The sequence below is a fragment of the Mesoplodon bidens genome (assembly GCF_964165515.1).
Source record: "Mesoplodon bidens genome assembly, chromosome: 7".
Lineage (NCBI taxonomy): Eukaryota > Metazoa > Chordata > Mammalia > Artiodactyla > Ziphiidae > Mesoplodon > Mesoplodon bidens.
Genome location: NC_138164.1, coordinates 79,563,171 through 79,707,349, shown reverse-complemented (window position 1 = coordinate 79,707,349; position 144,179 = coordinate 79,563,171). Strand labels below are relative to the sequence as shown.

The window sequence follows — 144,179 nt, the reverse complement described above, 5'->3', positions numbered from 1 at the left end:
GGAGCGGGAAGGGTAAGCTGTGACAAAGCGAGAGAGTGGCATGGACATATATACACTCCCAAACGTAAAATAGATAGCTAGTGGGCAGCAGCTGCATAGCACAGGGAGATCAGCTCGGTGCTTTGTGACCACCTAGAGGGGTGGGATAGGGAGGGTGGCAGGGAGACGCAAGAGGGAGGGGATATGGGGATATATGTATACGTAGAGCTGATTCACTTTGTTATAAAGCAGAAACTGACACACCATTGTAAAGCAATTATACTCTAATAAAGATGTTAAAAAAATAAAATAAAATAAAAAGATGTTTTAGGGGCTTCCCTGGTGGCGCAGTGGTTGAGAGTCCGCCTGCCGATGCAGGGGACACGGGTTCGTGCCCCGGTCCGGGAAGATCCCACATGCCGCGGAGCGGCTGGGCCCGTGAGCCATGGCTGCTGAGCCTGCGCGTCCGGAGCCTGTGCTCTGCAACGGGAGAGGCCACAACAGTGAGAGGCCCACGTACAGCAAAAAAAAAAAAAAAAAAAAAAAAGATGTTTTAAACAAATAAACAAAATGCCTACAGACATTGCCAAATATCCCCTGAGGGGCAAAATTGCCCCATGTTAAGAACCTCTTCTCCATGAAAGCAGGGTCTATGACTGTCTTGTTTACTTTGGCATTTCTGATGTCTAGCAAAGTACCTGGGCCATGGCAGGCACTAATAACTAATTGAGTTATTACAACTTATGGGTTCCCAGGCCTTGGTAGCCACTAAACACTGTTCTACATGCCTTCTAGGCCAGCACACATATGCACAGCCCCTTCCCCTCCAGGTTTTTTTTGTCCTTGGAAGTCTTGAAAAACGCTTTCCCTGGGGTGCTAGGTAAACCTCTGAGCCCAGATGAGGATTCTAGACATTCTGCAGATTTTATTTTATTTATTTATTAAACTTGCTTTTTTCTTTCTTTTTTTGTTTTTTGATGTGGACCATTTTTAAAGTCTTTATTGAATTTGTTACAATATGGCTTCTGTTTTACGGTTCTTTGTTTTTTTGGCCGCGAGGCATGTAAGATCTTAGCTCCCCGACCAGGGTTCGAACCCACACCCCGTGCATTGGAAAGTGAAGTCTTAACCACCCTGCTGCCAGGGAAGTCCCCATTCTGCATATTTTAAAATATCTCTCTCCTCCCAGCCTCATGCTCTAGTGGACAGATGGCTGTTAAGGTGAACTCTGTGCCCTTTACATTAGAGATCCAACACATTAAAAAGCTGTTTAGAATAATGGAAAAGAGCAATGGTCTGGGACTCAGTTCTACCATAAAAAAGCTCTGGACCCTGAGCAGTTCACTCCACCTCTCTGGGCCTCATTACCTTAGCTGTAAAATAAGGAGCTTGGACTGAGAGATCAGTGGCTTCTTCTAAACATCTAGAATGCTGTGCCTTAGAAGAAAATGACATCATGAAAACTACAAGGGAAGAACAGGACACTTAAGAAAAAAAATCTTAGAAAAAGAAGCAGCCCATCAAGTCCAATATCCTCCTCACAATGCTCTGTTGCCCCTATCTCAGGATACATATTTCTCTGACCTTGTGTTATACTGTTTACGTAGTGTTAGCCCTGCAGCTGGTCTGCCAGCCCCTGAGAGCAGGTTCATGGCATTGTGCTTCTCTGTGTCATGAGCAATAGACAGGCAGAGCTCTCTGCTCTGAAATAGTAACTCAATTAATCCTCATACAAGTTCACAAGGCATGATCTATTATTCATCTTCTTTTTACAGATGTGGAAACTGAGGCACAAAGAGTTTAAGGAACTTAACCAGATTTGCATAGTTACTAAGTAGACCAGTCAGGACTCCAGCCCAGACAGACACGTTCCAGGATCCACCTGTACGCATTGTTGGGCTGCACCTCGCAGGCCTGAAAGTCATGTAGTTGCCCAGCCTCAAGACCGAAGAAAGAGCCCAGAGACAGCAACAGAGACATCAGTGGTTTATTGGACAGCAACAGGGTCACACAGCACACACACACACACACACACACACACACACACACACACACACACTTAAGCCTCAGTGAAACTGGATGATTTAACCCCCAAACCCATCTCTCCCAAGGATTCATTCATGCTCAGATTCAGGAGAAACTACCAGGATTTCATCTCTGAGATTTAAAGAAAACAAATAATAGCAAAGCCTGCCTGGCCGGCTACATAATTGCATGTCCAGGGACTTTCTCTCCAGATGGCCCACATGTAAATGACAAGCATCTGTTATTCACCAAGTGCAGAGGTAGCAGCCCTAGAGGCAAGACAGTGGTTTGCGTTCCAGCTCCTGCATCTGCCTGCTGCAGAATTTATATCTGAACCTCAGTGTATGCAGCTGCCACACCTCCTAAAGCTTTGGGAGGACCAACTATAGGTGAAAGTCATGAAATGGGTGGGCCTTGTTCAGGATTGTTCTGAAAAGGGCACCACTCCCCTTGTCTGCCCCATCTTGGCCCTGGAATGGCGACTCCAGCTGTTGGTCCATCCTGCCAGAAACTTTTCCCAAATCATGCCTGAAAGGGCTCTTTTAATTCAGGGTATCATAAGAACAGCAAAAGGATGAATGGAGCAGAAACAAACACAGGTTATGGAGTCAGCATTGCCGGGTTTATTAAGTCTGGGTTGGCCCCAATCACATGGGGGCTCAGAGCACGGCTTGGGAGTCAGGGAGGTCTGGGCCAAGTATTCACGCTATTGCATCTTCTTAGGTAAATGACTACCTACCTAGGTCATAGTTTCTTGTTCTCTAAAATGGGAATAATAAGAGTAAGCACTGCATAAGGTAGCTGTGAGGATTAAGTGTGACGGTGTTTGTGTAGTTCTTAGCAGGGTCACCATTACCCATCTTTATTGGATTGTACACAGCACACCAGCAGCACACCAACATAATGCCTTAGGAACAAGGCTTCCCTACAATTGGTGAGGCAAGTGGCCAGGGTGTGCGTGTCCAGGTCTGCATTCTCCTCCTCCATCGTCCTGTTTCTGGATCACCTTCTTCATCCAGATTCCATTCTGGTACACAGCAGGACACAGCAGGGATGACTTCCTTGAGTCATGGTGGATCTGCTGCTGAGGACAGTTTTAGTCTAGGAACACTCAAAGACTCGTTGTCTTAGCTATGCCCATGCCTTCAGCTGCCCAGACTTCAACTGCTCTGGCTCTTTTTGTTCCTCTTTGCAACTGCACAGAGTCATGCATTAAAAGGGAATGCTGGCGATGCTTTTAACCATCCTAGTGCCTTGCCCAATGCCTGGATCAAAATAGATGCTCCATAAATATTTATGGAATGAATGAATAATGCTTCTGAAAGCTGCCTCCTACCAAATGCTTACGAATATGCTCATCCAAACTGAGTAGCTACAGTGGGAGAAGTTTCCCGTGCCCCATTTTCCAGTAGCTTTTTTCTTTCCTGGGCATCAAATGCTCTTAATGCAGCAGCTGGAGATAAAAAAAAAAAATTGTTCCCTTTCAAGAAAATGTAGCTTTGTCCCCACTTTTCAGTTGAGCTGTTTCATCTTCACTGCATGGGGATTTCAAATGTAGTTTGAAAACTGGGAAGACCCATAAAAGCATAATTGCTACTGTTTCATGTGAGGTAATAATGTACTCGAGGTTTAAAGCAAAAGGAGCCTGAGTGGCTCTCTAGTCCTAATTTTCCATAGATATAGCTATTTTTAAATGGGTTCAGCGTAGCAAAATTGCATTTGAAAGAAACAAAGGAAGAGAAACATAAGAAAAAGAATTCTTTCCAGTGACTCACTAAACAGTGGTTTGATTCCTAGGAGTCTCTTATTCCTGTAGGCAGCAGACCTCAGTTACATCAGTGAAGCAGTGAGGCAGAAAGCTCACACTTCAGGCTACTTTTTTGCTGTGGCTGAAGGTCGTCAGTGTTTAGAATTTTTAAAAAGGCTCACCTGACCCATCTCTTTGACTCTAACCATCCACTATACAATGGCCATAGGGGTCCTTCTAAAACACAGATCCAATCTTGTTTCCTGGAACACCACTCTCTTCTGGTTTTCCTTCTATTATTTTGGTTTTTCCTTTTCTGTCTCCATCAAAGGCTGACCTTTCTCATTCAATTCCTCTCAGGGCTTCAGCCTAAGCCCTCTCAGTACTTTTTCCATGTGATCTCCCCCCAAAACCTCAAACATATAGGTTTAATGCCCACCTACAAATAACGAATATATTTACTTCTCCAGCCCAGGTATTTCCTCTGACTTCTAGATGCATTCATGCAATTGCTTCCTTGACGTCTTTACTTAAACATTTCAGTGGCATTTCAGACTCAGTACAAAATGAACACATGATCCTTTATTTTTTTGCATTGTCACTTGTGTTGGCCAATGGCCCTGCCAGTTGTCTGGCTGCACAAGCTAGATTCAACTGTCATCTCCAGCACAGTCCTCTTCCTCTAGTTCCAAGTCTATCACCAAGTTTTCTCTCGTTGAAGGACAAATAGCATATGATGTCACTTACATGTGGAGGGTAAAAAAAAAAAAATGGTACAAGTGAACCTATTTACAAAACAGCAATAGAGTCACAGATATAGAAAACAAACTTATGGTTACCAAGAGGGGAAGGGGGGAGCTGGAAGGGATAAATTTGGAGATTGGGATTGACATTTACCCTACTATATATAAAATAGATAACTAAAAAGAACCTACTGTATAGCACAGGGAACTCTACTCAATACTCTGTAATGACCTATATGGGAATAGAATCCATGTATAAGAACCTACTGTGTAGAACAGGGAACTATATTCTATATCTTGCAATAATCTATTATGGAAAAGAATCTGGAAAAGAATATATATATGTATTATGTATATGTATATATGTGTGTGTATATGTATTATGTATATGTATATACATGTGTATTATGTATATGTATATATATATGTGTGTGTGTGTATACTTTGCTGTATACCTGAAACCTTGTAAATCAACTATACTTAAAAAAAAAAAAAAGAATAAGGCAGAACTTCAAGGAAAGAAAGCATCCATAGGCACGTCCAAGAAATCAACTGGAACTGAGTTGGAGATCAACATCAGAATGTTTGTGATATTCATAGTTGCTTTGGTTCTTGGTTTGTTGAGCAGTTGTACAGGACACAAGCACTTTGCTGCTTTAATTTTCCCTGATCTCTGCCTTCACCTGTGCCCTGTGGAATCTCTTCACCATCTACTACCAGCATGCTAGGCAGGTCCCAAGGTGTGCCTGTGAAGTTGAGGAATTAAAATCCAGTCCAGTCTAGTCCTGTTGAAAACTCCATCTTACTAGATTCAATATTTTCCTCATTCACGATTTAGAGAAAATTCAGAGGACCATGTTAAATATATGCTTTCGGGATGTGATTAGCAAAATCCAGACTCAGAACAAATGAAATCAAACAAATGGCTCAGTTTCTTCGAAAAATACATTGTGGGAGTGGGGGTGGTTTTTGGGTGGAGGGGAAGAGTGATGGGAGAGAAACATGTAAATTAAAAGAGACAAAAATATATCAGCCAAACACAGTGAGTGGACCTTGCTTGGATACTGATTTGAACCAACTGTAAAAAGTTAACATCTATTACATTTCGAGAGAGGTGAAAGTTTGATATCCCATTTTGTGTCAAGAAACCATGACGTTTCCTTAGGTGATATTAGTATTGTGGTTTTATTTTTTAATTAATTTTATTAAAATATAGTTGATTTACAATGTTGTGTTAATTTCTACCGTACAGCAAGAAATACATATATACCTATGTACCAATTATACATATATATTCTTTTTCACATTCTTTTCCATTATGGTTTAACACAGGATATTGAATATAGTTTCCTGAGTTATACAGTAGGACCTTGTCATTTATCCATCCTATATATAATAGTTTGCATCTGCTAATCCCGAACTCCCAATTGTTCCCTCCCCCAACCCCCTCCCCCTTGGCAACCACAGGTTCTCTATATCTGTGAATCTGTTTCTGTTTCATAGATATGTTCATTTATGTTGTATTTTTACATTCCACATATAAGTGATATCACATTCTCTTTCTGACTTACTTCACTTAGTATGATCATCTCTAGGTCCATCCATGTTGCTGCAAATGACATTATTTCATTCTTTCTTATGGCCAAGTAATATTCCATTGTATATATGCACCACAACTTCTTTATCCATTCATCTGTTGATGGACATTCAGGTTGTTTCCATGTCTTGGCTATTGTAAATAGTGCCACTATGAACATAGGGGGGCATGTATGTTTTCCAATTATAGTTTTGTCTGGGTATTGCCCAGGAGTAGGATTGCTGGATCATATGACAACTGTCTTTTTAGTTTTTTGAGGAACCTCCATATGGTTTTCCATGGTTTTATTTTATTGTTTTTAATATCCTTATCGTTAGGAGTATATCCTGAAATATTTATGGACTAAATTACATAATGTCTGGGATTTGCTTCAAAATGATATGAGAAAGAGGAAATTGATGAGGATATAGAGGAATAAGATGGGCTGCAGGTGGAGAAATGTGGAGTTGGACCTCTCCCAAGAGTGCAATGGCAGCAGATGCCAGGCCTCCCCAAGGCTCAGGAGGCCTCTGCCTCCTCCCTCAGAGGGAGCCATGGGCCAGTCCACACTTCTACATGGAGGGAGGCATCTTCCCGGGAGGCACCCTTCCCTGGGGGGGGGAGCATTCCCTGGGGACCCACACTCTCCCTACAGGGCCTCCAGCCTCCATCCCTCTGATCCCCACTTGTCCTCATCTCCTAACCTAACATCCAGAGTGGAGGCCACAGTGGACTTACCTGTAAGTGCATCTCACGGCCCTTAGGATGAAGCCCACACCCCATGCATGTGATCCACGAGCCCCCTTCCCACTTTTCCAATCTCATGTCTGTACACTGCCCCCCTGGCCATGCCTCCCCAGAACTCAGCCTGTTTCAGTCCCTCCAAGCTTCCACACAGGCTAGTCCCTCTACCTGTTCCCACTCCCCACCCATCCCACCTTTGTACCTGGTGTCTGTCCTTCACTTCTTGGTATAGATGTCATCTGTTCTAAGAGTCGTCCCTCTGAGATAGGCATGGTGCTAGGAGACCCAGGTCCCCCTCCAGGGAAGCTCCTGCTGCCCTGTCGTGAGGAATGCATGAGTGGACAGCACCGCTGACGGCCGCACAGCTGCCACATCCAGCCGCTGAGGAAGGCAGGGGAGGGACAGGCCCAGCAGTGTCAGCCCCACTAGGAACCCTGTGACAGGCAATCTTCTCTCCAGAGCCCCACACCCGGTGGACTGAGGCTTGTTGAGACTGCATTGCAGCTCAGTTTCTTCCTTGGCCCCCTCCTGCTTCCTTCTCCTTCCTTTCCCAGGAGTTGGCCCCATGGAACGTCTTACACCCTAAACTCCATCTCAGCATCTTCTTCCCAAGAACCCAACCTGCAATTTTGTTCTATCCCACACCTCTTTGTGCTCCCACTCTGGGGCAGAAAGAACTCTTCTAGTTCATCAGCCAACACCCACTCTCATCCCATTCTTTCAGGTCATCCGCCTGCATCATAACCGTCTATGCAAGAGTCTGTAGCCCCCACTGGATCAGAAGCAGGCTCAACTTGGCACACACATAACTGATACTGAGTCAACTAACAGAAATCCCAGAGAGCAAGGAATTGGTACTCAGTGTGAGAATCCCACTGTTTATGGTATGCATAAATGAATGAACGAGTTCCCCTTTTTTTGAGATTTTCCAACATTTGGCCTAGGAAGCCATTGTTAATGAAATGAAAACAGCAACATTTCAGAGCCATAAGAAACTTGAGAGAAGAAACACCATTCTTAAAAATAGGTGGATCATTAAGAGAACCATGCTAAGATGAGGTATGCAGTGGATGTAGCCATTCTTTGCATCTGTTAACAAAGAACTTTGTCATCTGGACAAGGCATTTGAGGACACCATCCTACAGATATGTTCAAAGGAAAGTTTTAAAAATACTCATAAAATCTGAACATTGAATGGGAACTGGCATCCCCTGGGGTGTGGAGGGCCTAAGGAGTAGTATATATATAGTAAGCCTTCCAGCGTTTAATTCCTTTAACAACCATGGGACTCTCTAGGGCCATTTTAGGCCCTTTTTCCATAAGGAATCTGCAGCCAGAAAGAGGCTGTCTGGATTCTCTTCCTGAGTGCCTGCAGGATCATCAAAGCACAGAGAGAAAAAAAAACCACCTCCTCTCTCTTTCCTACGTCCTGCAAGCAGATCTGCCAAATCTCTATAAAGCAAAATGAGTAATAGAATACCTGGCATTCGCTGACTGCTCCAGATGCGCCAGGCCTGCGCTGGGAACTTGATGTGGGTTGTCTAAGTAAACAGGTTTCAGGTTGCCAGCAGCAACCCTGGGAGACAAATGGTATCCCCAAACAGGTGCAGAAGCTGAAACTCAGAGATTAAGTTGCCCAAAGTTTGTAGGAACATCAAAATCAAGGTTTGAATCCAGGTCTCTTTGATCCCATAGCCCATCGTCTGAGCCACAAATGACATCACCTCACAAAGACCGTGCCTGTCATAGGGACTGACTGCGGCTGCTCTCAGGGCAAAAGGAAGACACTGGGAGCAGTGAGACAGCTGCTTCACTGGGCTTATGCTCTGCTATGTCATCAAAGACCCAGTTTATAAAGGTCCAGAGTCTGCCTTGTACTTCTTTCTGAAATATGCTAAGTGCATTAAAACTTCTGGGACCAATTCCAACGTGGGGGGTGGGTGGAGGGATGGCAGTGAGAGGTGGTTCCCACACACCACCAAGCAATTCTCCAAACGCCAGTTGGGTGTCCTACAGTTTAACTCAATTCTGACACTTTCAGATTCCAGTCTGAAAGCTCAGTCCTATGAGTCTGTCCCCCACCCCACCCCCACTTAAGACACCAGTGGCAAGCCCAGAGCAACTGGCTACAGCTTGGAGGTTCCAAAGACTTCTTCCTAGGGTTTGTTTAATCTGCTAGAGTGGCTCCAGACACCAGTCACAAGTCCAGATTGTTACCTGTGCTTCTAATCAACAGGCTATAAATTGGAAGTTGCCACAACCCCCTCTTTGCGTTCGATTAATTTGCTAAAGCAGCTCATAGAGCTCAAGAAACCTGTTTACTTACTAGATTACCAGCTCATCTTAAAGGGTATTAAAGGCTACAAATCAACAGCTGGATGAAGAGATACACGGGGAGAGGTCCTGAACAAAGGAGCTTCTGTCCTCATGGAGTTTGGAGTCTGGCATGGTGGCACTTGGAAGTGTTCTGGTTCCACAAGCTGGAAGCTCTCTGGACCTCCTCCTTTTGGGTTTTTATGGATGCTTCATTACATAGGCATGATTGATTAAATCATTGACCATTGGTGATCGATTTAACCTCTAGCCCCTCTCCCCTCCCTTTGAGTATGAGGAGGGACTGAAAGTTCAAACACTGTCTTCAGGGTTGGTTCCCATGGCAATCAGCCCTCGTCCCTACCTGCTTTCCAAAAGTCACCTCATTAATGTAAACCCAGTTATGGTGGAAAATGGCTTGTTATAAATCAGGGGTCCCCCACCCCTGGGCCACGGACCGGCAACAGTCAGTGGCCTGTTAGGAGCCCAGCCACACAGCAGGAGGTGAGCAGCGAGCGAGCGAAGCTTCATCTGCCACTCCCCATCGCTCGCATTACCACCTGAACCACCCCCCTCCACCCCCGCCACCGGTCCATAGAAAAATTGTCTTCCACGAAACCGGTCCCTTGTGCCAAAAAGGTTGGGGACTGCTGTTATAAATAACAAGACACCCATTTTGCCTTTGTGGCTCTGATTTCAGGAACTGAGGACAAGAGACCATAAATGTAAGGGTTTATTACTAGACTTAATTCCTTTCCATTGATCCATACGTCTAAATTTACATCAGTACCACACTGTCTTGATAATGTAGCTTTGTAGTAAGTTTTGAAATTGAGAAGTGTGAGCCCTCCAACTTTGTTCTTTTTCAAGATTGTTTGATATATTCTAGATCTCTTGCATTTCTATATGGATTTTATGATTGACCTGTTGATTTCTGCAAAAAAGGCAGCTGGGATTTTGATGAGGATTATGTTGCATCTGTAAATAATTTGGGGGACTAGTGCCATCTTAACAATATTAATTAAGTCTTCTGCTCCATGAACATGTATGTTTTTCCATAGGTTACTTTAATTTCTTTAAAGAGCGTTTTATAGTTTTCAGTGTACAGATTTTATAATAATCTTGTTATATTTATTACTAAATATTTTAATCTTTTTGATACTATTGTAAATGGAATTGTATTATTAATTTCATTTTCAGGTTATTCATTGCTAGTGTATAGAAATACAGTTGATTTTTGTATATTTATCTTGTATCCTGCACCTTGGTAAGCTTATTTATTAGTTCTAATTTTTTTCTTGTTCCTGCAGTTGCTTTGAATTCTTCAGGATGTTCAATATACATGATCATGTCATCTGTGAATAGAAATAGTTTTACTTTTTCCTTTCCAATCTGGATGCCTTTTACTTCTTTTTCTTCTCTGATTGCCCTGGCTAGAACTTTCAATATAATATTGAATAGAAGTGATGAGAGCAGACATCCTTTTTTTGTTGCTGAACTTGGGGGAAAAACATTTAGCCTTTCACCATTAAGTATGACGTTAGCTGTGGGTTTTGAGTAATTGTCCTTATCAGGTTGAGGAACTTTCCCTTCTATTCCTATTTTATGGCATGTTTTTATCATGAAAAGATGTTTTATTCGTCAAATGCTTTTTCTGCATCTATTAAGACGATCATGCTGTTTTTGTCTTTTATTCTATTAATATGGTTTATTACATTAATTGCTTTTGGAAGTTGAACAAACCTTGCATCCTGAGATAGATAGATTAATTATGGTATATAATCCTTTTTATATGTTGCTGGGTTTAGTTTTTACTATTTTGTTGAGGATTTTAGCTCATATTCAAAAAGATATTAGTCTGTAGTTTTTTTTTTATGTAATATCTTTTCTGATTTTGGTATCAGGGTAATACTGACCTCATGGAATGGGTTGGAAAGTGTTCCCTCCTGTTCTATTCTGGGGGGCGGTGGGAAGAGTTTGTGAAGGATTGGTAATAATTGATTTTTAACCTTTTGATAAAATTCATCAGAGAAGCCAGGTTTTCAGTAGATTCACAGAGTTGTGCAACAATCACTGCAGTCTAATTTTAGAGAATTTCTGTCACCCCCAAAGAGAAACCTTGTGCCCATGAGCAGTAAATCTTCCTTTCTCCCAGCCTTAGGCAACCAGTGTCTTACTTTTTGTCTTTATAGATTTGCTTATTTTGGATATTTTATATAAATGAAATCATGTAATATGTGGTATTTTATGACTGATTTCCTTCACTTAGCAGATTGCTTAAGGTTCACCATTGTTGTATTAATACTTCATTCCTTTTAATTGCTGAATAGCATTCTATTGCATAGATATACCAAATTTTGTTCTTCACCAAATGAGAGACATGTGGGTTGTTTCCACTTTGGGCTATTATGAATAACCCTGCTAGAAACATTTGTGTACAAGTTTTTGTGTGGATCAGCAATGTTTTTAAAAATATGCTTTAAAAATTTTATCCAGCATTTTAGTTATTTTCATCAACCGAACTGCCAGAAACAGAAATCAAATTGTGCCTTTCCCACTCAACTTGTGCCTCCATTTTAGGGTGAGGGATATGGCCAAAGGATTTGGTGGCCCAACATAAAGAGAATCTCCAGCAGTTCCATAACTGAGGGCTTTATGCGGGGGAATATAGGACCCTGAATGAAGGAACAAAGAAATCCACCCAACTATAAATACCACCCATTAATTAATAGTTTTTGAGCATCTACTATGTATGGGCCAGGCCCTGTATGGGAGGCTGAAGATACAAGAGAGTATAAGACAGACCTGGTCCCTGGACTCAGAGAGCTTACATTTTAACAGAGAACAATCGAACAGGCAAGCTGCAATACAATATAATAAGTGCAGTGAAAAAGAAAGAACAGCGGAATATGGGAGTGAATAGGAGGTCTCACAGCCTAGTGTGGAGAGAGTAGGAAAGTCTTCGCAGAGGCAACAGGAGCTACTTCAATTGTGTGTCTCTGAGGTAGGAGGTTGACATGCGAATAAAATTTCCTTGCACTGCTCATACGCCGTTATCCAGAGACCCTGATGCAGAAATACACTTCAGCAACCCAGGCCCTCCTCCTGGTAGGACAATACGCTTAGCACAGTGCTTGGCAGACGCATAACAGGTTTTCTCTGTGTGTGTGTGTGTGTGTGTGTGTGTTTTGTATGGGACACACACCCACCCACAGACACACACACACAATGAATGAATCCATGCCAAATTGAGTTGTACCCCCCAGGTGACTGTGATCTAGGTGTCTTCCTAGACTTAAAAACTGCTGCATGAGAGCTTTCTTCTTGTAGGGCAGAACAGAATTGGGGAATGTAAAGCTTGTTCTTCAGTTCTCTGTTGGACAGCTGCAGGGCTGTCCAACAGAACTTTCTGTGATGATAGAAATGTTCTAGATCTGTGCTCTGTAATATGGTAGCTCACTAGCCACACATGGCTACTGAGCACTTGAAACGTGGCCAGTGTGACTGAAGCACTGAATTTTTATTTTCATTTAATTTTAATCGATTTAAATTTAAATAGTCACATGTGGCTAGTGGCTCCTCTATTAGGACAGCATACCAGAACCATCATGACATTTATGGATGCAGTTTTCAATGAGCTTTCACCTCCCTTGTCCCTTACTGTCTCTTTTGATCCTCACAACAGTATCATGAGAGACAGACACCAGGCATCTTTCATCTCATTTTACAGATAAGGAAACTGAAGTTAAGAGTTGCCCCAGCTAATGACTGAGCTTGACCTAGAGACCAGAGCTCTTGAATAATCGGAGAGAGTGAAGTTCTTCCCTCTAGACATCAGAAGATGACCACAGGGGCTTCCCTGGTGGCGCAGTGATTGAGAGTCCGCCTGCCGATGCAGGGGACGCGGGTTCGTGCCCCCGTCCGGGAAGATCCCACATGCCACGGAGTGGCTGGGCCCGTGAGCCATGGCCGCTGAGCCTGCGCGACCAGAGCCTGTGCTCCACAACGGGAGAGGCCACAGCAGCAAGAGGCCCGCGTACCGCAAAAAAAAACAAACCAAACCAAAACAAAAAACAAGAAGATGACCACGAAACCCAAATAATGTCTCACCTCATTGCTATGACTGTTTAAAGCATTGGGCATCTGCCAGGAGCCAGCACTGGACTAGCAGAACTTCCAAGTCCAGATCCTAGAGCGAGAATGGTGGCCATTCCCACGGTGGACCACTATAGGGGGCTACTGTCAGAGGAGCAAACTCTGACACCAGGTTGTCTCCTTTATTATAGGCTTTTCAAAGGTGGAACAGATGGTCATCTTCTTGGTGATATTTCCATGTCATATGCAGGAACTGGCTCCCAAATAGCTTTCCCTGAGGTCCAAATGCGTTGATTAGATTTGAGGGTTTTTTTGGCCTAATGTTATTTAGAGGCAACTTTCCAAAGAATCATTAAGACTTACCAATCATTTTTTGAAAGTAGACTTGAATAGGAGAAAGAAAGAATAGAAAAGTAATGGGAAGAGGAGCAGGGTGGGAAAGGGGTAAGGTTTGTGGAAGGAATAGGTCACTGAAAAGGTAGGAGCAGAGGAAACAAAAGACAAACCTCAATTACTAGCCCAATTCCTCTCTCACTGGGACAAAACAAACACATAAGGACTTAAAAGGATCCCCATTATCCCCCCTATGGCTGGATGGGGAGGTAAGGAGGGTTGCATGTCCTTCTGGGACTAGGTCCCAGTCTCTGATTTTTAATATTTCCATCTTATCCCAAGAAGAAAATTCTCCCCTGGGTCTTAAGCAACAGCTCTTCCTTATTTCCTTCTTCAAACCTGTGAACAAGTTAGACAAGGGGGCAACACTACATTCTATCAGAAACTGAGCTTCAGTGAGCCCAGTGACCTGCCTGAGATCACTCAGCTGGTAAATGGAAGAACTAGTGTAGAACAGGGTCTGTGTGACTCGGCCTGACCAGTATGGTTGCACAGGTTGGGCACTAGCCAACTGCAGGAGGTGACTTGAACTTAGGCATCTCCCTAGATGTGAATGTGTATAATCATAGTTCTCCAGCAAATGGTAATCAAGTGTCTTGAGGGAGAGTGCCTTTTTCTACTTTGCTAAAGGTGCCGTTTGAGCTCTCAGCAGCCCTGGCCTGGCTGCAGTCACTCCTCTGTGAGGAGGTAGAGCCATGATGGGTGGTTCCAGAAGCCCAGAAGATCAGCCTTGAGGGCTGCTCTGGCTCAGTTGGCCCCTTTATGTACCTTTGCTCAGCCTAATTCCAAAGTCTATGACAACCTGCTGAATCCCAGCCAGGCCTTTGAGTACGGATAGAGGCTGGAGGTCAGAGGAAGATGCCCTCAGTGAAGAAGAATTTGCTAATAATAATAATAGCAATAAAGAAGAAGAAAGAAAGGAAGAAAGGAAGGAAGGAAGGGAGAAAGAAAGATAAAGAATAAGCCCATTCCTTCTTGACCAGGAAAGGAACAGAAGCACCAGTGAGAAGATAACAAGCATGGATTGTGGAGGCAGCCAGACTGTGGGCCAAAACTGGCCTCTATCACTTACTAGCTGGCTGACAGGCAGCAAATTCCTTAGCTTCTCTGAGCCTTGGTTTCTTCATCTGTTAATAGTGGGTAGGGAGGGGGTCACACTTTTTCAAAGGTTGTTGTGAGGAGTAAATGAAACAATGTATGCGGAGGTTTTGGCACGGTGCCAGGTACAGTACAGGCTCCACAAAGCTCAGCCACCATCATTACTATTGTAGGTCTAGTCAGCAGTCAGTGCTGTGGGGCCAAAGGCTGGACTGGGAATGTGGAAGTCACGGACCAAGAGCCGAGAAACCCTCTGCCGTCCTGGCTGCAGCCTGAGGAGACTGGGCAGCTGGGGAAACCCCACCCCGAATTCTATTTTTTTTTTTTTTTTTTTTTGCGGTACGCGGGCCTCTCACTGTTGTGGCCTCTCCTGTTGCAGAGCACAGGCTCCGGATGCCCAGGCTCAGCGGCCATGGCTCACGGGCCCAGCCGCTCCGCGGCACGTGGGATCCTCCCGGACCGGGACACGAACCCTCATCCCCTGCATCGGCAGGCGGACTCTCAACCACTGCACCACCAGGGAAGCCCACACCCTGAATTCTTAACAGGAAAGTTGTTGAGAGGGATGATCTGTCTTGGGTATGCCAAGAATGCAAGGCCCTCACTGTTCTTTACCCAGACCATTTTTCAGGGTTGTATTTGCAGCAAGCAACCTTGAGGAATGGGATAATGTCTCCCTCTGGACAAAGAGGAAGCTTGCTTACCACACTCTATAAAAGCAGTGGCTGCCTCAAGCTCAGTGATCTCCAGCTTTGATGCAAACCCACTGCATGGACAGCATCCACCTGGGCCCCTCTGCATGACCCTGTGTGACGTGAGGGCATGGAAAACAGATACCTACATGGGGCTCACACTGCTTTCTGTGCCGCGAATAATAAAGTCCTTTGTCTCTGACTCAGGAGTGTCGTGTCTTCTGCCAGCCTCCATGGAACAGAAACAGCCTAGCTTATTACCTGGGAAGTGGGGCAAAATCCCAGACCCAAACAGGAGGCTTTGGCAGCCTTCTGTATGGAAGGAGGGACTATGGAGATTTGTCACTTAGAAATTCTTTTATTTTTAAATTTTTTATTGAAGTATAGTTGATTTACAATATTGTGTTAGTTTCAGGTGTACAGCAAAGTAATTCAAGGAATATATATATACTTTTTGCATTATAGGTTATTACAAGATATTGAATATAGTTCCCTGTGCTATACAGTAAATCCTTAATATTTATCAATTTTGTATATAGTGGTGTGTATCTGTTAATCTCAAACTCCTAATTTATCCCTCCCTCCCCCTTTCCCCTTTGGTAACCATAAATTTGTTTTCTATGTCTGTGACCCTGTTTCTGCTTTGTAAATAAATCTATTTGTATTACTTTTTAGATTCCACATATAAGTGATATCATATGATATTTTACTTCACTCAATATGATAATCTCTAGGTCCATCCATGTTGCTACAAATGGTATTATTTCATTCTTTTTTATAGCCGAATAATATTCCTCTGTGTGTGTGTGTGTGTGTGTGTGTGTGTGTGTGTAAACCACACCTTCTTGACCCATTCATCTGTTGATGGAACATATGGTAATTCTATTTTTAGTTTTTTAAGGAACCTCCATAGTGTTCTCCATAGTGGCTGAACCAATTTACATTCCCACCAACAGTGTAAGAGGGTTCCCTTTTCTCCACACCCTCTCCAGCACTTATAGAAATTCTCGAAGTTGCATCTATCAAACACACTAGGAGCAGGAGAACACATTGACATGTATCGACACTCCTGCCCTTCCCCACAAACATCCCCTTTGGCATCAGCACAGCCTTGGCTGAGGCCTCATGAGTCAGGCAGGCAGATGAGTTGCATCAGGAGGCCTGTCACCCTGGCCTGCTTCTGGCTGTGTCCTAGATGGTGCTGTTGGCCTTGGGGAGAGAGTGGGGTGAGCCTGCAACGCTTTATTGACTCTGAAGTATGCAGACTGTCCTGCCTCTTAGGAAAGGTCTGAGGCCAAGTGGCTCGACTTTTAAGAGATTTCAAAATTCTCTTATGTCACCAGTCTTCAGCATTATTAAAGAAGAGCTGAAACTGGGAATTTGAAATCACAAACATCAAGGGTCTCCGGTTTTTATTTTATTAACCATTCTGTGTGTGTGTACTTTGCTGTTAGCCACCTGGAATCCTTGTGGGAAAGATGAAAGGTAAAAACAAGCCAGCAAACAAACGTCAGAAAGGCAGAAAGCCCACACTCAGATCTCCTGTGGGAGATGCTGGCTAAGTTCAAAGGAGGTGAGAAAAAGGAGGGATGGAGATTTTCAGAACACAAAATTGACATGCTCTTTGAAAGCTGTGTATAAACAGAAGTTTTGTAAAACTCCCACTTGAAACGTACAGCGAGGCGGAAGGGATCATTCCTCATCTCTGGACTCTCCGGAGGCCCATGGCTACTGTCAAGAAGGTGGAAATCTAAGGCATATCTATAGTCTTTAATATTGATTCTTGTTTTTCAAAAAGGAAAGGAAAGGAACAAAGGAACAAAGGGCAGATTTAGCTGACAAGGAAGCCTGCAGAGGTGATACTATAGAAAGAGGGGCGGACTTTCTCATATTTGGAACCATCAGAGGTCTGACAATGGGGGTCCCCAGTGACGACACACTGGGGTCTGGTTTTGAGATGTTTGGAAGGAGGCCATGCTGTGAATTCTCTATTCTCATTGTGGGCGTGAGAAGCAAACTGCCTGGGCTGAGCCAGGAGCCCTCCTGTGCTTAACTTACTTGGGACCAGAAGGACCCAGGTTGCCAGTTTGGGCAAGAGGAGAGATGTTTTGGCACCTAACCAAATCACCAGAAGGACAGGAGCGCTCTGGGGCTGGGACGACAGGAACCAAGGGCAGGAAGCCAGCCCAGAGGCTCCCAGTCACTCCTCTCCACTGTGTTCTCTCTCAACCGTGCTTCCAAAATGTGGGGTGCCTGTCCAGATGCCAGCTCTACCACCAGGGAGGGACTGCAGCCTGGCTCAAGCTGAAAAGGTCAGCATACAGGGGGATGCAGAGTGCAAGGGAGGACTGTGTACCTCCCTGTGTACAACCAGAGAGCTCTCTTCTTTCTCCTTGAAAGCAAAAGCGGGTTTGCCTAAGAATGGAGGTCACAGGTGGTAACATGCTGACAACCATAGGTGGCTCCTGCTTCCTCGTCTGTAGCTCCTTTGTTAACCCAAAGCACAGGAGCCTAAATCCAGGGCCTCCCACCATCACGGGAAACAGCTGCGTGGGCCCTGATTCAGTGCATCAGTTACAACCCTGGCTTTGGGACCAGCTCTCTGCACTTTGCAGCATCCATGAAGCAGCACAGTGTCTGCAAACTCCTCCCTCCCCGCCGCCACCTCATCTCATTGGTTGGCTTATCCCTTGTGCCTGTCTGGACAGATTGACCCCCACCTCCATCCCAACGAGGCTAGTAAAACAAGTTGCTCCCTGGCCCTCTGAAAAAAACAATGCATGTCCCTGGACCATAAGAACTCACCGTCTACCAGTCAATCCCAAGGAGCCCTTGGCACCAGCCTCCACACTAAGAGCAATAGCTGACATCCATCGTGTGCTTTCTCCAGGCCAAGGTCTACACTGTGTACTGTCTAGACATGTCTTATACTCCTGATGGGAATCTCTATGAGAAACAGACTGTATCCTCATGTTATAGATGAGGACACTGAGGCACTGAGAGGTTAAGTGACTGGCCCAGGCTCACACAGCTAGTAAATGGTGGAGCTGGTTTCCAGTTGACCAGTCTGACTCCAGAGAGGGGTCTTCCTAACCACTCCATGGCTGGTGGTGCCCCTGAGAGAGGAGACCATTGGTTCATCTATTCATGACATCATGTTGCTGGTTGGGGAAGGGATTCATGGCAGGGAGGTGGGAGGCCCTTGGGGGTGATGCCCTCTCTATGCAACATTAATTAATGCCTTTAAGCCTAACATCAGCAGCAACAATAATACCTGTCGCATAGGGTTATTGTGAATATTAAATTAGTTAATGCACAGAAAGTCCTTAGCACAGAGCCTGGCACTTGGTAAGTGGCAACTGTCAGCTCTGCCTGCTTGGTAGTTGCACTGACGACCACAGGAAATGCTTGTCATCTGGCATCTATGATGCAGACACAACACAAATTCAATTGGTCTGCCGATCTGTTGATTCCGTTTCCTATTCAGCTCATAGATCACCTGCCCTTCTTAGTGGTGACAACATCCCTGGGCAGAACAATGACTTTGAATTAGTCTGTCTCCGTGCTTTCTTTCCCACGCCTGAGGCTGAAGCAGGGAGAGGGCAAGAGACCTTGGGGTCATTAGACTTGCACACAGAATCCAGCTCCATCACTTCTTGGTGTGTGATTTCAGGCAGACCTCTTAACATCTTCCAGCCTCAATTTCCTGCTATATAAAATGGGCAGGATAATACCTACCTCACAGGTAGAGGGGAGAGTAAGATGAGAAAATGTGTGTATAACTTAGGATACTGTCTGACATGTACCTAGTGTGACAGACTTCATTTTCCACAATGGTCACGGCAATAGTAATATCTCTAGTCCCTTGTGCTCTTCCAGAACCTTGCCATTTCAAACACTTGAAAGAGATAAAGTCTATCCTGCTTGCCCCCCACCTGCCCTTGAACCCTGGCAGGTCCTTGTAAATGCCTTGAATATACGTGGCAGAGTGATGCTGCGTGACATCTGAGGCCAAGTCATAAAAGGCAATGTGTCTTCTGCTGGGCGTGCTGCCCCCCCCACCCCTCTCTCTCTCTCTCTCCATATATATATGGCTTTGACACCCTGAGCTACCACATAAGACGTCCAGCCACCCTGAACCTGCCACACTGGAGAGACCCTGGGAGAGACCACGGAGGGAGATGCCCCGGGACTCCCCACTCTTGTAGCTTCCATGCTTTTGAGCCACCTCAGCTGAGCCAAGCAGAAATGAAATACCACCCCCCCACCCCAAGCCCTGCCCAAAGTGCAGTTTTGAGCAAAATAAATGGTTGCTTTATGCTGCTAAGTTTGGGAGCAATTGTGACATGGCCATAGAAACAGAAACACCCAATGTCTTTATTGTCCCTTCCTCATAGTGTGGACTCAATACCCTTGGTTATCTTTCTATAAAACAGCATCTATTGGACCACAGTCCTGATTAAATATACTTTTGCACACTCCCAACATCTATGGCCACGGGACCAGGGCCAGAATCTTTGGCACGGCAGCTCACGGACCTAGAAGACCGCCCAGACTCATCCCCACCAGCCCCTGCAGACCAGAGCCGTGGTTTCATGGGCACGCCCTGCCTCTGTGCCCACTGACCCCTCTGCCCTCTGACTTCAGCACTGTCTCCTTTTCTCACTCATCCACGTTCAACTCACACATCGCCTGCCTATTTCCCCACTTCTTTAGACCAACAGAACAACCTGTACAACCCATTAGTTTGACATTTACTATACACGATACTGTGGTCCCCTCTGGTCTTTTCACCCGGACTATGAGCTTGGGGGCGTGGGGCACGGAAGGCAGGTACAGCTTCTTATTTATCTTTGCATCTTTCATCTAACACAATAAAGGTTTGTTGAACTAATGTGTGTGTGTTCCCTTTAAGCGTGTTTCTCAGTGTGAATCACGAGTTATTTGGGATGCCTTATACATCCTCCACATACTGAGAATCCTGAAGAATCAGCTGTTACAGGTGGTCCCTACCAGACTGTGATGGGAGGTGTCTCTCCAACCCTGTTTCTCAAATGCAAAGGGGCCCTGCATCTGCCATCAGCTCTGTTATCCCTGGGAGAGGCTCTTGTCTGTTTTCATCTGCCGTCTTGCTGCTGTGGTCATTCTCATCTCAGTACTACTATAAAGTCATAGGTTTTGAGGCTGTCAAAGGAAGAGTCCTCAAGCATTGTCTGCTGTGATCCCACAGTCCTGGGCCCTACCTGCCTGGCTCTGACACTGGGAGAAATCCCAACCTCTGAGCCTGGAATTATGCCTTTATGATATCTCTTGGCTCCTTAGACATATGAGTTAGATGTGAAGCTCTTCTCAGTTGATGGTCTGACTGATTCACATCACACCCATCACTTCTTGGTTTACTGATCCCCAGGCGGGAAAGGGGGCAGGGCTCTGAAAAGACCCGATGCCCACACAGCATCAGCACAGAGGGATCCCTCTGCCCAAAAAGCACTAAACGGGCTGCAGGGGAGCCCAGCTCTAATCTGGCTCTGCTGGCACTTCTCTATGACCTTGGGAAGGCACCCCAGTTCTCTGTTCTCATTCTCTCAGCTGTGTAACAAGGAATCACATAGCCATCCCTAGGGAGCGCTAATAGCATATAACTAAATAGCAGTAAAAGACACACTTAGGTTCTTTAGAAGAAATGCATTTTGCACAGGGTGAGGATGTTACTAAGTAGAGATTTCACATTTATCAGCCACTCATTGGATGCCTGGTGTTACTCTACAGAAAGCAAACGTGGGTCGTGGTGTTTTTTGTTACCAGAAGCCCTAACGAAATGCACTCCTCTCCAGATCCCTGTGATGGTCTTGACTGAGAGACACAGATGACTTGAGCAGTGGCTGGCTCTGGCTTTTCCGTTGATTACATCTGTTTATTACTGATGCATGACGTCAGTTGCACATTCCTGGACAGCTGTGACATGTGCCCAAGCCTGAGTCTGTGAAGTCTGTAGGAAAGGGGAATAGTGACTTGACAGCGGGAAAGAGATTTTTTATTTTTCAAGATATAAACTATTGACATCTAATTTTAAAATTATTATTATTACTATTATTATTATTATTTTGGCTGTACCGCACAGCTTGTGGGATTTTAGTTCCCTGACCAGGGATCGAACCCGGAACTTTGGCAATGAAAGCGCAAAGTCCCAACCACGGGACTGCCAGGTAATTCCCCCCAAATTTTTTTAAATAAATAAAGATACTGCTTATGGTTATTGTCTCCAACTACCTCCCTTCCAGGTGAAATGGGATTGAGAAAGTAAATAGACCAGCGAGAGAGGAGGGCAGGGAACATCACTGGCTCCTTTGCGGATCCCCTCTCTGTGGCTCTTCTGGAAAGGCTGGGACAGGACAGCCAATAGGCCCTGCTGGTGGCTGTGGAGCTCTTAGAGACGGCAGAAGGGGGAAAAGAAAGAATCTGAAGAAGACTGGATATATGCATATGTATAACTGAATTACTTATCTGTATACCTGAAACAAACACAACACTGTGAATCAACTATACTCCAACATAAAATAAACATTAAATTAAAAAAACGTAACACCACCCCCCCAAAAAAAAGAAGGGGGAAAAGATTCAGCCTGGGTTCTCTCACTGGGTCCCGACTGTGAGACTGCCACATGCAAACGTTGGTGGAACCTCTGTTCTTCCCATATACCCCTCTCACCCCGGCTGGGGACGGCAGGACGTGGCTGAGCACCATCAGCCAAATGTTTCGTTCCCAATTGCTGAGTGTGGTGGGGTCTTAACAGATCTGTCCAGGGACCTGGTGTACCTGCCCCAACAAAGATGAGCAAGGAGCAATTTGTTTCCTGGACCCGGGACCTCAATTAGACTTAAACGCAGAGGCTGCATGGTATAATGGGAAAATCTTGACTTTTATGCCCCCAAACCTAGGCTCATATGCCACCCGGCCACTTACCTGGGTAAGGGTGGACCTTGGGTCATTTGCGGAACCTCTCCGAATCTCCCTGGACTTGCTGTCCTGAAGACCCAATGCAGTGACTGATGTAAAATGACTGGTTCACAATAGTTGGTCAGTTCACCTCAGCCTCCCCTCCTCTTCCTTCAGGGCTGGAATTGCCAGAGCAATCTGTACCTCCTGGCTTCCCCCCCACCCCCCATAGGATCTGACATGTGCTGGGCACATAATTAATTTTCAGTAATAACATGATAAGTGAATTGTGAACTGGGCTTCTGTTTACAGGCTATTCCTAAAGCTAAATATTTGTAAAAATCTGATAGACACTCTGCAAAATGAAAATGCCGGGGACAAGACAGGGATCAACATCACTGGACAAAGTCAGACTGGGCTCGTGTTGAGCTGGATAATGTCAGGAAAATGTGTCCTTCTCTGGGCCAAAGGCTAGGACATTGGATGGAAAATGAGCCTGTCAGTTAGAGCTGGCAGGTTTTCTGGATAGAAACAGGTCAGGCGAGGCTAGGCTGGGCCTGAACCATCAGCTGGGGCCATGGCACTGCCAAGTCCTTGGGGTCCCAATGTCATCGTGCTCAGACAGGTCAATGGAAATGTTACGACGCCCTGGAGGAATCTGGGGACAGTGTTTGGCCAAGCCTGACACAAATTGTAAGTTTTGGCCTCTTTCTTAGCAGTTAGTTCTCCCTTAACTGCTGGGAAAATACTGTAGGGAAGCTGGTGGGGGCAGCAACGGAGCATGGACTTCAATCAACTCCCCTCTTCCATACAAAGGAACACTATGCAGCCACCAAAGATAAGAAGATAGACCTATATATGCTGATAGAGAAATCTGCCTGTGATCTATTATTGAGTGAAAAAGAATTTTGTGTGAAATAGCATGGTCTTAGTTTAAAATTAATATTCATTCTCACATCTGTATACCTACCTATCTGGTTATATACAACTGTTCACGGTGGTGACTTACAGGGATTTAGAGCAGGGAGTGGCTTCTATTTTGTACACTTCCATATCATGGGATTGTTCTTTTTATAACAAATGAGGATTACTTGCATCATTTTTAAGTTTGATTTTACTCTGGTTTCTTCTGCCAGTTTCCCTGAAAACAGTCGCTGAACACATGCAAGCCGCTTGGGAGAATTCACATTCGGTTCAAATCTTTATGAGCATCTACTCTGGCTACAGGACAGGGTTCCTACCCCAGATGGACGAGCTGACGACAGACACTCCTGTATGCAGTTCACTGTAATAGGAGGTGGACTGAGGCTGGGCGATGCCACGATGCTCAGAGCCGTCCTGTGTGGAGGGCCTACCATGGGCAGGCACTTTCCAACTCTTCCCCCATGAAATCCTCGGGGTTGACTCATTCGGTCAACATGTGCCCGAGCCCCTGTAGAGTGTCATGAAATGTACTAGGGCCTGATTCATATTAGTGGAGAAACAGACACGGTACCACCCCCATGTCATCTTACAGGTGAGACGTTCTGAGAAGTTCAGCCACTTTCTCGAGGTGGTTCAGCTACTAATGGAGGAAGGCCGATGCATGTTGACCCTTGGGGTCTGGATCGCCCCCCTGATGGAAGAGACATTGGAACTCCACTTTAAAGGACGAGTAGGACTTGGACAGACAGAGAGCGGGGCTCTGAGCCACGGGCCGGAATGGAAAAGCACAGAGCAGATTCGGGGCATGGAAGTGGCGGCGGGGAGACTTGAGGGCCGGAGAGGGAGGGAAGTCGCGGGAAACCAGCCTGGGGCCTGGGCCGAGGCCGAGGATTATGGAGCATGAAGGCTTTATCAGCAGTTTGGATGTTCTTCTGAAGGCCACTGGGAGCTAATAATTTTGTTGTTCCCCTCGAGGGGGTGATGTGATCAGACTTTAACAGCTTGAGGGGACCAATGTGGCCTGGAGTCTCTGGAGCTAGTCTGCCAGGTTTGGATCCCAGCCCTGCCATCCACAAGCTCTAGAATTTGGGGCAAGAGACTTAAGTTCTCTGCCTCTTAGTTTCTCCTCCAGTAAAATGGGGAACTAATAACAGTGCCGGCCTCAGAGTGGCTGTAAGAATTCAATGTCCTAAGGTAGGAGTGGCTCACAGGAGCGTGGGGTGTATAATGACAATAAATAAACGCCGATCATTCCTCGTTTCTCTGGTGTCCATGTCAGGGATGCAGTGGCAGCAGTGGGAGGCGGGAGGCTCCTGAAATTGTCCAAGTGAGAGATGAGGTCTGGAGCTAAGGCCGTGAGGATGGAGAGAAGGAAAGGAGAGAAACAACATGGGAAGGTGGAGTGAGTAGCCAGGAACAGGGGGCGGGAGGGAGCAGCCCAGAGGAGTTGGGTGCCCAGCAGAGGTGACGGAGAGGATGGCACAGAGAGCAGAGCACAGAGGCGGAAGGGAAGGCGCCAGGTCTCGACCAGGTCTGGGGAAACCCACACAGAGATGTCTGTCAGGGACAATCCAGGACTTCATCTGACTGGAAAAAAAAGGCACTTCCGTTTTACCCTCAGCATCTCTGGACCACAGTTCTGTGGGCTCAGGTTGTGCCTGAGGAAAAACAAGAGTGGGACCCCAGCCCGAAAGTGGATCCTGCGACCACATCTACCTTGGGTCCCTTCTCCCTGGTGCTCTCCCCCAAGTGTACCTGCATCAGTACATAGTCAAGCCGCTCTAATTAAGTCCTCATCTTGCAAAGAGACCAGAGGCTTGGATCAAGCCTGTCCATCTACACAGGCCTTCTGCTGGAAATACATTTCTGAAAAGAGCCATTTGCCTACCAATTCTCTCTATAAAGTGTTTTTTTTTCCAACTAGCCACTTGCCTACCAATTCTCTCTATAACTATTAAAACCAAAAACAAGCAAACAAAGCATTAAAATAAAATCCACTACAGTCAAAGGCCACGAAGCAGTACAGGAGAGAAGGATGGGAACTTAAAACAAGCCGGCCTGGGCTGGACGTGCAGCCGGACACGCACTACACTTCTCGTGAGCCTACTGCCTCATCTGAAACTCAGGGATGAAGATGCCTTCACCTACCTTGGAGGTTGTTAAGGTGAAGCAATATTCCAAAGCCAACTCAATAAATGTTAGGTCCTCCCTCCCTCAAACAGTCAGAGGGCTGAAACCAGTCAGGATGTAAAGCTCCGTAGTATGTTTCCAACACCAGGACTAAGATTCACATTATTTTACTCCAAATTACCCAGCTACATAGCCTGTGAGCCCTGTATTCTCTGTTTTCACATCAGGAACTTGGGAAGAGTCACCCTTTGATAGAAATCCACACCACACGGGAAGGGTCTCCTTCTGGGCTGCATAAGGGGAGAGTTTTGAGGGAGACAGACTCGCTAAGAGAGAATGTCTGCCTGCCAGGAACAGGGCAGGTAAAGGAAGCACATCGCAGACATGGTGGTGCCTGATAAAAGGGCCACAGAAACAGGAAAACGGCAACATTCTTTTTTTTTTTTTTTTTTGCGGTACGCGGGCCTCTCACCGCCGTGGCCCATCCCGCCGCGGAGCACAGGCTCCAGACACGCATGCCCAGCGGCCACGGCCCACGGGCCAAGCCGCTCCGCGGCACGCGGGATCCTCCCGGACCGGGGCACGAACCTGCACCCCCTGCATCGGCAGGCGGAGTCCCAACCACTGCGCCACCAGGGAAGCCCCGGCAACATTCTTTTTTTTTTTTTTCCTGCTTTGTAACAAATTTAATCAGTTATACGTATACATATGTTCCCATATCCCCTCCCTTTTCCGGCAACATTCTTTAAAGACCTAAAACTCCTTTTATTTCATCACCGAGCTTTGTATATTTTAAGAAAGGAATTTCAGAACTCCTGATTTATTTCTCATCTGGGGCGTGACTCCTGATTACAATAAGCCCAGGAAATCTAAAAGGCATTGCTCCCGTTCCCCGCAGTGCAGAGGCCCCAGCCCAGGATCCAGGACAGAGGCCTGGGCACCTCCCACAAGTGGCAAGCACGGAGTCAGGGCAGGGAGATGGCAGAGGTGGATGCCAGCTCGGAAGGGTCCTCATCGGAGCCCCGAGGCATGCGGGGCCTCCAGCTGTCTTTCCGGAGTAGTCCCGGGAGGTGGAGGTTGGGGAGCTGCCAAGTTTGCCCTTTACTCTCACGAGTCACATCTGCACGCGTGCAGGGATCTGCGGGTCCCTGCAGAGAATTCCTTTGGGTAGAAGGCAGGACAGGTCAGAACCCAAGCTCCCAGCCCCTACCCACCTTTCACTGCAAGTGCACGGGCTCCTGGTCAGGTAGATCTGGGTTCCAATCCTGCCACCGTTCGCACGTTACTTGCCCAAGGTTGTTTGAGCCTCAGTTTCCTTGTCTTTAAAACGGGGATGCCCAGGTTGTTGTGAGGACTGAAGACGGTAGTGCGTGCAAACCACACCGGCCGTCACTGGGGGACAAGAGGTGCATCCCTCGCTCTCCCTATGCTCACATTTAGGAAGCTCTACCCATGCTTGGGCCAGGGACGGGCGCAAGAGGCTTCTGCTCAAAGAGACACAACTAGAAAACAAACAGAGGGCACCTGATCCTCCCCAGCAGTGTTCCCAGGTCACTGTCCCCTTCGGGTGGGGTGGGGGGGACCCTTCACTCGGGGACTCTCATGGAATTTGTCCCTTTCTCCTGCTTCAGCCACTGTGGCTCCCACCTGAATTTCACCACTTTACCATGTGACTTCTTTCTACCAAAACCTCCCACACTTCCTGTGACCTCAAGACACTAAGAAGGCAGCGACACCTGCCACGTCCATCATGGGGTGCAGAGACGCTTCCGACTCCAGCTCAGACTCAGGGCCCAGGCTGCTTGGGTAAATTCCTGAAGTGACGGTGATCACTGGCAGGCCCTGAACCCAGGAACGCCCAAAAAGGACATTCAGATGTGATCAAAGTGGCCACCGGCTCCCGGGCCCACGTCCCCGCGTTTCCTCCTTCTGTATTTGTCTGGAGGGGTGGGTGGCAGGGTGGATGGCAAGTTCCAGGGTTTGTTTTTTTTTTTTGCGGTACGCGGGCCTCTCACTGCCGTGGCCTCTCCCGCCGCGGAGCACGGGCTCCGGATGCGCAGGCTCAGTGGCCATGGCTCACGGGCCCAGCCGTTCCGCGGCACGTGGGATCTTCCCGGACCGGGGCATGAACCCGTGTCCCCTGCATCGGCAGGCGGACTCTCAACCACTGCGCCACCAGGGAAGCCCAGTTCCAGGGGTTTGGATGACTCATTTCCTCCTCGGGATCAAGAGCCTGAGGCCCACAGGGGCTGGGGGGAGGGAGGGGAGCCCGCGGGATGCCTCTTGCCTCTGCAAGCAAAACAGCAAGTGAGGCTGCTTCCAGCAGTAAAATGAAATGAAATTCAACCAACATTTATTGAGCACCTGGTATATAAGTTCCTTGGGACAGAAAAGAGCAAGCGTGAGGGAGAGAGCCATTTTATCCATTTATTATATACAATATTAAGGCACAAGTTTAAGCAGCAAAGAATAGGAAAATCTTTGGCTGACCAACAGTATCAACATTTGCTGTGAGGGACATGCCGTCTTCTTGCATTTCCCCGCTCTGGATACAGACCCATCTGTACCCTCCACCTCTGCTTCAATACAGACTAGCAATACGAAGATGCCAGAATCTTACATCAGAGTCTGCTGGAGGGAACACAGCACACGCCACCAAGCAGGGCGATGGCACACACGGCTGGCGGGAAGTGCGGCAGCACCCCGGCCGTTGGTGCTTTGGCTGAGGTGGGTGCATGGCCTGCCCAGCCTCACAGAATGTCCCCGATTCTGCATGCGCCTCACGCGGAGAAGGAGCCTCCCCCCGCTCCGCAAAAGGGGAAAACACCTTAATTCAAAGAAAACCACTATGGATCAATTTGCTTACATTCTGGTTTGTAATAAATACTTACAGGTGTCTCTATGTGAACGGAATCTTAGGCAAACCACATGTAAACACACCACTGGGCACCAAAACTTCAGGAGCTGACACAAGAAAATACTGTATATGTACTTCATTATATTGAAAAAACAATATTTTAATTCTGTGAGGAAGCGAAGTTTCATGACAAAGAAACACCTCAGTCTTGGCCTAACATGACAATAACATGCACTTAAGTCTAACAGGGTTTTACAGAATCCCTACTGGAGGCGGCTACTCATGAATGTGCACTTACACCCGCGTGTACGCAGAGACGTGAACACATACAAGGCGTGGCAAGAGAGCAGGTTTTTAAAAACGAAACTTCTGGAAGGTACACATACTAACGATTACTGTCCTCCTTTGAAGTGGTCACTCTGAAAGCCTCTGAGGGTCCAAAGACTCATCCCCCAGGAACATCTTAAGGACTTCTTTAAAAAAAAAAAAAAAGCTAAAAGGATGTGACTTACCTTAATCACCCATCTTTATTTATCCAACTGAGTGAATGACTTAGGATTTATTTCCAAACTTAAACCTGCCTTCAAAGGATGATGATTTCTCATCTCTAAGGATAACCAGAGGAACATGCCAGGCCCCCAAATCCATTCTAACAGAGGCATCTGCAAAATGTTTCTACTTAGCACGGCAGTAATCAGCACAGAGTCTCGCAAAGGGTCACCTCTTAAGCAACGTGGGATGAGATGAAACACTTGGATCTCCTGGATATTAAGAAAAGAAACTCGACATACAACCTTACAGTCACACCTCATATGTATGCACTGACATATACATGTCTTTATGCCATTAAATTACCAAATGAGAAAAGGGGATACTACCTAAAAGGGACAGAAAAACATTGCTCATTATTGATAGTTCCAGAAGAAATCCATTTACTGAAATGCTGACTTTTCCATGCTCCCAGCTGATCAGCTTCTGGTAACTTCTTAATTACTCTGCGCATCTCCCATGGAGCCACACACCAGAGGCAAACCCATTAAACAATCCTCATGTTGAATGAAGACGTTTTAAACCCACTGATTAATTAGCAAGAAAAAAGAAGAGAAAACCAACATTTATAAAGCGTATACCATGGCTGTGTCAGACTTGGAGAGGAGAAGCAGGCAACTGTGGGCGGGACCTTCTCTGTTTAAGAACACTCGCCTGGCTCCCTTGTACCACGGTCCTCCAAGGCTTAGGAGGAGTGTGAGATCACTGGGGGCAGAGAGAAGCATGCCCCGCCGGCACCGGTGCAGACACGCAGCAGGACTTTGTTCTGGAAAACATACCTCTTTGCTCAGCTCCCAGTAGCCCAAGCGTGAGCTCCCGGGGCCCTGCCCCACCTGACATCTGTGTTCACATCAGTCTCTGGGACTCAGGCTGCTGTAGGGAGAATTTCTCTTGCCATCAGCTACGGACAAGGATGCAGGAGCCACCTGCAATTGCCAGCGCTCAGCATCCTAAGGACACAGGAGGTTGCAGGCAAACCCAGGAGAGAACAAACAGCAGTGACGGGTGGCTTCTCTGCAGGGGGCATTCCAACGGCCTCCCCGCTGAGCAACAGAACCAATGAACTCTCTCTTCCAAGTTCACAATCCATTGGGAACAACTGTCTCGATCCAACCCAAGTCCTGTGTAGTCAAATGCACACATAGGTTCCAAAGAGCAAGTTCTGTAGAACTGAAGAAGAGAGACATGCCTCCACTCTCTGCCCTCCAACCCAAGCCCTGGGAGGGACGTGGCAGCCCTGTCCTGCATGCCTGCTCCAAGCAGACTGGGCATGACACTGTGGCTGGCTTCCCAACTCTGGGAAGCAGAAGAAAAGCTAAGAAGAAAAAGCTAAGGAAAGGTTCTGCACACGCTCTGAAATTAGTGCCCCAAAGCAGCAACATCTCCTGCTGCATACGGTACCCCGGGCAGCATGCAGAAACCGCCAGGCGACACACTGAAGGAAGAAGCGGAGTTACTCCAGCACGTCACCACACAAGGCCAAGGCCTTTATCCTTCACCCTGAGACAGGGCCCACGAGTTCAGAATCAGACACCACTGAAAAGTTCTGGAGAAGGCCCGGCCTCTGGACCACTCGCAAGTAAGCGCTTTTTAAACAGACTTTGTGGTCCTGCTTACAACGGAACACAAAGACTCCTACCTATACCTGTGTTTATGGGCAGTTCTAGCAGTTCTAGCAATTCTGGGCTTTAGTCCTATTTCTTAGCTCCCGAGGTGGCAAGGGGGCAGGAAGCTGTGTGTGTGTGTGTCTACAAGTGCACACATCACACAGAGGGGACAGAGTGGGTCAAGCTGTGGCACTTATCATCCCCAAGTCAGAGGCAGTCCAGCCTGTGTCGAAGGCACAGATCCTCTCCCAAAGCCTCGGTTCAGATCCCAGCCTCTCCTGGGGAAGGGACTTGACCTCCTGAGCCCGTTTCCTCCTCTGTGAAATAAGGATGATAAACTCGCCCCTGCTCCCATGTGGTCTGAGGACTCATTAAAAGGGACTTACCCCAGTGCCTGCATACAGTTGGCACTAAAAAAATGGAGCTAGGGGCTTCCCTGGTGGCGCAGTGGTTGGGGGTCTGCCTGCCGATGCAGGGGACGCGGGTTCGTGCCCCGGTCCGGGAGGATCCCACATGCCACGGAGCGGCTGGGCCCGTGAGCCACGGCCGCTGAGCCTGTGCGTCCAGAGCCTGTGCTCCGCAGCGGGAGAGGCCACGGCAGTGAGAGGCCCGTGTACAAAAAAAAAAAAAAAAAAAAAAAAGATGGAGCTAGGATTATTTTCTGAAAATCCAATGAGATCATATGTTGTCAACTGCCAGAACACACAGTGGGAGTTCAGCATCTGCATTTCTCCTAAACGCAAGCAAGGCTTCGAGCTACGAAGATGAAAAGTGTCAGGGCCCATAAAAGAAGACATTTCAAAACTATAGGTCCCTCTTCTTATGGAGGAGTCTTAGCAGGTTAGAAGAAAAAAAGATTAAGAGACTACAGCACAACTGAAAAATGGTGATGTCTGTGTTTGCGTTCTGACAATTAACACACCTGGCAACGCGGGGGACCAAGGAAAGCAAATGAGCCTTGTGCTTGAGCTGCCAACATATGCTGGGGCATAAAGAGGCTTTGCGGGAAACTGGGCTGCGGCTGTCACTCTCACCCGTTTCTAGGGGACACAGCCCATGTTTGGGGTAGCCCAGACACGGATGATGGGGGCTGGCAGAGGTGACATGCCCTCTTATTTCTAGACGCTTTCTTTCCATCCCCCACGTTAATCAGGGGTCAAAATGTCCTTAAGAGAGTTAGTTGCCATCAACCGAGCCTCATCACCTATAACAAGTGACAGGGAACTGGGACTGAGATGGGGATCCCTCTGCTCCATCCCTGCCCCGATGTGTCCATACTCACCTGGCCCCCAAACAGCCACGGGGCCTCAGCGCTCCCTCCTCACACCCAGGGCTGCTCTGGTTTCCCAGGCTGCACAATCCTCAGCGATGCTTAACGGAGGACTGCAGGAGGCAACTGCACAGCGCCTACCGCAGAGCAGGGTTTGAGCAGCATCCGTTCTGCTTACTCTCCTGACCACTAGGCAGCTCAGAGGCCCCCTGGGCAAAGCCTCTGGTTTCCTCCCCCACGTCTCCCTCTCCAGCTCACACCTCTGTCATCCTTGCACCACCTCAATTTGGGGAGGCTTCACCCAGGTTACACTCCAAAGACCAACTCTAAAATGAGCCACCCAAGCAAAATTTCCTAAGTGATGCTGTCTTCAGGGCTTCATTTGGGTGGGACTTGAAAAAGCCTCAGACCTGGGTTTTGTTTTCTCGTTTTTTTTTTTTTTTTCTTTCCTTAAGTAAGCATAAGGAAAGGGACCTGGGAAAACACAGATCCAGCTACCCTGCAGGGAGAAAACTATCAGGACCCTGCATGAGCATCTGACGGCCTGACTAGCTTCTCTCTTCTGATCCAGCAGCTTCTAGATTTGTAAAGAAAGCCGATATCTGAGTATCTGAGGAGTCAGATGGGAAACCTTACAGCACAGGATGAGGCCCACGACCTCACTCACTCCTGGCTCTTTGACCTGGTGTTTCCGTCTTACTTTGGACAAGTTGCTCCCAAATGAAATCTTGAAAAACCTGACCACACTGTATAGATACTGGCCTGTCAGGTTACAAAGCAAGTTCCTGATGTGCTGACACACACGTGCTGACAGGCACAGCGTCTGCGTGCTCACCAACAATCCCAGAGGGATGCAAGGGGCAGGCAGAGCGGTGGCCACAAACAGTAGGAAGCGGGACAAGGTGCCTGGGGAGATTCTGGATGCCACCAAGTCAAGTGTCACTCGTTTCCCGGAATGCAGTCCTGAAAGTCCTACCTCAACAGAGCAATGAGGTGGAGATACCAAACTCCACGCAAGAGCTGATGTGAGAGAGAAGAAAGTCGGGGCCGTGAGCTTAATGCAGGACATCACAGGGCTCATGGATCTTCCGCCTAGTCGGAGCTTACCTAGTTCATGGTCAGAATGAGATCAACCACTGTAGCCCAACTCCTCAAAGGTGGAGGAAGCAGCCAGGGACCCACCGTACGGCTTTGTCCCACCGGTCACGATGAATGATGACCGCTCAGTCACTGCTCTGATAAACCCCAGAACAAAGGAATTCTGCAATGGCTTGTTGCAAAAGGAAAAAAAAAAAAGAAGGAAAAAAGGGTAAAATTAAAGAGTATGAAGCAGAGACAGAGATGAACTCAGAGAAGTGAGGGAGGATGCGCACCAAGACCAGAAAGCTCCCATCCTGTTTAGAAAATATTGCTCAATCCAGAAAAGCTAAGAAGTCCAAACCAAGCAGGTAATGAGGTGAAGATGGCCTTTTAAATTCCCCATCACCCCGGACATTTCTCCTCCCTGCCACACCCACACGCATTCACAGGACACCCCATGGAGGGCACAGGTGATATTATTACGTTATATCAAGACGGACTCTCCGAGATTTCTAGGAGGTTCTTCTCAAACAAAACAAGCTAAGAGGCAAGGAGAATGGGCGTATTTCAAGGAAGATCCATGCTTAGGTTTATCTGTTTATAACCAGAGAATGGGTGTACACAGACCCTCCCCAAGAGATACATTTTCTGTACAACGGAAAAATTCCATTTCCTATTTCTTCTTTGTTTCCAAACATACATGCATCTTCTCTCTTCCACCATATGCAGTAAAAATCCACGACATCCTCTTCATTTTCAGTCATGTAGGCCTCCTGTTTTTGTTTTGTTTTTAACATTTATAAAAAGTGTTCTCATTAATCTGAAATCCTGATCAGTTCAAATCATTCCTGATTTCCCATCCACAACCTTCTTGATCTTTCTTTCTCTTTGCCACGTTCTTTGCTTGTCAATGTTCTGTTGCAAAATTCAACAGGGATGCCGGTGTTAGATGAGAACTTCCATCATCTCCCCGTCAGGGAACTCGGGCTTGTGGAGCAAGCTGCTGATGCGACCTTTGTGGTCAGGTGACTTCCCGTGGCCAGGAGAATTCTCTGCCAAACAGAAGGGACACATTAGCAGCCTGTTCCCCAGGAGGAGCACAGCCTTCCCAGCCCTCTCTAAAATGGAACCATTTAAGTACCACCCTTTACCATCGGTACACGCAGGTAAGGCCGTAGTGCCCAGCCCACGGTGGACCAAAGCTGAATGACTGGCCCTGGGATTCGGACACAAAGAACGGAACTAGGACGTGATGGGAGAGGTCTGAGTGGGTGAAACTGGCATTGGGACTTTGTGCGGAGCCCTCACCCCTGCTCTCCTCCTCTCCTCTAAACTACCAAGTGCACGCCATGAGCCAGGTCCTTCTCACATGTTCCCTGCTTTCCTTGCCAAAGAGCATCCCAAGAATTAAATCTCCGAAAATAACATTGTGTTTACTTGTCTATTCTGGAGGATGAACACAGGGAACCCCTTTGGAGGAAACAATTCATTTACGTCCAGTAGCTCCCACCCCCTCCTCACCCCATGACTACGAACAGTCCAAAGCCAAGTCTATTCTTTCCATGGACACTTCTGGACTCATCGCCAAGCTCCTCCTAAGCTGTCTTCTCTTAAATATTTGACAGCAACTCCTTCGAACTGGCCTGAGTACTGGGCCAGTTCGCCTACTTTAAATCTACCTTCTCCTTCAGTCAGGAGGTGCTCTCGACCCTGGATCCTTGACGAGTAAGGCAATGTCTTGTACCTGATGACCTTGATGGACCTGGTGGTGCCTGGTACCAGCTCCCAAACATACTGGGGGCGGAGGGGGGAACTAATTCCCTAACATCCCCTGGAGGGTCTGTTTGCACACCTTCTGGGGAAGGGCTAGTTACAAAGCATACACTAAAAGGACAGATGCAACTTGTGGACTCCTTTAAATGGTAGTAAGTTAGGGGTCTCTACACACATTTTAATTCCAGAATAATAAAGGGCATACAAAGCCTAAGTGCATTAGGGTAACCATAATCATAAGATAACCCGTAAAGTCAGAGTTCATTGGAAGCCCTGCTCTCTCCCCAGCTCAACAAAAGCCTCCCCCTCTCAGGCCAGGGAGCGCTGAGGATCCCCGGCGCGAGCGTGAGAGGAGGCGGGGACCTCATACCCAGCTTCTCTGCTGTGCCCTTGGCCGCTGGGTGCTTCAGGACCGGGCTGTTGGAAGGGGTTCCGCTCAGCCGGCCGCGTGTGGGCAGGGAGGCCACACTGGGCCAGAAGAGCTCGGCGCTCTTGTCCGTCTGTGTGCTGCTGTCCTTGCTGCCTGTCTTCGCGTGGGCGCTGCTGGCCGAGGCGACAAGGGCCACAGGAGATAGTGCTGTGGCAGGCGGGGTGGGCAGCACGGGGGTGGATGCGTGTTCGTGGGGCTCCTTCCCCAGCAGCAACCCTGAGGGCGGAAGAACAGCTTTTTCAATGCCATTCTTTAGAAACAAAACCAAAACACCTAGTCAGGGGCGGGGGAGGAGTTGTCAAGTAAATTGGTTCTTACATAACATGACAAATGATAGGATACTCTTATTCTCAGGGTGCTATGGAAGAATGGAGAAGAGGCACCTTATAGGCAGAGCGTCGAGGGGTGAGGGCATTTCTGCAAAGTGTTCTAGAGGCGATGCTTGCTTTACCTAACATGGCCTAGGAGGGCTAGTCCTGGGCAGTGGCTGTGTGCTTCAGAAAACCTGAAGGCTTCCCTGCTCCTAGACACAGTCCCATCAGCCTGCTGCTCTACCTAATAGCCCCCCATACCCCTCCACTCTTGGTAACGGATGGTCTCCTACAGGCCCCGGGTCAAAACAAACACGCTTCCTGGTCAGGGCAACACAGAGCTGTGTACATATTCCCCAAAGAGATCCTTGCAATGGCGAGCCATGTCCTCCAAGAAGTAGGAAGCCAGCTGGGCTCCTGGGAAGGACCACTCAGCCCTCTTCTCCCTCCCTGCCCGCCCCAAGAGCAGAGAGGCTGGGGCAGGAAGAGGGCGGGCTGGCTGGGGAAAAGGGAGGCATGATGCGCTGTGGTGTCCCTTTTCCTCAATGTCTTCCTACAAAGCTGGACAGGACAGCCACTGTTACGACGGTGAAATACGGCCCACGTTCAGAAAAGTGCCAGCACTCCAGAACACTAGCCTGTAGAAAATGCGGTAAGCACAATCGAGTGTCTGTTCACTTATTTAAAGAGCCAGCAATTCATAACGTCTCTTTGCCAGGGCTATTTCAAGGTGCCCATTCATAACAGAATGCAACTCAATCCAGTCTGTCTACAGCAACGCTTCTCAAAATGTAATGTGCATATCAATTACTTGGATATATTGTTAAGATGAAGATTCAAGTCAGTGGGTGGGGCCTCGGAGTCTGCTTCTCTAAGAAGCTCCCAGGAGAGGGTGGTGCCCGTGGTCCAAGGACCACACCTTGAGTAGCGAGGGGCTCTGGCTAGGTGCTTCACACACATCATCTCATTTCATATGAGGTAGGGCCTGTTGTTATCCTTTGTCTTACAGAAAAGGAAATGGAAGCTTTGAGAAATAAGTATCTCACAGTCAGAAGTATCAATAGCAGAAATGGGATTGGAACCCAGCTGTGCCTGCCTTTAAGTCCACCCTGTGTTCTTTCCACCTCATCGACCTGTCTGGTGAAAAGCCACCATCTGGCAAGGATGTTTGGTGGAACCAAGTCACTGGCCTGTCTTCTCACCTGGGAGCCCCTGAGCCATCAGGAAGGTATATGTCATCACCTCTACCTCCTTCCAGAGCTCCTCAGGCAAGAGACTGTGGAAACACTTTGGGGACTGTGCACTGTACCTTTGCGAATTGACTGTGTGCCTCTGCCTGGAACCTCAGAGGGCCCCGCTCTGTTTTTGTGACACGTGGACACCAATCACAATAACGAGGAGGAACACCAGTGCAGAGAACACAGCAACGCTTCCCGCAGCCGGACCCTCTGGCTCCCAGGGCTGGTTGAGACACATCAAATGCTAAGGGTACAGGCACAGACCCCAGGGAAGTGCCTGCCTGGCTGGATGTCACAGACTGGCCTCTGCCAGGGAGGTTTCTATGGGAGCTGAGCACATTCAGACTCCCCTACCAGGCCTGCCTGAGCACCGCTTCCAAGGATCTCTAACTGGGGTGGGGAGCTAAGTGTCCTTGGGAGGGTCTTTGAAGATCCCAGCTGCTGTCCACACACGTCCTCTTTGAAGTGCACTTCCTTGGAGGGCAGGGGCTGCAGAAGTAACCCATGGGGGAACTTCAAACAGAGATTGTGGCTGGGTGTCTTTGATCACCCCAAGTCTGTCACGTTCGTTCTGGAAGCTCTTATCCCCTTTGGCACGAAGCAGCCAGGCTCCTCTGGGGTTCTGTTTTGAGAAAAACAGGCTCTCGGCTCCTTAGATAAACAAAACACACTCTGAGCCGGGGAAATGCATCAAAGAAAGGCCAGGCCCCTGGGGGTGTGGAGTGCCGGGGACAAGAGCGGAGGATGGTGTCAGGGAGCACGAGCCGGGCGGCTCTGCCGCTTCTCTCCAGACCCAGCCAGCCCCCGTCCCCCCAGGAAACGTGTTCATGGCTGAGACCACGTTTGCAGACCTCTCCTCAACATTCTGCCTGTGTAACAACAATCCAACAAAACCACCGCCACCAGAACTTTGCACTCGAGAGCACTGCTTCCCAAGCGCTTTCTCTCCGTTATCTCATTTTGCCCTTGCCATGACCCCATGGGGTACAGCAGGGCAGACGCCTCCAGGCACCGCCCTGCTCTGCGAGACACAGAAGCAGAGGTGGAGCAGTCTTACCACTGGTCTGGGGCCGAGCCAAATTGAGAGGCCTGAGGTCTCTGGGTTTTTTCCATTAGAACATTTTACATTAAGGGTCACCTCAACTTTCAACAATAATGGTGATAATTATGATGTGAATCAACCCGTAGTTAACAGCGACTCTGGTGGGGTGGTCTTTGCTTCCACCACCAAAGTGTGATTGATTATCCGTCTCCACTTTACATACGAGTAAACTGAGACTCGGGAATACTCCATATTTCTGCTTTCACAAGGGTGTCTGAACTCCTTTGGCCAGATGAGGTACCTCTCAATGTTTGTGTGGCTCCTTCTCTTCACAGCCTCACCTCAGGAGGGGCGGGACTTGCCTGAGGGGGCGGGGCTCGCCTGGGGAGGGGCGGGGCTCACCGGGGGAGGGGAGGGGCAGGGCTCGCCTGAGGAGGGGCGGGGCTCACCTATGCTCCCCTTCCAGGTCTTCTCCTCCTTCCTCTCCTCGGCTAACTGGCTGCTGGTGAGCGAGGTCTGGCGGGAGTGAGTCCCGGTGGCTGCAGCGATGGACGGGACAGAGCGAGCGGGCCGCAGGCTGGAGGAGTCCGTCTTCCCGGAGTCTTTACGGGATCGCTGCTGGAGGACCTTAATCATGGCATCCTTCTCTATGATTTTGGCATGGAGATTTTTAATACTGTGTAACAAAACAAAACAGTCATGATCAAAAGCCATCTGGCTAGAATAACATGAACATTTCTGTCAGGATGCCCAGGGACTTTAATTATAATTCAAGGACAGGGAGTTAAGTGCAGTGTAAGTCTTCAGTTACAATCTCCACATTGTAGAAGACGGACCTTTTGTAGTAGTTGAAAAGGGTGCACCTTCTCTGGCCCCTCAGGAGACTCTGGCATGTCCTGGGACCCCAAGGACACACAGTTTGAGTGACCATGGCCACCCAGCAGGGACCTCCTAGACTGAACTGTGTCTAGGACCCTGGCAGTGGGAGGCATGGAGAAGCAGTAGGAAAGCACACAAACTCAAGGCTCACACAGGGTGGGCTGCTCAGGAGAGTCCACTTCCCTATTTTCTGAGGAAAAAAAAAAAAGACGGACAGGTGTTCTGTGAGAAGATGATGTTTTCCTCCCTGAAGGTCAAAGATGAGAATCAGAAAACACGTGAGTTCTTTTCATAACCCAAATAGTAACCTGCTGAGCTTACCAACGACTCAGCCACTCAGTCCTATTTTCACATCTGCAAAATGAGAAGCTCAGCTTCCCAGGGCTCCGTGGGGAGGGCTGAGGGTGGGCGGCAGGCTAGCTCCATTATGTCACCAAGCCCGCTGGACGTCTTGTTTAGTCCATGAAAAGAATGCATTAGCTATATAAGTTCTTTATTTCTGGCTGGAATATATAAACCCTGGCTCAAAATCTCTGAGACTTTGGAATATGATGTTTCCCCTGTCCAGCTGGTAATGTCTAGAATGTTGTAGAGACAGACACCCAGAAAACACACAGGCATCTAAATTCTTGTTATTAGCCTCCATCTTAAAACCTGCATCTGACATGAAATTAGCCCCCAGAGACTTCAGACTCCAGGCCCGTTGTTGAGTAGACTCTTTCCCTTCTCTCTGCGGCAGGGTGTGAGGGAGAACTCAAGCTTGAAGCTGTTCAGAACAGGAAAGGGCTGAAGTGTGAGTGCAAACATCAGGCTGGTAGCCCCACTGGGGTCTTGAGGGAAGTGCCCAGAGTGGAGCCTGGTGGCCGCGCACAGCTGTCCCTTACGTGTACTCCATGTCTTGACACCTCCTGGTGGCCTGCATCACTTCCCCCTCCTCCTGCCAGATGTGGGCCTCCAGCGAGCTCTCGCCATAGCTGCCGTTCCTCGAGTGGTTGATGATCGTGGTGTCCCTGGCAACACAGGATGCACACAGAGAATGATGCCAGTCCTCGTGGGGAGGGGTCCAAGGGTGCCACACTAAAAATATCTCTCCACAGACTCCTTCACCCCTTGCCCTCTCCTAAATCTTGGCCAATTCCCTCCCTGAATTGCTAGAACTAAGACAGTATCTAAGGAAAACAAAATAAAACCCCCAAATCCAAATTCCCTGCCCCTTCTACTAATGACATTGAATTCTAAGCTACGTGGTGTGCTCTGAATACGGACACTACTGCACATCTACAGGTTTAACCTACTGACATGTGGATACTGATATTACCATAATGGTTAGTATTTCTATGCTTGTAATCTTTCATACTCACTTCTCCTTTCTCACTTTCTCAATCAGAGTTAAAGTTTTATTTCTATTTCTCACCCATATAGCAGCTATTTAAAGTATTTTACAGTAAATGGGAACTCAGTAAATCCTTGAAACGGAGACTGGCCCTCCTGGACAGCGAGGTTCCGGCTGAGGTCCCCTTCACGTTTGCATTCGAGCTCACCGCTTTTATGAGCCCCTGCCTAGGATTCAGCTCTGTTCAGAGTGACAACCGTGCTGGGCAGCAGGGCACAAAGATGAAGAAGACACACACACTGTCCTTGGAGAGTCCAGTCGAGGGGGTAGAGTGAGGGGAGGGACAGACAGAGGGACACTGCAAAGCAGTGTAGCCAGGAACAGATGCCTGACTGAAAACCACTGGTCAAAGGTAACTGTTCCTCCTGCCACTGTTTTTGTCAATTTAATTACTCCTAATTAATGACGACTGGTAAAAATAAGATAATTGTGCCATCTAAGTGATCCAAGTATGTCTTAGGCTGAAAGGCCCAATAATGTCTCTGATCAGTGAATCTTAAACTAGTAAGAAATCATCCAGCCAAATATTTCACATCCCTTTAACTTCATATTCCAGTGTTACAATCATATCCATATTTAAAATCTTACAGCTCTTTTCTAGAACCCCCAAAAAAGCAAAAAAGGGGGCCCTCCTTTTGTCTCTTTTAACAACAGCTATCCATGAACGAGCGTTTCCTTCATGCCTGGGCCTGGGTGAAGCTACCGAGGTATCTCATTTAGTTCTCTCAGGAACTTGTGCAGGAGGCAGTACTATCCTCATTTCACAGATGAACAAATGGGTGACTTTGCAAGAACACCCAGTTAGTGCAGGTGGAAAGGGATTCAAATCCAGATATCTCTGACTCCAAAGTCCATGCCCTTTAACCATCACTCTACGCTCCCAAGTTTCCTGTATCTTTATGAAGAAGGCCTCAGCAAAGGTACATGAATGATAAAGTAAACCAACGAAGAGGGCACATGTGAGAACGTGGCTAAGTGCAAACTGACTGAAAACCAATCAGAAAGCCAAGTAACACTGAAAACCAGCAAAATGCTTTAAATATACTGACAAAATTATAAATTCACTGCATGGTACACAACAATCATCAATATAGGAATTAGTGGCCAGAAACATTTTCAACTGATTTATTTTTGGAGAATTTACGTAGAGCTGGAGACAAATTTAAAAATTCATGTTTATACTGTCAAGGACGGCAGGTACAACTAGATGAAAATGACTTCAAAGGTAAACACACACAACTCTCAGCAAAATATTACATTACTTTGAAATGCTCAAAAAGTTTCAAAAGCTGCTCCACCCACACAAAATAGGCCCAGCCTCTCAATCTTCTGATCAGTGGTGCCAAAATGCACCAAGATGGCAAAATCAGTTGGTATACAAATATCACACTGCCTGTAAACATGAAGTATGTAGCAGTAGCTGAAAAGTCACAAAACTAATGGCTGGAAATAGCCATTTTTACCAATTTTTACGTAGCCATTTAGATCTAGGCAATAAGAGCTTAGAATTTTGACCTTTCTCAAAAATTCCTCAGTTTCCTTTTCTCCCTTTTTGTCAACAGAAAAGCAATGCTAAACTATAGAGGTCTTCTTTGAAAAGAACATTAAGATTGGAGCTAAAAACATGACCTCCTCTGAACTGATTTCTCCCAAGACTGTGGGGAGCAGTGGTCAGTAGAGGGGAGGGTAGTTCCCCATGGAACTGTTAGATGCTCCATAGATACATGTGGAAGCAAAGAATGGGGGAAGGCAGGGATGGTGGAAAGGGTCCCCATCCATCCATCCATCCAGGACTTCAAACAGAGCAGAGGAGGAGAGCAACAGGGCTGGGTAAATCCCAAAGGATTATTCTCTGAGGGCAAGAGGTGTTTCCCCTGCTAGAAGGATGACGGCCAAGGCTGGGCCTAGCACAGTGTGAGTGGGGCTGACCATCTATCTGTGTGCTCTGGCTGGTTCTACTCCCGACATCACCCCACCCCCATCCTGTGCCCAACCAGGAGTCTCATGCCTCAGACCAGTTCATTCCCCTACTTCTTTTACATTCAAGTCCCATTCGTCCTAGGACCTCAAGCATGCATTAATCTGATAAATCAAAAGAGCTGAGACAACAATGACCCATAAAGGCCCTGGGTCATGCTTCCAAGGTAATGCACTTACATTGTTATTGGGGCTTTAGTGTCCTCAGCCAGGGGAATACGGTCTGGTTTCCTGCTCATTACCAGTCAAGTATTATAATTTCCATTTCAGAAACTAGGTAATTTCTGAATAAAGTGACACTCAGAAAGGCTGGTGCAGTCACACACCTATAGTCCGCAGCAGAGGAACAATTCAATACTCAATATATTGAATAACTTATGGGTGAAAAGCAGGGCTGGTAGAATGCACAGTCACGCAAGTCAGGCGAGGTCCAGCGGTCAAGGGAAACTACCTGCTCATTCAGACAAAGGTAGAGCTTAACGGGATTATTTTGTGAATTATCGAGCATTTCGAGCTAATTTTTAAAGAAAAACTAAGGCTGTGTGCCTGCAACAAAGGAAATAAAGCAACAGAGGTAATAACTGACAGCAGCAGAAAACGACTGCAAACCAAGTGAAATTAGGCTTTAAGTCAGACAAATTTCAACACTTACTACCAGTGTGATCTGGAATAAACTACTGCATCTTTCTAAGCCTCATTTCTTCACCTACAAAATGAGGATAATAATAGTTCCCACTCTCAGGGCTGTTATGAGGATTGCATATTCTTGTCTGGTCCATGAAACATACCCACTGTTTAAAAGAGCATAAAGTATACTTTCCCAGCATCATTCTTAAAGACCACATAGTACTCCGCTGTGTGGATGGAGTTTAAATTATTGAATGAATCCCTCTTGTTGGGTTCTACTCTATTTTAAATGTATTGATGTTTTCAACCACACTGGGATAAAAACTTATATAACTTCAGGCACTTATATAATATAATGATTTCCTTAAGATAAATGTCGAGAACTAGAATTTTGGAACCAAAGGAGAGGTACATATTACCAAAATCATCCTCAGAAACATTATACCACTTTGCTCTCCAACTAGCACTACAGCCACTTCATAAATTTTTTTTTTTTTTTTTTTTTTGCGGTACTCGGGCCTCTCACTGTTGTGGCCTCTCCCGTTGCGGAGCACAGGCTCTGGACGTGCAAGCTCAGCGGCCATGGCTCACGGGCCCAGCCGCTCCGCGGCATGTGGGATCTTCCCGGACCGGGATACGAACCCATGTCCCCTGCATCGGCAGGCGGACTCTCAACCACTGCGCCACCAGGGAAGCCCTATAATTATTTTTAACTGCTCTCACTCCCTGGGATGCATCCCTGAACCCCCTCTGGACACTCTGTGTTTCTCTAGCTGTGCTTTTCCGAGCAGCACAGTTCCATGGGACTCACCTCTCGGCCGCTGCAGTGGCTGCAGCGTTCATGGCGAAGTGCCGGATGGCGCTCTCCTCTACGTACTTCTGCTCCCACTTGGTCATGTCAGCCTCCAGCGCAAGGATCCGCTCTTCCTTCTCCCTTACGAGTTCCATGAGGGCCGGGGCATTGTATTCCGGCAGGCTGGCTGGCTGGCCGTTTCCGTGTTTCTGGAGATGCGAAAGAAGTAACATCTTTTTTTTTTTTTTTGCGGTACGCGGGCCTCTCACTATTGTGGCCTCTCCCCTTGTGGAGCACAGGCTCCGGACGCGCAGGCTCAGAGGCCATGGCTCACGGGCCCAGCCGCTCCGCGGCATGTGGGATCTTCCAGGACTGGGGCACGAACCCGTGTCCCCTGCATCGGCAGGCGGACTCTCAACCACTGCGCCACCAGGGAAGCCCAAGAAGTAACATCTTGATGCTGAATCGGGGCTATAAAGTAGACCCTGGGTGGGCAGAGTTACCCACGTGGAGCAAGCACGGTTCACCCAGATCCTGCAGCACATTCACACCCTTGCTCCCTTCTCCAGCACTGATGACCCGAATGGGGGTGGATTCTGACACCATTAACCTCTGTCTCCACTTCCTCTATCTCATTTAATTAGCCGGGAGCTCTATAAAACAGAGTATTATCCCAATTTTACAGATGGAAAAACCAAGCTGCTGAGAGATTGAATGAACTATTCCTTGTCTCTAAGCTGATCAGTAGCAGGGTCAGGGTTCAAACCCGAGTCCGTCTGCCTATATCCAGCTTTGCATGACAGGAAGTGGCTTGTCCAATGTCATGCAGTTAATTTATACCAAGAGCCAGAACACGAACAAAGTTTGGCCTCCTGGTCTAGGGCACTTTCTCCAGAGCTCAAGGAAGTGATTCAGCTGTTTGCTTCCCCTGAGGCTGGGAGATAGAATGTGAAGACACAGGAAGTGGGAGTGAGATGCATAGAATGTGAAGGCACAGGAAGTGGGAGTGAGATGCCTTAAGGGCATGCTTGCCCAGCCTCCCATCTGGGAAACAGAAATTAAGACCTGCCCCAGATGGAAGCCCAGCAATCAAATAGGATAATAAACATGAAAGCACTTAATACACTTTAAAGGGCTAACCAAAGTACAGTGCTACCAGAAAAACCTCTAAGGCAAGTCAAGCCAAGCTCATTTTCCAGCCCTTTCTCTCCATCTGTGTCCATAAGAGAGAAGTGTTATTCAGATAACACAACACAAAGCGGCTGTGTTATCTGAATAGCTCATAAGCTGAGGATATTCACTTTTCAGATTTTCTCCCTTGTAACTCAGGAATACTATTTCCTCTAAACAGATGACTTAGAGGACGAGGAGGTTTGACTTCTGGCCAGTGGTGGAGATGGGTCATCTCGGGAACTCGGGGTTAGGAGACCAGTCGGGGCTGAGCTACTCAAGGGGAGAATGATTTCATCCCAGCTCTTCTCTGTCCTGGGACATGCATTGCCCTCCTATTTCCCAGTGATCACAAACTTTAAATGCAGAGTTGTTTGCAAGGTGAGAGGTACCTTTCACCCTGAATCACATAAATTACCCAGAGCAACAGCTGGGCATTTGAACTGCACTGCTGGAACCTAATCCCACCAGACAGAAGAGAACAAACGGGCCTACGGGCTTTTTGTAAACCATATGCTTCTATTTGATTCTTGAAAGCTACAAATACAAATTATTCTAGGATCCAGTGGTAGCTTGCCAGTGGCCGGCATTTAGGCCAGAATACAGTGGAAAGCATGTACCTGTCCTCATCAGCCTGCATAGGAAGTCACGGACCCCATCAAGCCAGGCACCCGGCCTCAGGGCAGGAGGACAAACAAACCAGTCCACTGAGATGCGAAACTACCCTGTTTTTAGAAACTTTCCAAGAAAAAGATCCCACAGCCTCACTTAGCTGCCATCTATGGCATCTATGGTTTCTATCCAAATCCCTTGTGTTGCCATCTCGGCTGGTGACCTGCTCAGGTCCTTAAGAGCTGTTTAAATAAATGCAAGAATTTAGACACTCAAGAGTTCAGAGATAGCACAGTCTGGGTACATAGTATGGGTACATACATTGCCCAGAAAAACAGATTAAGGGTCAGGCAGGCCAGCTTTTGCAGCCCGTTCAGCTAGTCACCAAATATTTACTAAGCATGCATCCTGTGCAGGGGATACCACAGTGAACAATACAGATAAAAATCTTTGCCTTCAGCGTGTTCACCTGGGAGAAAGGCCTAAATTTGCTACATGACTTTGGGCTGGTGTCTTAGCTGCCCTGGGCCTTATTTTGCCCTTCAAGAACATTCCCCCCTTCTTTCTTCTACCTCCTAAGACTACTGTGGAAGTAAGATGTGAAAATTACTTTCAGCTCTTTTCCAGAAAGAAAAGATTGTGAGTTCTTAAAAACGTTAATTTCCCTTCCTCTTTTACCATTATTTCTATTTCACTTCCCCCCAACTTCTAGTAATGCTTAAGTACCACACTTTGCCTCCCAAAGTAGAGGGAGATTACTTCTAATAACAGAACCTGTTCATTGAGAGCTGCTCTTTCCTGCTGGTCCTAGTGTCCTGACCTATCTTCCCTCTCTGCCCTTCTCAGTCCAGCCACACTTGTCACGTTTTTTTCAATGGGATTGGAAAAGTTGGAGTAATTTGGGCACCAAAGATGCCCTAAGCCATCAAATGACTCTGAAGTAATGAAGAGAAGAACAACAATGATAGTTATTCTTCCTTCACCAAGTGCTAAGTGTCAGGCACTGTGTAAGTACTTTGTGCAGATTTTCTTATTTTTAGTTACAAGTATATGGTAAATATAATTTATGTGCCCCATTTTAGAGACAAGGAAGTGAAGGCTCAGAAAGATTCCTTTTGTAGTAGGAGAAGGCAGCCTAACCCCCGAGCCTATGCTCTGACTCAGTTCATGATTCCATGCCACTCTGCTCACCTCCAGCCTACCCACCCTTCTGGAAGGTTCCAGAAGGAATACCTTGCAGGAGTAACTGGAGCTCACTTGGGGGCTCTGTGTGTAGAGGGCCAGGTGGAGAGGCTCAGCTGTGTCCTGGCATGGGTCTACAGCAGAGTCCTTGTGTGGGGTGTCGATTCAAAAGTGCTCTAAGCTGTTCTCTCAACGGTCCCTTCAGAATGACTCTCTATGAGAAGAGGCAGGCAGTGTGGTCTCACTGCTTTGTTGAGGGGAGAGATGACAAGGGGCTTTATTTATTTTGTGTGACCTCAGTATGCCTTCTAATGGGGTCAGATAAATGCCTCGGTGACCCCGGGGTGAAGGAGCAGTGTGCGAGGTGGGTTGCCCACATCCGGGGTGGAATCATGTGTGAGCTCCTCAGACTAAATAGGAAGAAGCAGATCAGAGAGGCAGAGTTTCTCGGGTGACCCCACGCTCCAGGGTGGACGCTGGTCATCCCTGCTGGGGGCCAGCAGAACTGTGATCGCCACACTTGTCCACAGCCTCCAGGCAGGAGTTGGACCAAACTATAGTATCGGCCACGTGGAACTATTAAGGTATTTTGGTGGACTTCTTTGTAACAACGCTTTTGTCTTTTCTGGTTATAGAATAATGTATGCTCATTGGTAAAATGAGAAACTGAAGTATTAAAGGAAAAAATAAAAAATAATACTCATCTTTTTAATGAGTAGGCAAAAGCAGGGAAAAGTAGGGAAATCCCCAAGTGCCTTTCATAACAGAGGAGACAGATTAACACTCTCATTAAAAAAACAATTGTAATGTTATTTTAAAGAGATGCTGGGCAGCAAAGTTCTGTTTAAAGATTGTTTCCCCCTTCTCTGGTCTCATGTCAGCCGTATACAGCTAGGGATCTATCAGCTCCCGAAGACAAGTCCAAAATGCAAGCCACGTAATTCCCCAGGAGAGCCCTGATTCTGAAACTTCTGTCCTCCACAGGCAGCCGAAATCTGACAGCATCCTTTACAAACAGTGGGAAAGTTGTGTCTGCTGCTCTGAGGAAAAAAATGGGCCTGAGTGTGTGTGGGTCTGAGGGTGCATACGGGAGTGGTCCTCTGTGGCAATAGAGAAATTTTTCAGATAATGCTTCCTTCACATTTCTTCTTGATACACAACAAGGATAATGGAGCTGAGTCTGGTTTCTTTCATCCCCCCTTTTTTTTCTTAAAGAAAAAGACATCTTGCAAAACTAAATGTTGATGATAATGTACAGGAAGACATTCTTATACATTTTGGATAAATTGGTATATTTATTTTGTAGAGTGATCTGGCAATATCTAGTGATGTTTTGCATATGCATTCGTTATCCAGAAATCCCATTTTTAAGTATATCCTCTTGGGAAGCTCTTACATTTTTTTGCAAGGAGACATGTAAAAAGGCAGCTCATTAGAGTACTGCCTCCAACAGCAATACCACTGGCATAAATCCCAAAAGCAATCAATGGGAGAGATATAGTTTAGAATATATATAGTAGCTGAAATGAATGAAGAGTCTATTTTCATAGCACTCAAAATAGAAGATCCAGGTATAAGTAATTTAACTATAGGGTGTGGGTGGCACATTAACTGGAAAAGAACATTTTTTTTTGCTCTAAATACTGAGATGTGCCCATTCTGTCAGCCAAAGACTCATAAATACCCACCAGGTGCCAGCACAGTACCAGACACCAGAGAGCCTGCCCTCCAGTTGGAGAACTTAAGATCTCAATAACTGAGCAACAGAAAATGGCTGAAGGGTGGCCCTGAAATGCCAAAGAGTGCGGCACAGGTTAGAAGGATCAGAAGTCCAGAGACAGACTCACTTTTCCCTGTGAGCTATCAACTAAGCCAAGTTGGTAGGGGCCTGGGTGGGCTCCTTGATTTTCTGGGCAATCTCGCTAACACCTCCATCTCCAGCCAAGTACACACGCCCAGAGGGAACTGCGTGCGCTGCCATGAGAAAGGGCTGAGCTGGCCAGAGCATATGCTTTCAAGCGTTTTCAAGTGTTTCAACCATAACCACTATGCCCTATCCACCAGATAATTCCATGGAGTCCTGTCTCGCATTTCCCTGGTTCCAAACTTAGAGCACACTCTTCACCAGCTGCATAGAAGGCTTTGCCCACCACGCTGGCTGATGACACACCAGGAGCCCTTGACCCGCTTGTAACGGAGCCCGGCCCAGCTATAGGACTTCTCCTCTTGCCAAGGCCCACGAGGACCCTGGGCTGGGGTGTTTTACTCTGAGTTTATTTGTAGCTGAATTACATGAACAGCTGTTACCAGGAGAAACAGGGAGAGGCAAAAGGACAAGGAACTTATGGCCAATATTATTTTCTAGGGATCGTCCTGACTCCTTCCTGTCCTTTACCTCTGAAAACTCACTGATGATCAGGGCCTCCCAATTTCACCCCGTTCTAGGTCCCCCGTGGATTCCCACTGTCACTAAACCCTAGATGACACTAACAGCCTTCAGGCTGGCCTCCCTGACTTCAACATCTGTTCCTCCAGCCCCTCCTCTGACACCACCAGAGGGCTCCTCCCCTGATCCTACAGGAAAAAAAAAATCCAGTCTCTCAACATGACCAAAAGCCCTCCACAAACTGGCCGTTGCCTCCAGCTGGTATGCTCCCCCAGCTGGCTGCCCCCAGCTGTCCTGGACCCACCACGTGCCTCTCATCTCTCTCCTCCATGCATACTCCTCCTCTACCTCTGACGCTTCCCCCAGAATGGCCAACAAACTCAACCTTCTAAGTCCAACTCAAATGTCCTCCGCTATGAAGCTGTCTGCATTCGCATTCCCCCATACCCAGCCCCCAGGGGTCACCACTTTCTCCCTGTCAAGACGTTTTCTCTCCAGTGAGTGGACTTACTGGCTCCTCCACTGGCCTCTGTGCTGGACCACGAAGGACAGCAAGCTCTCGTTTACCCCTGAATCCTCAGGGCAGAGAGCAAGAGCCTGGCGGGCAGCAGGTGCTCGGCTCCGTGGTGTTCACAGAACGCATGCACCAGACTCCGAGGGCCCGGCCCCGCCCCGCCCCGCCCCGCCCCTCACCTGCTGGGTCCTCAGGGCGTCCAGCTCCCTCTCCAGCCAGGTGCGCAGTCTCCGCTCCATCTGCTCCCGCTTCTCACAGGCAGACTGCAGCTGGGTCAGGGCCTGCTGCAGCTTCTCAACCTTCTCCACGTATGCCTGCTTCTCTCGGAGCTGAGGGGAGGAGGAGAGGAAAAGGGAACACGGAATTTAGACAGTGATCCTCAAAGCTGGGGTGGAGATTGGGGGTGTGTGTGTCAGAGTACCTCGAGATGCTATTTAAACTACAAGTGCAGTACCTTCTCCACTCCTATCCCTCAGGTGTGCTGGGACAGAAAAGATTTAGACGAAGGCCACCAGTTATACCTAAAACAGCGGGGATGCTAGGAACTGAAAACCCTAACAGGCCACCTGCTTTCAGTCATTTATAGAGCTCTGAGCTCAATCCATGGTTATTGCTGAGTCATTATAGCATCAGCAGGCATGGGAAATGAGGTTAATAAAGATTTTTTTTTTTTTTTTTTTTTTTTTTTTGCAGTACGCGGGCCTCTCACTGTTGTGGCCTCTCCCATTGGGGAGCACGGGCTCCGGACGCGCAGGCTCAGCGGCCATGGCTCACGGGCCCAGCCGCTCCGCAGCATGTGGGATCTTCCCGGACTGGGGCACGAACCCGTGTCCCCTGCATCGGCAGGCGGGCTCTCAACCACTGCGCCACCAGGGAAGCCCAAAGATTTTTTAAATGTTATAAGGAAATGCTTATTCTATAATGTTAACTGAAAAATCCAGAATCAAAAATTATATACAACATTATCACAACTACGCCTGCCTATCTATCTATCCATCTGTCTATCATCTATGTATGAAAAAAGACTGAAAGGAAATAAAAGCATCAACTGTGTTTGTATGGCAGAATAATAATTTCTCATTTTATTTACTCTTCTGTATTTTTCAAATTTTCTATAACTACCAATTACTATTAGAAAAACTGTGTCTGTATGTATTTATGCATGTGTACCCATTTGTGTATGTGTGAATGAGTATGACAATATCTGATTATAGTTACTTGTGGAGTAATTTCCTCCTAAAGATTTCAGAGCCCTTTATGGATGACAGCCCTGGAGAGACAGGAAAGGCCTAATGAACACACAAACCACACAATCACTGAGGAGAGGCAAATTAAGGTAAAAATTTATTTATGTAAATGTCACATCAGGTATGGATTTAGACTCACTGATCAACCACTTCAAATTCTTACCCTCAGACTTTGTTTTCTTCCAATTAGGAGTTTGGCCCATGTTCATAAATCCCAGGCACATTTCTAACTTTCTGGGGATTGGCTGGTGCCAAAAGCCTCAGACTGAGGCTTTTCCTTGATCTAGTCCTGGGTGAGAAGACACCAGATGCTATTTCCTGTCACTCTGCACCTGGGCATGCAGATGCCTTGCAGGTGATTCAGATCCTGAGTTCAACCCATGATTGCACTGGCAAGCTGGAACATGCTAGCGATTTAAGTGCTCGCTGCAAAGGGTGGTTTCTGACTTAGCAGGCAGCCCTGCCAGGAGCAATGCCTGTGCCCGAGCCAAAACCACTGCGATAAAAAACGAGGTGCTTCTGACCTTTTGCTGGGGGGGCGCAGACAGCAACTTATAGCCTTTTCTACACCTGCTCTTGGGATTAGTTTTCATCTGACTCTTTCATTCACTGTGCCTTTGATTGTTTGAGGACCTACTAACTGCAGGTTCCTGTGCCAGAAAAGCCTCATCTGATAAACTATTTTGTGAGTACCATTCATACACCACTTACCATGTCGTAGACTGTATACCATTCTCTGAATGTGTAGCCCCTAGAATATAACTGCCACGAGATTTGTCTGCTTGGGGCAGAGTGCACAATATGTCCCCAAGGCCTGGAACAGTACCTGGCATCCAGTTGGTACTCAATAAGTATTTGTTAAATGAATGAGTTAATATTATCACTAACCAACTGCAAGATTCTTGGAGGCATCGATCTCTCTCATTCACCCTTGGATCAGCCTTAAGTCTAGCAAGGAGTATATAATGATGATGATGACTAGTAGTAACAGTAATTAATCAGCCAACATTTTGGAGGCACTACCATGGCAAGGTTTGTGCTTTATATGAAGTATCTCATTTAATCCGCCCAATAACAATAGAAGGTAAACTCTTACTACCTCCATGTAACAAGTGAGAAAACTGAGGACTGAATAGGTTAGTGACTCACTCAAGGTCACACAGCTGATACAGCACCCGTCTAACTCACGTGGTCTGCCTCTAGAGTCCAAGCCCTTAACCATCATGGAAAGTTATGGTAAGCACTCAGTGTGAGCCATCTAAACTGAGTTAAGATCCTTCAAAAGAAACTTTAATAAGAACAAGGAGGGACACTGGCAGCCAGACACATGAGACATTTTGGAGAAGTTACATACAATCAATCAAACACAGATCCTATATAAATATAATGACAAGAAAAGACCCATAACGCTGATTATAAAGAACCCGTCTTCAAGGAGTTCACAACTTTTGCTTTAACAGAAATATTAAAATTAAAATATTTCAAAATTATCACTTTCTTTCGCTCCATACATGGAGATGGAGCCTTGATAAGTGCCCTCAGAATGAGTTCTGGCCTCCCTTCCTCAAAGCAGACCTCCTGTCCTTCAGGGGTTAAGGTCTGTAGCAGATAGTTTCCTATTTAATGAGTTGCTTGCTGGTGACGAGGAAGAGACTCTGGGGCTGTTGCCTGGGATCCTCATGCTAGTATTAAAACTGTACATAGGACTTGTGGGGTTTAACGGGAGAGGTTGAATGGACAAGACCCTACTGACTTAACAATCTTCCCCTTAAGCTGCATTAGCCTTGAAGTTGAAGTTTGCTGAGACACCCAAGCCACCTGGTGCCAGATGTTTCCTGAAGGAACAGCTTTTAATTGTCGACAACAACAGCAACAGCAGTTGGATTAATAATAGTGCTGTTTCCTGCGTGCCAAGCACCAACTCGGTCCTGGTGGAGAATATCTCGGTCACGCCGCTCTGTGACTTTGAGTTTCTACTCTCCACCGTGGGTCTGCTCAGTTCAGCCTCACCACACACAGCGGATGCAACAGGCTCCCCTGTGCTGCTGTGTCTACAGCCCGGATCCCATAGCCGGCACCTCAGGAGTGGTCATTCTACTTCCCCAGTCAGGCTTAAAGGAAAAGTCTACTTCTTAAAACTTCACCTAAAGGCTGGATTTCATCAGAAACCACTAAACCCATCACGCTTGAGCGGCATCAACGTTTCCTGGATTGGGGGGGTCATTACCTGGCTAAGCCAACTTCTGAAAATTGGAGACAGGTTTGTTGAACACCACCCCAATCCCACCGCATCAGAAGACTTGGCCTTTTTTACGCAATCGAGAGCCCAGAGACACAGCACTTGAACTGTTAATTGAGTCTCTTCTCTCCACAGGCACCAGTGGTTCCCATTCCTTCCATTTATTTTCAGCCTTGGACACCTGCCAGCCAGTGGGCAGCAGCCTGGGTTGATGGCTGAGACTGAACTCTTTGCTGGTTACTCACGTCTGCCTCTCATCCTCTGCCCGGCTCTGGGGTGGATAAATTCTGTTTTTATTCATTTTTATTTGGAAGGTCACCTACATCGCTCCCCTGACTCAACTCCCTTGGAGTTGGCTCTGGTTAAAGTTGCTGGTTAGGAAACGGAAACGGAGGCCCTCGGGGCTCTGCGCACCGCCCCTCCCCGCCCCCCCGCACCCCCGCAGGCTCACCTCCTCTTCCAGCTTGATGACCCTGGCCTGGGCGTTGCTCAGAGCCTGGTCCAGGATCTCGATGTGTCTCCGGTGGTCCTCACTCGCGGTCCGCACTGCCGCTAACTCCATTTCTAACTTCTCCTTTTCCTTCAAGAATTCTTTGTCTAGAAGGGAGATGGGAACAAAACGACCTCTATCAGAAGGCACTCACCCTCTGGGCTCATTGCCAGTCTACATCTGGCAAGGATTAAAAGTAAAAAAAGCATACAGAAAGTAGAGGGTTGAAGTACTGCCTTTGCTCCCTGTTCATAGTGGTGGTGTGTGAAGCAAGGATTTTCTCAAAAACCACTGCCAACTATAGGTATAGTCCAGGTCACAGTTCCAGAGATGAACGGCACAAAAAGAACCAGTGACCCTGTGTTCTCAGGGACTCACTTCTGTACAACATTTACTTTAAGGCTTCAAATTAACCTTGGACCTATGATTTTCTTTCAAGCTCACAAGCTCTCCAGCTTCTACCTTCCAAACCAGTGATGGAAAGGCAGGCAATACTAACGATAATACTAACGCTGTCCTTCATAGAGAAATAAACCAAGGTCCAGAAGGTTAAGCTTTCGCTCTGAGGCCAGGCAATAGAGGGGAGCTTCAACCCAGGCCTCCTATCTCTGTCTGGGTCCTCTTCCATATGACCTGGCCTCACCTATTCTCTTAGTTCTGCTCAAGAGAGGAAAGACAGGGCTTCCCTGGTGGCGCAGTGGTTGAGAGTCCGCCTGCCGATGCAGGGGACACAGGTTCACGCCCCGGTCCAGGAAGATCCCACATGCCGTGGAGCGGCTGGGCCCATGAGCCATGGCCGCTGAGCCTGCGCGTCCAGAGCCTGTGCTCCGCAATGGGAGAGGCCACAGCAGTGAGAGGCCCGCGTACCGCAAAAAAAAAAAAAAAAAAAGAGAGGAAAGACAAAGTGCTCTGGATGTGGGGAAACAGCTTTCCTCTCATTCAGTGACACTGTAGCTGATGGTGATGACTGTCACTCTGCACATGGAGAGGAAAGGCTGCCTCACAGTGGCTTCCACACAGCTCTCATATAGACTCATCCACCAATTTACTTAAGCAGGCACGCCCACGGTGTGATGAGATCAGTATCATTTACTGAAAACATTTCTCTTGTTACAAAAACAATGCTGGCATGCCTCAGAGATGTTGCGGGTTCTGTTCCAGACCACCGTAGTAAGGCAAGTCACATGATTTTTTTTGGTTTCCCAGTGTATATAAAAGTTATGTTTACACTGTACCGTAGTCTATTAAATGTGCAATAATAGCATTATGTCTAAGAAACAATGTATGTACCTTAATTAAAAAATACTTTATTGCTAAAAAATGCCAAAACAATGAAAACAGTAACATCAAAGATCACTGATCACATATCACCATGACAAGTATAATAATAATGAAAAAGTCTGAGATACTGTGAGAATTACCAAAACATAACATAGACACATGGAGTAGATGCTATTAGAAAAATGGCGCCAAGAGACTTGCTCAATGCACGGTAGCCACAGACATTTAATTTGTAAAAAATGCAATAAAACAAAGCGCAATAAAATAAGGTATGCCTGTATATTTTATTTTTAAAGTAATTTAGAATATTTAGATACGTTGATTATAATATGGAAAAACTTGAATGGACTTACTGTGTAAGATTAAGGGATTGGTTAAATAAACTACAGTAAACCCTACAATAGAATAGGATGCACCCATTAAAGCTAAGTAAGAAAATATTAGTGATGAGGAAAAAAATCATCACTGTTGAAAAAAGGTGGCTACAAAACCCTATGCACACTCTTCCAAATTTGTAGAAAACAGGATGTATAATTATAAGGGTAAGAGCAACAAGAACAGTTAGAAATTGATTTCTCTGTGCCCACACCACTCAGATGCCTCCTACTGGTTACCTAGTCCTCCTAGCAAACCAAACTGAAACACCAAGAACCAAAGTGTGCAAGCTACACAAGCACGTGACAGTGGTTTCACTCATTCATGATTTCCTTGTATAGCCGTTCATTCATTTAGTGAAGAGTTATCAAACATTAAGGACCAGCCTTATGGGCACTGAAGCAATAGAAAGAACGCTGCCCGTAAGGAGCGGGAAAAATGTGGTTTTGAATACAGGACAAACACACTTTAAGGCTGCCAATACTCAATAAACAACTTGCGATTTTAAAGCCGGAAGGGATCATAGGAAACATCACCATCCAGTTCTGCCCCCTTTGTTTTATGGGTGAGGAAAGGAAAGCCCAGGAGCAAAGGCACTCATCCAAGGTGCCCCGCCAGCTGGGGCAGAGCCAGGGCCAGATTCCGGGTCTCCTGATGGCCACTACAACGTCCTTCCCGCTTGACTGCACTGCCCTTGCTTTGTGAGCTTATGTCGACGGGAACAGGGTACAACGGAAAAGCTTCGGAAGGAACAGAATGAAGGAGCAGACCTGTAAAGCGAGCATTGGCTGTGATGCCTAGAAATAATGGCACCTCTCGGAAGCAAAACGAGGCCACCAAGATTCTGACCCAGAAGAGAGCATTACTTTTGGGCTCTTATACCCCACTGCAATGACCAACTGTCCTCCCCCCTTCTCCCTTTCAGTGGCATGAAATGCTGCCTCCGAAACTTCCTTCCCAGTGCATGGAGAACGGGCATGCAAGAGGCCTAAACAAATGGGCCAGGAGCAGCCCACTGGCTCTGGGGCCCACCATCCACTGCCCAGGGCGGACCAGAGCATTTCACGCTTTCTGTGCAAAATTACTGACATTCGAGCACTAGCTCCCTGGGTTTGGACGACATCTGAACAGGCATGGTGCCCACTGCCCTTGTCCAAGCTCTGGAGGGCACCCAGGAGTTAGTTACTCAGTGGGCAGGCCTGGGAATGAACCACCGATTTCAGAGCTTCTACCTGCTTGTCAACCTAAGCTTAACAGTTCTTGTCTTTGTTGAGGGCAGTCAAGGACACATCAATTTTGGCCAGAGGCAAAGTCTAGAGGCCAAAACCAGAGCTTCTTGCAGTTTTCAAATTGATGGTCATAATTATTGCTGTGTCACAATGACAAACATTTGGATTTCTGAATTAACGAATACTCCTCCCCTCCAACACACATGCGCAGGCACACACACACGCATCCAACAGTTGCTATTCCCTTGATAGCCAGTATCATATTGTGGATAGAGAATGGACTTTAGCATCAGAAAGAACTGGGTTCAAATCCTAGGTTCACCACTTTCCAGCTCTTTGTCCTAAGTTTGGTGACTTTAGACTTCAGGCTGAAGCAATATCAGTTAGTGTCACTCACACTGGCTCAGAACTCCTTGTCCATGGACAGGAAGTAGTGTTCTCGATGGCAAAGTTTTAAAAAACAATGTTCATGACAATTGTGGTAATAGCAAAACCCGCTCATGTTTGTTGAATGGGTACTGTGTTCCACGAATGGTGACTTCTATTATTCCCTTTAATTACTCCATTTATATTATTTCCTTTAAGTTTACTCTATGAGGTAGGCACTATTATTATTTCCATCTTCCAGTGGAGGCACATGACATTAAGAAAGGATAAGTAACGTGTCCACAGAAGTGATGCCCGTCAGTGGGAGAGCAAGAACCGGCATCGGCCTCTCTCTAATGCATGTTCACAGGCGCGGCGCTATACTGCCTCTGCTGTGCAAGCATGCGGGGATGAAGACCCACAGAATAACAGAAGCAGGAGGCGTGGGAGAGCGCCATTGTAACACAGCTCATTGTGGCACAAATTTAAGTATGTCACAAATCATATCATGTATCTCAAAATACAGCAATAAATCCTCATGTGTATCCCTTTGCAAATATTAATTAATTAAGCATCTGCTACATGGAGGCAACACAGAGTACTAGATAAAAGCATGGATCTAGAATCAAGCTCCCCAGGTTCATATCCAGCTCTACCACTTATGGTTTTGTGACATGAAGTAAACGAACGTCTTTGTGCTTCAGTTTTCTTGCCTTTAAGGTGAGGATCACAGCAGTACCCACTTCAAAGTGCATATAGTAAGTACCCAGTAAATGTCAACTATGATAATGCCAAGGTTATTGTTGCTGTCGAAAATAGTGATAAATCCTTGGGCTACATGGTGCGTAGGACGGAGCATTCTGCTCTCAGCCAGGTGGGAAGAGAGGCAGGGACACAGACAAAGGCAATGTGACCAGCTGCTCTAACAGATGCTTGCGCAGGGACTGTGACAACACAGGAAGGACCCCTACCTCAGGCCAGGGTGTGAGGAGGAGGTGGTGTCCAGGCAGTGAGCCTATGTGGTGGGGGTCACTGCGCCCCTTAACTCCCTGGAGACATGGGAACTGGGTGTGTCAGAACCACTGGAAAAAGTTATCTCTTGGGAGATGCCAAGGGTGAGTCCCATGAGTGAAACCACCTCACAGGGAAGTCCTTTCAGTCTGTTTATTAGCTAAGCCCCTTGGGATGGATCTCAACAAAGATCAGCCTCACACTGAACTTTTGGCTGTGCTCCAATGTATATACTGAGAATTCCTAGAACAGGCAAGTTGACACAAGGGAACTCTTGCCCGGCATGGTCTGTTTACTCAGTGGATATGAATTACCCTCAACTGTGTGGAGCAGGGCGTTGTTTAGCCTGATGGCTCCGGTCCCATTTACACAGAGGATGTCTGCTCGCACACAGTTTATTCTGGAAACCACAGCGATGGCATGGGCTTTGTAGCCAGGCCAACCTGGTGTGATTCTGGCACCTTCACATACTGGTTTACCTTGGACACGTGACTTCCCCTCTCCAGACTCCATCTCCTCAGATGAAACTAACAAGACCTATTTTGCAGGACTGTTATGAGGATTAAAACGATGACATGTAAAATACCTACTATGGGGTTTGGCACGTAACAGATACTTAATAAACAGCAAGAGCTAAGACACATGACACCCAGGCACTGTGCCTTCAGTTTTACAACAGAACCTCATTTCCTGAATACTTATATCAACTCCACTTGACAACTGAAAAATCTGAAGCAAGATGAGCTATGATACTTGCAACAGGTCAAACGGTAGTTGCTTTTGTGCCTCTACCCCTAGGTTAGTCTCTTTGCTTGAAAAAGAGCAGAAGTGGATGGAAGTGAGAATTGGGTCCAGAATTCAAAGATGTTCCCCTTCCATCTTACCCTTCTTTGCCAGCTCTGTGTAAGGTTCGAAGTGGACAGTCTGGTGAAAGAGTTTCTGCAATTACTATCTGAGCACTAAGTTTGACTGCTAGCTGAACCATTGGGTGGTGGACCCCAGTAACCTCTGTTGAGAAACAGGTGGAGCATGGGCGTGGGATCTGGCAGTGGAGGTGTCAGGGCACTGTGCGCTGCACTGCTAGTTTTTAATGCAGTGCTCCAACTTATGGCTGGAGTTCATGGCGGGGTGCAAAGCTGTAACCTGGCCCTTCTGAAGGAGGAATTAATTTTCTAGGCCTTTCCTGATATAATGGGTTTTTGATGAGTTTTTCCCTAAGCCCAATATAGCTGGAGGGACTGAGGAGTCTGGTTGCCACCAGTTTGACCAAGGGGTGACTAATTTACTAGAATGCTTGGAAGGCAAAAGAGAGGTCTTTCTCCAAATAGCATGATATCACCTATATGTGGAAGGTAAAAAAATGATACAAATGAACTTATTTACAAAACAGAAATAGATTCACAGACATACAAAACAAACTTATGGTTACCAAAGGGGATGGTAAGGAGGTAAATTAGGAGTTGGGGATTAACAGATACACACGACTATATATAGATAACCAACAAGGACCTACTGTACAACACAGGGAACTCTACTCAATATCTTGTAATAACCTATAATAAAAAAGAATCTTTAAAGGACTATATATGTATACGTACATACATATATATATATATAAAACTGAACCACCTTGCTGTACACCTGAAACTAACACAAAATTGTAAATTAGGGCTTCCCTGGTGGCGCAGTGGTTGAGAGTCCGCCTGCCGATGCAGGGGACACGGGTTTGTGCCCCGGTCCGGGAAGATCCCACATGCCGCAGAGCGGCTGGGCCCATGAGCCATGGCCGCTGAGCCTGCGCGTCCGGAGCCTGTGCTCCGCAACAGGAGAGGCCATAACAGTGAGAGGCCCGTGTACCGCAAAAAAAAAAAAAAAAAAAGTAAATTAACTATACTTCAATTAAAAAAAAAAAAGAGGCAAGTGTGTCCTCACCTGGAGTAGACAGCTTTCACAGGGGCTGCCCAGACAGCACTCCACTTGGAAGCATGTCTACTATACTCCTCCCTTCACAGGGCTAAGTTCTGAGCAGCCCGTCTGCATCACAAAACCCTGCTCACCCTCCCCTACCCACCACTCCCATTTGACAGGATCAAACCTGAAGGGCCCTGTGACCCAAGCAGAGTCACGTACAGTCTCTGGCCTGGGACCCTGTGAGGGGGAGCCTGGGTGAGAGGGGGACGCTGACACAGAGAGGCAGCCCAGCTCTGAGGCTAGTGAGCACGTCCCACGTGTGCACTAGAGAAACAGAGCAAGCACACGGTGGAGAGTGAAGACTCAAGCAGATGGACATGGAGAGATGGATGAGAGTCCACGGTGAGAAGGAGAGCGGGAAACAGAGCCACACGGACAAACACTGAGCCCCCCAAACCATCTGCCCCTTGATTCTCACAAACAGGCCAGCCCAGGCCCCCGGCCCCTGGTCCCTGGCCCCTGCGAGGCCTGCCTACACGCCCTGCCTGGGGCCTCCTTCACACACAATGATACTTCTTTAAAAAAAAAAAAAAAATCCTTTTATCTGGGCCTAAGCTAGCCCAGTTGGATTTTTCTTTTTGTAACCAAAAGATCACTAAGACACTCTCTGTTGTTTCTTTACACCTCTATTCCCACCTCCACCAAGAAAGGACTTGATAGTAATGCCTTAGGACAAGGCTGACCAACACTAATGGCACTGACTCTGGTAACTAGTCACTTCACCATGCTGATAAAATGGACTCCCTCTTCTGAAAAGATGTCTGAATAATTACTTGACATATCTCTTCCTAAAACGTTTCCTCCTGTTTCTTCTTCCTCAGGATTCTTTGGCCCTGAGTTCCATATCCTGGCACAATATCTTATAATTCTGAGCAGCTGCTGGAGCCTATTCCGAGGGTCAGCTATGATTTATGGGGTAACTGAAGTCAGATCCTCTTGGAAGTCCTTTCTTTTTTTTTTTTTTTTTTTTTTTGCGTTACGTGGGCCTCTCACTGCTGTGGCCTCTCCCGTTGCGGAGCACAGTCTCTGTATGCGCAGGCTCAGCGGCCATGGCTCCGTGGCACGTGGGATCTTCCCGGACCGGGGCACGAACCCGTGTCCCCTGCATTGGCAAGCGGACTCTCAACCATTGTGCCACCAGGGAAGCCCGGAAGTCCTTTCTTTTGAGGTTGTGGGAGTGGAAAGACAATAGGAAGGTATTCCAACTACTTCACTATCCGCAAAGCTATTTAGGTTCATTCTGTCTCAAAGACATGCTACCCTTGGAAGCTCATTCTTATATCTGCCCTCACCCCTTCACCCGGGTTTGAGTGTCAAACTGACAAACCCGGAAAGAGATCCCCAAAATATAATCCAAACAGAGCACTGTTCACTTCATGTGAGAGTGATCTGTTCACATGAGGTTTACTTGATACAAAACAACATAAGAGATGACCTACCTTTAAAAGCCACACTCATTCATTCAGAAATGAAAAAGCGATAGAATACAAAGCTGACCCCATAACGCCCCTGGTTTGGCTTTTTGTTATCTTTTAAAAATTTGCTGATAAAGTTTCTCAGGTAAGGAAGCTCGTTATTTCAGAAAAGGGTGTTGGGCTCTCTGCCTTCCCTGTATGCATGTGCAAGTTGCCATGGTTCCAGGCAACGGGAGACAAGGGTTGTGAGTGGGCTTAGGACTAAATAGGTCTGTTAACAAACACAGGGACACTCCAGCCAGGGCTTGTTTTAAATGGCTGAGAGTGAACTGTTTTAAAACGAATTGCATAATAAAGAAAATTAAGAAGGAGAGTTCAACCAAACTCTGTTCTGCGGAGCCCTGGGAGAGAGAAGGATGGGGAGAGGAGAAAAGGGATGCAGTGGGCCAAGTAGGAAGGAGGAGGCTTCTGACAAACGCACCCCTCTCTCAACCAGAAATCTGTTCAGGTTTCACGCGTTTTACATACTGGGCTTCCAGATACGCTTCCTTTTAAACAAGAGCTCTGAGTTTGAAAGCCAGTGGTTCAGACATTACAAGAGAAACACAGATTTGTGGAAATGGCTGTTGTTAAAATGTAGGGAAGACATTTTTTTTTGGAGAAATGAATCAATACGAGAAAGTGAGGCAAAGCCTGAAGTGTGAAGGATTTATTCAATCTTTGTTGCCCCAAGTTAAAAGGAAAAGAGAAACTTTCCCTTACAAAGTATTATGGCAGCAAAATTACTCTAACATGCAAATTAGTTTCCCAGGCCCACCCTAAAGGCTACACACTGCACGAAGCTTTTCTGATTCCTTCAGTAAAACAGATCTCTCCTGTACTGGAGAACCTGCACACATACACTTTGCTGGGGGAAGTAATTCTTTCACGAGTCTTTATACCATGTTCTGCTTGTACTCCAGGTACAGTGGCTGATGTCTGTCTGACTTATCCTTCCTACTGGGCTTCCTTCATAATGTGTCTAAACCCCTCTATCTTTGTAGGACTTTAGGAATCTAAGATAGTGTAAGTGTTTTGTATGTGAAGAAAGAAATATGACAAGTTTAGGCAACAGTCACTGAATAAGAGGATCCTATCAATACAAGATCAAATTCTAACTGGATATTTAAAATAAAATTCAAAAATGATCCTTTTCAGATGCTTATCACTGGAAAGTAACAAAGCCTAACCACAAAATCTTCTAGTAATCTAATTTTGGTCTTAACATACTTAATTTATCTATTGCTCTTTAATATCCAGGAAGTGAGTTTAATACCCCAAAGTGCTACTTTTTGTAGCACCAAACGTAAAATATCTCAGGTATGATTTGGTAAAATATTTATTTGAATACCAGTAAAAGCTCTCTTAATATAACTTTTTCTAATCTACTCATTCTTCATATTGCATTTTTATTTTAGAAACTACACTTATACACCCAGGTATAAATCATAAGTATTTTTTTACCTGCCTAGATTTATACATATGTAGCCTGCAAACTCACTTGACTGAATATACACCCATTCCTCCAGCTCAGCTTCCACATGTACTGTTCAATCTTCCACTTTATTTTTTTTTAACTTGAAGTAAAAATGTACTGCTACTTCTGTGTCACTGCAGACAGCGTAATCACAAATTAAGCAATGAATTAAAAAATGCCACATAAATACAGGAGGCACAGGGCATTTGATTTTGACTATACACTTACGCATGAATCAATTAACAACTAAACCTGATAATTTACACTTTCTATAACCTCCACAGAAGTCCTTTTTTGCTCTCTCTTTTCTTAATACAAAAAGATAAATAACATACACATCTATTTCCAGGTATGACAAAGTAAGACCCTACCAGACAATCTGGCTGCCCCTGCAGAAAACAGCCATGAAGCCTGGATATAATGCAGAGAGCAATGACCTGACAGAAGTGAAAAGTGAGGCAGGCAGACAGATGGCGTGGGAGGCCACTCACTGCAGAGGACAGAGCTGCACCTGTGCTGGGTCTGGACTGTGGCCATGGTCACATTTCATGGCACTGTACACTTAAAATGTGTACACTTTATTGTGTGTACATATAGGTATATATTATATACCTATATTTGGTTTAATTGAGGCATTATTATAATATGTATAATAAAACGATGTTTTCTAAATGGGCCCTTTGAAGGGCAGATATGGCTTAATGACAAAACCTGGCTGAAAGATAGAAGTTGATGCTGGGGAAATTGTTATATCTGGGACAGAAGTGACTCAATCTACGACTGACCAGGGAGAAAGAAATGCATCACCTGCAATTATATGTTCTCCCTTCCTTAACTTCTGCGACCCCTCCCATTGTCATTTTTGTAACTTGCTTTGAGCAGATCCTTTTATTCTTCTTCTTTCTACCAAACCACAGTCTTTGTCGGCAAGAAGAAAATTAGTAGCAGATGCAAGCCTATTTTTAATGGTCCAAGACCAAATTTTCTGAACTTAAAGCAAACACTTTGTCCTGTCAAAGTTCTTGGATTCCATTAAGATACAACTGTATGTTCTCCCTCCAATTCATGAACCAAAAATAATTTCAAAAACTAATTGTAAGAAACTATACCACAGGGTTACTCATTGTATTCTGCTAATTTTTTATTCTTATCATCCAGAGAACAAAGAGTTTAATTTCATAGACATTTTGAGAAAACTTTTAAGAGTCTAAACTCTATGCTGGTCTCAACAGTTTTTTTGTTTTTGTATCTGTAGTGGATTATCCAGCAAGGCCTTTTATTATAATTGGCTCTGGTTCAAAGACAGATGTTAGAAGTCAGAAACACAGAATGTTCATTCCAGTAGTTAGAACTCATTTGAGATGACTTGAATACATTATTATTAAGTCACAGTACTGGGCTAAATAATTTGCCGTAAGACTTCTAGTACAAGAATTATTTATGTTCGCTTACTAAGGCTGGATTCTTCTCTGGGTAAAAATGTGAAATCTTTCATCACCCCCAGAGCCAACAGAGATGACCTTTGGAGAAGGGGAAGGAAAAAACAAGAAAAAGGAGGTGTTCTTGTCATGGTCTTGCATTAAGCACCTAGGGGGCCTTGGACAAATCATCTGATCATCCTTGGTCAGTTTCTTTAACGAACCATGGAGGCCATGCTACGCGAGCTCTAAAATTATGGGGAGTCCAACCCAGCCACCTCTTCCCACCTCCCTGGTACACAGGAAGTGGCTCTCCAGAGTCAGGATGCCCTGGGTTCAAAACCTGTCTTCTCCACTTACCTGCCTGTATGACCATGAACAAGTTACTTAACCTTCCTGTGCCCCAGTTTCCTCATCTATTAAATACCTGTAACACCTACCTCACAGGGCTGCTTGGAGGATGAACAGAGACGGTGTACCTACAGAGGTTAGCACAGTGCTTAGCTCACAGTAAGTGCTCAGTTCATGGTGGCAGCTGTTACTGACGTTAGATGACCTGAACCAGGACCTGAAGGCTAGATTACAAGGGAGCACCCCTGCAACTCCACCTGAAGATAAACTTTGAACCATCAGGTCAACAGCCTCCAGAAACTCTGTCACTCACAACGGCCATCAGATGGCCTTTTAATGAGCTCTGGTTCAGAGGACATGTGTATTGCTGGTAACCAGACTTGTGATCTTTCAGGTCCTTTGCAACCCTGATATATAAGATCTGCAGACATCATCTCACAGCAGGATGCTTATGGGAGGATTTATGGCCCTGCTGGGAGAGGCACCCATGAGACCTCATTACCCAGGCAGTTACTAGCCGTGGCTAACCACAGGGCTGTCCTGCCCACCCCTGTCTCTATCGTTAGCTAATTGTGGATCCCCACTGGGCTAACTAAGGTTTGTGACTGCATTTGTATGTGTCTCAGTTTATCTAATGTGAAATAATCACGCTCACCCGATTAGGAATTAAGTAAAAGATGACTGTGAAACTCTCCCAGGAAAGAAAATAACAGTTACATCCTGATTTATAAATTAGGACATTTACAAAATAAGACCTAAATACTTCTGAAGTTCTTTATTTTCCATCCTCCTTTTGCTGGGGTGTCTTCTTTCCCTTCCTCTTCCATGACCAGTGCCTGAAGCAGAGGTTCACAGACTATGCCCTGCAGGCCAAATCCAGCCCACAGTCAGGACACTTGTCCACAGCTCGTCTATGGCGGCTTTGGGGCTACAGGGACAGAGTTGAGTAGTTACGGCCCCCAAGCAGAGAATTATTTACATTCTGGCCCTTTACGGAAAGAGTTTGCTGACCTATGGCCTAGAACACTGCGCATTCATGGTAGGTAGCCAATAACTGTTTTTGAATACGTGATAATGGTCATCATTTCATTCAACATCCAATACATGTTTATTAAATGCTTCTAAGCACCAGGTACTGTGCCAGCTTCTGAAACACAGTGACCTGGGACTACGATGGTGAGGATGACAGTCAGGGTCCATGCCCTCATGGTGTGGACAGTTTAGTACGGGAAGAGAGAAAATGATCATCCAAACAATTCCTTATTTACAGTATGGTGAGTGTTTACAAAGGGAACAGGGTACTGGCAGAGTATATAAAAGGAAGACCGGATCCTATCTCAGGCAGCCTTCTCTGAATAACTGCCATTTAATTTGAGCCGAGACCTGAACGTGGATTTCTTGCCTCTGAACTGCCAGCGAAAGTGAGGGGCCCCTGATGCCACATGAAATGCAAATGGGTTTGTCTGTTTTTCAGTCTGTGCTTCCTCCATCCGTCCGTCCAGCTATGAGTGCAAGGAACACAGATCGTAATGAAGTTCGAGATACTTGATTTTTCAATCCCCAAACAGGAATGTTAAGCAAATAAATAATTTTAAAACCAACAAGGGGAAAATCATAAGCCACGTTCACCCGAAGACACTGGGTACCAACACATGACCAAGAGACCATTCTGCTATCAGCTCTGGTGTTTCAAGCATGGAAAATCCGTCTAAATTGAGGAACATTACTTTTCACACTTGGGGAGAAGATTTGATGGAACATAAACAGATGCCCTGCAGCCTGGGTGCGCTGCTGGTTGTTGTCATGGAGGTTTGAAGTTTCTTGGTGCTGCCTGTCAAGGTTGATCAAGCGGCTTAAGCACTCATATGCTCTGCCTTCCAAACCCAGCAAGGCTCGGCGGGCCACCCAGGCATTCTTTGGGAACACGGCCCATTGACCCCACCCTGAAAACTGGCAGGTCCTTTCAGAGAAGGTGGAGGGAGAATGCAAAGGAGCAGGAAGGAGTGTTGCAGAATAAATGCATGGTATAAAGTCTTCTTTGCATTTCCTATCACCAATTAGCCCGAAGAGCTCTGCTGGCTCAATGGGGAGATTTATTCCTCTATTTCTTTAGAGGAAATGTAGGTACAAGGAGATTAAGCATCTAACTTCAGGTCACTGAACATGTCAGTGAGAGCCCAGGAACCAGAAGATGCGGTAACTGGTCCAAGATTAGTTGTTTTAACCCATGCTTACAAAACCTTTGCTTTTTAGAATCGCACAGTCCTACTAAATATAGACGTCATCTAAAAGATCATCTCCTTCAAAGGCGAATCATTAATTTAGGGCAAGAAAATTTTCTTGGTTTAAGAGATGCACCTTGGCAGGCTTCGTGGACGATTCCTTCCCCTTTGCCTGGGAGCTGATCTGTGGTGTCTGGCATGATCTATGGATTGGTTAGTGTGAAAATATGGCCGGCTGCTACAAAAACTTTCATATACCATAGCCAGCTCTCATCTCCAACATAACCACAGCAGAGTAAAGAGTCAACTATACTGTAGTATATAGCAGTCATTTTCATGAAAAAATACTACTGTTCCTCATAGTAGAAGATTTCCCTTATCTGGATATCTTCCTATTGGAAAAACCAAGGAAGGAAGGAAAGGGGTAAGGTGGAAGGCATAAAAAAAAAAAATCAAGCATTTTTAAGCTGCTTCTTATTCTGAAGGTAATTCATTAATAATTTCGCCTAATATCTTGAAATAACTGAGCAAAACCAGAGGTAGCTCCCAACATGACTGGGAGACATTGAGCTAAAAAGAACATTTTGATACTGATGCACCATGATGAGACTTTCAAGCCTGTTGTTACAGGGATTTCCCACTTTTACTCAGTCCCTCAATAAACATTTATTGAGGGCCAGGTACATAAAGATCCAAAGGGTTTTAATGAGGGTTGGGGATGGATGTTGGTAAAGAATGCCTCTAGTTCTCTCACCTAGTGGAGGAGATCCCTGCAAAGGAATGGTGCCCACAGAGAATGTAGGCAGAGTAGGTGCTTGTGGTAGGGGCTTCGCACTGAGTCAGGAGCTGCAAGCACCAGCAGGCCCACAGAGGAGGAAGAAGCCCAGTGTATCCACGTGTGACAACATCTATCCTCTCCTTCCTACTGAAGCCTGATAGAAACCCACAATATGATGTAATGAAATCCAATGAGGATTCAGAATAAGCTCCTTATGCTCTATGTAGGTCAACAGAATTAATGTTTATGTCACTGTAGTTTCTGCTTTGTGTTTCACACAAGCCCTTAGAGGAAATACAAAAACCAGAGGGATTTTCTTTTAGGAAATTATTTTTGTCTCTTTTATGCTCTATAAGAGACAGAAAATCAAAGTACCTAAGATAAAATTCAAGGGTAAGATGACGATTATAAGATACATTGAAAATGGCAAGTTACTATTATTTTTAATAGAGTGGTCCCACACTTTTTTTTCGTTCATTTTTAAACCCAGGGGGATTCTAAGGGAAATCAAATCCTATGAATTAGTCTTGATTGATTTACACCCATTACTTATTAATTTAAACAAATAAATGAATGTCCAAAAAACCTTTTTTTCTTAGACAGGGACATTTAACAAAAGCCAGAATCTGACATACATAGACTTCTGACTTACATAGTTTAACCGAATATGCTGAATCCATGGGGCCTAAAGAACCCTAAGGGGGTGGTGGTGGGGAGATAAGTTGATGGCCATCCTGTAACATGACTGGGTTTCATCCTGGAATAATACAAGTGTGACAGAGCTAATCAGCTCCCCCTCCACTGAAGAATATAAGAAGATCATCTGTGCCAGTCTAGTTTCCCCACATCTAATATTTTATTTTTGGCTTTCTGACCTACTAGTGATGGAAATTCTGCAGTTACCAATTTTCAGAAAGAAACAGTTAAAACGTTTCACTTATTGAGAAGACAGAGCTAAGAAGGATGACAGACATTCCCGGGGCGCTGCGTTTAGTGGACAGTGGCCTGTGTCTGGTGTGTGTGTGTGTGTGTGTGTGTGTACACAGGCATGCACGCATACATGTGACAAATAAGTGAATGGGAAAACTAGGAATCTCAGTAAGTTAAAAAAGCTAAAGGACCAAGAAGTCCCAGTTTCACTCAGCCAGATCAGAAAGGAAATTGGCTACATGCCCTGCTTTTAAGGAGCAATTTGGCTACAAACATATTTGGAAAAACAAATAAGTAAAACCAGAAAACACACGCACAAATTTTTGAATTCCTCCAAAGAGAAAAACACAGCACCATGAGGTGATAGGGAAAAACACTCCTCAGAGCCATCAAATTTCTAAGCATTTCATTCAGCAAGATTTTTTTTTTTTTTTTTTTGGTGGTATGCGGGCCTCTCACTGTTGTGGCCTCTCCCGTTGCGGAGCACAGGCTCTGGACGTGCAGGCTCAGCGGCCATGGCTCACGGGCCCAGCTGCTCTGCAGCATGTGGGATCTTCCCGGACCGGGGCACGAACCCATGTCCCCTGCATCGGCAGGCGGACTCTCAACCACTGCGCCACCAAGGAAGCCCTCAGCAAGATTTTTAATACAGACAAATCTCATGTCCGAGAGGAGCACAATTATCGCCCTGTTGAATGTTCATTTCATCTTGTAGAGCTAAGTGGTAATGACCAAGGCAGTCCTTCCAGGCCTTCATCAGGCTCCAACTAAAGAGCAGAATTTTGTTTCTTTAAAGAAAAACTACTCTGGGCAGCAGGGAAATTTAGAAATCATGCCAGGAATGATGTTCCCCTTCTGTTAGCTGAGAGTTTACAGAAGTCCTCCCAACCGCTCATGCTGCAAGAGTGCCTTGGGCGTTCTTGGACCTGGACTCCGAGCTTCAAACTGAACACCAAGCAAAAAGGTCAAACATGTTATTATTCCCTTTCCTTCTAACTTTTCACTGGCCAAGGTGGTTGTCAGGGGCTTCCCACCGTAGTCTTAGCTCCTGGTAGGCATGATCCAGAGGAGTCACTACTATTTGCTATGCAGTCAGACTTGCCTTTCTCCTAGCCAAGCATCAGAATCTCAAAAGACTCATTTGAAAAGGATGGCTCCTCTCGAGTGCCCAATGTTTATAATTATGATTACTAGGCACTGAAAAGTACTCTTACAATAGAGCTTCTAAAAAACTATATAGATAACTGAACACATTAATAATTGCTAAGAGAGATAGTAATTTGTGCCTGCCATTCTGTGCCCACGTGCTAAAAGGAAAGCCTAACAGAGAGCACCACCCATCACCAGCCTCCAGGGTACGTCTGCACCTTTGTTATTACACCTGCTCACTTAGCTATGGGCATGAGATGACTCAACATGCTCAAACCTTCACTGGGGGCTTCCCTGGTGGCTCAGTGGTTGAGAGTCCGCCTGCTGATGCAGGGGACACGGGTTCGTGCCGCATCCGGGAGGATCCCACATGCCGCGGAGCGGCTGGGCCCGTGAGCCATGGCCGCTGGGCCTGCGTGTCCGGAGCCTGTGCTCCACAATGGGAGAGGCCACAACAGTGAGAGGCCCGCGTACCGCAAAACAAACAAACAAACAAACAAAAAAAACACTTCACTGGTTACTTAATCCCAATTCCTCCTCCTCCTCCTCCTGCTTTTTATTGGTAAAGGATGACCATACATCTAGTGGCTCTAGTCACACTCTTTTCTCTCTCTCTCAGTGTCATTATTCAGTTGGTCACCAAGTCCTACTAATTTGTCACTTGTTTATCTGTCTCCTACCCTCCACTACTACTTCTGTCTTAGTTCAGGACCTCTACCTCTCTTGCCCAGATACTAAAATACCTGTTAACTAGTCTCCTTGCCTACAGGTTAGTTCTTCATGAATTTCTCTTCTGTGCCTCCCTAATTAGCTTCTAAAATATAAGGCTTGCAAACAATGAAATCATAAACATACTTGAAGAAAACATAGGTGACTATGTTTATAATTTTGGATTGGAAAAAGCATTTCTAAGTATGACATAAAACCTAGAAGGCATAAATACAGTCACTTGAAAAATCTTCTGTAAGATAAAGAACACTATATTCAAAGATAAACAAACAACTGGGGAAAATATCTGCACTATATTTGGCAGGGGACATGCTAATTTCCTTCATATACAAAGAGTTCTTCCAACTCACTAAGAAAAAAACCTATCGTAAATTTGAAATAACATCTCAAGTCCATCTCTTGGCTACACCAGGAGACGAAAAGCTAATGCAAATAATTATAAAGCTGTGAGGAAGGCACAACATGTCCTGAAAAGACCAGGTACTGAAAAATTGGTTAGATATCACTGCTAGCAAACCTGCTTCAAATGTCCTGCCAAGATGCAGTTACATCACATGTCAACACTAAGGAACATTTCAGCACTTGAAAAATGCCCCTGGACTCTCTTGTTTATGCCTCTGGAACACAGCAGCGTATGTTTGCACAGAACAAATCATTCCCTATAAAGCTGGAAGGTCCTCTTTGCCTACATTATTGATGTTTTAGCTTTGAGCCAGAAGGTTAAAATCTTTGGGAACATTTCTGAACTCACATGACACCAAAACCGATTAGTCCGTTAGCACAGCCTAGGCTGGGAGGTTACAGCAAATGCCCATCAGATGAAACTCACTGACGTTTCCATTTTGACCCAAACTAAGTGACAAAATAATATCCCCTGACAAGAAGGCAGAGTATCAGCAAAGTGACATCACTGACATAACTGCCACAAAGACACTTACTCTACTTAAGCACACGATCACCCAAAATTAAGGTGTCAAAATCCTAAGTGCAGGGCTTCCCTGGTGGTGCAGTGGTTGAGGGTCCACCTGCCAATGCAGGGGACACGGATTCGTGCCCCGGTCCGGGAGGATCCCACATGCCACAGAGTGGCTGGGCCCGTGAGCCATGGCCGCTGGGCCTGCGCGTCTGGAGCCTGTGCTCCGCAACGGGGGAGGCCACGGCAGTGAGAGGCCCGTGTACGGCAAAAAAAAAAAAAAAAAAATCCTTAGTGCAAATAGTACAGATGACTCAGTTTTCAAATGAAAGCTCAGATGAAATGGTAAATCTACGGCACCCATGAGAAGAAATAACTTGTTAGGAAAGTGAATAATTCAAGACGCTGATATATATAGCTTTGTGTGTGAGTCTGGAGCATGGGCCAATTCACCTAACTGCAAGACTGCAAAGGAATCTGATGCAAAAGCCCAAGACTGTATTAGTGTCCATTTGCCAAAATAGAATTTAAAAAATGAAGCTGAGACTCAAACTGGAATGCAATCATGAGTAAATCTGGGAAAAACAAAGGAGCTTAACCTCAACAAATAGTACTGGAAATTAGAAAGTTTAACCAATTGTTTCCCAGCCTTGAAAATGTAGAGCTGTGTTGAGGGACCCAAGCATCAGAATACCACCATTATACAATGGAAGGCCAGAGTCTGAACACAGGACTTTTTGTTGTTCAAATTGTCTTTAGTTTGTGAGCACTTAACTCACAATGTTGTTGAGAATTATGACAGAGAAATGAATTCAGTTTTCCAAACAGTTTCCCAAAAAAGCCAGTTGGATTTTTACATTTCTGACTTGGACAATGAATGAATGTGCAGAAATTCGTACCTTAATCGATGGTTTCTCAAAACCCACTTGCTTCTATCATTTGTCTCTGGTGAAATTAATAGAATATTCTCCCAATAAATCTTGAGGCACAGGAAGCCATTTTATTCCTGGCTGAAATGGGCTCAATGGATCGCAAGCGAGCATCACCTACTGAGACACGTGCTGGGAACATTTAGGTGGCTTCATGATGCCAGGCGCAGCCAGTCCAGAACTGCTCAACCTAGGCACACACAGAATGTGACAAAAGAAAAAATTCCACCACAGGCTTCCTTCCCTTTCCATGGGGAAAAAGAACTGTGCCTTAGTCCAAGTGGCGAGTGCCAGGAAATACTCTATAATACCCATGGAGGGTATTAGGGAGAAACAGAAACTGTAGGTAAGAAGGTCGGAATAAACGTTACTGAAATAATACACATCAACCTCGGCTTTGTCTCTGGCAGACCTAGGAGGGTCTCATCTTCGGCCTAACAGCTTATACATTAAATTAACAAACAAAAAGCAAGCAGCACAAAACTTACTTAAAACTAACAGGGTTCTTTCCGCAGGCCCCCAGTTTTTAATACTACCCAGTTGGGATAGGTAAGCACGGAGACTCACTCTGGGAAGCGTAAAGCCCCTCGGCCGCTCTGTCTTCGTGTCCATCATACTCCCTGCTGGACAGCTGCCTGTTGGCAGTCTCCAGTCGGTCTGTGCACAGAGAGGAAACGATTACAAAGAAATGCACTTGCATTTAAGTCATCCTCCAACAGGCAAATGACCTGGGTGCTGAGAGCTGGGTAGGGAGAGATGCCCAAGGAGGAGCCCCAAATTGAACAACTCTTGGGGAGGGAACAAGACGCTCCAGAACATCAACAAGAAAAGTCCTCAGACGCCACGCTGTGCCTTTAGGCAATCTAACACCAAGGTGTGCACCAGTGGCAGGCAGCGAAGAACAGGTTCCTGCAAGGCCAACAGAGTCCTCGAAAAGGGGTTGAGTTCCCTTGGCCTCAAACCCAGCCCTCGTCTAACCTTGACCATCAGCCCTCTGTAGCTGGAAAGCAAAAAATTTAAAATAACAATTAAATAAATACCAGGAAACAAGTCAAGATGACCTAATGGATGAAGATTCTACTCAGAGTTCTAGGTTTGCTCATGCCACTTGGTCAATCTTCATCTATTCAATTAAATAATTCAACCTAACAAGTCTTTATTGAGCTTACATAATACCCAAGACTAAAGGGTTTGCAGTAACAAAAAAAAAAAGGTAGGTTCCAGCTACAGACTGTCAGTACACTGAGTCTTTTGACCCGAGGGAACTGAAAAATGGCTTGGCTGACTGAAAGTGAAGTATAATTTCATGGGTCAGATCATTCTGCATGTTGGAGGTTGCCAAAATCCTGTAACAGGGGGCCCCTAGCTTTCAGGAAGTTGATATATATCTACTCTTTTCACAACTGTGGGCTTTTTTTTCTCCACGAGGGACATGTGTCTAACTCTGCCTTCTACACTATATACCAAGCAAGTGTTAACTGTTGGCTTTCAAAGAATGCAATTAAATGCCTCAGCTTGATGTGGCAAGGGTTGTGCATGGAACATTGGTCTTTTCAGACATTCCCATTCACAACACGAGTCATGTTAAGTACTTTTAAAGCAAGAAGCAGCTGCACACATACTCCCTCCCTGTCAGGGACTCGTGTATAGAGGTTGTCACTTCTCAGGCTCAGTGCTGCAACCTACAACCTACAACGTGAAAAGAACACTTCTGTTCTCTGGTGCCCCTACAACGTGAAAAGAACACTTCTGCTCTCTGGTGCCCCTTTCCCAGGGGGTTGGGATTTACAAGGTTATGTAACATAACTTGGACCTGAAGTCAGGCTGTCAGCAACACGGGGCATTTAGGGTAGAGAAAACATGAGTGAACTTGACATGCCTCGGAGGTCTCTGTTGAAATCATGGAGCCTTCGAATCTCGCCTTCGAGTTTGTTTCTCATCGCCTTGTCCAGCGACTCTCGCTTGGTGGTAGACTTGACCAGGCTCTCATAGGCTTCTGAGATTCTCTGAAGTTCTTTTTCAAACTGAAAGAAAGAAGCAGCACGAAAGTGAGACTTCTGACATTCCCACCCATGCTTTAGCTATGCTGATTCTTGGATGCTCCAGCTGTGAAGGCTGTATCTTCAATGCAGCCTTTCTGGGTCTTAAGTTTGTCTACCAAATCCTGCAACTGACTTCACCACCCCCGCATCTGTCTCCCAGGGCCGCGTTAGGATCCTGTGAATTACAGACTCACATGTCTGGTGGGACCATCTGATGTCACCTGGTAATAGTCTCTTGGACAAATATCAGGAAGGGGTGAATTTAAACATAACTTAGTCTCCCTGGTGGCGCAGTGGTTAAGAATCCACCTGCCAATGCAGGGGACACGGGTTTGAGCTCTGGTCCGGGAAGATCCCAACTGGTGCAGAGCAACTAAGCCCACGAGCCACAACTACTGAGCCACGTGCCAGAACTACTGAAGCCCGCGCACCTAGAGCCTGTGTTCCGCAACAAGAGAAGCCACCACAATGAGAAGCCCGCGTGCTGCAACGAAGAGTAGTCCCCGCTTGATGCAACTAGAGAAAGCCCGCATGCAGCAACAAAGACCCAACACAGCCAAAAAATAAAATAAAATAAAATAAAATGTTTAAGAAAAATAATAAACATAAAATAAACATAAACTGCTTATATTAAGTATGGCAATTTACAACTTTTATTATTTTTCCTAGTTAATGTGAGGAAAATATTAAAGTATAGGAAAACTACAGGATCACAAGTAGAACCCTAATTTCCTGACTCCAAGTACAGTGCTCTCCTGAGACCCTCCTACCCATCCCCAAAGGAACATAAAATCCACACGAAGAGAGGTTTCATCACTTAGCCTTGTTATCCCTTTGTCTATGAAATTATCTATATAAAGGACTAATGGATTTGTATCTAACTATAAACCATAGAAAACCTCTTTATATGTGGGAGTTGGAAGACATGGGATAAAAACCAATTTTTTTTTTTTCTTTTTTGTATTTCACGAAATCAAGAGCTGTAACTGGGGGCTTCCCTGGTGGCGCAGTGGTTGAGAATCTGCCTGCCAATGCAGGGGACACAGGTTCGAGCCCTGGTCTGGGAAGATCCCACATGCCGCGGAGCAATAGGTCTCTGGGCCCGTGAGCCACAACTACTGAGCCTGCGCGTCTGGAACCTGTGTTCCGCAACAAGAGAGTCCGCGACAGTGAGGCCCGCGCACCGCAATGAAGAGTGACCCCCGCTTGCCACAACTAGAGAAAGCCCTCACACAGAAACGAAGACTCAACACAGCCATAAATAAATAAATAAATTAATTAATTTAAAAAAAAAAAGAGCTGTAACTGGGAGAGCCTTTAATCTACGGCATATATAAATCTATAACAAGTAGCTATAACTGATATAACAGGAGTCTAACATAACAGCATGTTTTAAAGTAGAAATTAATAAATCCTATTTTATTGTTGTATAACATAAATGCAGGAGAAAGGGTAAAGAGTACCTGCAAACCTGGCTACCAAAAGTTGGAATCAGAGGCAAAGTGGCAGGGTTGAGAACACTAGCGCCTCTCCCTGGGCACCAAGAGACCTGCACCATGTTTTGGTCCCTCCATGGAGAGCTATGTCACCATAAGGCAGACACCCCGACTGCCGGAACTCCAATTGCCCAGATCAAAAAGTCCCTGCTGAGACTCCTATAAGTAATACATACCCTAACAGATACCTACTGCACACTTACTATGTGTCTGGGTGCCAAGGAAACAGATATAAGACAATTCCTGGTCTTTAGGGTCTCACAGCCTAGAGCTGGCCTATATGCAGATACATATGCTTCTACAGCGCAATGTGACAAGGGGTGTGGTGATTTAATGCTATGGTAGCCTAGAGACAAAGTTATTAATTTGGCAGGGGTGAGAAGGGGTTTCTTTAAAAAAGATTTCAGAGAAAATGCCATTTAAAATGAGTCCTGAGGGATGAACAGGAATTTGCCAAACAGAAAACAAAAGGCCAAAGGGCTTTGGCATTCTCGGCAGAAGACAGGGATTGAGCCAAGACAGAGCCACGAAGGAAGGTGCATGTCTCTGACACGACAGGTCATCTGGGGATGACAGCAAGGGGCAAGTGGCAGGAGCAAGCGCCATAAGGAAGGACTTTATGGCCAAAGGTAATTTTTTGTGGGGGAGAGCTTGGGGAGGCAAGAGCAGCATAAATCACACCTGAGGTTTTATGGAGATCATATTAAAGGATGGGGTTGCAGGGTGGGTGTAGGGAGAGAAGGCAGGAGAAAGGAGTCCAGGTAAGAAGCGAACATGAACAGTTTAATGACAGGACAAGGGCATGAACCCAGATAACTAAAAGGACAAATTCCAAAGACACTGAAGAGTAGAATCAATAGGTCTCCGTGACTGGTCTGGACGGTAAGGGAGAAAGAAATCACAGACATTCATAGCTTAGAAGACAGAGTAACAAGACTTAACCAAGATAAATGATAAGAGAAACAGGTTTACCAAAACCAAAAGTCTGGTTTTGGAGATACCATGTGTGAAGTGCCTGCAGAACAGTTAGCAGGAAAGAGACAGGTCTGAAAGTCAGGTGGGCAGTTGTTTCACTGTGCGTAGATGACAGATGAAGTCACAAAGTGAGACTACTTAGGGAGATCAACAGAAGATCAGAGGGCCAAGGATGGGAGCGCTGACACTGCAGGAGAAGGCGAGGCAGGAGAACCCAGGAGAGAGACTGATGCCAGGGGTGCCACTGCAGCCAGGAACCCAGAAACTTAAAGAAGGAGACCGAATGTGGTCAATGCCCCAGAGGTTACAGACGGAGCCAAGACACATCTGAGAAGAGGTGGGTGAAGAGGCTGGAGGGCATCAGGCCTTCTGCTCAGTGGCCTCCAATCAGGGAGGGGCCCAACACCAAGGCTCCCTTCGGCACCAGGGGATGTTCCCAAAGGCCTCCTCATAGCAGAGTTGGTTGTTCCACAGTCCCCTCATTTCTACGAAGCCTTTCTATCTCTTGCAAAGATATCATGAATGATTGGTCATATGGCAGCAGAAAGAACAGCGTGTCCTGAATCCTGTTCACAGTCCCACCGCAAATTATGCTCCTTCCTTTTAATTTTGTTTTCAAAAGAGATGGCTCCAAAACATACCACCATTTCTATGCTAATTCCATCTGTATAAGGTGGCCTCTGTTTTTGGACAGTTGGACCATCCCCATCTAGACTGAAGGCGTCACCTAGTCCCCAAGGAAGCTGAGGGCACCGAAAACCCTGAGGTGTCGACCGTGAGACAGTGCTCATGCTTCAAGCCCAGGGCATCTAGGATGCTTTCCTCAACTAGGCCACCCATAGGGACTTCCCTCCATCTGATTTCACGTACTTTCATCTGTTGTATTCACCTGACTGGAATTCTGATGCATTTTGTGTCTCTGATTTGACTGTCTGTTACTTGAGGGCAGAAACAGTCCCTACAGCCCGAGACCTGTGCCTTCTTATGACAAAAGTACTGACTGTTTACTCAATCATTATACTTATAACTCCTAAAGACAGACTTGGACATTGATAAAACTACACCTGGCTGTGGATTCTTTCCTTTCATGAAGAGAACTTCCATCCGCACGCTGTAAAGGGAAACTGCAGCGTGCCCAAGACAGCATAGTTTACCATCTCAGATACTCAGGCAGACAGGAACTGGGACAGGGTTATGTGCTTGTAGCTACCAAGAGAGAAAGGGCAAGGGTCATAGTTCGGGACAATGTATTTCCTGTAAGAAGCGATACCTGTCGTGGTGGAGACAGATGAGTCTCCTTCAGTGTGACCGGAGGGGACAGAACTACAACTAAACGTAGCAAGTTAATGAGATGAGACTGTGATTCAACATATGGAAGAGTGTCCTGGGCTTCCCTGGTGGCACGGTGGTTGAGAGTCCGCCTGCCGATGCAGGGGACACGGGTTCGTGCCCCGGTCCGGGAAGATCCCACATGCCGCGGAGCGGCTGGGCCCGTGAGCCATGGCCGCTGAGCCTGCACGTCCGGAGCCTGTGCTTCGCAACGGGAGAGGCCACAACAGTGAGAGGCCTGCGTACCGCACCAAAAAAAAAAAAAAAAAAAGAATGTCCTAACTATCTTTCCCAAAAGTCTACCCAGTAGGGAGCTTCTCTTTTCTAGCAACATTCAAGTAAAAAATGAACAACTTCTTTTCAGAGACATGAAGCAAGGGTTTCTAAGGGGTGGGAAACTGGACTAGAGTCATTTTAATAATTTTTAGTCTAAAGCTCTATAGTTTCTGACTGCACACGCCTTCAGAAAGAGAACCACACCCTCTTCTTCACATCGGCAGCTCCAGAACATCTTAAGTTCCCCTGGATGTGTGTTAGAGGTGAAGGGAGGTGGAAAGGCTGCCTTTGATATACAGACATCTGGGCCAGTTCAGAGTCTGAGGATGATCGTGTGAAGAGGATACTGGGTTTGCCTCCACAGCTCCCATCCTCCCTTCCAGCCTAGATATCAGGAAGCTCTTAGGCCAGGCTTGCAAGACCCCCTGAAATCACAGGGAGAAGCACTCCCTGGCCCAGAAACAGAACTATGAGCAGAGGGGAAAGCCTCACACAGCTTTCACTGGCATTGCTGCCATGAAGCAAATGCACAAAAAAGTGTCCGGAGAAAATTTCAGCCCTTCCCAGCTCTAGAAACTGGCTTGTTCCCTGACACCTTCACATGCACAGCTCAGGGACCTACAGAATCGAAGACAGGCCTGCCATCCAAGACTCAGACTGCCCAATCACAGCCACCGCTGTTTCGCTGACAAAAGAAGAGGGTCCTTGCCAAAGCAAGCCCGGGGGAACGGTAAACATGGCGCCCTTTCCCTTCAAACGTCCATCTCCACCCTGATGGCTTCTGAGGCCAACCAACTCATAGTCTGGTCCAGCTGGAAATTCCATCCATGAACTATGTTTCAGGGAAACTCGGAGGAAAAAGAAGCAAAATGAGTGCCCAAAAGGAAATAATGAAAAACCACTGCTCTTTCTGGGGGTCCCCAGCCACCATTCCAACACTAACAGGGATAATCACCGCCTTGTGCCTCTCTGGAAACGGGTCTTCAGTTCCAGGAGGTACTTTGGCAGCCTCTGAGTTTAGTCGTTGTGTCCTGCTGTGTTCCTGGCTCAGTGCACACAGGCTAAGCACTGCAATTAAAAATTGATCTATTTTTGGTTCTGCCCTGATGATGAATCTCTGCGAGTGCTCCCGAAGCTGTGAGGAAGGATTCTAGGTTGGATGTTCCTGCCAGCACAGGGCAGCCACATCCTACGGTGCAGCACTGTGGTTCCACCCAAACTGGGGGTCAACATCCCCAAGGAGTAAAGTCACCTCACTGGACAGGCCTCTCCCTAGACCTGAGGCTTAAATAAGCAGCTGCCGAGACACAGCAGAGCAGTGAGGCCTGGACTAGGATGACCTCGGGAACACAAGCCTTCACCTGTCAAGTCACGATTTCATGCAGCTCTCTTTCTCTTGGCCCTAGCTGCTGAGAAGAGCTGTGGAACTTAGTGATAAATACGGCAAGTATCCATCAAAACCTGAGTTTTCAAACTGACAATTCCAGTTCGACATATGACAGGTTAATGAAATATAATATTTATAGAACCATTCATAACATTCAAGGGACTGAAGGAGTCTGGGAATCCAGAAGGGACACAGCTTTTGATTTTTCTCCTTAAGTCATCAAAATGCTTTTGGTCACAAAGTTTAAGAGTCATCCCCTGTGCAGGGAAAATGAGTCGCTGGGAAGCTGATTTTAGTTTTCAAAATAGAAATGGGCATCAACATCAAGAAATAGATGTACAGGGGACTTCCCTGGTGGTCCAGAGATTAAGATGCCATGCATCCAACGCTAGGGGCCCAGGTTCGAACCCTGGCCGGAGAACTAAGATCCCACATGATGCGCGGCCAAAAAAAAAAAAAAAAAAAAGATGTATGTTACAGGCCAATAAAAAAGTGTATCTTAATAAAAAGTCAACAAAGAATAACAAGACCTCACAATTTATGCATCCTCCCTGCAACTGTTCAAAAATATCCATGGAAAAGACAGAGAACCACACTCTTGCCCTCAGGTGAGTCTGCACGGCTCCTGAAAGCGTCTGCCATAGGGCTTCATCAGGGAGAAGAAAAAAATTCCTGATTTCCCAGAAAATGCTGAGTTGGCCCTTCCCAATTTTCAGACTGTACCAGGAAAGAAGCTGCCCCAGGAAGCATCAGAGGCAAGCCTGGGCCTAAGCAGTGACTTCCAGCCAAGGCCAGGAGCCAGCACGTGTTTCCCAACTTCTAAGGGTATGACCGAGGCTGGGAGTGAGGCCGCCATCCTTAGGCAGCCCGCTGGTTCCCGGCTCTCATTTGTTCCCCTCCAATAAAGGCAGCCAGAGCTCTCCGGGCCAAGCCTGGTCTTGACTCCAGGGAGCTCCAGACCCTCTCGGTGGAAGCTCTGCACAAATGAGCTGGGGCAGGTCCTGTCTGTGAATGTTTGCATCATTCCACCCACTGCTCCCAGCCGACTGCTGCCAGCCCTCAGGGAATCACAGGGGCTGACTGTTCTGACGCCCGGACCAGCAGAGAGGCCAGGCTTAACTGAGAGATCAACACGGCACAGTGAACACCATGGGCCAGCCAGGAGCACGTCTTGTTACACAGAACCAAGTGGCAATGCTTCTGTAGCCAGGTGAGTTTACATTCTCACCCTTTCTCTTTACAAAAGCCCCTGACTGCCCAGGACAGAGCACGCACCCAGACTCTTATGAGATGCCTTCTACCACACATGCCTCCTTGCTTCCAGAAAGGAAACTCGAGTGCCCTGGGGCTCTGCTGCCCGAAAAGATCCTATGACTGGGTGGGATAGGGAGGGTGGGAGGGAGACGCAAGAGGGAGGGGATACATGTATACGTATAGCTGATTCACTTTGTTATATAGCAGAAACTAACACAACATTGTAAAGCAATTATACCCCAATGAAGATGTTAAAAATAAATAAATAAATAAAATTTTAAAAAACAAAAAAATATTGCTTAAAAAAAAAAAAAAGATCCTATGACTTTTGCCCTTCACCTCTTCCTTTCTACCTGCAGCATTTCAGGTGCTGGCATGTGGGTCATCATGAAATCACTGCCCGTGATTTCACTCTCGCTGGATGTCTTCCTGCTGACTTTGGCTTTCAGCGTAAAGTCCTAAGAATGAAGGCTGCCGTACATCCTAATATTCCCACGACAATGACACAGGCTGGAATTACGCAGCGTCTCCCCACCTGTTAAGTCATAAGCATAAGGAGAGCACGCAGTAACCTGTACTCTGCCCTCAGTGCTGAGACATCGCTGCTTTTTGCAGAAACCAGCTAATGAAACCAACATGGCAATCACAAGGTTCCTGTCTGAGGTCCCAGATTGAAAGGAAAAACCTGTCTCTCTCAACTCACTGCTCTGGGTTACTCTCGGTGTCCCCTTTTCCACACTGTCCATCTGGGGAAATGCTACTCAGCCTCTGAGTCTCAGGGCCAGGGGCACCTCTGCTGCTCCTACTGCAGCCTCTTGACGTCCTACTGCAGGTTTAACTTAGGCAACTCTACCCCTTTTGGACTATAAGCTCCTCCAAGGCAGGCACCGTGGCATATTTATTTTTGTCTCCCTAAAGCCTTGCTCAGGCATTAAAAGGGGTCTAGTTAAACTCTGGCCAGTGAGTGAGGGAATCAACCCCCCATGGGCAGGTAAGGTATTGTGTTCCCCTTCCAAAGAACTTTCTCCCTCCCCTCCCCTAGGGAAGTCCCGTACCTTGTGGAGCTTGTCGGTGTTGTCGTAGTAACCCTGAAGTTCCTGGTGCAGCACCCGGTTCTCCTCCGTTAGGATCTCCACCATCTGCTGGGCTCGCTCCACGATCGCAAACGCATCCGGACCAAGCTGCTGGCTGGGGGAGGCGGCTGGCGTGGGCTGCGAGGCTGCCAGGGTCATCGGAGGTGGAGGTGGCAGGGACACCGAGTGCAACGGCCCGCTGACGGAGGAGTTCTGGGAGGACATCGGGCTGTGCTGCTGCACCGTTGACGGGAAAGGAAGCTGGCAGGGGCGGCTGCAAGGGAACAGAAGACCAGCAGTCAGACCCCAGGGCCATGGTGGGGAGAGGAGGGAAGCCCAACCACACAGGCATTATGGATGGTTTCTACTGCCAGGGGTCGTCACTGACGCACGGTCCAAGCTAGGTTGACTGAAGCAGCTTCAACCCTCCATCCCACAGATATTTAATGTGCTCTCCCCATAGGAATCAGTACTGCTCTGGTCGCTCAGGAAAGAGGGGACCAGACAGACAAGGTCCCTGCTCTCATGAAGCTTATGTTCTCGGGGAGAGAGACAGGCACACCATCACACGATAAACACACAAAGCCAGGTATTGAAAAGTAATGAGCCCTCTCCAAAGAATCAGGGTGACAGGGACAGGGAATGACTGAGTGGCTAGGTCATACCGAAAGGTCAGGGGTGGACGCTTGAGTTGAAGTCTGTTGACAGACAGGAGGAAAAAGCGGTTGGGGGCATGGGGTAGAGAATTGGGAAAAGTGTTCCAGGTAGAGGAATCACCTGCGAGTGGGGCTTAAGGCAGGACTTAGAGTAGAAGATCAACTGGAAGAAAGCAAGTTGATACAGAGCACAGCCAGCAAAAGCAGCACAAGATAAGGCCAGCGGGATGGGCGAGGGTCTTTGTGAGCCAAGGCCAGCCCTTCCCTTAGAGTGTGAAGGGGGGGCCAGTGGGGGAGCTGCTTCCACTCTCAGTGGCGTGTAGATGGGATGTACGTTGGCAAGGATGGACCAAAGGTGCCCAGTGAGGAGGCCTGGGTGTGGTCAAGGTGAGACCTAACGAAGGCTCAGAGGGTAGCAGCAGAAAAGAAATAGTACATGGATCTGGGGTATGTTTTATTTATATTACGTATGGGGAGAGAGAAAGTGAGAAAAAATTTTAAATTACTCCTAGATTCTGGGGTCCACACAAATGGACAGGGGTACCATTTAATGAAATGGGAAAGTCTTAGGGAAGGAACAAACTTAGTGTGTTCTGATTTGCTGAGATAAGGAGGTCTGAGGATCAAAAGTCTGATCTTAACCAGGTTAAAAAGAACACACAGGGCTTCCCTGGTGGCACAGTGGTTGAGAGTCCGCCTGCCGATACAGGGGACACGGGTTTGTGCCCCGGTCCTGGAAGATCTCATGTGCCGCGGAGCGGCTGGGCCCGTGAGCCATGGCCGCTGAGCCTGCGTGTCCGGAGCCTGTGCTCCGCAACGGGAGAGGCCACAACAGTGAGAGGCCCGCATACCGCAAAAAAAAAAAAAGAACACACAGAGGTGTCCCTTGATGGTTCAAATTCTGGATACTAGCTCCTTTACTTGAATTTCCACCTTCTGTTGCCCCTCTCTACCAATCCCCTCCTCACGATTCTGTTAACCTGTTTCATAAGAATCATTGTATTTTCTTTCAGCCTAAGCCAAGGGCTCCTAAAAACAACTTTTATAGGTATAAACAGCAAAGACAGTCTTGGCCTCTGGTTTTCCAACCACGGCTGTCGCTCTTCTGCAGACTTGGGAAAAATGGTTTTCTTGCTGTCCCCTTCAACCTTTAGGTCTCAGTCTGGGGACTGGGGTGCTAAGAATTATCAGCAAGCCCCAAATCATCAACTTTCTATATCAAGGGGTTGAGATCCTTCTACTCCATAACAGTTTCCTGTGCCACTTCCCATTACTTGTGGCCATCCGTGGCCAAAACTCTCAGAGCTACTACGCTTTTTCTCGGGAGCTCATCTGGCCTTTTATTTCCTTTTGAGTATATTTGCTGGAATGTTTTTGGACCCTGTCAGCCTCCATATCTCTCATTTTGTAAGTATCTCTTAGGGCATTTTAAGCATCCTCTGAATGCTGACTCCTGGCAGCTAAAAGTCAAACTCTAGCAGAAAAGTGGACAACGGTCACCTTAGCCCTCCCTACATGGAGATGCAGTTACTCCTAAACATGACCTCAAAAGGAACCCAGCAGATCCCACCAGAGTGACTAACCACAAGCTCTGCTTTGGTAACCAATGTCAGAGCACTCCACCGGGGCTTAGGAGATAGTTGCCAACTAGATTTCCTTATGCCTTCGATCTAGGCACCCCATTCATTTCATGTTAAAGTAGCTGGGATCTAAGTTCCCCAAGTCAAGGTAGAGAACCATGGAGCTCAATGTGGTTCTTTATTCCTTAAGTGTCTCAGATTTCAGAAAGGAGTGCTGTCGATGGGGAAGTGTAAACCCGCCCCTCCTCCCTCCCTCTCTGCACCTATTATCGAATACTTAACTATCTGGCCGTTATGAAATAAAACATTTCTGCATTCTGATGAATGTGTGCCGTTTCCACACTGCAGTGTATGTGAATATGTGTTGCCCCGTGTGTATGAGGAGGTCTGTGTGTACAAAGTCCAACTCCATAGCGAGAGTGAGATGCCCTTGACTGCTCTTCACAACGCCCAACTTTCACCCCCAGATCACAGGAACTCCTATCAGTCGTGGACCCAGAAAACCATAGATCCTTAGTGAGTACGTGCATTCCCACAGGCTGGCTAAATACTACGGTGCAATTTTCATGGATAGAGGTTACCTTGGCAAGAGACAAAATGCCATAAATTACACTGCCTCAGTTCAAAGGCAGACACCCATCCCTACCTCCTCGGTTCTCCCTTCTCACTTCACATCCAATGCAAACGACAAGCATGGCGCGTCTCCTTGGAGCTGAAGTGGGCACAGATGAGGCATCCGGGCTTGCCTCTGACCCAGGCAGCTTCGGGCTGGGGCTTCTACCTTTTAACATTTATTGGGCTCTGGGACTTGGAACTCACAGTGATGGGCTTATCTTCTTGGTCATCCTTTTCCTTTATATAACAAAAAGGGAGGTTTTTCGTAATGCCAACCTAAGCCATCCACGACAGTGACGAGGTACCTGAGTGGCAATGCAGGTAAAGGGTGTCTGCCAAGCTTGGAGACAGAAAGAATGGGTTTTTCAAAATGGGAAGTCTTCTATTAAATAGAGAACACCGGCCTCACAAACTAACTCGGTTACACATTCAAGACGCACCGTATTACAATGGATGACATGCAGCCAAGAGAGCAAACCTCTGTTCCGTGGCTTCGCTACTCAGCCAGCTGGGGCTGGGAGGCTCAAAGGTCTGTACAAGGCAAATCTGGCTGAGGGTAAATGAAGAGGAAAGAATGGTGGGGGAGGGCAGGAAAATGTCACGATCATACCAGTGCTATGAAACAAGCTATCCCCAGCTTCCAAAGATAACGCTACTGATCAGCCACCATCAGGATAAACCCTTCCTCATAATGGGGACACAGAGAAAAGGGAAAAAGAGGAGAAGTGAACCAACATTTACTGAGAAACTACTTGTGAATAGAATTCTATGCCACAATCTTCTATTTGTGAGCCTACTCCCCCCGTTAGAAAGTGAAGGCAGAGAGCTAGGTTACTTGACATCATGTGTCTCCTGGGACCATCCACCACTTGGCTTATTGTTAAAGGACTTATGGAGTTAATATGTATAAAGCCAGGCACAAATCAAGCTGTGGACAAATGTTAGCTATTATCGCCATTATTGTAATTATTATCATCTATATCCCAGAGCCTAGCCCTGAGTGTGGCTTTCATGAGCAGTCCAATAATTTTTTTCTGTTATGGCTAACATTTACTGGGCACTTTTTATGAACCAGTCACTGTGGTATGCACCACTACATGCATCATCTCATTTTGACCTTTATGATTGCCTTATAAAACAGGCATCATTGTCAAGTCTCTGTATTTAGATGAGAACACAAGGCACAGGATGGTAAGTAACCTGCAAAATGGAACAGAGATAATAGAAACATAAAGGAGATCAAAGCCCAGGCTTTTCAATTTCAGAGCCCTTGTAGTTCACTCTTTCTCTGAACAGACCAGGTGAAAGCAGGGAGGGAAGGCAGCCACCCTTTGTCCTCTGCTCCCGCGTTCCTGTGGCTCAGTCTGAGCCACCACCACATCCATGGCTCACATCCTAACAACAGCATCACAGCTTTTTATAGGCTTGAGCCACCTCAGGGGAAGGATGAAGGCTAGAAACCTGCCCCTGAGTTGTTCTCTTGGACTGTTACTTACCTTCAACATTATTATCTTTCATAGGTTAATGTCCCTTCTACAGAGAGCATTCAACTCACATTTATCGAGGGTCTATGCCATCTGCCAGGCAGCACATTTCATCACCTTGCTTAATCCTCACACCAACCGAGGCAGGACCACCAACAGGTCCTGCTCCTTTCTCAAGGAACCAAATGAGCCTTGGGACACCACAGAAAGTGACCTCTTCCCACATGCCACTGAACTGACCAGTTATTTATATACGTCTGAGCAGGGCTGAAAAAGCCTCTTTGCCCCAAGCCCACAGTGATGTATTAGAAACAAGAATCAAGGAGGATTTAAAGAGTCACATCTAAGAGACAAAATACGGGGTCATACTGGGAAGTCGTGCAGGCTGGTCTTCCATCGTCAGTGACTTGGACCATGCCAAGCATAGCCTGACTCCAGAATCTGCACCCGCTTCTTACTTCCAAACTTACAACCTTGCCTGAATCACACACCTGACAACCTACCTTTTCTTGAATTTTTAAATACAATATTATTTAATTTTTTATGCATGTGTGTATTATTCTCCCTAATTATTAGCATGCATGTTTTTTTGAGGGTAGAAAATCATGACTTATACTAAGTTGGTACCCAGTACATTTTTGTCAATTGATTTGGCCCCTGAACCCAAAAGCAAGTTAGGAGACCACATATGCTTGATGCACTTTCAAAGACTGACTCAACCTTCAACATTGTTTTATTAAGGAAGAGACCTCTGGTATTTAGATTTGTTCTCAATCATATAGGTAGAATCTCCAATCATGACATTGCCAATATAATAACATAGCTCCAAGTCACTGCCGTTCTCATGTATTGAGTGGTCACAAAATGCAGCTCAAAACTGGAGTGACAATGTTATTTGGACTGGGGAAACAAGGTCATTGGAGACAGCTAATCAACAGTCCATTTGCTTCTCTCTGCATACAATAAGCCTTCATAAATAAGCTTGTTTAAATGTATGTGTTTACATTATACCTGTACTAAATGTGCCATGAACAGCACTTTACATCCACTGTCATTTCATTCTCACAAGCTTGGGCATTCCCTGCTCTCACACCATATATTATTATTCTGTTTTTAAAGTATGCAAAATAAGGCTCAGAGGATCACAAACCAGAGATCTCAGTCTTTATAAAGCAAAACAATGGGTTATGAACTGGGGGTTGGAACCCGCATACTCCCACCACACCAGGGCTTTTGCCCCATGTTGGTACAGGAGAGCACTGTTCCTTAATATGGGGTCTCTTTTCCCTGCTTCTGCTTCCTTCTAGCCAAGTAACCATGGGCAAGTTTTTAACTTCTTCGTCACCTTTAAATGGTGATAATAACAGTATCTACCTCAAAAGTTGTTGTGAGAATTAAATGAGATAATGCATATAAAGCACTGTACATAGTGTCTATCATTAGGAAACTATTGATACTTAATAACTGCTAGCCTCTGCTATTATCACACACTGCTAACGGGTGTTAGGAGAAAGGCAAGGGACAAATTCACCCTTGGGTGTCACTTCCTCTTCAAACACCATGTGTTGAGAATCCCAGTCCCTAACACTAAAGCTTCAACAAGGAATAAAAGCAAATGCTAGCACCATAGAATCTTCCATTTCTGAACTGTTTGCTTGCAATGCAATGCAGAACAAGAGTATAAAGGTGATGCCTGTACACATCAGGACACTCTCTCTTGAAAATAGATTCTCACTTTCTTCTAGACCTGTGCTGTCCAAAATAGTAGCCACAAACCACATGTGGTTACTGAACACCTGAAATGTGACTCATCTGAAATGAGATGTGCAGGAAGTATAAAAGGCACATCAAAATTTGAAGACAGTACAAAAAATGTAAAACATCTCATTAATAGTTTTTTATGTTGATTACCTGTTGAAATCATAATATTTTGCATATAATGGGTTAACTAAAACATGTATCTAAAAATATGTTTTTAAATGGATTAACTAACTGTATGGAGGTTCCTTAAAAAACTACAACTAGAGTTACCATATGATCCAGCAATTCTACTCCTGGGCATATATTTGGAAAAGACACATGCACCCCAATGTTCATAGCAGCACTATTTACAATAGCCAAAATATGGAAGCAACCTAAGTGTCCATTGACAGATGAATGGATAAAGAAGATGTGGTATATACACACAGTGGAATATTACTCAGCCATAAAAAAGAAAGAAATAATGCCATTTGCAGCAATATGGATGGACCTAGAGATTATCATACTAAGTGAAGTAAGTCAGACAAAGACAAATATCATATGACATCACTTATATCTGGAATCTTAAAAAATGATACAAATGAACTTATTGACAAAACAAAAATAGACTCACAGACATAGAAAACAAACTTACGCTTACCAAAGGGGAAGGCAGGGAGGGATAAATTAGGAGTTTGGTATTGGCAGATACAAACTACTATATATAAAATAGGTAAACAACAAGGTCCTACTGTATAGCACAGGGACCTATATTCAGTATCCTGTGACAAAGCATAATGGAAAAAAATATTTTTAAAGAATGTATATATGTATGTATAACTGAATCACTTTGCTGTACAGCAGAAACTAACACAACACTGTAGATCAACTATACTTCAATTTTTTAAAATGGGTTAACTAAAACATGTTTTTAAATTAATTTCACCTGTTTCTTTTAACTTTTTAAAAATGTGGCTGCAAGAAAAATTTTAATTAGATATGTGACCCAGATTATATTTCTTTATTTTTTAAGGATGTCGATGTCTTTATTTTTTTTAATTTAGCCATTTTATTTTTTTTAATTTTTATTGGTGTGTACTTGATTTACAGTGTTGTGTTTGTTTCTGCTGTACAGCAAAGTGAATCAGTTATACACTGATTCTTTTAGATTCTTTTCCCATATAGGTCATTACAGAGTATTGAGAAGAGTTCCCTGTGCTACACAGTAGGTCCTTATTGGTTATCTATCTTATATATAGTACTGTGTATGTGTCAATCCCAATCTCCCAATTTATCCCACCCCTCCTTCCCCTCCTCACATTATAGTTCTATTGTTCAGCACTGCTCTAGTCCACATTGCATGTACACCAAAAGGCCTCATTTTGGAGACAATTCCAGAAATCAGTGAGCAACAAAACAATTCATGCAAACAGACTAGCAGTCCCCACTCTACTGTCCCCAGATCCCCAAGCATCAATGGTGATCAGCAAGCTATATTCAATGTATTAAACTATATATTTATCTACAATTAGGCCATCATGCTAAGATTTAATAAATATGGCTTGTGTGACTGACAAAAATTGTCCAAAACACAACAGGAAAAGAAACATCAATGGATAAACAGATGAAGGATATGATCAAGTAATTCAGAAGAGAAAATGCAAACAGCTAAATACATTTCCCAAAGCAAACTTATTAGTAGAGAAGTAAAATCAAAACAACTGTTTTCCATTTATCAACATTAACAATTCAGTTCAATGAATGTTTACTGAGCCTCTAAGCAAAGATTCTTTAAAATTCTCAAGATATGATACATATTAGGATTTCACCTGAGTAAAAAATAATATATAGAAAAATGACTAGAAGGAACTATGACAAAAGGTCAGAATGACTATTTCTAGGTGATGAAATTAGGGATTTTTTTTCACTCTTCATATTTTTCTGTTCTTTATACAATTTCTACAATGAACATGGATGGCTATTCAAAAAAAATTTCACTAAGTAATGTATGTTATAGAAAAATTAGAAAATAGAGAAAAATTTAAAAATAAAGATAAGCAAAAAAATGAGAAAAATTAGAAAATAAAGATAAGCCAAAAAAATCAGCACTGTTATTCTAATAATCAGAGAAAGTAAACAAAATAAAATAAAAGAATTTTAAAATGAGATGAAAATAACAAAGGGCTTCTTGGCTGTGAAGAGGTTCAAATTTTAAGACTTCTCACTCAATAAAAATACCTCTTATTTACCTAGAGATTTCCAACTTAGAGTATTTTCTTATAATTTTCTAACCCTCAAAGCAACAGTGAACGGAGTATTTAACAATGGTTACGGCTGGATAATGGGACTGCATGTAATTTCTATTTTCCTTCTTTTTTATTTTAGGGAGTGGAGGAAGTGGGAGTTATCTATATTTCTAGATTTTCTACAATGAACATGCTTCATTTATGTAAGGAAGAAAATCAGTTAGTTTTAGGAAAAGTCAGCTGTAACAAGTTGCAGATAAGGAAACTGAGTCTCTGAGAACTTATTCAATTTGCTACAAAGTGGGAGAGCCAGGACTCAAAACCCCTCAAATCTTCTTTTCCCAAACCCACAGCCTTCCCACCTGGATCCCTTTGGTGGTGCAGACACGAGACTCATAAATGTTCAAATTGAGACTAGGGTCTTGGGTAAGCTAATATCAAAATTATTGCTATGCAGGATGCGTATGGATAATCCTCTTGTTTGGAGAAGCCACTCATTTAATGCATTGCTGCTGGAACTGTTAGATTTCCTGAGAAAGTAACCTGAACTTGACCCTAGCCTTTTGAAATTCCCACACTGCAGAGTTGCTTCTCACAATAAACAGGGCATTTTATTTGGCTCATCCAGCCATAATTCAGCTAAAAAATTGTACAAACTCCTGAGTTTTAATGCTGGTATTCAAAACACATGTTCAGCTGGTGGATTTTTTTTTTTTTTTTTTTTTTTGCGGTACACGGGCCTCTCACCATTGTGGCCTCTCCCGTTGCGGAGCACAGGCTCCGGTCGCGCAGGCTCAGCGGCCATGGCTCACAGGCCCAGCCGCTCCGCAGCATGTGGGATCTTCCCGGTCTGGGGCACGAACCCGTGTCCCCTGCACCAGCAGGCGGACTCTCAACCACTGCGCCACCAGGGAAGCCCCAGAACTGTTCTGAAGATGGAGGAGGATGACCCACACCATGCCTGGCACACAGCAAGCACTCAGAGGCCTATGCTACTACTGCCTCTGTTCCATTGTTACCTGAGAAGGGTGGAGATGGAGCTCCAGAAACTGGAAAATCAGAGCGAGTATTAGAGAAAACAGGTTTTAGTTTATTCTGAAGCCATGGAAATATACAGATCATATGAACACAAAAATACCAAGGGCCAATTTTCAAAATCAAATCAATCTAACTAGTCAAATACACGCCCCCCCCAAAATTAACCAAGCTAATAATTGCAAATGAAAATTAAAAATTAACACAATTTGCCTATTACATTAACAAAGTCTTTGTAATTATAATGACTAATGTTGGTCATAGGGCAGTGAAACAGGCACTATAATATTTTCATAAAGTTATCTGGTATCAGAAGTCATTAAATATTTAACTAAAATTTATCCAATAATTTCATTTCTAAATAATGATGCCTAAATAAGTAAACTAAAATATGGAAAATTCGATATGCGTGATGACGGTCTCTATACTATTTATAGAGAAAAAGATGTAAATGATATAATTTATGAAATATGCAGCAATAGAAAGGATGGTTATGAAAACAAACATTGTAGAAAAAAACTTGTAATACAATACTATCTAAAAAGAGCTAAGATACTAACTGGAATATCATCTATGATTACAACACGTGAAAAAATTAATTTGTACAGGAAAAATGTTAACAGTGGTTGTATTAAGAAAGAAGGATACTTTAAATAATTTTTTAGCATCTTTAGTTTCCACTTTTGGAAATATGGACAGATTTCTTTGGAAAACAAACATACATTTGACAAATGTGCTCCAAACTGCTTTGATGAAAATCAGATCATCCACTGGTATTCATTCGTGCATTCACTTCCATTAACGGTACAGACTGCGTAAGCCAAGTCACAACTCTTAGAAGTGCTCTGTTTCCACAAAATGTGTCAGAGTTAATATCCAAATTCTTCCTTTTCTTTATTTTTTTTAAAGCCTAATTCTCCATAGAACAACCTGTCCAATTCTCACCTTGTCCTTATTTATATCCATTTCCACTTTCAGGTTGAAGGAAACGGAAGAAGGGGCAGGAACAAAACCAGAGCCTCTATCCATGGCCGCTCATGGTCCCTGGAGGTCCCCACCAGCCACCTCAGTAGGGACAAGTCGCTGTAGTCCCTCCATCTCCCCAGCCTCACTAGCACACTCACGAAAAAGGCCAAGGTGTGCAAGTCAAGTACACCTTGACTGGTGGTCTCTCCATGGGGTTTCCCACAAAAGGAGTCCATAACCCACCACTTCTCCCATCGTTAGCAGATCAGAGCAGGTGAGAGAATTTGTAAGCTATGGTGACTCAGTAATGAAGGCAAAAGAACTCCAAGATCTTCCTCATTTTATCTTAAGCTCTATGCTCTTTGGACCTTTCCACCTCTAGGCAAAAAGAACTGAAGTCTCGACAGCTTGATGGGTTGGATCAGAGCACTGAACATTCACAACATACTGAGGCCGTTTTTGCAGCACGCGGCCCGGATGTGGACCCAGTCATCTCAGTCAGACTCAGAAGAGTCTGAGATTACTGAGATTACTGAGTCTCTCTGACTCAGAAGAGTCTATGACGTATTGACCCAATAGCCTGCAGCTTCCCAAACCATCACTATTAATGACAAACTGATAACCCGTTAAGCATAAGGGAATGTGTCAGTGAAATTAAAAGGAGCCCTGGGGCTTCCCTGGTGGCGCAGTGGTTAAGGGTCCGCCTGCCGATGCAGGGGACACGGGTTCGTGCCCTGGTCCGGGAGGATCCCACGTGCCGCGGAGCGGCTGGGCCCATGAGCCATGGCCGCTGAGCCTGCGCGTCCAGAGCCTGTGCTCTGCAACAGGAGAGACCACAGCAGTGAGAGGCCACACACACACACAAAAAAAAGGAGCCCTCCTCTTCTCGTGGGTCAAAGATAACTTGAACATCACACACTGCTGAACTTCAGATCTAACCCTTGGAGCTCAGGCCACACTGAAGGTGTCTGAAACAGGGCTGGTGTGGACGCAACTTTGTTTACCCTGTCGGCCAAAGGCAGCACTGCTGGAGTCATGCTGGCTAGGCGTGGCCAGGCTCACAAAGGCACCTTGTAGCTCTGCGGCCCAGCCTCAATGGCCTGTCTATTACGTCTTCTGGGACATTTTGATGTGTCATGTGGACCCAGCTGTCAAGCCTGGCAATCAGGTCAAATCCTTCATACATTTCTTCTTCTTTTTGACGTCATAATTTTGAGACAAATGACACCACCCACCAATAACTGGGTAGCCCTCCAGGAAGAGCTTCCCTCCTCCCCTTACTGTGTCTCCCACTCACAGCACATCTACTGCCAAATGACAAAAAGCAAAATGATCCACTTTATGCATTGCCATTTAACAAAGAATAAAGCCAAGCAGAAGGAAGTAGACTTCGTCTGGGGATATTTTCACTTTCTATCAGGCTCTAGAGGCTGACTTAAACAAATGTGAACTATCACAAACCAAACTCTGATATGATTCTGGGATAAACATCATGGATTACTTAACTCTGACAAATCAATGTTCTAAAAACTAGAGATTTGAAGATTTATTTTTCTTCTTCAAACCTGATAGTTTTTAAGTTTAAATTTCTCCCTGGCTTAAGGAACCATAAAAGGGTAAGAATAAGAGACCTCCCAGGCCCCATCTTGATTCCCCAGTGGGATCAGACTGTGCCCACTGAGTTCTGCTGCCTGTCAGGGGCCTAAAGGTTGGTATAGTGCTTCACAGCTGCCATCCCCCACCGAACGCAGGGAAATGCGTCAGCAGCTGGGAAGTAAGTGGCAGGCCGATCAGCCAGATCACTCTCTCTGCCAAGGCCCAGTCACTCCCTTTTTGCAAGATGTACAGCCAAAGTATGCCCTGCACACTGCCATTGGGGTGGCACAGGGAAATCTCAGCTCATTTGATTTAGAAACAGATGAATAAAGCCTTTGGTGAGAATGAAGGCATATCCATGATAGGCAGTGGCCACTTGTCTTCTCTTCCCACTGCTCCATGCTCTCCCTGAGCAGAGCAAGCTCAGAAACATCTAAATGCCGGCGATTCCCAAATGTGTATCTCCAACCCAGTTTCTCTCCTGAGAGTTTGTTTTCCAATTGCCTTATTTCCAGCTGCCCTATTATTCCTCAACGTCCACAGCTAATCAATCATTAAATGATATCAATTCTATTTCTCTTAGCATATAAGGCTCCCCTATACCTATGGCCTCAAACCTAGGTCACCCTCACCAAGTCTTATCTGGATAATTGACCTGGTCCCTGAGGCCCTCCTGGCCTCCAGTATCCCCTTCCTCTAATTCATCCTTCTCTGCCATGGAAGTCAGCCTAGTAAACATCAACATAGTATCTATTGAAAAACACTGGTTCTCCTAATTGTTTATGGATAAATTCTGAACTCTTTAGTATGACACTCAACGACCTTCACCGACTGGTCTCAACTTCCCTGTCCAAACACACCTTCTGCTACTTCTTAGCCCACCAGTGCTCTGCATTATTGCAGCTCATGCCAGACAAAACCTCCAAACCTTTTTGTCTGAAGAAATGGCATCTCCCCTGCATAGTACCTACTGCTACTTCATCTCTACCCCACAACTCTTATTTATTCTTCAAGACCCAACTCAAATGTCACCTCCTCTGTGAAGCTCTCCCTAAGCCCTACAGCTGTGAGTCACACTACCCTCTCTGGTGCCCTAATGCTCTCTGCATATTTCTATCCTAAAACAGCACACTGCACCACGAGGATCTGTTAAGATGCTGGTTTCCCCCAAGACGATGCTGGAAGGACCTTGAGGGTAGAAACCATATCGTTATCTCTGGACCAAGTACAGGGTTGCACAGAATACACACTCGGTAAGTGTTGTTGAATCCATCAACAGATGTAGGAGGAATTAAGGCAATGGAGGAATAAGGCTTTGACAGTCAGAATACTTGAGCCTTGCTCCAGCTGCCTCAGAGTCGAGTACTGTGGGAATTTAGTTTCTCATCTGTTGAATACGGGGGTGGGGCTATATGATTTCTATGGTCCCTTTAACTCCTCTGTTCTAGAATTCAGACTACATTTTCCTTTAAAATCTACAATGAAGAAAGACTCTATAAACCCCATGGTAATAATATGTTCCAGGAGTTTGGACACGCTCCACAAAGCCAGCCAGGAAAATTGCTGCTCTGCCAGGCCACTGGGCTGAGCTCCCAAGGATGGCCAGCAATGGAGGTTCCTCCCTTAAACTCATAAATCCCCTGCTGCCTTCTGTTACATTTGGAGAAAATACCCAATTGCCCTCTTTTCTGTTTCACTCTGCATATTTTGGCCAAAATGCTGCTTATTAAATATTATGCACAAGAAAAAAAACGACGACAAAAACCTAACACACCTTGAAAATAATGAGTGCTAAAAACATGAATTAAACCACTAGGCTTACTATGGAAAACAGTATGGAGGTTTCTCAAAAAACTAAAAATAGAACTACCATATGAACCAGCAATTCCACTCCTGGGTATATATCCAAAAAAACCAAAAACACTAATTTGAAAAGATACATGCACCCCAATGTTCACAGCAGCATTATTTACAATTGCCAAGATATGGAAGCAACACAAGTATCCATCAGCTGATCAATGGATAAAGATGTGGCATATATATACAATGGAATATTACTTAGCCATAAAAAAAGAATGAAATAGGAGCTGCCCTGGTGGCACAGTGGTTGGGAATCCACCTGACAATGCAGGGGACACGGGTTCAAGCCCTGGTCCGGGAAGATCCCACATGCCGCGGAGCAGCTAAGCCCGTGTGCCAAAACTACTGAGTCTGTGCTCTAGAGCCCGTGAGCCACAACTACTGAGCCCTTGTGCCACAACTACTGAAGCCCACCCGCCTAGAGCCCGTGCTCCACAACGAGAGAGAAGCCACCGCAATGAGAAGCCCATAGAGTAGCCCCCGCTCGCCGCAACTAGAGAAAGCCCACGTGCAGCATCGAAGACCCAATACAGTAAAAAAGAAATATAAGTAAATAAATAAATAAATTTATTTTTAAAAAAAGAATGAAATAATGCCATTTGCAGCAACATGGATGGACCTAGAGATTATCATAATAAGTGAAGTAAGTCAGACAGAGAAAGACAAATACTGCCTGTTATCACTTACATGTAGAATCTAAAAAATACAACAAACTGGTGAATACAACAAAAAGGAAGCAGACTCACAGGTATAAAGAACAAACTAGTGGTTACCAGTGAGGAGAGGGAAGGGGGGAGGGACAATGTAGGGGCAGGGGATTAAGAGGTACACACTATTAGGTATAAAATAAGCTTCAAGGATATATTGTACAACATGGGGAATACAGCCAATATTTTATAATAACTATAAATGAAGTATAACCTTTAAAAATTGTGAATCACTATACTGTACACCTATAACATATAATATACATCAACTATACTTCAATAAAAAAGAATTTTTTTTAATCAAAATAAAAAACTTCTAGGCTTGATAATCACCTCGTTACCCCATACTCTGGGGGTGGCTGGTACCTCAGGACGGCCACTTCTGTCCTCGCAGGCTGGGGAGCAGGGTAAGGCTTGACCATCTCGTGGAGCATCCCCGGGTGCTGGTCACTGTAGAAAAGTCCATGCTCCTGGGTCTTGCCCACCGGGGACATCATTTGCTTGGTCTTGAAGGGGTATTCGGGTGGAGGACCTCGGGGGTCCAGCACTTTAGCTGCAGGCTGGGCTGGGGAGGGCCCCCCGCCTGCCTTGAACCCCTTTCCGGTCCCTGGGCCAGGGAGGTGTTGCTTTGCACCGTTCCTCTCCAACGACAGCTGCATGATCCTCTCACTGAGAGAGCGGACGTGGCCCTGCTTGAGTTCCTTCAGCGCCTCGTCCTTGTGTGCCTGTCCACTGTTGGCGCGGTTCACTGTGGGCCTGCCCTCAGTCCGCGCCTTCTGACTGGCACCCCCGGCCATGTAGTAGCCGTGACCCACAGCCCCCTGCTGCTGCTGCTGCGGCGGCGGCGGCTGCTGCCCCCGGAAGAACTGGGACTGCGCTTTGGCCTCCTCATACGTGGGCAGTTCCTCGTTGTTCTGCTGAGGCTGCGTGGACCGCACCTGTTTCTCCATCACCGTGTTGTCCACCTGGTGTTCCTGACCCTGCGGTTCCTGGCGTGCCGACTGGTAGACCATTTGTGGGTCTTCTTGAGTGAGGTTTTCCGTGGAAGAAAAGTTGTTTGTGGGGTGGGCTGGTCCTGCACTCCCTGTGGCCTGGTGCTGAATGGCCAGCAAGTTCATGTTCTCGGTCGGGGTACCATAGCGCAGTTGCTCCTGGATCAGCCGCTGTAACACTGTTCCAGCTGCCGCATCCTCGGAACCTCTCATTTCCACCTCTGAGATCCTCGGGAAGTTCGGCGGGTGGAAGTTACAAAGAGGATCCTCAACTAGAAGGTAAACATAGGAAAAAGATGTCAGGCTGTTCCACGCAGATATAGGTCTGGACATACATGGTGAATAACCAACTTTCTAATGACAGAGGCATTTAAAGATTTCCAATACACCGTCACTCCCATTTACCCTACAGTTTCTCATGGAAGCATCTCTCCAAATCAAAGCGTCTCTACTACTCTCCCTTCCCTTGCCTACTGTTTCCTCCTAGACCTTGCTCGGGCCTTCAAGCCCTCCCTTTCCTTTAAGCTCCCCACCGACCCCTTCTCTTCATCATATAAACAGGTCAAGTCTTTCCCATCTTAAAAAAAAAAGAAAAAGAAAAAAAACAAGCAAAACTCAGAACCAAACAAAAAGAAACCATCTTTTCATGGCTCTACATAAACCTCTAAGTGCCACCCTGCATCTCTCCTCCCCTTCTAATCGTCCTCAGAAAGCAATCGATACGGAAAGTGGCCATCTCCACTTTCCGAACGTGCCGTCCACTGCCCTCCCTACCGCTCTGATTAGCAATCATTCCCAGGGAGAACTTTCCAGCCTAACCTTTCTGAAGCATTTAGCATGTTGATCACCCACCCACATCCTGAAATGCTCTCCTCACTCAGCATCCAGGCCACCCCCTCTCATGGTTCAGGATCCTGCTGCTTCTCCGTACACTCCATCTCTGGCTCCCTTTTCTCCACCTGCCCCTTAAATTCTTTCCCACAGCTCTGCCCTGAGCACTCACCCACCCTCACTTCGACAGATTCTCATCTCATCCACCACTCGTCTGAACCTACTGACCCATGGCCCACCCATTTACAACCACCAGCCGATGGCTCACAGGTCCTCCAAACTCAACGTGTCTTCCTCAGCCCATCCAAACAACCCCTGGATCCCTGCCTCGTCTACTCTTTGCCAAGCCAGAAACCTGAGAGTTTTCCAAAATTCCTTCCTCTCCCTTACCCCCAACATCTGGTCAGCGCCTGCCTGTGAATTCTACCTCCAAAATGAAACATTTCTCCCAACTCTCCCCTTTATTCCCCTGCCAGTCTCCAAGTTCATTATCAATAACCACAGTACAACCACAAAACCATTTTTAAGGAGCATATGATGTGCTAGGTATTGTACTAAATTCCCTCCTTTATTTAGTTTAGTTCACATACAATCGCATGAGGCAGGTATTAATTCCCCCATCTTACAGATAAGGAGAGAGGTTTAGAGAAGGTAAATCACCAAGGTCGCAGAGGTAGGAAGAGACAGATCCAGGATCCGACTCATTCCACAACGAAATCTGTGTTCGTTCCAAATGACAAGCCCGTGGAGCCTCATACCCAAGCCATTCCAAGAGCCCCCTCATCTATTTCTCTGACACTAGTCTCTTTTCCACTTCCAAACCCACCCCCTCAGACTCCAACTTATCTTCCCCACTGCCCTAAGATTGTTCAAACCGGAAAACTTAATCATACCACTCCTCTGCACAAAATTCCTCAACAATTAATTATAGGATGAAACTGACAATCCATCATAGGGTGTAGCAGGCATTGCTCTGTCCATCCAGCAACATTTCATGCCATCACTGGCCCCCTCACCGGCAACCCCTTGGAGTCCAAGTTCCAGCAATACCCTAAGAAGTTCCCAGACATGCTAGCTCTCTCTGGCCTCCAGGACTTTGCTCCCATCCATCCCTCTGCCTAGAAAGATGCATCTCACCACACCCTTCTTGGGAAATTCCTAGACATGCTGTGAGTGATGGCTCCAAAGCTACCTTCTGAGTAGAACCCTTCCTGCTGTAGCCCAGCAGGCTTGAGCCCTCCTTCTCCAATGTCCGGGCTCCATTACTATACCTCCCTTAGAGCAGTCATCACAACAGATGGCAATCACTCATGTACACAGACTCTAAACTCCTTAAGAGCAAAGATCTTGCCTCCTCATCTGGGTATCCCTAGCATACAACTCAGTGCCTGCATGTAATGGGGGTCAAACATGTAACCAGTAAAAGAATATCTGAGCACCATGAAATATATAATTCACCCCATTTCACAATAGTACTAAGAAGTAGTGTATTGAGGACATTTATAGTGTTAGGATAGCAAAAATTCTACTACTTACTACTGGCAAGACTTTGAGCACATCACTTGCTCTCTTAGAGCTCAACATCCTCCCCTGTCAATAGAGGGAGCTGAACTAGCCCCTTAGAGATAAGCAGCCTTAGAGATAGCAGCCTTCACTCTTACAATTCCATGTAGTGATGGTTCTTTGTTTCCACATATGCACAGGACACATCACTTTCCCCCAAACTGTCTTTCTTCCCCAAGGTTGCCTTTTTTTTTTTTCTCTGAATGGCATCCTCATCAGAGACAACCAGATAGAAATTTCAGATTCAATTTTGATCCTTTTGTCTCCTTTGCTCCCTACATTTAATCAAGTGCCAAGCACTTTTCAGTCCACAGTGAAATGAGAAAAAATGAAGGTGGTGTGATAAGTGAAATGAGAAAAAATGAAGGTGGTGTGATATGCTTACAAGATATAGAAATACACATATACATGTGTATCTACCTAGACATATGTCATTGGGTTTATTGTCTTCTTTGGGCAAGGGATTCTGTCAAGGATTACATCCCTCTTACACTTTTCAGTATTAAAATATGAGAAAGGGCTTCCCTGGTGGCGCAGTGATTGAGAGTCCGCCTGCCGATGCAGGGGACACGGGTTCGTGCCCCGGTCCGGGAATATCCCACATGCCACAGAGCGGCTGGGCCCATGAGCCATGGCTGCTGAGCCTGCGCGTCCGGAGCCTGTGCTCCGCAATGGGAGAGGCCACAACAGTGAGAGGCCCGCGTACCGAAAAAAATATATATATATGAGAAAAGGCGACCGTAGATGACATTTTGAGTGTCTCTGTAACAGCAAAGACTGCAGCCCCAGCTTCCATGCCCTCAGCTACTCCCCGGGTTCCAGTCCCCTAACCAGTTGTCTAAATGTCCTGAGCAGCCTAATATCTCTTGCCTCTGGCCTCTCCTCCTTTTGATCAACACTGTATTTATCTGTATTTGTCTACTAGAATTCAAGCACCAGAGAACAGAGAGTTTTATCTGTTACGTTCACATGCCGTATACCCAGTGCCTAGAATACTACCCCAATATACAGAAGGCATTCAGGAAAGAATTGTGGGGGGCAGGGATAAATTAGAAGTTTGGGATTAACATATACACACTACTGTCCATGAAAGCGATAAAAAAACAAGGACCTACTGTATAGCACAGGGAACTATATTCAGTATCTTATAATAACCTATTATGGAAAAGAATCTGAAAAAGAATAGATAGATAGATAGATATACAAATAACTGAATCACTTTGCTGTACACCTGAAACTAACATAGCACTGTAAACTAACCATACTTCAATTTAAAATGTGGTTAAAAAAAAATAAGAGAAAAAATAATTGCCAAGTAAAGAACTTTACAGACTGGTTCCTGAAGCTCAACTCTGATCGACCCCAAAATCACACCTCTGTGACCTCAGGCAAATTACTTGGCTTCTCTGAACCTCTCTGCTCTGTATAATGGTCAGGCTTCATATCTGCCTCACAGGATGGCATGTGGAGTAAATTAAAACTTATTCCTCACCTTCAGAGAAGGTGTACAGTAACTGATATTTAAACCAGAAGTTCAACAACAAAAAATTTTAAACAACAAAAACAGATCATTGAAAGTCCACACAAGATGAATTGCCAATAATTGTAATAAGTGATGAACAATGCTAGGAAAGCGATTAACAGTGTGGGTTGAGTTGAGCCATCACTCACTCTACAAATAACAACTGCCAACCTGTTATATTCAGGCATTCTGATAGGTGCTGGGGTTAGGAGAATGAAGTGGACAGTCCTTACCTTCAGGGCTTAATGAAACAAGCAAATTCAAATAAAAATCAACATTTTAAAATAAAATGAATAAAAATTCAAATAAAAATATATATCCAAAGGAAAAAGATTTTTTTGGATGAATAATAAAAGGAATGGTGTCTCATTAAGCATGAAAACTACTGAAGTTCCTTCTCATAAGCACATTTGGCAAGAACCCTGAGATCTTCTTTAAAGTGGTTTAGAAGATTCCTTTTCATGGTTTAACCAATCTCATAAACCCTCAAAAATAGGCAGAAAGTTTTTACAAAGGAAGCAGTTCCTTCGCGACTATAGTTTTGAATTTCTCTGAATTTCTGAATCATTTGCAAAAAGAGGTAAAAATGAAAGCAGAGAAGAAAAAAAGGAATGAAAGATTCTGGGAAAGAATACAGAAGAATATTTAGGAATTAGAAGAAAATGAGGGCATAAATGGTATAATTCTGAAGTTCCTACGTACTTAGGAACTCTGTTGAGAGGGTCACATATTATAGTAAAACAGTCAATTAAAACCTTGTTAATGTTTACCAAACATTAAAAATAAGGCACCTACCAATACAGAGACAACCAATAATCCAATATGCTGATATTTAAAACAAGGATAGAGAAAAAATTATGCAAAAGAGTGAAAAATGAGAACCATAAGATTGTTCTGCTTTTCCAACACAAGTGCCAATAAAAGAACTTACCAACTTTTTCCCTGATGCTACTGTTTGCCTCCACCGTCAAAGATGCTTCATGCCTCCCAGAATAGAGCTGAAAGTCTGGGAAAAAGTAGTTGGGGTCTTCCAGAATCTGGATGGGACTACTGGGGCTGTAACAGGCAGGAGGGGGACCTGGGGGCAGAAAGCAAAGTGCATATTAGTGCCAATGAAGTCCTCCTCTCCCTCTTTGCCGTGTGAGTCACACTAGCTGTTCTCCCACACACATTTCCACTGGCAGTGGCAGCTCTGTCTTTTCGATTCATAAAATTCCAAAGTTACTATTCAGAATCATCACAAGTCTAGCCACCCACCAAAATGACCCGTAAGGTCACAATAACAATTTTCAAGACATGCTGAGTGAAGTCAGGGACCCTTTCTCACAACCTACTTCCAAGGGCAGCAGCAGAAACACTGGCAGAAATCAAGTCCCCTGAGGAACTGGACAAGTCACCAAGTTTGGAAAGGTCAATGTGGGGGACAGAAAGGAGGGAGGCAGGGAGGCCAGAAAAGGAAAACTAAAAGGGGAAGGGCAGCTGTCTCTTGGAATGTATGAAAGATGCAGAGAGGGGTGGTCATTTTGCCAGACCACGTGTTAGCAAGGGCCTGTCCCAACCCAGGACAGAGCGCTCAGCCCCACTCTGAGGGTTCTGGAGCCTCGTGTGGCAGTGTGAGCCTGGGTCATGGGTTCTGGCCCTCTGCCAGGCACTGACCTTTCAGCTCCTCTGTATCTGCTTCACACTCAAAGAGGAGTGTGCTTCCTGTTTCAATTAAACGTGACACTGTGTTCAATTCTACAGTCACTGAACATGAGATACCACGACGGCGACACCGATCTGGCATCTACAACATCGTGGGAATGCTCAGTGGGATGGGTCTGGGCTGTCTTTCCTCTCTGCACTCGTTTCTCTGCGTGGGCACCAAGCTGAAGGCTCCCTCTGGCAAAAGTAACTTAGTTTACTCTGGGGAAAGAGTCAGGCTATTTTTTTTTAATTAAAATTCTTGCCCGCAAGGATTCCTTAATATACGCAAATCAATCAATGTGATATACCACATTAACAAATTGAAGAGTAAAAACCATATGATCGTCTCAATAGATGCAGAAACAGCTTTTGACAAAATTCAACACCCATTTATGATAAAAATTCTACAGAAAGTGGGCATAGAGGGAACCTACCTCAACATAATAAAGGTCATATACGACAAACCCACAGCAAACATCATTCTCAATGCTGAAAAACCGAAGCATTTCTTCTAAGATCAGGAACAAGACAAGGATGTCCACTCTCGCCACTATTACTCAACGTAGTTTTGGAAGTCCCAGCCACGGCAATCAGAGAAGAAAAAGAAATGAAAGGAATACAAATTGGAAAAGAAGAAGGAAAACTGTCACTGTTGGCAGATGACATGCTACTATACATAGAGAATACTAAAGATGCCACCAGTAAACTACTAGAGCTAATCAATGAATTTGGTAAGGTTGCAGGATACAAAATTAATGCACAGAAATCTCTTGCATTCCTATACACTAACAATGAAAGATCAGAAAGAGAAATTAAGGAAACAATCCCATTCAGCATTGCAACAAAAAGAATAAAATACCTAGGAATAAACCTACCTAAGGAGGTAAAAGACCTGTATGCAGAAAACTGTAAGACACTGATGAAAGAAATCAAAGATAACACAAACAGATGGAGAAATATACCATGTTCTTGGATTGGAAGAATCAATATTGTGAAAATGACTATACTACCCAAAGCAATCTACAGATTCAATGCAATCCCTATCAAATTACCAGTGGCATTTTTTACAGAACTAGAACAAAAAATCTTAAAATCTGTATGGAGACACAAAAGACCCCGAATAGCCAAAGCAGTCTTGAGGGAAGAAAACGGAGCTGGAGGAATCAGACTCGCTGACTTCAGACTATACTACAAAGCTACAGTAATCAAGACAATATGGTACTGGCACAAAAACAGAAATATAGATCAAAGGAACAAGATAGAAAGCCCAGAGATAAACCCACGCACCTATGGTCAACTAATCTATGACAAAGGAGGCAAGGATATACAATGGAGAAAAGACAGTCTCTTCAATAAGTGGTGCTGGGAAAACTGGACAGCTACATGTAAAAGAATGAAAGTAGAACACTCCCTAACACCATACACAAAAATAAACTCAGAATGGATTAGAGACCTAAATGTAAGGCCAGACACTATACACCTCTCAGAGGAAAACAGGAAGAACACTCTTTGACGTAAATGAGAGCAAAATCTTTTTTGATCCACCTCCTAGAGTAATGGAAATAAAAACAAATGGGACCTAATGAAACTTCAAAGCTTTTGCAAAGCAAAGGAAACTACAAACAAGACAAAAAGCGACACTCAGAATTGGAGAAAATATTTGCAAATGAATTAACTGACAAAGGATTAATCTGCAAAATATATAAACAGCTCATGCGGCTCAATATTAAAAAGAGAAACAACCCAATCTAAAAAATGGGCAGAAGACTTAATCAGACATTTCACCAAAGAAGATATACAGATGGCTAAGAAGCACATGAAAAGCTGCTCAACATCACTACTTATTAGAGAAATGCAAATCAAAACTGCAATGAGGTATCGCCTCACACCAGTTAGAATGGGCATCATCAGAAAATCTACAAACAACAAATGCTGGAGAGGGTGTGGGGAAAATGGAACCCTCTTGCACTGTTGTTGGGAATGTAATTCAGCCACTATGGAGAACAGTGTGGAGGTTCCTTAAAAAACTAAAAATAGAATTACCATATGACCCAGCAATCCCACTACTGGGCATATACCCAGAGAAAACCATAATTCAGAAACACACATGCACACCAGTGTTCATTGCAGCACTATTTACAATAGCTAGGTCATGGAAGCAACCTAAATGCCCATCGAAAGACGAATGGATAAAGAAGATGTGGTACATATATACAATGGAATATTACTCAGCCATAAAAAGAAACAAAATTGGGTCGTTTGTAGAGACATGGATGGATCTAGAGACACTCATACAGAGTGAAGTAAGTCAGAAAGAGAAAAACAAATATCGTATATTAACGCATATATGTGGAATCTAGAAAAATGGTACAGGTAAACCGGTTTGCAGGGCAGAAATAGAGACACAGATGTAGAGAACAAACGTATGGACACCAAGGGGGGAAAGCAGCGGGGGGTGGGGCTGGTGGTGTGATGAACCGGGAGATTGGGATTGACATGTATACATGTCAATATATGTATAAAATAGATAAGTAATAAGAAACTGCTGTATAAAAAATAAACAAAATAAAATTCAAAAGTTCAAAAAAAATAAAAAGACTTTTCTATTAAAAACTATATATAGACATATATATATGGTAGCTAAACATGAATATCAATTAGATTAGTTACAAATACAAGGAAAAACAATTTAGAGAGTTAATGGCTAAGGACATCTTAGTGCCTTTTCCGTTAATGTGTAACTATAATGGATCACTGTATAGTTTGTCCTGGTCTTCTCCACATCATGTGTAGAATTAATCCATATCAAAACTTTCTTGTACCGAAACCTGAAGGTTTGTCCACAGCTGTCCAGGTGTGTCCAAAGTTTACCACGGCAGCTTCCCTTCCATCCTGGATATCCTTTCCCTGGCATTCTGGACAATGAGCCCTCCCCTCTGATTCTCCACTGTTGGTGGAGATAAGATAGATGGTACAAAGCATGCCAAGAGACTTCACAGGGTGGCAGCACCTCACTGGGTCATCAGAATCCAAATTTTGCCAATTCATTAATTTACCATGAGAAACACAACTGCCAGAGGGAACAGTCTCTTATGCCCTCCAGGCCAGCTAGCACATTTACTGTTTTGACATTTCCACAAGAAGGCAAATTACAACTTGGAAGTTGCATGGTGAGCAAGGAATCCCAGTAAGGGAAGCAGATGCATGCTCAAATGATGGATGCCACTAGGTAGAGTTGTCTGATGCCTCCATGTCCCTCAAAGGAATTTTCCCACCCAGACACCCAAGCAGCACCCATTTCACAGTGGCAATTTACCCGAGTTGTACAAAGCTTTTAGGAAAAATATTACCTGAGATGCTTGTGTTACTGACTGTGGAACCCGAAAAGGAGTGGGCAACAGCAAGCCTCAGAATTAAATCTGATTACTTTGGTCTATAGTTCCAACAGAAATTCTTTCAACATTTAGTCAACATGTGCCTGGCATGTTCTAAGTGCCAGGCACCATGCTATAGCGATAAACAAGACAAGAACTCTGCCGTCCGGAGTCTCAGAATTCAGCAGGAAGCAGACATGTTGGCTGGCAGTTACGATGCAGGGTAGTGTTGGCTGTAACAAAGCCTTGTTCTAGATACAGTGGGAGGGCTTCCCTGGTGGCACAGTGGTTGAGAGTCCGCCTGCCGATGCAGGGGACACGGGTTCGTGCCCCGGTCCGGGAAGATCCCACATGCCGCAGAGCGGCTAGGCCCGTGAGCCATGGCCGCTGAGCCTGTGCGTCCGGAGCCTGCGCTCCGCAAGGGGAGAGGCCACAACAGTGAGAGGCCCGCATAACGCAAAAAATAAAAAAAAATAAAAATAAAAATAGATACAGTGGGAGCTCAGGACAAAGGGCCTAACCCTGCTTAAAGGTCGAGAAAACCTGCACAGAGGCCAAGGAGCTTAAGCTGATCCTACTTCAGTATCTGATTTTCACAATGAAAGAAAATGCATTTTTATGATATCTATTACCAATAACACAATCATATAGAGAACTGCTGTTAGTCTTACGGTATGTTTCTGTTTAATTTTATACATTAAGATTTGTACATACAAACATGGACTCGCACAGTGTCACGCTGCTGTCACTTAGCATGATAACATGAGTTGTTCTCCTGCGATGTAATAAAAATACATTAAAAAAAATCCTTGCCCCAGAGATAATTCCATTAGCAGAAAAATCATGTTTTACAGCCATCACTTCAAACAGGTCATTTGCAGTTTCTTGCTAGGATTGTTATCTACCCATTTCCCATAAGGCCAAAGCTAGTAGTAAGCAACTAATTATTCTAAGAGGCTGTAAGATGGAAATTTACTCAGCTTCTTCCTGAGTTTCTCTACCTCAACCCATGAAATAATATTTGCGCATGTGCTCACATGTATCATAAGCATGTTTAGACTAGAGAGAAAAAGAGAAAAAAGATTTTGACAACCAGAATATTTATCTTAACAATGTTAAAATAAATAATGTAGTTGTGACTTAGATCTTAAGGATGAATAAAAACTGAGTATGAATGACATACTATATAAAGATCAGCCTAAAATGACAGTTCCAATGCCTGTGACAGTGTCTGTCAGCGTTCTCTTTTTGGCCAACCCACAAAGGACTACCCTGGAAAGAAACTCAGCCCTTTCTGGGCCTCATCTTCTACATCTATAAATCTAAAAGTCAAGGCTAAAATTAGGAATCATCGATGGCCTGAATCCAAAGGCAAATCCTGGCCTGGCTTCTACTTCAGGCAGGTGGAAAATATTGGTGGAAAGTTGGAGAGACGCACAGAGCAACTTGGCCACCTGTTAGGATCACCTGGGGAACGTTGCCAATGCCAGTACCCCAGTCTCATCCAAACCTAGTCAATCAGAATCACTGGGACAGGGCCCAGGCACGCGTATTTTATAAGGCTCTTCATATGATTCCGATGTGCAACCACCGCTGAGAAGCCCTAAGCTAGATGGAGAACAGTGCACACAGGCAAAGAAACAAAAAAACATAAACAGACCTTCTGCACCCTCCGCCTCTCTACCACCAAATCAGAGCCAGGGAGGAGTTGAGGACCCATACACTTGAGTAAAGAAAGTGTGACAGATACACATTACCATATATAAAATAGATAAACAACAAGGACCTACTGTGTAGCACAGGCAACTATATTCAATATCTCACAATAACTTATAATGGAAAAGAATCTGAAAAAGAATATATATATATATATTTATAAATATATATACTTATATATATATAAATATATATATTTATATATATATAAACTGAATCACTTTACTATACACCTGAAACTACACAACATTGTAAATCAACTATACGTCAGTTCAATTAAAAAAAAAAGTGTGGTGTTCTCTTACGACCTGGGTCAGGAATGGCACATGCCAACAGATTACAACTCTTTGGGCCCTACCATCTAATCATGTGACTAAAAATTTTAAATGATAACAGAGAGTAAACTGCCAATAAAACTGTGGCCTACCTAAGAATATGTATGTGTATATGTACGGGTGTACAAAGGTGCGTGTAGGGAATGTGTGTATGCATAGATACATGCTTTCAACATGGAGCCCAGTTAAGAACCCTGCAGTAAGCCATTCCTATCATCACAACACTGGTATAAACTGCTTTTCTACACCTTATCCAACGGCCTGCTGAGTGAGAGTAGGCCCCAGGGCTCCAGGCCACAGGGCGCTATAGTGAGAGCAGAGCTGGAAGGAGGGGCCTAAGCTCAGAGGGCACCAAAGATGCGCCGCCTCTCACCATTTCTTCGGCAGGCCTCAGTATTAAGAAAGAACTAATGCTCTCCGTACGCGCACGCACGCACGCACACACACACACCCCTATGCAGACTGAAGGACAGGATGCCCAACTCCATATGAACAGTCATCTAAGACTCCGTGGCCCACACACTGACCGAGAGTTCCGTTCCCACCCTGCCCCCTCTCCTTGGAAGTGCAGAGAGAAGTCCGGCCGAGCAGATGATCAGGACAGACCCTACGGACAGCCAGGCCCAGGAATTATCACTCCACTGAGCCGACAGACAACCGAGTGAGCTATCCCAGCACTGCCACATCTGAAAGGAATCGTTTCACTTCCAGCCCCCTCACCTGTAAGACAAGGTAAAATGACAATAACGTGTATCACGAGGTGGCACGACATTCCTGGACTACACAGCAAAAATGCAAGAGAGACACCATCCGCTGCCCCACGTGCACATAATCTTTCCCTTCCTGTTCTAGTGCAGGACCTTCGTTAGGAACTCCGGTAGCACGATCTGAGTCTCTTCTTATGTAAAAACATAGGGTATATAATCTAACCAACAGGGTCAAGGATCTCTGAAATCAGAAACTGGACATCAATACCTGTCACAAGCAGAAATTTGGTTTTCCTTGTTAGCAGGTCTCCAGCCCTGGGAGCAAGAACTGTGAGAAACCACAGGAGACGCCCGGACACCACCCCTACCCGGTGAGCGCTGAGAGGCCTGGCTGGGGCCCAGCGCCTAAGTGACAGTGCAGGTTTTAGGGGAGTCCACAGCTGACCAAGGAATCAGCTTCTATGTAATCTGTACATGGAGTTGCCTCTCAGCGTTTCCATGTAAGTTTCTCTTGACTTAGTAACTTGCAGTCACCTACTTTCAACCCAAACCTTCATCTAAGGACCATGGCTCACAGGGCTTTAGTCTGCGTGGGGAAACTGGCAGAAGCAATAGAAAACCTGCCCAGGGTCTCCCTCTGGGCAGGAGGCTGGCAGCCCCTAGGGCTCCTGCCTGAAATAAAGCTAGACATTTGTTTGTGCTGTGCTCGGCAGAGGGTGAAATTCTGTAATTTCAGTCTGAGGGTTCAACGTTTCTACCTTATATTGATGATGACCCATTTCAACAAGAATAGTTCCTTTCTCTTTGCAAAAACTGCATGTCATTTCTCAACAAGAATCCTTTGCTTCTCTCTCTACGAGCATGACTACTTTTGGCTGGCTTCTAAAGCACTGAAAACTTCCTTCCCATTATGGTTTTACTCTCTCACTTTCTTTGTAACTGTCCAGAGGCCTTTAGGTAATGTGACCCTGAACACGACTTTTTTCCCTCCCTCCATAGTAGGGATATATAAAGGCCTCATTGTTGAAGGAAAAATGAATTAAGGTAAAAATGAAGTGAGTTTCCTGGGGGAGGCGAGAGGTACAACAAATCCTGGTCACCTGCTCATCTATTTCACCTCCACTGTAACTGACTTGTTCCCTAAGATCAGATCCGGAATCCATAAACAGACCAACATAAGAGGCTCAGGAGTCTCCTTCCGGTGTAAACACCACAGGACATTCAAACCGTCACCCCACTATCGTCCTGCACTCACACAGCTGGGAATCACCTGTCCTTAATTAAACTCCACTGCCAGCATGCCACTCCCTTGCACATAAACATAGCGGCTACAGCTTCAAGTTCAAATTCTGTTCGGTTTTCAAGGCTGTCTACACTCGGCCCCCTCCTTTAGCTGCCAACAGTCCTGCTGGTCCCCTCAGCATCCCAGCATCCTGTGAACATGCCACCCTCATTCTCCAAGGCCCTGCTGGGAATGCCATCCTCTAACTGCACACTGCCCTCCCCAAGTCCTCTCAAGTTCATCCCAATACATTTACCTCTTCAGGTTACCTCCCCTACAGGGGCCTGCCTTCCCCCAATGGCCACGGTAATTATGATCGAAAGCGCACAACTGAGCACTTAAACATCAACTGCCTAGTAGTCTGCAGTAGTCACTTAATATAGGCTGGTGCATCCAACAATCCCACTTCTGGGCATATACCCAGACAAAACTCTAATTCGAAAAGATACATGCATCCCTATGTTCACAGCAGCACTATTCACAATAGCCAAGAGATGGAAACAACCTAAATGACCATCGCCAGATGAATGGATAAGGAAGATGTGGTACACATATACAATGGAATACTACTCAACCATTAAGTAGATGCACATATCTAAAAAACAAAAACAGACTCACGGATATACAGAACAGACTAGTGGTTGCCAAGGGGAAGGGGCGATGGGGGAGGGATGGGCTGGGAGTTTGGGATTAGCAGATGCAAACTATTACATATAGGACGAATAAACAAGGTCCTACTGTATAGCACAGGGAACTATATTCAATATCCTATGATAAATCATAATAGAAAAGAATATGAAAAAGAATATACATATGTATAACTGAGTCACTTTGCTATACAGCAGAAATTAAACACAACATTGTAAATCAACTATACTTCAGTGAATAAATATATATATATATATATATATATATATATATATATATATATATGCTGGTGCCAGTGCCCTGGTGAAGCTTGAAGACAAGGCACCATATGGGTACTTGCTACTTTCTGTATAAGGTATATGTTCCCTTACTACGTGCTGACGGATGGAGAACTTGGCATATCCTCTGGGATGATGCCACTACCAAGTTTAATGAGAGGGTCCCCTCAAAGCCAGTCTCTGAGAGTTCCCGATGATTCCCTGGCCCTCTCAGGTCTCTAAGATGAGGAAGCACTCGCTCTCCCCTTTGCAGCTGGCAGTGATGCTCTGGGGCCTTCACTCACTGCGAAAAAACTCCCAGGTGTCACTGCACCCAAGTGCAAGACTTTCTGCCAGCTCTCTGTAAGCCAAAACCACCTAATGCCTTTAAAAACAATTCCACTGGGCTTCCCTGGTGGCGCAGTGGTTGAGAGTCCACCTGACGATGCAGGGGACACGGGTTCGTGCCCCGGTCCGGGAGGATCCCACGTGCCGCGGAGTGCCTGGGCCCGCGAGCCATGGCCGCTGAGCTTGCGCGTCCGGAGCCTGTGCTCCGCAACAGGAGAGGCCACAACAGTGAGAGGTCTGCGTACCACAAAAAAAAACAAACAGAAAAACACAATTCCACTGTCAAGATTAGAATAACCTCCTCTAACCTTATAACAGAGATTTTAACCACAAGCAACAAAACAATTCTGTGGCTTCTACCTTCCTTTTCAAAGAGCTAAGGAATTTACTGAGTGCGCCAGCAGCCTCAAAGTTAAATGTAAGCAACCAAGCCAAGCCTTCGGATTCTGGCAGAACTGGAGGTTTCTCCGGGGAGTAGAATACTCTGCTCAGGGAGACAGATGCCCTAGAAACAATGTTTTTAAAGGGAGCGTGGAGACTCCACGACAGTACCTGAAAAATAAGGGGTAGTCTGTTCACAGGCCCTCATGTGAAGCCAAGCTCCCTCCCTAGGGTCGCCAAGTCATACTCTTGAACCTGAGGCCTGAAGGAAGCAGACAGGTCCTGGCACCCCCTCTATGAACACCTGCACGCAGCACACACACTGAAAAAGCAAACAGGGATCTCCAACACTAAACTGAAGGCACACACCTGAATACACCTTCTCACTCCCTTTCTCCCAAGTAACCATTATTTGAAACCTAAGATGGGGGGGGGTGGGGAGGAGGTGGGAGTGGGGAAGATTTCTAAAATTCCCAGCCTCTACAGATGTGGTCTTCCTGGGCATGGAACTTCAATTTGAATCCCTGGAATAATCCATCCATTGTAGAAAACAAGAAAAATAAATACACCTATTTAATTTAGACTCTCTCAAAGTGCAATTTGTGATGAATACCTTTAAAGTTGTGTGAAGTTTAACTCTGTAATGCTTATTTAAAAATATCTCTGAGATAGTATCAGTGTGGACCAAAATACAGAAAGTATGCTTAACCTTTAAAGTAACAATTGAGGTTAACAGGGCCCTGTGATGTGAGCTACAAATAACAAAGAAATGAGTAAGACCTCCCTTAGCCTTAAGATATTTTGATTCCATTCTGGAGACAACAGGCACCAACTATCCAAACTTCATCTCAGAGTAAGTGCTCTATTAAAGGGACACAAAGCTTTGAAGGCTCAGGAGTAATTCGTTACTACCTGATGATTGACAGAGGTGATTCAGAGCTAAAACGACAAGGAGAAAGAGACTCCGGAGCTGAAGTGGAAAAAAGGAGGAGGATGTTAATCTGCTTCAGGGTGAAGAGAGGGTGCTAGTGAGGAAAGATGAGCCCAAAAAGGTAAAGGTGAAGCATAGGGGCTGAGTCACCAAAGTGTTTGGTCTCTTTAAGCAATGGAGACTTCATTGGTGCTTGGGTATGGGTAAGGAGGAGAATGAAGCTGTATCTGCAGACCCAGAATCCAGTATTTAGTTTTAAAAGCCTATAGAGTTATCGTATGATCCACCAATCCCACTCCTGGGCATATATCCAGAGAAAACTCTAATTCGAAAAGATACAAGCACCCCAATGCTCGTAGCAACACTACTTCCAATAGCCAAGACATGGAAGCAACGTAACTGTCCATCAACAGATGAGTGGATAAAGAAGATGTGGTACATATATACAATGGAATACTACTCAGCCATAAAAAGGAATGAAATAATGCCATTTGCAGCAACATGGGTGGACCTAGAGATTATCATACTAAATGAAGTCAGAAAGAGAAAGGCAAATACCATATGACATCTAAACTAAGAAAGGGGGTGGGGGAGGGATAAATTAAGAGTTTGGGATTATCAGATACACGCTACTATATATAAAACAGATAAACAATGAGGTCCTACTGTATAGTACAGGGAACTATATTCAATATCCTATAATAAACCATAATAGAAAAGAATATGAAAAAGAATATATACATACATGTATGTATAACTGAATCACTGATGTACACCAAAAACTAACACAACATTGTAAATCAATTGTACTTTAATAAAAATAAATAAATAAAAGCACTAGTACATTATTTTCATAACACTACAGAAATGCAAAATAATTTAGAATTAGGTGGTTCAACTTTCAACTACTACCTATCATATCCCTGATAGTCAATCACCTCTAATTAAATACTAATAGTGTTGGAGAACCCTGAACTCACTGTGTGAGCCTTGGAAGCTGGGTCTACCTCCCGTTACAGAAGCCAAAAGGTCCCCTCCCTGTTCTAGCAGTTAGGAGGACCGAGGCCCAGTCAACTGATACTCCAACCAAGGACTTTGAATCTTGAGGAAATGACACAAAAACAAAGGATGCTGATAAAGTATCTGTGGTAACAGTACCCCCAGGAGTCCAGGAGCAACAGTGGTATCCACGGTAGCCACCATCATCACAAGACAAGTAGCCTACCCCTGCCCGAGTCGCCAGTATATCTTCACCTAGGTTCCTGCTCATTTTCTGAGCCTTCCCATTAATATGTGAGCTGCCCAATGTACTTCCAATAAATTCTTCTTTTGCTTAAGTTAGCCAAAGTTACTTTGCACTGCTTACAATCAAGCACTTCTGATAGGCATATGTCATAGGTCTATATGTGGAATCTAGAAAAAATTATACATATGAACTTATTTACAAAACAGAAATAGACTCACAGACATAAAAAACAAACTTACAGTTACCAAAGGGAGTAGGGGAGGGATAAATTATGAGTTTGGGATTAAAATATATATACTACTATATATAAAATAGATAAACAACAAGGACCAACTGTATAGCACAGGGAACTGTACTCAATATCTTGTAATAATCTATAATGGGAGAGAATGTAAAGAAATAATATATACATTTATGTATAACTGAATCACTTTGCTGTACACCTGAAACTAAGACAACATTGTAGATCAACTATACTTCAATAAAATTTTTTTAAAAAAGAACTTCTTATAGATACAGAGACTTACTTTACAAAAAATTTTAATTGTTCTGACCCCTATTCTAAGAACACAGCACTGTATGGTAAGTACTACATGACTTAGCACAACCTGCCTTGAATTATAGCAACTCATGTCTATTGCCCCAAATATCCTTTGCACAAAACCTAGAGAAATACTTGCAGTTCCCCCAAAGTTTCCTCCATCTGGAGGGCCTTTCTCCCTATACGGATCAAGGAAACTCTTACTTCGGCACACACTAAATGCTAAAATATATACCCTGACTATCCAAATGTCTCTGGAAGCCCTCCTCTAGTGCCACTTCCTCCAGGAAGTCATCTACCCCTCCTCCCCCAATTTTGTATATGCCACTCACCTGCATTCCCATCACATTTCATGTATATTTATGCCGCAATATATTACATTGCCTGTGTATTTAATTTTTTTAGTTTTTTTCTCTCCCCATTAACTTATAAGTTGATTAACAGCAAGGATCTTGCCTTATTCACCTCTTGTATCTCCAGTTTACAGCAGGAATAAGATCAAAGTAAGTGCTCAGTACATACTTATTGAATCAATGACCCATCTGCATATGTTCACAGTCCCTCGCAGTTCCTAGCACATAATGGTCACTCAATAAATACACATTAATGGAATTAAGCTACATTTAAAAATAACAATTACAAACATATTCTTAATTCTACAGAGCTTAACTCAAAGGCGAGGTGTCTCTTTCAATCTACTCAGGAGACTAAGGCTTGATAAAAGCTAGTGGGGGAAAAAAAAAGGGAGCAAGCCACCTAGTGCTAAAACAGGTTAATTACAAGGATGCTGTGATCCAAATCCCGCAGGGGCTTTGTACATGTTAGAGGTAACAACATCACAGGGATTTTGTCGCTTAAACACAAATTCACATTTAGAGAAAGGGGCTCTTTGGTCCCACTCAACACCCACAGCAGGTCCCAGAGCCCTGGGACTGTGTGCTAAATACAACCCTTGCTTTCTGCTTCCTCACATGTCTGAGAGCTGGTGCAGTCAGGAGACCTCTAAGGGTATCCACTCATGCACCGCTAAAAAGATAAATAAATAAAAGGAGTCATTGCAGTCCCACCAGCCAGAGTCACAGGGAGTGTACAGTGAGAGCGCCCATGGTAAAAGGACCCTATATCTACCCAGAGGGAATCGGTTCGTAAACTTGGGTTTTACTATCACATCCAAAGGCTACATAAATATCTTGACTCAAGAACACACAATGTCACAATTCACATTTCATGTTGATGCATTTGGTGTTTAACTTAGCTAAAACTAAAAGCACCTGGACTTCAGAGATTCCTTTCCTCAGGTAAGTTCTTTCTTTTAAACTACTGTATTAAGGTATGATGAACACATAAAAAGCTGTACATGTGTAATGTATACAGATCGATGAGTTTGGGGATAAGCATACACCGTAAAACCATCACCACCATCAAGGTCACAGACATATCCATCACGTCCCAAAGTTTTCTCCCGCCCCCTCTATTATTTGTATGTGTGTGTGTGTGTGTGTGTGTGTGTGTGTGTGTGCGCGCTAAGATCTTAATCTATCCTCTTAGCAAATTTTCAGTATACAATACAGTATTGTTAGCTCTAGGCGCTATGCTGTAGAATAGAACTATAGAACTTATTGACTCGGATCAGTTTTAATGAATAAGCCCTATATTAATTTAATAACTCAAACTTAAATAATCTTTAAACATACCCTATGTGTTTATACTTATCTCAGGACCACAAAGGCATTCTTTCAGGCGCCCTGGCTCACATTTTGTTCCCAGTGAGGAAAAAAAATTAACACCAGCAGGTAAGCTCCATTGCTCAAACGTGTTTCTATCACTGTTTGCAGACAGTAAGTACTTAATGTTTGGGGAACAAAGGAAAACAAACAGGATGAAGAGCCTTAAAATAAACCCCAAGACTTAAAGTGACAACACGAATGCACAGCTGTGCTCCTCAAAGCTCCCTCTCACCCACACTGCAGAGAGAGGAACAGTTCAGACGCGAGGATCTTAGGACCCTCCAGCCTTCCGGATCCTAAGAGAGCGTGCTGTTGCAGCTTAGTGACACTGAGAGGTCTGCCAGGCTGCAGCGTTTCACAGGGACTGGGACTCTGGAGAGGCAAGTACATTTCTTCTTATCACCCCGCCCACCTCATGAGTCAGTATTGGCTCACGGATGAGCTACATAATTTAAAGCAACCAATATTCCCCAAGAAATTAAACATCCCTTTAGTAAGAAGAGTATAATCAATAATAGCAGGAGCTACCGTTTACTGAGGGCCTATTAAGTGCAGGGATGATATAAAAATTATTGTATTTAATTATCACCCTATTCCCATTGTACAGACAGGGATACCAGACTCACGGTGGCAAAGTCACGTCCAGAGTCACAACACTAGCCAGCAGCACAGCTCCTAAGCCCTTCCAACAGCAAAGCTCTTTTTACTATGCTATTCTGCCTTCCAAAGATCCCCCAGTCATGCACACTTAATTTTTTTAATTGAAGTATAGTTTATGGAAAATATTATATAAGTTATAGGTATACAATATAGTGATTCACAATTTGTAAAGGTTATACTTCATTTATAGTTATTATAAAATATTGGCTATATTCCAGGTGTTGTACAATATAACCTTGCACCTTATTTTATACCTAATAGTTTGTACCTCTTAATCCCCTACCCCTATATTGCCCCTCCCCCCTGCCCCCGCCCCACCGGTAACCACTAGTTTGTTCTCTCTATCTGTTGAGTCTGCTTCTTTTATGTTATATTCACTAGTTTGTTGTATTTTTTAGATTCCATATGTAAGCAATATCATACAGTGTTTGTCATTGTCTGACTTATTTCACTTAGCGTAATACCCTCCAAGTCCATCCATGTTGCTGCGAATGGCAAAATTTCACTCTTTTTTATGGCTGGGTAGTATTCCATTGTATGCGTCTGTAGATGCATATTTACCACACCTTCTTTACCCACTCACCTGTTGATGGACACTGAGGTTGCTTCCATATCTTGGCAATTGTAAATAATGCTGCTACGAACACTGGGGTGCATGTATCTTTTTGAATTAGTATTTTTGGTTTTTTCAGATATATACCCAGGAGCGGGACTGCAATGCACACTTAATTCTAAGTCCTCTTTTCCTGCCTAATTTCTTATATTAATATTAGAGGAGTTTTAATGAAATGTCCTTGCTTGTGGATAATGGGGAAAGAAAGGCTCTGGGAAAGCTTCCTTCCCTCCATACATGCCTGCATAAATGCCAGTATATATGAGGCAGATTTGTGTTATTTCTTATAAGAGCTTAGAGTAATAAGAGCACACCACCTGCCAATCACCAGAACACCAAGGCAGTTGATGAAACCAACCTTCCCATCCCTTCCATTTGGCCACATATTACTTTCATGATGGCATCTCCACTTTAACAGTGAATCCTAAACCTGTGGTGTGTCAAAGTTACTCATGGAACATGTTAAAATGTCACCTCCAAGCCCCAATGTCAGACCTGTAACATCGGGATCTCCACAAGTACGGACCAGAAAGGAAGTTTTGGGCTATGCTTCACAGTTGATTTGAATGAAGAGTCAGGTTTGGGAAGCTTGTACTTCTCTGCCATATAAGATCTTATACAACACATGAACTGAAAAGTTGTGGTAAACTGAAACTTTATAAATCGATCACATTTTAAGCCAAAACATGTTAGATCTGAAGAATCCAAACAATGATGAACAATTAAAGGAGAGAACTTTTCCTAAAACCAACCAGCCAACCAATCTGCATTGACTCCTTTGAAGTGAAAAATCCTTTGCATAAATGTGTTACTTTTTAATAAATTCAGATTTGAAGTCAATAGTTTTAGTGCCCTATATTTCATAATAGCTAACCCAAATGACTGGTAAGGGAATATGACTATTTCAGCTACATCTAAAATATTGTTATAAAGATACAATAAAAAAGTGATCATACAAAAAAATACATCTAATTCAACATGATGAGAAAACGCCTGGGAAACTGCCTACCATATTATATGATAAATACTTCTAAATCTGAAACTGAGAAATCACAGGGCCAACTATGCCAGCAAGTCATGTAAAACAAGCAGCTATCTAATTATAGGGAAGGAAGGCAAAGAAAGCAACATTACTGAGCACGACATGATACACAAACATTATCTCAGATAATTCTCACATCTCTGAGAATTAGGTTTCACTATCTCCTTTTTTCCTAAACAAAAAGCAGGAATGTCATGCTCTGGGTCACACAAAAATAAACAAATGGGACCTAATTAAACTTAAAAGCTTTTGCTCGGCAAAGCAAACCATAAACAAAACTAAAAGATATCCCACAGAATGGGAGAAAATATTTGCAAACGAAGCAACCAACAAGGGATTAATCTCCAAAATATACAAACAGCTCATGCAGCTCAATATCAAAACAACAAAAAACCCAATCAAGAAATGGGCAGAAGATACAAATAGACATTTCTACAAAGAAGACATAAGGATGACCAAAAAGCACATGAAAAGATGCTCATCATCACTATTTATTAGAGAAATGCAAATCAAAACTACAATGAGGTATCACCTCACACTGGTCAGAATGGCCATCATCAAAAAATCTACAAACAGTAAATGCTGGAGAGGGTGTGGAGAAAAGGGAACCCTCCTACATTGTTGATGGGAATGTAAATTGGTACAGCCAATATAGAGGACAGTATGGAGGTTCCTTAATAAACTAAAAATAGAGCTACCATATGATCCAGCAATCCCACTCCTGGGCATATATCTGGAGAAAACCATAATTTGAAAAGATACATGCACCCCAGTGTTCACTGCAGCACTATTTCCAATCGCCAAGACGTGGAAGCAACCTAAATGTCCATCAACAGATGAATGGATAAAGAAATGTGGTATACATATACAATGGAGTATTACTCAGCCATAAAAAAGAATGAAATGATGCCCTTTGTAGCAACATGGATGGACCTAGAAGTAAGTCATACTAAATGAAGTAAGTCACACAGAGAAAGACAAATATCATCTGATAACACTTATTGTAGAATCTAAAAAAAGTGATATGAATGAACTTATTTACAAAACAGAAACAGACTCACAGACATAGAAAACAAACTTATGGTTACCAAAGAGGGAAGGTGGAGGGGAGGGATAAATTAGGAGATTGGGAGTAGCATATACACACTACTATATATAAAACAGATAAACAACAAGGACTTACTGTACAGCACAGGGAACTATATTCAATATCTTGTAATAACCTATATGGGAAAAGAATCTGAAAAAGAATATATATATATTATATATACACATATATATAATATATATACATACAACTGAATCACTTTGCTATACACCTGAAACTAACAAAACATTATAAATCAACTATACTCCAATAAAAAAATCAGTAAATTTAAAAACAAACCTTTTCTTGGGTATTCCTCTATATTCTATTACGTTAAAGTCTACTGGTCCATCTTTCACTTTGAAGGGACTTTTCTTTACCAGTGCAGGATTTCCTAACATAATACATTGGTCATTGGGAAAATAATGGTTCACCGAACTATGCAAAATCTTCCATACATGGAAATATATCAAGTAAGCAATATCGACAAAATTGACAAAATCACATTTGTTACGACAACACAGATCGCAACCATCAAAAAGGCTTTTACGTATTAGGAAGTTGTCAAGCTCATGGTGGCAAATCCAAGTTTTCCAAGATTCTAATTTTCACTTGAAAACTTGAGTTTTATCATTGGTAACAAATACTGTCCATTGATTTTCTTGACATAACAGTCACCCTTTATTCACTTTTGAGAAAACAGCTATCAAATATCTAACTCAGAATAACCATCGTTTGTCAATTGTTCTTTCAACTAAAACTGAGAAAAGCTGCTATTAAGGTCACGATTCAAGTGCTTGTCACACAAGGGCTCCTCCTCAGTTTGCTGCAGCAGCACTTTATGTGTACTTCCCACTTCATCACACAAGACACTAAACAGATGTACTTGAGGTTGGAGATTTAACAGAATTGATCATTTGTACTGCTTCAACAAGAACATTCTTAAGTGAAACGGGCTTTTTATATTGTGTGCTGGTGAGAAGCAGCCTGACTTCTAGGACAGTCGGGGGCCACTGCCTTGATTCATGTGGACCCACCTGCAGTTTTACCCACTTTTGCTTTTGGACCATCAGTACAAATGCCAATACAGTGAAAAAGGCGCATGTCTTAGTATTATTAAGAAGCTAACTTTTAGGTCTCAGAAGCCCCCAGGGTTCCACAAGCCACACTCTGAGAAACACTGTTCTATGTTCTATAGCCTTTTCCAGCAAAAAAATATGAAACTTAAGGAGAATTTTAAGATGAAAAAGGTTGCAAACCAGTCATACTTGAAAATGATTTACCTCTCTGCCCAGGCAAAGGAAGATGCCCACAGCCCCCAAAAGCTGGTGAGACATACAGAGAAGACGTACAGAGGCCCTTTGATGCAAAGCGCTGCTTGAACTCTGTCAGAAGAACGATCCTGTTGATTACAGAAAATGCATCTGAAGAGAGAGAGCAGCCCCTCTAGAAAACACCTGCATAGGAATGCATCTTCTTTGCCCTTGAGGAATTCTTATAAAAGGGAATAAAAATCAACACTGACATTTGATTGGCAAAAAGCCTCCGTGAGATTGCTATTAGGAGGTGGGGAGAAAAGAAAATGTAATAACTTGCCTGGCAGGAAGTCAGGCAATCTTTGGACAAAGGGAAGGATGTTAAGACATGATGACTGAAGAGAAAAAATGATGCTGTCAAGCCAAAAGGCTTGAGTATTAGAAAAATTTAAAGAATAAAAACAACAAAGGAGAAAATACCCACTGAACGGAAAGGAAGGATGTGTCATGCTTTTTGCTCTGTCTTGACAAATTTGTTTCTTAAACAATGTAAGAATCCAGGCTCTACCATTTATTAGCTATGTGAACTGGAGCAAATGAGTTAACTTCTTGGTTCCCATTACCTTACCAAGAAATGGGGATAACAGGACCTACTACATAGGACTGTTACAAAGCTTAACTGAGACAATGGCAAGGGCTATGAGCAATGTTCCAGCACACAGTAAGTGCTCAATACATTTTAGCTTCTTTTTATGAGAATGGGGAAATGGAACAAGAATCAAGGCTGTTGGATGGACCTAGAGATTATCATACTAAGTGAAGTAAATCAGAAAGAGAAAGACAAATACCATATGATATCACTTATGTGTGGAATTAAATATGACACAAATGAACTTATTTACGAAACAGAAACAGACTCACGGACATAGAGAACAGACTTGTGGTTGCCAAGGGGGAGATGGGGGAAGGCTGGAGTGGGAGTTTGGGATTAGCAGATGCAAACTATTATACATAGAATGGACAAACAACAAGGTCCTACTGTATAGCACAGGGAACTATAGTCACTATCCTGTAATAAACCATAATGGAAAAGAATATAAAATTTTTTAATTAAAAAATAAAATAAAAGCCAAACTACAAAAGAAAGAATCATCGCCGTAAACTTCACTTTCGAGAGAGGATCCAATCAGTGAGCTTTTTAGGAACAGCAGCAAGATGCTCAAGCAAACCAGAGATGAAGGCTTTTAGAGTGTTTTAGGTCAGACTATTCAGCTGACTGACAAACAAGACTAAAATTACATTTTCAATTTTCCAAGAATTTGGAATAAGGGACATCTTACAACACACAATTCCTCAGAAAATAAGCATAATGTTGTGGTCCTACTATCAAAAACCAAAATAAAAGAATACATGGTGTCATCCAAAAGCTCTCCAAAACTCCTAACCTGTCTGGCCACCCTGGCACACAGGAGCCTAGGTGGACCTGGAGAAGGTGTTAGGAACCAGAAGCTAACCTGAACACCCTCAGCTGCTCCAGAGGCTCCACCTTCAGACAGAAGGACAATAGAGTAGTTATTTGGATCCGGGGGGGCGGGGGGTGGAGAGGCAGATTTGTCCTTTGTGTTGAGAATTGCAAATAATTTTAAAAACCCTCCTCTCCTTGGCACCTGTGTTCCATGACTTTTCTTTCAATCCACCGGTGGTATAACAGGATGGAGGTCAAGGTGTGAACTCCAAATCTCTTCTCTGCGTCTCCTGCAGTGAGTCCATCCCTTTCACTGTCAATGGAGGAAAAAACTGACCCTTTACTACCTATGATCCTGAAAGCCTAGTCCTTCAGGATCATAACACAGGTGGCAACTAAAAGCCTATTTTCATCCCCAAGCAGTAAGTCTTATAACTGGTCAATAAAATGAAAAATCAAAGAATAAAAATGGCTGACCTCGCTTCAAGATGTATAACGTATCAGTTGACTACAAAGACCCACTAGAACATTTCCTCTAATGCCCAGTGCAACAAGTAACTGACTAATTCCTCCAAGTCAAGGGTTTCAAAACTGATTTACAATAATTTCTCTGAAAAAAATGCCTGAATCAATATGACCTGAACATAATGTAACATTTCTGGAGATCTGAATCTCAGGTCTGAATCAACACAAACGTCATCAATGTGAGCAGATTTCACTGCTATATTGATGAGGCTTGAGTTTAGTTCAGTGGAGATTTCTAGGTGATAACCAGAATTAAGAGCCTGAGGGTTGTTTTCTTCTTAACTTCTTAAATGGATGAGCAAACAACAGATCACAGATTCCTAAATCCTTTTTCTATATGATGAAATAAGGCAGATTTTGCAAACAATGATGTATAACTAGCACTAATTTTCCACTGGTCTTCCCAGATAGAACAACTCACTCAAATCAAAGAGAAAATTGAAAGGTGAATGTAGACATAACCCGTGCTGTCGCCATAGAACGTCTCATACGACTCCCTGACACATGCCCCACCTGGTGGTTTACCAATGGCTCCCCTCCCTCATCTGGGAGAACCTACTGAATCTGATCTGGTCCTTGTCGGTCACGATGCCAGCCACCTGAGCTTCCTGCCAGTCCTCCAGGGCTCCATGTCCCTTTTCAACAAATGGCATTCTTCAGGTCTAAGACCTGCACTGTTCCTACCCACTTCTAGTTCTCAGACTGGCTGTCACTTTCTCCAGGGAGACCAAAAATGAAAAACCAAGGATCATGATTTTTAAAGTATGACTTAAAATATGATTATGATTTTTTAAAGGGGGAGGGCAGGAAAAAAGAAAGAGGAAAGAAATTTTTAAAAAGCAAAAATAAAAGACCAGGACAATACTGATTTAGCCACCCTATCAGACTCAGAAAGCAGCTGATTTATGTGAAGGTTCTGAGCTATCTTTGGATGATTCCTCTAAGAGCAGTTCTTAGTGAAAAAGAGCTGAAGTAAAAGGCCATGGAGGTCTTTAAGGCTGCAAGTTAAGTCGAGGGCATTAGAAAGTTACATACAGCCAATGAAAAGAAGTCTGCCAATTCGAACACTTTTTTAAACAAGATGACTTTTTCAGAACTCAATCCAGAGCATATTCTATCACTGAACTGCTCTGCAGTGCTGATGACTCTGGTCTGTTCTGTGGATGCTGATCAACTTCCACCTAGCAAGTGTCCAGGGCTCTCACAGTCCAAATCTTTAAGAAATGGGAAACGTCATCAGCATAGGGCTTTCAAGTGTATCACCCAGTACCTCTTGCACATAGAACATGTATGTGAATTTTTACACTGATTCTATCATCATTTTGCACCTTCAGTTACTACCTATTTTAGTTACTATCCCATTTCAACAATGGGTAGAAAAGCATCCTCTTGGAAGGTAACTGTGGTGCTTATATTTAAAAAATGAGAATCACTGTCAGCAAATATTTCTATTATTTATATACCCTTCTCCCCCCACCCTCAATTCAAACAACACATCACGTTAATTGGTGTTTATAATGATGATTCTGAACCATCAAGAAAAAGTTACATAAGGCAAGAGCTGAGGGCGTGGAGGGGCGGAGTTGGGGTGGGAATCAATCTTGCAGAAAAACTGCCACATTTACCTTTAACTACACAGAAAATTCACATCTTCAGAACAATACATTCTCTAGGTGGTCCAAATGCTGAGGATTTACTGTGTGCTCAACTGTTAATACTTCATCTTAATATTGGCGACATGATTCTTATGATGACTTTAGCAGTTTAATACACGTCTGCAAATTCCTTGACACTCCTGTAGAAAGATGAACTCCTCTTCCCTTGGATTTTGGCAAGCTTTTAAGTGCAATGCCCAATAAAGAACGACAGAAGTGACCCTAGGTGACTTCCAAGATCAGACCATAAAAGGCAGGGCAGTTTCTTTCTTGTTTGCTGGGATACTCACATCTGGAGCTCTGAGCCACCACGTGAGAATTCTGACTAGCTTGGTGCTGTGAGGAAAGGCCACTTGCAGGAGCTCCAGTCTGCAGACCTAGCCTTCAAGTGCATCCCAGCCCTGATGCCAGACAGGTGAATGAAGGAGCCTCCAGATAACCCAATCCCAAACCATCCAGTCACCCCCAGCCTCCTCCCAGCACATTGGAGCAGAAACAAACCATCTCATCCCCGTCTGAAGTCCAGACCCACAGAATCTGGAAGCAGAATAAATGAGTGTTTGAAGCCAGTAGGATGAGGCAATTTGTTGCACAGCAATGGAACATGGGTGATAACTAACACATGACTCTTTTAAATGTGTCAGATATTGTTCCTAGCACTTTACATATTTTAACTCACATAATACACATAAATTCTTACAATGATCTTTTTAGGTAGGTGTTACTATTATCCCTATTTAACATATGAGGAAACTACTTAACAGAGAGGTTAAGTAATTTGCCCAAGGTGACAAAGACAGTGAGTGGCACCGGTGGGAAGTGACTCCACGTTTGCAGTTCTGGAGTCTTAACCATTCAGCTCCACAGATGAACACATCACAACTGGCCCATTAGGCCCACCTTCCATCATCTCTACTGAGTGTCCTCCACTAAGTCACACTCACACATCTAGTAATTCCCTGGTTGCATCTGTGTCCTCCATACCCTCCCAAGCTCTCTGGCAGGGAACTCTTCCATGCTTCTAGAAGTCACGATATCTGTCATTTCAACACATTTCCTCTTACGCAGTCCACAGTGAAGACAGAATACTTGAAAGGCAGTTATTAATCGTTTCTTGGCCTTCGTTTCTCAGAGTGGAATAAACCAGTTCATCTGCCTTCTGTTTTCTAACATTACATTCCTTTTAGAATATAAATTCCATAGGTGCAAAGGACATACACCCCACACCGAGTTCAGTTCCACGCACGTGAGAGACCCTCAAATGTCAAATGGAGGAACTATATCCTTTTACTGTATCCTCACCAAACTCTCCACCTCAGTATTGACGTGCACAGTCCAGAGTTAGTAAGTCAACAGATTTTTATTGAGCAGTGAGAGCTTCTGTATCCAAAATTTTGCCTAATTTATATTCTGTCCCCAAATAAGAAATGTCATGCTCCCCAAATGTTCAACATGTACCATCCTTAAGAGAAGTTGAAACTAATTCAGAGTAGATTCAATTAGAATATTTGTGATTGCTGCCTAACTACTAAATTTAATCCTACAAAAGCTGTTCAGGGCTTCCCTGGTGGCACAGTGGCTGAGAGTCCACCTGTCGATGCAGGGGACACAGGTTCGTGCCCCGGTCCAGGAAGATCCCACATGCCGCGGAGCAGCTGGGCCAGTGAGCCATGGCCGCTGAGCCTACACGTCCAGGGCCCGTGCTCCGGAACGGGAGAGGCCACAACAGTGAGAGGCCCGCGTACCGGAAAAAAAAAAAAAAAAAAAGCTGTTCACTTTATGAGCAAGCTTAATTACACAGAGCCCATTTTATGTTCCTAAACTACAGTGTGATATTGGTCAGTTAACAAATGCCATTAAAGTATAAATATTTGTATTTCTTTCCATTTTTTTCCACTCCATATTCCTGGCATTTATTTTGGAGAAAGTTGAAGGTAAGTAACTTCAGAATTTTGGGAAATTTTAGCTCTAAACTCAGGACTAAGATAATCCCTATTTCGGAGTAGACGTTTTCAGACATACTCTTTCCTTTTTCTGGATGAGTATTTTACAGGAGCAAATCTAAAAGTTAGCTAAAGTGAATTTATTCACCACTTTTCATGCTGCCACGCATTTTGGACCGACCAGGCCAGTCACTACCATGGGGAAGGGTGAGTCTGACAGGATTCTGTCCTTTTACAAACCTCCAGCTCCTAACCTCACACCCCCATTATCTTCAAGGTTTGCGTAAATGGTTTTGTGCTGGTTACAGTACTTTCCCAGGTGTCTTCATTTAAGCCTATTGGGATTTCAGAAGACATTTTCTTTTACTCTTCCAGATAAAGGAACATTAGTCCATTTCTCCTTTCAGAAACTAGAGTGGGGTTACGTGTGTTCTGCAGTGAGTTTACTACTATGCACTAAGAAATATCCACTGCCTCCACGGGTTTCCATAAATCTGAAAAAGCACATTCCCTGGTCTCTGTTTCTATCCTTCCTCCTCCTTGCCCCATTCCTCAGAAAAGATCCCAGACACTCCCTCTTGTCTGCCCTCACATCCTTTTTTTTTTTTTTTTTGACAATTAATGGCTCAACCTTTAATGTATGAGGAGATTTTATAAATGGATAAGCAAAAGTTTAACATAAATAGAAAGTTTTCAGGAAAACAGATACAGATAGTTTATAAACATGTTAAACGATGCTAAATATCACTCATAATAAACAAATAAAAATTTAAAATATAAGTCTTTTGTCTATCAGATGGTAAAATTTTAACAAAATTTAATTGGGGAGAATTTATGGAAAAAAAAATAGAGAGCTTCCCTGGTGTCACAGTGGTTGAGAGTCCGCCTGCCGATGCAGGGGACACGGGTTCGTGCCCCGGTCCGGGAAGATCCGACACGCCGCGGAGCGGCTGGGCCCATGAGCCATGGCCGCTGAGCCTGTGCGTCCGGAGCCTGTGCTCCGCAACGGGAGAGGCCGCAACAGTGAGAGGCCCGCGTACCGCAAAAAAAAAAAATAGAATCTCTGGATGGCAACTTGGCAATATCTATTAAAATTCAAAATGTACTTATACTATGGTTATCATTCTAGGAATTTATAGTAGATATATATTAGTACATTTGCAAAGAAGTATGTAAAAGACAAAGTACTGCCTGTAATATCCAATACTGAAAACAAACCTAACATTCCTAAAATGAGGATTGATTATAAATTACAGAGTTCATATGAGTGAACAAATTGCCCTCACATCTTTCAAACTTTTCCCACATCACCAGGATGAGCAACCTAGTTGCAGTGACTTTAGGGACCCGTCCCTCAGGAAACAGGGCCTTACTAGAGAATTTTACATTCTCTCCTTTCCCCAGACTTGCCAGATAGAAAGCCTCACTCACTAGAAACTTGGTGGTCAGAGCCCTTCAGAGCACAGCTCATGGAAGGAAGGGAAAGGCCTGCCTCACGCCTGCTCTCAGGGGTTCCGTTCCTGGGCCACGCCATCCGGAGCAGCCCTTACAGCTGAGAAGCAGCAGCTGGAAGGGAGATGCCTCCTTCCTCCCGGGCACAGGGCCACAGGGTGTGTGTGCGCCCCACCTCACACTGAGGAGGCAGAGTGAGCCTGAAAGACATGACATCTGTCATCCTTGTCCTGATCTGCCTGTCCTGAGAGGGGTGGAGGGAGGGAAGGAGGGAGGGAGGGAGGGAGGACAGAGTTCATCAGAAGAGGTGTAAGATCGCTAAGTGGGGACACCTGTCACATGGCTGCCACAGTCCAGGTAACGAGGAGTGTGGCTGGTTGGGTTGTGGAGACACGAGAAGGGCGGGGACATATGCAAGAACCATCCTGGGGGTCAACTGCGAGGACCTGGTGACTGACTGGATGCGGGCGAGTAAGGAAAGGAACTTGACAGTTTACAGAACACCTTCAAAGGAGGCAACAGTGAGGATGACGCAGCGCGGAATGGCATCCGAGCAAGCCCAAACCGGCGCCACAAACCAGACGAGTGAGCCCCCAGCCTCCCACAGACAAAGGCTGGTTCAACAGGGCAGCCGACCCAAGGCGGAGGAGTCCAGGCCGCCTCTGGATCCTCTCCAGGAGAAGGGGGTCTCAGGGCTAAATCCAGCCTAACATTTCCATTTGTTTCTCTCAAGGACCAGATTCCTGGAAGAATCCCATGAACTGAACTAAAGCCTCGAATATTCCCTAGAAACAGTAGACCACCCCCCTTGATAACAGCCTGCTAACTTGATGAACTCCATGCCCAGATGCCTTGCTGACCCACCTTCCAAACGAAATGAGCCTCCGAATTGCCAAGTGGCAAAGTGAGGTTCAAGCTGACAGGGCAGTATCCCCGTGGTATTTTCTCCCCATCAGTCACACCAGACTTCCAAGGGAAGAGTGGTACATCTCACTCAAAAACGTGCCCCGGGGACACCCCTGGTGGTGCAGTGGTTGACAGTCCGCCTGCCGATGCAGGGGACACGGGTTCGTGCCCCGGTCCGGGAAGACCCCACATGCCGCAGAGCGGCTGGGCCCATGAGCCATGGCCACTGAGCCTGCGCGTCCGGAGCCTGTGCTCCGCAACGGGAGAGGCCACAACAGTGAGAGGCCCGCATACCGCAAAAAAAAAACATGCCCCGGTCCCACGATATGAAGCCCAATGATGCTGCCTTCAGACAAACAGGGCTAGCATCCCTCTAGAATAGCACTGGCCAGTGGAACTTGCTGTAATGATGAACATGGCTCTTAGGCACTTGAATCGTGGCCAGTATGACTGAGGACCTGAATGTTTAGTTTCATTTCATTTTCATTAATTTAGATGGCCACATGTGGCTAGTGGTTAACATGGAAGGTGTAGGTCTAGAACTTAAAAAAAAAAAAGAAAAAAAAATCTGGGGGCCAGATTAAGCTGCGAGGAAAAAATCATGGAATTCTAACTCTCCACTGAGAGGAAGCGGACTCTCTTAACAGTGCAGCATCTGCTCAAGCTTTTTTTCCAGCCCTGAGCTCTTCTCTGGTCATTACAACTGCACATCAATGAGCCTCCAAAACCTCGCAGCTTGGAAAGCCCTCAGAGACCCTAGCCCAACTGCCGGTCCACTGCAGGTAACTTCTCCACAGTGTCCCTGAACATTTCTAAGCAATCTTTACCGAGTCCCCCCAGCAGCAGTGGAACTCAGCATCAGGAGAGGCAGTCCACCTCCAAATCCAAGGACACTCTTCCAAAGGGAAATCAAGGACGCTCGAAATAATAAAAAAACAAATTTTGCACCATGCTTTACCTCTTATACGGCCTTTTAACATGCATTATCTCAGGTAAGCCTCACCATAACCTTAGGATATAAGCATTAGTAAACACATTTATTTTACAGAAGTTAAGTGAATGAATTAGCCAAGGCGATATGGCTGGTATATGGTCACCATGTACCATAACCTGGCATGTCTTCCAAGGACTGAGAGATCAAAAGACAACTGAGAGAAGGAAAACTCAGGGTGGGGAAGGGGGAAGGCATGGAAGAGGGATTAGAGGAAAGGATACAGTCATGTACATCAACTAGGAACCTCAGAAATCAAATCTATGTCGATCTCAACCATTAAACATGAACAGAATCAGTTCCAAAGAGTAAGGTACCTCAGTCTAGATCTAATTTATAGGGGCCTGTGCTCTAAAATAGTGCTTCTCAAAGTGTGGTCCCCGAACCAGCAGTGACAATATCACCTGGAAACTTGTTAGAAATGCAAATTCTCAGGCCCCATCCAAGACCTGCTGAAACAGAAAGCCTGGGGCTGGGGCCCGGCAGTCTGGTTTTAAATAAGCCCTCTTGACGATTCCGATGTCCACCCACGTTTAAGAACCACTGCTCTACATCTGTACATCTAAGGCACAGTCCGTTTCCTCTGGGAAATAAACAACTTAGTCATCAAGGGAAAGGAAAGGGAGCTGCCACTAGTGAAGTTTGGGGCACAGTGACATCAGCCCTGGCTTACTGTACCTCGGGTAATAAGGACCCCAAAATCTTAACTAGCTCAGGACAGCACACACCTACCACCTCCTGTGGTCAGGGCGGAGAGAAAATTGTTCTTTACTCAGAAACTCTTGGTTTAGAGGTAGGGAAAAGGCATATTCTATAAGGAGCACTAGATGGTGAATAGAGTATCCTAGCTTCTAACCTCAATCAATAAATAATATTTGTAAACAACAAGGTCCTACTGTATAGCACAGGGAACTATATTCAATATCCTGTAATAAACCATAGTGGAAAGGAATATGAAAAAGAATATATATATGTATAACTGAATCACTTTGCTGTACAGAAGAAATTAACATTACATTGTAAATTAACTATAAGGACATAAAATAAAATTTTAAATAAATAAATAAATAGTATTTGGTATACAGCACAGTTTTCCCAAGTGTGAAAAGGCAAGCTTCTATGAGTAAGAACTGGGATTCCAGTTTCTCAAAGAAAAAGATACATGAGAAAACACATAACATTATAAAACCATTTGTCTTTCTGCTATTTTACTGCTACTCCTACTACTACTACTAATGATAATAATAGGCATTTACTGAATGCTTTGAATGTGCCAGCACTGAGCTAAGTGCTGTATATGCATCAATTCATTTCACCTGCATGCAACTCCACCAGGTAAGAACCATTACTGTCTCCACTGTCTCCATGAAGTTGCACGGGTCACACACCCTGAGATCACACAGAAAGGAGGTGACAGGGCCAGGAAGCAAACTAAGTCCATCTGCCCCTAAACAATCCAAACTACTACTGCCTTTTTCATTTTCACACATATTCTAACTTTAAATCAATTCAACCTTACTCATACTCAGTTTTAAGTACTGCATTTTCTTTTTTTTTTTTTAACCTATTATGCCATGTGCTGTTCAAAAAAGTTCTCAACCACTCAGTTTACCCAAAGTCCTTCAACCTGTGCTCAAGAACCAGGGTAACCCACACTGAAGAATTCATGCCAGTAAAATATCCAAAAACTAGATCAAAGGCAAGAACCCATTTTCTTCCCACCCTGCTTGAGCAACATGCCCAGGGAAGCCCTCCCTGACCACCTGATCAAAGTGAGACCTCCCTGCTGCTTCTCTTCTCTGTGCTCCCAAATACATCATGCTCTTCTCTTCTATCATAATATTAACACCTGGGAATGTCCACATACCACCTCACCAATAGCAAGCTCTGGAGAGTGGGAACTATGCCTGATTCACCCGTGTGCTTCCAGAGCACTAAATGCAAAATCAACTGGTTTTATAAGATGGACAGCAAGACATACACATGGTTTATAAGATGGTTTATAAGATGAACAGCAAGACATACACATTCTTAAGAGGGTAAAAGTGAACTACAATTTGAATATTAAATGTAAAACTATGAAAATTTTTTTTAAAAATAGAAAATCTTTGGAATATTAACCTAGGCAAAATGTTCTTAGATGTGACACCAAAAGCACAATCCATAAAAGGAAAAAAATTCAATAAATTGGACATTAGCAAAATTAAAATTTTTTTTCCTGCAAATGAAAAGACAGGCTACATACTGAAAAATATATATACGAAAGCCATATATCTGACAAAGGACTCATATCTGGAATATATAAGGAATTCTCAAAGCTCAATGGCAAAAAATAATAATAATAATAATCCAGTTAGAACACGGCAAGACAGGAGCAGACATTTCACCACAGAGGATATACAGATGGCAAACAAGCACATGAAAAGATGTCCAACATCATTAGCCATTAGGGAATGCAAATTAAAACCATGATGAGATTAAAAAATGTACTGGGACAGCTAAAATAATAAACAAAAGCTGGTGAGGATGCAGAGAAACTGCATCTCTCACACATTACTGGTGGGAATGTAAAATGGTAGACACTCTGGAAAAGTTTGACAATTTCTTAAAAAACTAAACATACACCTAAACCCAGCAATCCCAATCCTAGGCATTTGTTCCAGAGAAACAAAAACTTTGTCCTCACCAAAACCTGTACATGAACGTTCAGAGCATCTTTAACTGTAAGAGCCAAAAACTGAAAACAACCAGGTGTCTTTCGGTGGGTAAATGCTTAAGCAAACTGTGGTATATCCACACCAGGGAATACTACTCAGCAATAAAAAGGAACAAACTAGTGATAAAGCAATAGTTTGGGTGGATCTTGAGGGTATTATGCTGAGTGAAAAAGCTAATCTCATAAAGATCACATACTGCATAATTTTATGTATGCAATATTCTCAAAATTATACAGGAGAACACAGTGGTTACTACAGTTTAGAGATGGAATAGGGGGAAGGGGAGGGTGACCATAAAGGGGTGGCACAAAGCAGAGCTTTGAGGTGATAGAAAAACTGTGCATCTTGATTGTGGTGGTAGCTACAGGAAGCTACACTTGTGAAAAAAAATTGCACAGGAGGATAACACACACAAACCCGAGTGTCTGCATGTAAAACTGGTGAAATCTGAATATGGTCTGGATCGTACCAAGGTCCATTTCCTGGTTCTACTGTTGTACGCTGGTTATGCGAGATGTTACCAATGGGGGAAATTGGGTGAAGAGTACTTGGGACCTCTCTACTATTTTTGCAACTTCCCGTAAAGTTATAATCATTTCAAAACTAAAAGTTAAACAAACAAACAAGTGAGCTACAGGCATTTTACATAAAAACAAAACAAACAAGAAAAGAGGTACACGTAGCTGCACTACTGGCCAGTGAAGTCCCAAATACAGATTTAAACACACACAGTAGGATCATGTGACTTTATTATTTTTTTTAAGTTAAACCCAATTCTCCAGAGGCTTAACAGGGATACAATTCCTAATACGTTAGAGCTACTCCCCCAGCCCCCGCAATAAAGGGAGAAAAAATGCCTGATGTGTGAGACACTTTGGGAGTCCAGGAGTCTGGTCCTAAGAGCCTGGAATGAATATACCCTAAGATTTCGCAAGGATGGAGGCCAAGGGCCTCACAAGTTCGAGAAGAACTCAGAGTGGTGCCAACACACAAGCCCAGGCGTGCCTCCGTTCCAGAAAATGTAGTGTACGGATCTACCCACAATGGCCAAGATTTAAATGTTGCCTTCTCTCCAAGACAAAACAAACCAACAAAATAAAAAAAAAAATTTTAAGCGCTAAGCAAACAAATAAAAACCTCAACAACCTCAGACTATTTCCAACAAACCTTATAATTAAATATGTCCTCTTACTTGACCTCCAAGTTACCCCTTGCTTTTCAAGTATTCTATTGCCTAGTGAATTCTGGGACATAAGACCTACTAAAATTAATGAAAGAATAGGAGGAGAAAAATTATTCAAAACACTAGAGAATTTCCTGATCTAAGCTTCCATATGCATTTAAAATGCAGATAGCTACTTGGAAGGAGTGAGGATGTTACTTTGGGAGAATTTTGCTTATCAGGACTACTAACCGGTCTTACAAAGTCACTTCCTTTTTAATGTATTGGCCTGGAAAATCAGAGTTTTGCGATTTTCACTAGCAATTCCCTTGTTTTCTAAGTCGTTCATTATTTTTTTCTTTAAAAAGCTTTACGTTATACAGTGATTTATCATTTTCAAAGCATTTTCACAAATTGCTATGAAGCACTGGTACCTCGGGGCTGTACTTTTCAACAGAACTCTCACCAGCCAGACTGCCATCTAATTTCAATTAGATGGGCCATCTTTCCCCCAGGCCCTGGGTCTACACTTCTCCACAGGGGTAGACTCAAAAAAAAAAAAAAAAAAAAAAAAAAAAAGCAGAGCTCTATCCACAGAAGCCTCCAGACGAACTGGCCAAGGGCAGACACTCTCAAGTCTAATCAGCAGAGTGCCTTCCCAGAAAATCACTCACATTTCTGCACTCCTGTGCTTTTCTTAACAGCACTTTAAAATCTCATTTAAACCGAAAGTCCTCCATTAGCTTGCATGAACAGATGTATTTTTAAATGCTTTGATGTCCACATGCCCTTCAGTACATTAGTATTCTTCACCCCCCACCATCACACAGAATCAAAAGACCAAGACTTGTGTGCATTTTAAAAAGAAGGGAGAGGGGACTTCCCTGGTGGTCCAGTGGTTGACTCGGTGCCCCCAGTGCAGGGATCCTGCAACAAAGACCCGGTGCAGGTAATTATAAATAAACATTTTTTAAAAAACTAAAAATACTAATAAAAAGAAGGGAGTGGGAGTGGAGTTAAGAGCACCTTCTCTCCTCCTATCCACTTGCAGAGTTCACAAGAGTTTTCTCATTTATCTTGAAAAATGTATCTCACAAAAGCAAAGCATACCCATCCAGAAACTAAACATCCCCCATGGCCCACCAGGGAGAGTAGAGACAGGCAGCTCTAAAGCCTTCTACTCTATGCCCTACTTCTTTTAATTCTGGTCCAATCAGTGGGTTCCAACCCTTTGCTCCTCTGTAGAACAGTTCAAAGTGTATTAAGGATTGTGCCCACATCGCTTCCATAAAAAGCATTATAGTAGATGCACTATGATGATCAGAGCAGCGTCCTGGGACATAAATGTCACACTGGTCTAGATGCTTCAAGAACTTGCAAGTTAGAGAGACACCAATGCTTAACTTGTGTCGGACGTCCACGGAGAGCTGCCGGGTCCAGGAGTGGTGGACAGCCCGGCGTGGTGGGCAGCCCGGAGTGGTGGGCGGCCAGGGGAAATCTTAGTTTGGCAGCGACACACTGGCCAGTTTTGGAAGCAGAGAGAGAGAAATGACTATTCAACATTTCAAGCCCAGACTTTTCACTTCCTGAAAAGAAGGAAATTTTTTGGAATAGTAGCTGTTAATAATCCCTCTATTCTGGTTGTATTTGCTTATAGCAAGTAACGTTATTGTTTGGGGTAGTCCAAAGCATCTTCCGGGATCATAAATGGCTCTAGTGACCCACTATCTCCAACACCACCAAGGACTTTATAAGCAGTACAAAAACTCGATTCTCCTAACATGCCTCGGAAGAAGAAAACGGGCAACCATGTCCGCACTGTATCAGGACAGGGCAAAGGAACTGAGGGGGACCGAGGGCGGAAAATGTTCGGTCCCAACCTCAAAGGCTCCGAGGCCCATCATCAGGGCCACGTCTACTGAAGCCCCAGTTCAGGTGATCCACACACTAGCCGGGCATTTTCCAAAGCATGTGCCACTCGGGGACAGGAAACCGACGCCGAAGCCAAAGAAGCAAACACCCTTCGAACAAAAATGGAAAGGGAGAGTCTTTACAGCCACCAATCAAGATACTAGAGGGTAGGGCGTGGCGAGGCGCGGGAGCTGCGGGCAGGCAGCCGGATTCTCAGCCTGGGCTCCTAAGAGGGAAACTTGGAAAGGTCGCCGCGGCGGAGGCCCTAGAGGTGGGTGCGAGCCAGCGCTCGTCGGTTCCGCCGCCCGGTCCTCCAGCCCGGCTGCCCACGGGGCACGTCCGGCCCCTGCCACAGCGCGGGCCCCGCTCTGCCCAGCTGTCATCGACCGAAGTGCCACGAAAGTCCCATTCCAAGAAGAGCCACCTCCACTTGGAAAGTTTAATGTTTTTCCCCCTGAAACTAGATTCTTTTGAAGCAACACGAACAGCAAGCGAGAGCTGGATCTAACTCCCCAGTTTCTGTCAAAGAAACTTGTCCCGGGAGAACAAAGAAGAAGCAATCAGAGAACGCGATCCGAGGCCGGGGGTCCGCGGCGCGATCGCTTCTCCGCCCCCACCCGCCAGAGACGAGACTTTGGGGCTACAGGAGGGGCCCGGCGCGTCGGTCGGGCCACCGTGCGCGCCTTTGTCTCGCGCGCAGGGAAGCGGCCACCGGCCACCCCTTCCGCCGCCTCCCTCGGCCGCCGGAGAGCCGCGCGCCGGCGCGTCGCGGAGAGGGCGGCCATATGGCAGCGCCCCTCCGGAAAGGCCAGCCCCAAGGCGAGGGCGCGCCTGCAGCCCCGGCCACGGGCCACGACGGCCAAACGATTCCCAGTCTTCGAGGGGGCGCGGGGAGGCGCGGCGCTGCGACCCGGCCGGCCGGCTCCGGGGCCTGCAGAGTGGCGCGGGAACAGAGTTCTGATTTTTCTTTTTCTTTTTTTAAAGCAATATGGGTAAGGGAGATCAAGATTCCGGTGGCAAGCACTCCCGGCCCCCAGCACCAAAAAGGCTGCCCAAGTCGTTCCGTAGCCGGGCCGATCTCCGCCCCGAACTCCTGGAGAGGAGCCCCCGGCCCGGAGCGGCAGGGGGCGGGGAGCATAGATCGGCCGGGTCCTCTGCGCGGGAGAGTCGGAGGCGCCCGCCCTGCGCCCGGAGCGGGGACGGGTTACCTTTCACCGCAGACTCACAAGTTCCCCGCCGCAACTTTGCCCTCCACATGAGGCGATCATGGCTAGTTCAGTGCCGCGGCTGGGGAAGGCGGCGGCCAGGCAGCGCGCCGGGCATGGCGTGTGGCAGCCTGGGGAAGCGGCGCCCGACAAGCAGCCCCATTCACAAGGAAGAGGAGACACGCCGAGGCTCCCCCTCCAGCCCCAAACCGGACCACCGCCGCTGGGTCCTAGAGCGTCCCGTGCGCTGCCGCCGCCGCCCGCGCTCCCCGCGCCCCGCGCGCCGCGCGGGGAGGGTAGTCCGGGATCGTCACTGTAACCCTACACTTCACCCCCGCCCAGCGCCTGGCCGCTGGGCCCTAGAGCCCGTCTGCAGGCTCCCGCCGCCCCTCCGGGGCCCGGGAGATCGCCAGCTGAAATTGCCCCGAGCTCTAGCTGACGTGTCTCCCCGAGAGTTAGGAGGGCGACGGCCTCCCTTGTTTTGGTCCCTGCCGAGGTTTAATTCATGTCAGACTCCACTTCTCTTTCATTTGACTTTCTCTTCCTTCCCACCAGGCCAACTCCGGCCGAAATCGGTTTCCCGATCTGCCCTCAAAGTCCAGATCAGTTCTGTGTAGGATTTTTTTCTTCTTAAGCGGTATTTCCAGATGAAAAGTGGCCAGACTTTTCTCTTTGCATTCCCTTAGCCCCAGTGCTTCTATCATGCACTGGGATTGGACGACAAGCTGCTGCTCTGGGCTCCGTTGACTAGAAGAAGGGCCAAAACAGATTCTACATCCTCAGATATTACAACCAGTGGTCACAAACCTCTAGGCTGTTACCTGCCCGAGCGGAGGCGATTAAAGTAATTCTGGGAGAATGTTGCTGATTCTGTCCCACCTCTTAAACCAGGCTACACTGAGTAACACTCCTCACCCACCCCAGTATACTCAATTGCAGACCTCCGGAGCCTTGATTGATCTGGGGACCCCAAACCCACCCACACCATGTAACGTCTCTCCCTAGCTTCCAGGAGCTGTCTCTGCTGCTTACAGGAGCAGAGGCCAGGTAATAGTATTGCAGTTGCTGAGGAAGATGTTAATAGGAGAAACAGGGCATCCCACACCTCTTACCTTGTGCTCCTCTCCTCTCTGCCTTCTCTCTAGACCAGAATTCTTTCAGAGATTCCCGCCTGGATTGTGGCAATTAGCTAACTAGTCAGCCAGCAGTTTTACCCCTCCACTCAATCCTGGTGGGTTGTGTGCCCCTCTGATTACAGTCTTTTCTTGCGATACATCCCTGATGGTTCGGTAACCTCTGCTCTCAAGATAAAACCCAAATGCAATAATTTAACAATTATTTACCAAAAACCTACCACATTTAAAGTCCGATACCCTAGTACTCGATAACACATAAAAGAAACGAAACAGCAGCTAACCAGCCCTTCAAGGATTTATTTATTTAAGATAACAAAATACGCAACCACAGAGCAGGAAAGCACTGGAGATGCTTGGAAAAAGTGGAGAGCAGCGGTCTCCTAACCTTTTGGCACCAGGGACCGGTTTCCTGGAAGACAATTTTTCCAAGGACTGGGCTGGGCGATAGTTCAGGCGGTTATGCGAGCAATGGGGAGCGATGGGAAGCGGCAGATGAAGCGTTGCTTGCTCGCCGCCACTCACCTCCTGCTGTGCGGCCCCGTCCCTAACAGGCCAGCGGGCCCCTGGTGGAGAGGACTGAGTGCATGCAGGAGAAAGGAGAGCCTTGAAGAGTGGTGGAGCTCAGAGCCACTGGCATTGTATGAATTTAGCATAGGCTGGGGGAGAGGTGATGAATAGAAAAAGGAGGGAAAGTAGGAAGGAAACTAACATTTATTAATTGCCCCCTATTCGATACCATACTATATCCTGAGAGGCAGCAGAATTTAACAGTTACAAGCATCCACTGGAACAAAACAGAAATGAGTGGTTGAGTCCCAGCTCAACCACTGTACCTGTGGGCACTTAGGCAAGTCATCTACCTTCTCTAAACCTCAGTTTCTTCATTTGCAAGATGAGGGAAGTTGCACCAACCCTCACAGGGTGGTTGTACGGACTGAATAAAGCAAGGAATATAAAATACTTATTAGCACGCTGCACATAAGTGCTCAGCACACGTTTGCTATTATTTCAAGCAACCCTCCATTAGCCCTGGACATAGGGAGCCCATCTGGGAAATAGCTACAGGAAGCAATGACAACTGAGGTTGGGAGACAGAAAGGAAGAAAGAGATACCATGTAGATACCAAATCTTTGAGGATGCCAAATACAGGGAAGATACAAAATCTCTGAAGCAAGATTTTACTCTTTTCATTGACTAGACAGCTATCCTGGGAGAAAGAACAAAGTAATCAAGTTAACTCAGATTTTGTGCCTGGGTCATAGGAAGAATGGATCATTCTTGGAACATTTATAAACCAGTTGGTCCAACGGATGGACCAATGATGGAAGAAGCAGAGTTGAGAGGGGGAACTGGTTTGAGAAAGATGTTGACAGGCTTCCTGTCCTCTGGGCAAGAGAAAAAAGGAACAAGAGCCTGGGTGAGAAGTCAAGAACAGAAATGCAGAGAAAAAAAGAGATGAAGCTTTGAAGATCAGTTTACTTGGAGAATGCCCACGACAGAAAATTCAGGAAAGAAGGAGGCAGAAGAGGCAGACGCTGGGGAAGTAGAAGAGGTAGGAAGGTTTCCAGGCATGGAAGCCAGAGGAAGCTTTAAGAAGATGGTCCCCCTATCAAATGCTACAGACGCCTAGACTTCTGAGGAAGTGACAGGCACAGCTTGTGGGCTCAAGAATCTTCTGATTCAATCAGGTGGACCTAGCCTAGACTTTTCTAATTGATACCGAGTGATAGTTTAGGAGGCCAGTTTCCCCCCTCCACTCACCTTAATTTCCTCAACCATTAATAATCACTATATCAAATGCAGAAAATAAATCATCTTCTACATCAAATATATCTGACTCTTGTTCAGGAACTGAGGCCTGAGAAAAAGACTTCAGATGTAACCAGCAAGAGGTCATCGATAACATTTTATAGTATATTTGGCTGCAGATTCTAAGGTTGGGGCCAAATAGAAACAAGGTATGTTTACAATAAAAACTGAATGCAGCTTTACTAGCAGTAAGGGAGTGAACCAGTCAGCATCTGTGATTTTGGACCTACATACTCACCCTATGGGTCAGCATCCTTTCTATAAAGCGACCCAAGTTGTCTTTTACTCACCCCTAGGAAAGTTAAGAAGGTGACAGAGCAATTTTGGCACTCCTAGAGACAGCTCAGGGAACAGTCTTTAACTCCAGACAGGGCAGGTACCAGGATGTTCCAGACAAGCACAGAGGCTGGAAGAATAGTGAGGGAACAGAGGCATCCAGGAAGAGGAGGATAAGCATGGTCTTAGAGTTAAGTCCTGAGGTCTAGTCCGGGTCCACTTATTTCTAGCTATGGAGAGCAACAAAACAAGCCTCAGCTACCTCCTCTGTAAAATGGGAATCATTACATTTAGCTCATTGGCTTATAGTGAGGATTAGAAAATATATGTCAAGTGCTGGGCACATAATAGGAATTCAGTAAAAGAAACCCTCCCCTTCTCCAGTGATTTGAAATACCAAGGAATTTAATTCTCTATTACAATGGGAATCATCCTCCCCCCGCCACTCTTCTTCTCTGCACCCACCAAACACAGCCTTAAAAGTCTTTATCATCTGCTACTTGGACTAGGATGGGTCCTAAGAATGGGCCTGAGCTTGCCAGGAGGGAAACAGTAAACGGCAAAAAAAGGGTGGACAGGGATGTCCACAAAAGGGACAGCTACTGCCCGGCACACCTAGGACAGCTCACACTACAATGAGTGGTTCTCAACGAACACCTGTTGCGTGAACAAACCAATGGCTCAATGCAGCCAGGATGTCTTAATCAAACACTTATTTTGTTTCTAGAACATAGAAACCCAAGTTCTGTAGTGCTTCCCAAAGTGTGATTTATAAGCCAAAGCATGTAAAATTTTAAATTCCTAATGTCTCACCTCCAAATTCTAGAGATTCAGGGTCTCTAAGGATGGAGTCGTCATAGAATCCAGTGTAGGCAATGCCAAGCACACCAAAATTTGAGGGTCAAGGACTAAGGCCTCCCACTGCTTCACTGGGGTCAAGGTGCTCTTCCATTTCTCTTTCAGCAGCATTTACTGTATCAGAGCTTAATATGATAAAGGTAAAGGACAATGGGTGACATATTAGAACGTTAAAAACAAAGCATTATGGGAGCATGCAGGAGTGACTGGCTTTGTACAGGGAGGGGAAAGGGCAGGTTCCAAGAAATCCAAGTGCTGAGGGAAGGCCGTCATTACTAGCAAAGGCAGGGGAAAGGAGAGGGCACATTGCCGTGCTTCCCAACACTTTTTCTTTGAACTTCTTCTTTTCCAAAACATAAAATGGTCACACCAACCCCAGGTTTGCTAAATCCATATATTATTGCCAGGTAAGAGGATTTCTTCCAAGCTTTTCTTTCAGTTCTCTGTTTTACAAAGACAATAGTTGTATTTTTTTCCCTGCTTATTTCCAAATATAAAATCCCGTTCTCAAATAAGCTCCTCCTCTGGAGATTCTGACATATGCCCTGCCCCCATCTTGTAAACTGTTAACAGGAGCAAAATGCAGGGAGTCCTGGAAGTGCCCAAAGCAGAGGATGCCAGGAGAGCACTGCTGTGAGGAAGGTGGGGTCAGGGATGAGCCTTCTCCAGGCCAGACTGACTGAGAATGGACAGTGAAAAACAGAGAGGAAGATGTGCAAGGCAAGTGGAAGATGCACAGGTGAGACCGCTCTGCAGTTCCGGAAATACCGGGTGCCTTAGAGATGGGTAAACTGCTCCCAGGAGGAGTTAAATGTCATGTAACAGAATGGGTCATTTGAAAACCCTGCTCCATTTGAGGCTTACCCCAGGACTCTGTTGATTATGAAAAAATTGCCCAATAAATATGTATTAAGTACCTACTAAGGGCCAGGCTCCGTGCTATCATCCTCCACAGGCGTTTGGCTCATTTAGTGAGTTATGGATCTGAGGCCTGTTTGTCTGGATGTTTTCAGCTTCACACCCATGGTGACACACTGCTCTCTTCTTGCCCCATAGCTTTCTCCTCTGAGCGTATTACATAATATGCATTAAACGCATAATCTGATCTATATAAAACACAAGAAGCAGAAGGTGGATACAGTCATGTCCAGGCAAAATGCACCTACACCAAAAAGCTAAAAAGGAAGAGTAGAGACATTGTCCCCAAATAAAACTGGGGTCAGATCCTGACTGAGACACTCAGTAGCTATGACTATAAAGCAGCCTGGCATGTCACAGGTATTTAATAAATGATGATCATTCTGTTATTTGCTACTCTTAACTACAGAAACCTCGGGAATACTGAAAGCTCATACTTTCTGGCTAATTGGTTATTTCAGGGTTTCTCAACCTTGGCCCTCTTGCCATTTGGTGTTGAGATTTCTTTGTGGTAAGGACTGCCCTCTGCATTGTTGGATGTTTAGCGGCATCCCTGGCCTCTACCGGCTCGATGCCAGTGGCAACCACCCTACCTCCCACTCCAAGTTGTGCCAACTAATAATGTCTCCAAATATTGTCAAGTGTCTCCTATGGGCAAAACTCCCCCCCCCAGTTGAGAACCACTGAATTAGATGAGTAGTTAATGGTGCCCAGTTTACAGGCTCCCAAGCTTCTAATCACACTGATCATTCCGTTGAGCTGTTGGGTGAATCCAATCGCGTACTAATAGAAGGCAGCCTCAGTTTTGTTTGTTCTACAGTATATATCACACTATGGCAATTTCTTCCCATTTCTCTCTTCATTAACAAAAAACCAATTAGGTTTTATTCTATTTCCAATGATGGTAGAGATACGTGGCTTTTTTTTTTTCTAAAAACTGGAATCATACTGAGTTCCTAAAACAACAGCGACATACAATCGCTATTAAAAACAAGGACTGTCACAATAACTGGAGATAACTTTGATCAGAATGTTCAGACTTAATTCAGATCGCTTGTAGTCGCCTTTCTGAAAAGGATGCAGGTGTGTTTTATTCTGAAAACATGTCCTCTCTGTTCACAGCTAGAAAGAACAGTGAGAAGAATGGCCCCTCCGTAGCCTACACAGCAGTTCTAGCTCTTCTCTTTCTAGAATATGCACTAAAGACCAGCATCCTTCCAGCACATCTTATACTTTAAATGCCAAAGACAGAGAAGTGGGGAAGCTCTCACCATTCCCAAGGGCTCCGGCCACTCTGGATGGTTCAATTCAGGAGAAAAACTTGTTTTACAGCATAATCTCAGAGTGGGGTGGAGGGTAGGGTAAGAGTTAAAATTCACATCTTACATGATAGGTGATCCATCCAGACATCAGGAATTATTTATTGTGTGTCAGCAACAGAGCCAGTATCATGCCAAGCAGAACAGAGTCTTCAGAAAAGTCCAAAGTTGGGAGGGGAATAATTAGAAATAACTAGAACAAATAAAGTCCTAAACAGAAGGACGAACTGAAAGGATTAACCGAAAGCACAACAGAGTTTGAAAGAAGGCAGAGCCATGTGAAAGCTGCAGTGGTTCATTCATTCATTCAAAAAATATTATCAACTACATTGAATAAGCCACACCCTCCACTAGGTGTGCAAATACCCTGCTATGGGCTCTGCTTATTAAAATGTGTACAAATAAACCTATAATTTCAAACTGGTCTATGTGCGATGAAGAAAAGGAACAGGGTGCAATAACAAAGACTCACGAGGGCAAGGGTGGCTACTTAGAGGGAGTGGAAAAGGAAGGCTTCTCCAAGGAGATGAAGAACAGGGGGAAGAGCCATCCAGCTGAGCAAACAGCCTGTGCGAAGATCTTGAAGCAGGAAGGAGCTTAAAGGAGGCAAAGGGAGGAGGGCCTGCATGAATCCAGTCTGGAGCATCCCAGGATGAGTTCCTTAGGAAAGTTACGAGCCTCCTTTACCCAGCATCTGGGAATGGTCCCTTTCCAGTCATCCTTTAGGATGTAATACCTTTATGAGTTTCAAACAATATGAGTTTCAAATTAAGTGGAAGAGAGAAAAGGAATGTCAGAAAATGACCAATTTGGGATGAAGAATAATAAAAGGACTAAATGGAAACAACCTGAAAGTGAACTCCACATTGGTCACCACCATATCCATGTGAAAGATGCAGTCTCTCTAGAGCCTTCATCTGAGTCTTGTTGAAAACAGGGGAAGACCTAGGATGCTCAGTGCCAGTAAGGCAGTGGTTCTCAAACGTGAGCTGCATCAAAGTCACCAGAAGAGCTTGCTAAAACAGACTGCTGGGTCCCACCCTTGAGTTTCTGATTCAGCAGGTCAGGGTGGGGCCCCAGAATTGCACTTTTAATCTAACAAGTTCCCAGATGATGCTGATGCTGCTGGTCCACGGACCACACTTTGAGAACCCCTGGTTTAGGATATTTGGGGACCTACATTTCTGTGCACTCAGAATCCCAACCTAAATGAGGGAACAAGC

General features: G+C 45.1%; 1 protein-coding gene across 2 annotated transcripts; it reads right to left on the bottom strand.

The window, feature by feature from the left end:
• Positions 1-33,324: 33,324 nt before the first annotated feature.
• On the bottom strand, positions 33,325-136,931 carry AMOTL1 (angiomotin like 1). Of its 2 annotated transcripts, none has more exons than XM_081238782.1 (13): positions 136,643-136,931; positions 101,802-101,948; positions 96,296-97,226; positions 81,460-81,751; positions 73,525-73,669; positions 72,213-72,302; positions 53,024-53,169; positions 49,266-49,415; positions 43,241-43,431; positions 39,317-39,442; positions 38,003-38,229; positions 34,903-35,178; positions 33,325-33,811 (listed from the first exon to the last, which is right to left on the bottom strand). In XM_081238782.1, the coding sequence occupies exons 1-13, from the start codon at positions 136,689-136,691 to the stop codon at positions 33,705-33,707; spliced, it is 2,877 nt and encodes a 958-aa protein (XP_081094908.1). In that variant the 5' UTR covers positions 136,692-136,931; the 3' UTR covers positions 33,325-33,704. The 2 variants fall into 2 exon arrangements, with proteins under 2 accessions (XP_081094908.1, XP_081094909.1); XM_081238783.1 differs by having other exon boundaries at positions 136,661-136,931.
• Between the last annotated feature and the right edge of the window lie 7,248 nt (positions 136,932-144,179).

Excerpts from the sequence above, each read along its gene's own strand:
- AMOTL1 (XM_081238782.1), bottom strand. The coding sequence starts at position 136,691 with ATGTGGAGGGCAAAGTTGCGGCGGGGAACTTGTGAGTCTGCGGTGAAA. Across the intron at positions 81,752-96,295 it reads CCAGAGTATGGGGTAACGAG|CCGCCCCTGCCAGCTTCCTT; the intron begins GTGATTATCAAG and ends GTTCCCTTGCAG. Across the intron at positions 39,443-43,240 it reads GCCACTGCAGCGGCCGAGAG|GGACACCACGATCATCAACC; the intron begins GTGAGTCCCATG and ends CTGTGTTGCCAG.